The following is a 144,179-nucleotide window of genomic DNA, read 5'->3' on the forward strand; positions in this document are numbered from 1 at the left end:
ATAGAAGCTAAGCATCAGAGGGGTAGCCGTCTTAGTCTGGATCTGTAAAAGCAGCAAAGAGTCCTGGGGCACCTTATAGACTAACAGACATATTGGAGCATAAGCTTTCGTGGGTGAATACCAACGAAGCGGGTAGTCACCCACAAAAGCTCACGCTCCAATACGTCTGTTAGTCTATAAGGTGCCCCAGGACTCTTTGCCGCTATCATAGAAGCTGCCTCTTTGGTTCACTTGCTTTAGATGTTTTAATGAACTAATGCTAGATCCTTGCAGGAAACTGTACATTTTATTAACCTGTTGCTCGTAGCAGGCTTGGAACCCCAGCACTAAACGCAAAAGCATCTTCATGTATTGAGTGAAATGCTGAACCCCAGGGCCGAGGCTTGCACTGTGCAGACAGAACAATACCATGCAGCTACACTATGGATCCAATATGTTGTTACTCGTTGGTACTCCCAGGAGAGCTGGTTTCATTGCCATAAAATGCAGCTGAATGGAATAACCACTCTGGCCTTGTTACTAACTGAGTGAGACTGAATTATCCGAGCTGGGCTTTTTATCATCAACAGCTGTTAGCATTGCTCCCCTGCAAAAGTATGTTGCAGTTTCTGCCACAAGAGAGACGCTCTGCAGGTTTCAGCCTACAGCACTCTGGTATTACAGAAAAGGCCTCAAAAAAGGCAGCATACTGGTTCCATGAAGAATGTGCCAGTGGGGAAAGCTGTAGCAAGATCTCTGTTGGAAGAAACAGTAGAAGCTAATGCTAAAAGCAGCTGCTGATAAAATCAAGGCTAGGACAGAATCTCTGGATATAAAGTGCAAATAAAAAAGTAGCCAAGACCGTTCACCTAGAGAGAAAGGAATGGTGCTGCGTTATCATGGCTCCCCTTCACACAGCTGTTCTTGAGTCTGGAAATGCAACATGTCCTAGCAGAATATTAAGTGGAGGGGAGGCCAGCACGCCTGCGTATGCTCTCATGTTGGGGATGACCGTTTCGCTCAGGCTGCAATTGCATCAGACTGGACGCTCCCTCTCAATTCTCAAAGAAAATCTATTCTGTCATTTTTACATGAGAACAGTATAAAGTCCCTATAAGGTTTTAGTTCTGAAGGCAGATACACCACAGTTGGCCTTTAGTTTTTAAAACAGTATAGTAACTGCTACTCAGCAGAACTATATTCAGCTTTATTGGTCCTGTGTTTCCTCCCTGTTAAAAGAATGATCCGGGCTCCAGGTCACTGTAAAACACAGAAAAGTTGTGTGTTTCCTTACAAGTGAAACAAATCGTTTGTTACCCTCTTAATTTGCTGCTGTCACCTCTCCAGGTATCAATTTGCACAAGAAGTGGTTTATGTGGAGAGTTTGCCCTGGCTCACACTCCTTTCAGGAGTACAGACACTTCAAGAAAGGAGCAAGAGCTTTTCATTTGTATGAAACAACGGAGTGAGCTAAGGGGGAAGGTGCAAACAAAGGGCCATGCACAGCATTAGTACTGAACTTTGAGCAGTGCTGGTTAGAATTAGGCACCAAGTTACTGTCTGTGCAATCATGCAGCCGCTCTCTGTGCCTTTTCACAAATCCCTAAAAGCCTTTTCCCAGCTGCCCACAGTGATTTCTCTTACTGGACTCCAGAACTAATGGCATCCCCGACCAACTAGCCAGGCCAAGTAGAGCTCAACTGCTAATTCTTACAGCTGCAGAACAAATGCCAGGCACTCAAGTGCATTCCAATTAGACTTTGTATGTTCCAATATCCTAGTAAGTCAAACGGTCCATTACAAATGAAAGGAGCTGGTATATACTGCTTAATTACACAGTACCAAAACTGGACTATTCCACCACAACCACCACTTACATCGCCAGTATTACAGCTAATAAGCCCTCATGAAAGGATTGTGTACTACATTTTGTCGTACAGGAAATCCTGACTCATAGCATGTAGGTAGAAGAAGACGACAGACCATTAGTCATGCACAACGTAGAATGGAGCGCTCCAAGAAGGGTTCTTAATGCACATAGTCAGTTTGTGGGGCAGTAAGAATTCATCCAGAAAATGCTGGTCAAGAACAAAAGGTACTTTTTGGCTCATCATTCCATTACTATAGAAGTGATGTGAACACAAAATGAATCACACCTGAGAAGTGATTAAACAAGAAAATACATACTTTATTAAGGGCAGTGTGAGAACAAGGGCACTTCTGGAATCCATGCATCATTTTCTTTATGTTTATTTTTGTCCTGCACTCCAACTACCCATGCTTAAAGATGAGGGGCCCAGTTCAGTGGAGTTGTTCCAGTGCAGAATCTGACTCAACATCTCACCACAATCTCTAATTACATCTGCTAAACAGGTGCAAGATATGGCTGTGCATTTCACAGATATACACATGAAGGCAAGGATTAGCAGAACTGAAGAAGCCATGTGCTTCTGGTTTAGCAAATCACGGTGAGAATTTTTATTTCCTGTTTGCTCTCTCTTGTGATCATTTGCTTTGTCAGATGAGACAGATTTGTAAAACTAGTAGCACTGCACAGAGCAAAACCAATTGTAAAAATCAAAGCAATGAAACTTCTAGTATTACATTAGTAAGGGAGTCAAAGCGAATCCAAACTACAAATAAGGAATCCAATTTTGAGATCAGAAAAAGAGGGGAGCTGACTGAATTTTGAAATGGTGGACCAAATAGCTAATTGTCTTTTCTTGCATGATTCTTTAAAACAAGATAACGATGCTAGCAGAGTTATCACTGGAACATAGAAATGTTTAATTTGTACCACACATACACTGCACTAAGATTAACAAGACAAAATGTAAAAGGTTATGAAATCTTCACATAGTATGCAATCACAACTGTAAGTGTTAAATGTCAAATGTTGCTTTTCAGCAGAAAACACGTAAAAATAGTCAAAAATTTCCTCTACCAGACAGAAAAGCTGTGTATAGATCTTTTATAAAAAATGAAGTACAAGACTTTAAAATTACCTTATTTGCAAGAGATGCAAGTCTTAGGACTAACATATAGCACTTCGAATTGTTTACAAGCATATTTAAAATCAAGACCAAAAAGGCTACTTATTTACAAATGAAACTCAGATTTTTTTTTTTTTTTTAAAAAGGAACATTCCTTGAAAAAGAGGATGCACAAATAAAGGTAGATCCAGAGACATTTTAAGTGCTTTAAAAAAAGGCATTAACCAATAGACAGCCACACAAACTGTGACAACTGGATAGCATATACAAACGTATCTATAACTATAGTGTGCTCATACCTTTTCTGCTGTTACAGGGGTGGAAAGTTTCATTTCAGCAGTGCTGGTAAACTGCTGCATCTTGCAAGAGGGAAGACTCCATTTTAAGAAGCCACTGACCTGATTTTCAGAGATATTGAGTATACGCATTGTTTTACTTGAGCAAATGGGAAGAACTGAAGGAGCAGTCTGTGTGGCTTCCAAGAGATTCCAACTTACAAGGCTATTGGCCACAAAGCAAGTGGTAAGGGGCCATTTTCCCTCCACACCCAGCGCTAGGGACCCTTTTCTCTAAAGGGAACATCACCTCAGAGAGTGTGTGTGGCTGATGAGAGGTAACCACTTCTCTGGTGAGTGATCATCTCACAGCCCTTCCAAAACTGAGCTTGTCACACAAAGTGGTCATACCATTTGCAAACAGGATGTGTGTGCAGGTTACAAAAGCTTGTGATCCACAGGAACATTAAAATAAGCATCTATTTTAAATTAAGAGTAGAGTTTGTTTATATAAACTGCGGAAGATTTTGATCAGTCACATTCACATACACACTCAAGTATCACATAAAAAAGGCCCCCTTAAAGATCCCCTCTGCGAACATTGCTTTAAGCTTTAACAGCTAATTTGGTTTCACAGATCAGCCCTGCTGGGGAAGATCCCTCTTCCACTACATCCCAACAAGTTTAGCATTTTGCACCTATGATGCCCTGCAGCATGTCTATGGGCAGGGGGAAGACGATGGTGGAGTTCTTCTCTGCAGCGATGGTGGTCAGAGTCTGAAGGTAGCGAAGCTGAAGGGCAGCAGGGGACTCTGAAATAACTATAGAGGCTTCTTTCAGGGCCCTGGAGGCGTTCATTTCACCCTCAGCTGCAATTACCTGAGGAAGAAAAATGCATGAAACAGCAGGTCTACCACAGTGTAAAATGGAGGCTAGTTTGACTATTTCAGTCTCTTCGGTTGTAAGACAAGACAGTGCTAAAAAGGGGGAGAGCTTCAAACAAAAGTTTTGGGCACCCTTTGTGCAGATTTGGTTTACAACCTAAGAGATTTGTACCTTATGAATAGGGCCCTACCAAATTTACAGTCCATTTTGGTCAATTTCACGGTCATGGGATTTTAAAAAATAAAAAATTTCATGATTTCAGCTTTTTAAATCTGAAATTTCACAGTGTTGTAGGGGTCCTGACCCCAAAAGGAGGGGGGGGTGTGTGTGTGTGTGTGTGTGTGTGTGGTGGTGGGAGGCGTTTGCAGTACTGCTACCCTCACTTCTGCGCTGCTGCTGCTGGCAGGGTGCTGCCTTCAGAGCTCGGTACCCGGCCAACAGCTGCCGCTCCCTGGCCACCCGACTCTGAAGGCAGCGCAGAAGTAAGGGTGGCAAGACCTGTGACCCCCGCTAATATAACCTTGCAACTCCCTTTTGGGTCAGGATCCCCAATTTGAGAACACTGGTCTCCCCCGTGAACTCTGTATAGTATAGGGTAAACGCACACAAAAGACCAGATTTCGTGAGGGGAGACCAGACTTCACAGTCTGTGATGCATTTTTCATGGCCGTGAATTTAGTAGGGCCCTACTTATGAAACAGCTGCCAGGACCCTGCCAAACCACCCCCTTCAGCATCCAGCAGCAGGGACTATAACACACGCTGCTGCACCTTGTAGGCACTTTTTGTGGAAATTGTACTACAGAAACCTGAGCAGAGGAGCCAGGAGGGGCCAATTAAACCTGAATCCACTGCAATAAAGTTATACATTAAACATGACTCCTACTGTAAGCTAAATCAAAGCAGCATGTTCATGGACTTTACTGCTAGATGCCCCTGGGAGGGATGGGATGGGATGGGATAGAGAGGAATAAACTTATCTTCATATTTCAAAAAAAGAAAAGGGAGGACTTGTGGCACCTTAGAGACTAACCAATTTATTTGAGCATGAGCTTTCATATTTCATATTTCAGTGACCTAAGATTTACTTTGAATATCAAGCTATGAAACAAGCTGAGAGGTAGATATAAAGTGGCTGTCCTCAGATTTAAGGGTGACTGCAACATACTAAACAGCTAAACCAACAACATCAGAACTCACGATTATAGACCTCACCAGCTAGTAATCCCACCGGGGGTCCAGATCAGAGACTGTGCATCAATACCAGATCAATACCAGAAGGGTGGTGGCATGGTGAATTATAGTGTACTGGTTCCTGAGTGGGGCAAGGTAGGTATGTGGAGGATACTTCTTTCTATATAATCTAGTCCACTCTGATTACTCTTGCAGTAGTTCTCCATCCTTTTAACCATCAGACTAAGTTAAATTATTTGCAGATTGCAGACTGTTTAGCTACCGCAAAACAGGTCTAGGAATCATCATTTGGAACATACAAGTTATTGCCTAGAACCAAGGTCTTTTTCTAGCTGCCCTCCCAAGTCCACCTTCCATAACTCACAGCACCAGGGTCTAATGAAATACAGATTTGCTTTTCTTTTTATTCCCCCACAGAAATATAAGAGAGTCTGAACAATTTTTAAACAGGAATATACAAGTGGCTCAAGAGGGCTCACTAACTATTTCCCTAGGGGTGAGTCTCTCCTCTGTCCGTATATGATAATTAAGACTGCGATTTAATCATGAGTATTTTTAGTAAAAAAGTCACAGAGAGGTCACGGGCTAAAAACCAAAAAATTGCGGCCCCTGACTTGTCCGTGATTTATACTAAAAATACTCACCATTGAGTCTTGGAGGGGGCTGCTGCGGGGGGGGGGGGCAGCTGGAGGCCTGCTGTGGGGGAGGAACCCCAGGAGGCCCACCGCTGCTCCGGCCCCCACTGGGGTGGGGGGGAGGAGTCCCGGGGGGGGGGGGGCGCTGCCGCTCTGGCCCATGCCAGGAGGAGGGAGCCCTGGGGGGCCAGTGGCTGCTCTGACTGCCCCAGGACCAGGAGTCCCTGGGGCCAGCTGCATCGACCACTGTCTCAGACTGGAATTCTTAAACACAACCTGCAGTTTCACATTCAAGCTACCTCAGTAAATACAGGTTTCAGAGTAGCAGCTGTGTTAGTCTGTATTTTCAAAAAGAAAAGGAGTACTTGTGGCACCTTAGAGACTAAACTAAATTTGTTGGTCTCTAAGGTGCCACAAGTCCTCCTTTTCCTTTCCAGTAAATATAGAGCACACAAAATGCTTTCCGGGTTCCACAGAGGATCGGGAAACCACCAGAGGGAGCAAGTTCCACAGCACAAGGTCCTTTCAAGTGAGAAAGCTTCCCTGAGCTTAGCAACAGGGCTGAGTTCCACCTATCAAAACCAAAAATCTCAGGGGATCTTAAAATGCTTTACATCAGATTTTCCCACCCTGCATTACAAGCAAAAGGGAGTAAAACAACCAAATGGATTAAGAGGGCTGCGGAAATGCAGAGGAGTGCAGAGTACTTTACAAACATTTAGCCTCATGACCTCCCTAATGCATTATATATATATATATTTTTCCAAATGGAGTCAGAATATAAGGGCCTTGCCTAAAGCCACAGTAAGTTAATAGAAGAGCTGGAAACAATGCAGAAGTCATGACAGTCTCACACTTCAGCCACTAGATCACATGATCTCTCAAGACTCCATTCTATTTAAGTTTTTCAGAACTTGCTCTTGGGGGGAAGGTAGGGATTTCAGGGTTCACAAAAGTGAGACAGATGGTGTGACCCAGGATGAGTTCTGGCTTCCAAAGACAGCTCTACCAACAAATTTTGCCCTGCATACCCCATGTTAGTCTGGCTGAAGATCTCCATCCTCAGAGAGAGTTTCATGTGAAGTTATTGATAAAAACACAAAGTATGTTGAAGCTACTATATTACCTTGGCTCTTGCCTCCCGGGCAGCTTCTGCTTCAGCAGCCATTGCTCTCTGTAGCTGGACTGGTAACTTCACATCCTTAATCTCCACACGTTCCACCTTAATCCCCCATTCATCTGTTGCCTCATCGAGTGTGACCTGTTAAAGAGGCAGGACAAAGATGCTAGATTCATTTACTTGGCTACCTTACAAAAATCATAGGTAAAAAAAAAAATAACTTAGTGTTTAAACAAAGACACAGAACACATGAATTGAGAGTCAATAATATTAATACTCTGACTACTCCTTGTATCTGAGGATCTTGATGCGCTTATCTGATTGTTGTGTCATCGCTGATCCATGTAATAGCAAACATTTTGGGAAGGGTGCACAAACTGGTGGTCATCTCTTCGAACTATAACATAGGCCTAAAATACTGGTGCAACCCACCCTTCAGGCAACTGGGATCAGCACAGTGGTCCTCCCTCTGTCCCAAGATTCTGTCTGCACCTAGCTGTGGAGAGTCTTCTCCAGGGTCTATGAACGCAATTTAGCATCCCTCTGCAGCTGTCTTCGCAGCTCAGGGCAGGACCTTTTTATTAAGAGTCAGGCAGTAGCTTTGCCTCTTTGGGATTATTTTTCTTTACTCCACCCTCCTACCTACAATTTTTAAAGCTAAAAACTAGATCTCATTGCGTCACTAGCCCATTATTGCCTTATTTGCTTCTTTTAAAATTTGTATGCTGTTGCAACAGCTCTCATGGAAACTTTATATAAAACCCCAAATCCAAGGTTCACCTAGATATGCTCAGCTCTTCTCTGTACTGGTGTACAAGCCTGACCCTGCAAGGGGCTCATAGCCCTATAGTTTAGCTTTTCTGATTTGAGAAGCAATGCACCCAACATTGCTCATACCTGCATGCTGTGTGCAATTTCTTCTCGATCAGACAGGATCTGAGAGAGGTTCTTGGTCCCCAGAACGTTCCTCAGGGTGGTTTGTGCCAGGAGCCGGGTAGCCGAGTCAGCATTTGTGATATTTGCAACAGCCAGGGTGGCATTCTGAACTTTGTAATAAACCACTCCATCCACATTAACTGTCACAGAGTCCTTGGTAAGGATCTATAGGGAGGTAAGAAGGCTAATAATTAAGCAGAACAACAACGACGAATGAAAAAGATGCCTATTTGAGCGAGGCCTAGTCTATAAGTTTCTATTTTCTTTAGGTTCTGTAAACTTTTTCTTCTTCTTTTAAGCTTAAGTAGGATTTATATTAATAGAATCTGACAGGTGTTTTGCTCTGAGATGACTTTCATCCAATGAGGTCACCAACTGTTAGCGCTCCAATGCTCTGCCAGCAAAAAGCCCAGATTATTTTAAGGAATACTAAGAGAATGAAATATGGATGAGTCTAAGGCCACGTCTACACTACCCGCCGGATCGGCAGGTAGTGATCGATCTACCGGGGATCGATTTATCGCATCTAGTGTAGACGCGATAAATCGATCCCCAATTGCTCTGCCGTGGACTCCGGAACTCCACCAGGGCGAGAGGCGGAAGCGGAGTCAACGGGGGAGTGGCAGCCATCGATCCCACGCCATGAGGATGCGAAGTAAGTGATTCTAAGTCGATCTAAGATACGTCAACTTTAGCCACGCTATTCTCGTAGCTGAAGTTGCGTATCTTAGATTGATTCCCCCGCCCCCAGTGTAGACCAGGCCTAAGTATAAGTGAAATAAGAAACAAGAAGCTATTACATCACTGTTCACATCAAGAACGTGCAGAAACCCAGAGGTACTTGACAATCTGTAACTCCCCAGACCAGGTACTGGGGGCGGAGCCAAAAGCACAGCTGTGGGGTTATCTCCTGTTGATCTGATATTTTTGGAGCATGTCTGGTGACATATGTTCTCAGACTGCCCATATGAGACGGACTTTTCGCACTGGCCAGAGGTCAAGCTGTCCCACCCTCAGCCAGACCTGTAACCCCCGATATACTCTGAAAAGTTCTGGGGAGCTGCCAAGGGGTGGAGCAAGCTATAATCACAACATTTAAGATCCAGGTAAATGCAAAAGATGGTGTGATCATCCTTGGCCATCACAACACTAAGAAGGGCGGCTGCTTCTCCTTCTCCCAGGAAGGAAAGGACAGAGCATGTCAGCCTGACCAGCCAAGTGCCTGGAGGAGCTGCCAGCCAATATAAAGTATCGAGCAACGACAACATCCTCTGGTTCCCTGAACTGCAGTCCTGCCTCTGATGTTCTGAAGACCAGTGAACTAAAGAGTCACACTCTGATTTTTATTTGAATTTTTTCTTTTCCCTATTGTGGTTTGCCAGGGAAGCCTATCACCCCAATTATGATTTTTCCTCTAATGCTTTCTAAGATGTGAATGAGCAAGTATGTGTGTGTGTATGCGTGTAAGAAATAGCACATGCATATCCAAATTCTAAGACCTATTTTAAATCACTTTGTGTTAACCTGGACAATACAAATGTGTCTGTGCAAACTATTCTGCTCCCAAAGGGAACTTACAGGCTGTTAATCACTGTGCACTTCAGTAGAAATAAACTAGTCAGGGAATGAGTCAGCTGTAGAAGTCACCTAGTAACAGGGAACCTCCTTAGGTTTCCAGGGAGTGTACGTATAAAACTGATCATGTGTTACATTAACTTCATGAGTCATGTCTTGATTGTATTCATTCAATGAGCTGGTGAATAGTTGATTCCATTCTAACTGTAATTTTGATTTGATACTTGTGCTGTTTAATCCTTAATTAGTTCAGTAAAAATTATAGTAGGTAGGAGTTTTGATTTTAAGGTTGCCTTTTATTAATTTGTAATAAAATCCATAAAAATAATAAAGCTGTTTTTTGTTCAAAATTGCATCAAGAGTCACAACGTTTCCCCCAAGGTTAAAGGTAATTTAGTAAATATTTAAGAGCTACTCCGGTCTGTACCTAAATGTATATCTTTATCCCTCACAACTGTATGCTGGTAATACTATGTGGCGAACAATCCAGAGTCTGCTAGGAGGGGGTAGTCCTAAAACTGTAGGTTGTTTCTATCTCAAAAGAATACAATATGTAGGGGCACACATGTGTATGTATATTTATATATACGCATATATGTGAATGAACCATCTCAGGCTTAAACTCCTTTAGACTAGGAGGAATTTGAGGTCAAGCCGCTTGTCACTGAAAAGTAACTTTTTGCTAGGTTTGCAATAAGGTGTTATTGACCTCAAGGTCATGAGGTGTTAAAAATCCCCATATAGGTAAACAAACAAAAAAACCCCACTCATTAAAAAGAGAGATTTACACTAAATATACCTGTCCTGCAGATGGGAAGCTTTGCTAGTTCCAGGATATTTCCCAAAAGCAGAGCAGACTAATCTGTCATAAGCAAAGTTGCAAGATAAAAGGACAGATACCATATATCAGAGTGTGGGCAAAAGCTTATATTAGCACCCTGGACTGAATAGTAGCGTGAGGCAATGTACATCATTGAGTGCCCAAATCCCTACGTCCTTCTGGCAGGGGAGGCTCTGAGAACATTCAGAAAGCAATAGGGCTGAGAATACTCCAAGGTTTTTATGTTTTTGTTTAAATGCAAAGGTAGGAGTTTGGACCATTCAATTTGCACATGGTTAAGAACTGCTCTCTGGTTAAGAGCAAAAAAGCAGACTATCAAAATAACATATAATGACAGATGACTTGTTTGATATTTGTATATGTGGGGAGGTCACTTATAACATGGGTGCCATCTCATAGCAGATATAGGGTGCTTGTGATTCTCACATCCATGGTACATTACTTATGAGACCACACTCATCAGATAAGATGCACCTGACTGTGTGTGTCAATATATAAAACAAGAACAAAGTAGGTGACCTACTTAGTAACCAGATAGGAAAAAAGGAAGTGTTACTTTCACTCTGCTCTTTAAAAGGAATGCCTCAAAACAGGAATTTCCATGTAGGTGTGGGTAAAACAGAAGACAATGCCATTAGTCAGTGCTTATCTGACAAAATGGAAATGGCCATATAAACCAACCTAGCCTGTGACCCTATCTCAGCAGTGGCCAGTGCCAGCTTCTTTAGAGAGAAGTGTAAACCCCCAAATAAGATACCTTGCCTTATAAAGTTATACAACAGAGAGAGGTTTCTGCCAGTCAATGCCCAAGCCACTGATAATCCTTGCAAGTATTTTCCAACTGCAGATGCTTTTCTTCTGAATAATCCTTTTTGCACTCTCATAGCTGTAGGACATTATGGAGACAAATAGCTCAATTACATGTTGCCTAATCCAGCACTCCAAGTATAGCAAGAGGCAACCAATTTACGTCAGTTTATAACACCACTATCACCTACTTTACACAGAGAAAGGACTGGAATACTTGTGGCACCTTAGAGACTAACCAATTTATTTGAGCATAAGCTTTCGTGAGCTACAGCTACATCGGACTTTGACTTTTTCCATTCTACTCTTTAAAGCACGTGTTACAAAAGTGCATACATAGGAAAAGGCAGGCTCAACACAATACCTAACTGTGCTCTTTCCTCTCTGAGCATAAAACAGTTTTGACCTTGGCTGGATGAGGTGGTTTTAAATTGCTCTACCATTCTATGTGCATAAATACAACGTAAATTGCAAGCACTCATAGGATAACTTAACCAGACCCGGGGCAGAAGCCCTTTCTCGTCTTCAGGACCAAGTGTTTATATCACTTCTTAACGAGTTCAAAGGAGAGAGGAAAATACTGTGGTTTGCCAGGGAACACAGAGCTCTGCATTCAGATGCCTCCACAGAGATTAAAAGAGTAGCTGGAATGGTGCTGCTTAAAAACAGCACTTCCCAAGCAGCAGCCAGCCTTAAAAAAAAAAAAAAAAATGCAAGAAAACAGAAGAGGTAAATATGGCTCTTCGGGGGTTTTGTGGTATCTTTCAGCAGTGTGATCTCTCTGAATAGAAGGAACAAACTGCAGCATGGTTATGACTTTTTTTTTTTAATTGTTAAAGCACTGAATTTGGCTCTCCTGGTAAACTGGAAGAATGGGGAAAAACACTCCAAAACTACTCTAGAAAAGCTTGTGAGGAACCATTCCCCATCACCTGGCTACTTAAGAAATTAGTTTTGCCAGCAAGAAGTCTTAACGGATTTCAGCTGGCCTGGCACCAGCTTTATTGATTGCTTTTCTTATGGATGTTGATAACTGAATGAGACATGGATTTGCTGAGCATCCACTGCATGCTTTTAATTGGCCTACAACGTTATATCTGGATTGCAGTGGGAATGGTACGCTACAGAGACTTTCCAAGCCAAGTTCTAATGATCTATTATGTTTGTATTATTTTTTTAATATTTGTAAGCAGCGCAAGACACACACTTGGCACTTAATTGAGAGAACAAAGATACCTCCTCTCTCCAAGGAGTTTATAGTCAAGGATAGATACAACAAAGTGTGATTTAGGGAGAGATGATCTCTGGCAAGGGAAAATGACATACAAAATAAAGTCATGAGGCTGCTTATAATATTAGTTTATTTTAAGATGATGATAAAAACACATTGCACTGTGCAGGGCTGGGAAAAGTAGAGTCCATGTCTAAGGGATTGTGGCCTTTGGCAAGGGTCATGGAGGAGGAGGGGGCATGTGGTCTGCTTGGCCAGCTTCACTTGCTGCCCTTACACCGCAGAATACATTAGTTACAAACTTGTTGGAGCAGTAACATCATAAGGAAAGAGTTTTGAATGTGTCAGATCACACTGCTCAGAATCCAACACACATAGTTCCACTGGCATGTCTTACAAAACTGATTTGATCAACACCAACAGATTGGTTGGCTGAAAAGGGCGGGAGTTGGGAGTGTTTTGTTTCAGGTGAGCCTGGCTGTTTAAAAAAAACCGGCGCTCCGCGAACCAGCTGAGCGGCGGGGAACCAGCGGGGGACAGCAGAGCAGCAAACAGCAGGAATTTGCCTGGGAGTTCGCCTGGGGTGAGCCCACTGAGGCTTACACCCTAACGGCTTCTCTGAGTAATTACTGCATCTCCTGAGGAAGCTCGTAGTAGGAAGGTAATATGGGTGGGGAGTGTTCAGCTGTTGTGACCTGCACTGGATGTGCCATGTTTGTCTTTCTTCCACAGGACAGAAGCGACTTTGCATGTACAAAGTGCAAGGTGGTCTCCATATTGGAAGAAAAGGTTCAAGGTCTGCAGCAACAGGTATCGACCCTGCGTTGCAGAAGAGAAACTGAAGATTTCCTGGACAGACGTGAGGATATGCTTCTACGGGCACAAGGTTCTGAAGATTCAGAGCAGGCTGCGCAGCAGGGACAGGAGGACGGTGAAGGAATTTGGCAACATGTGACCTCCAGAAGAAGAAGGGGGAACGTCCATGTACCAGCAACGCAGATACACGTAAGTAACCGTTTTCATGTTCTCTCCACAGGTACCATTGTGGGGAGTGGGGAGTGGATACGTCTGGGGGAAGGGAGCAGAAGGAGACTCCACCAGTTGAAAGGCATGAGATGCACTGTCCTAAGGTTGGGGGTTCCACGACCACCACTCCCAAGAGAAGGAGGCGGGTGGTGGTGGTCGGGGACTCTCTCCTCAGGGCGACTGAGTCATCTATCTGCCGCCCTGACCGGGAAAACCGAGAAGTCTGCTGCTTGCCAGGGGCTAAGATTCGCGATGTGACGGAGAGTCTGCCGAGACTCATCAAGCCCTCAGATCGCTACCCCTTCCTGCTTTTCCACGTGGGCACCAATGATACTGCCAAGAATGACCTTGAGCGGATCACTGCAGACTACGTGGCTCTGGGAAGGAGGATAAAGGAGTATGAGGTGCAAGTGGTGTTCTCGTCCATCCTCCCCGTGGAAGGAAAAGTCCGGGGCAGGGATCGTCGAATCGTGGAAGTCAATGAATGGCTACGCAGGTGGTGTCAGAGAGAAGGCTTTGAATTCTTTGACCATGGGATGGTGTTCCAAGAAGGAGGAGTGCTAGGCAGAGACAGGCTCCACCTAACGAAGAGAAGGAAGAGCATCTTCGCAAGCAGGCTGGCTAACCTAGTGAGGAGGGCTTTAAACTAGGTTCACCAGAGGAAGGAGACCAAAGCCCTGAGGTAAGTGGGGAAGCGGGATACTGGGAGGAAGCACGAGCAGGAGCGTGTGAGAGGGGAGGGCTCCTGCCTCATACTGAGAATGAGGGGCAATCAGCGGGTTATCTCAAGTGCTATATACAAATGCATAAAGCCTGGGAAACAAGCAGGGAGAACTGGAGGTCCTGGCAAAGTCAGTGAATTATGATGTGATTGGAATAACAGAGACTTGGTGGGATAACTCGCATGACTGGAGTACTGTCATGGATGGGTATAAACTGTTCAGGAAGGACAGGGAGGCCAGAAAAGGTGGGGGAGTTGCACTGTATGTAAGGGAGCAGTATGACTGCTCAAAGCTCAGGTATGAAACTGCAGAAAAACCTGAGAGTCTCTGGATTAAGTTTAGAAGCGTGAGCAACAAGGGTGATGTCGTGGTGGGAGTCTGCTATAGACCACCGGACCAGGGGGATGAGGTGGACGAGGCTTTCTTCCGGCAACTCACAGAAGCTACTAGATCGCACACCCTGGTTCTCATGGGCGACTTCAATCATCCTGATATCTGCTGGGAGAGCAATACAGCGTTGCACAGACAATCCAGGAAGTTTTTGGAAACTGTAGGGGACAATTTCCTGGTGCAAGTGCTGGAGGAACCAACTAGGGGCAGAGCTCTTCTTGACCTGCTGCTCACAAACCGGGAAGAATTAGTAGGGGAAGCAAAAATGGATGGGAACCTGGGAGGCAGTGACCATGAGATGGTCGAGTTCAGGATCCTGACACAAGGAAGAAAGGAAAGCAGCAGAATACAGACACTGGACTTCAGAAAAGCAGACTTTGACTCCCTCAGGGAACTGATGGGCAGGATCCCCTGGGAGAACAACATGAGGGGGCAAGGAGTCCAGGAGAGCTGGCTGTATTTTAAAGAATCCTTATTGAGGTTACAGGGACAAACCATCCCGATGTGTAGAAAGAATAGCAAATATGGCAGGCGACCAGCTTGGCTTAACAGTGAAATCCTTGCTGATCTTAAACACAAAAAAGAGGCATACAAGAAGTGGAAGATTGGACAAATGACCAGGGATGAGTATATAAATATTGCTCGGGCATGTAGGAATGAAATCTGGAAGGCTAAATCACACCTGGAGTTGCAGCTAGCGAGGGATGTTAAGAGTAACAAGAAGGGTTTCTTCAGGTATGTTGGCAACAAGAAGAAAGCCAAGGAAAGTGTGGGCCCCTTACTGAATGAGGGAGGCAACCTAGTGACAGAGGATGTACTCAATGCTTTTTTTGCCTCTATCTTCACGAACAAGGTCAGCTCCCAGACTACTGCACTGGGCAGCACATGGGGAGGAGGTGACTAGCCTTCTGTGGAGAAAGAAGTGGTTCGGGACTACTTAGAAAAACTGGACGTGCACATTCCCATGGGGCCGGATGCATTGCATCCGAGAGTGCTAAAGGAATTGGAGGATGTGATTGCAGAGCCATTGGCCGTTATCTTTGAAAACTCATGGCGATCGGGGGAAGTCCCGGAAGACTGGAAAAAGGCTAATGTAGTGCCCATCTTTAAAAAAGGGAAGGAGGAGGATCCTGGGAACTACAGGCTGGTCAGCCTCACCTCAGTCCCCGGAAAAATCATGGAGCATGTCCTCAAGGAATCAATTCTGAAGCACTTAGAGGAAAGTGATCAGGAACAGTAAGCATGGATTCAGCAAGGGAAAGTCATGCCTGACAAATCTAATTGCCTTCTATGATGAGATAACTGGTTCTGTGGATGAAGGGAAAGCAGTGGACGTGTTATTCCTCGACTTTAGCAAAGCTTTTGACACGGTCTACCACAGTATTCTTGTCAGCAAGTTAAAGAAGTATGGGCTGGATGGATGCACTACAAGGTGGGTAGAAAGTTGGCTAGATTGTCCAGCTCAACGGGTAGTGATCAATGGATCCACGTCTAGTTGGCAGCCGGTATCTAGCGGAGGAGTGCCCCAAGGGTCGGTCCTCGGGCCGTTTTTGTTCAATATCTTCATTAATGATCTGGAGGATGGTGTGGATTGCACTCTCAGCAAGTTTGCGGATGATACTAAACTGGGAGGAGTGGTAGATACACTGGAGAGTAGGGATAGGATACAGAGGGACCTAGACAAATTGGAGGATTGGGCCAAAAGAAATAATAAGGTTCAACAAGGACAAGTGCAGAGTCCTGCACTTAGGACGGAAGAATCCCATGCACCGCTACAGACTAGGGACCGAATGGCTAGGCAGCAGTTCTGCAGAAAAGGACCTAGGGGTGACAGTGGACGAGAAGCTGGATATGAGTCAGCAGTGTGCCCTTGTTGCCAAGAAGGCCAATGGCATTTTGGGGTGTATAAGTAGGGGCATTGCCAGCAGATTGAGGGACGTGATCATTCCCCTCTATTTGACATTGGTGAGGCCTCATCTGGAGTACTGTGTCCAGTTTTGGGCTCCACACTACAAGGATGTGGAGAAATTGGAGAGAGTCCAGCGAAGGGCAACAAAAATGATTAGGGGTCTGGAACACATGACTTATGGGGAGAGGCTGAGGGAACTGGGATTGTTTAGTCTGCGGAAGAGAAGAATGAGGGGGGATTTGATAGCTGCTTTTAACTACCTGAAAGGTGAATCCAAAGAGGATGGATCTAGATTATTCAGTGATAGCAGATGACAGGACAAGGAGTAATGGTCTCAAGTTGCAGTGGGGGAGATTTAGGTTGGATATTAGGAAAAACTTTTTCACCAGGAGGGTGGTGAAACACTGGAATGCGTTACCTAGGGAGGTGGTGGAATCCGCTTCCTTAGAAGTTTTTAAGGTCAGGCTTGACAAAGCCCTGGCTGGCTGGGATGATTTAGTTGGGATTGGTCCTGCTCTGGGCAAGGGGTTGGACTAGATGACCTCCAGAGGTCCCTTCCAACTGTGATATTCTATGATTCTGTGATTCTATGATTTTAATAGTGCAATAGCTGGGGAGAATTCCTTGGAAAACATCTCCAAGCAAATCAGGAAGTAGTAAGGGCGTTCAGAGAACCTTAAACAGAAGAAAGGGGTACAGAGTTTTGAACTCTGTTTACATTTGATAATAAGTAAAGAAGACTTAATAAAAGGGAAAACTTACCTCCTGAGGAGGTATATCAAATGAGATTGTCCTCATATCCACCTTGATGAAGCTGTCTGTGCAGGGCAGGATGAAGAATAGACCTGTTCACAAAAATCCATCCCACACAATGAAACAGTGGACCATTTATACACGTTTATTTTAGCAGCAATTTGTGATCATCTCATCCTAATTCAACATTTCTAGATAGTGCTGCTATACTTGTCAAGATCCTGGCAGCTTTTGATTTTTTTTTACTACCAGGGTTTTGCAGAGCAGTTAGTGGATCTTAAATTGGGTTCAGACATTATCAGGGGCCAGATTTTCAAGACTTTAGCACTCTCACTTAGGATTTTCAAGAGATATCAACAATGTGTGACAATGCATTCAACTCTTCTGTAAACTCTGGTTTAGGGAGCTGAGCTCTTTGGAAAATCTGGTCCCAAGTGGCTACTTGTAGGAACTAGTTCTTGGAGGCAGGCGTTATTAACATTCTATGGCACCAGGGAGGGGATGTCATTATTTACTTCCAATGTGCCAGACATGGGGAAACATTCCAGAAGCACCAAGATTGTGGGATGATATGACAGGAAATGAGTGCTTCCGCTCCTCATTCCCAGCATTAGGCTTGACAGCTGAAATCAATGTTGTAATCCTTTAAGGTCCTGGCACACTTCTAAAATACACAGATAAAGTTTTCAAAAGTGCTTAAGGGACTTAGGAACCTAAGTCCCATTTTCAAAAGCATCTAGGCTCTTAAGTCATGTAGGCATTTTTGAAAACTTTACCCCACATATTAATTTTCAAAAAAAATGCCTTAATTTGATTAGATTGCTTGTTTCATACATTGTTCCCTATTCTCCCCTAAAAATATGCATGGCCCAAGGAGGACTGGATGAGGCTCACTTCGTAGGGAGGAGACAGGGAAGCTAGGGAGTCACTGCCTGTAACATACTACTCACTGGATAAGCAGAAGCCTTCATTCTCAAGGGCTATGAATCCAGTGCCTTTAATGGAATTAATTTAAGGTTAAACTACACGGACTCCTATTGTATTACTCCCTACAAAATTACAACAATTTATAATTTTTATGTATTTATTAGGCAAGTTAGCCCTCAGACCCTGAGCAACCTAAAGGTAGAGCATGTTCCAAAAGAAATCGCAACCATTGTAAAGAGTAGAATTCTATATATCCAAATAGCCTGGGGGACAGGGAATCTCTGTATAAACAAAGAACTATTCAATTTAACCAATGCAAGCTGAAGACCTTACCTCCACTAAATATAATTGGGGCTACTTGATAAGAGGAGTTTTACTGAAATTAGTTTGAAAGACATGTCCAACACCATACAGTCCCTCCAATAAATTAGAGAGGGAAATAAAAATTTCTTCAGTTTTGCTCAGAAAATTACCACCATTAAACTCCAGGGGACCTGACATGTAATATAATTTTGAAATATTTTATTTTCTAAGCAATTAACATTTACTTTAAGCTAAGATAGGCCACCCAATGCCTATTTGTTTGAGTTAAATTTCAAAGAAATCCATTCATTCATTCTGGTGGGTCAATTTAAAAAAAAAGTATCAAGCTAATAAAGTGCCTTTACATGGCCAATGTGCTTTCATCTTGCAGATCATCCTATAACTGAATCACATGCCTTATACTGGATCCTACACAGGACTGACCTGGTCCTTTTGCTCCCCCCCTTCCGATGCGTCCAAGTCTAAAGATGATGGCTCGCTCATATTCCTTTATGATCTGTAATGAGAAATCAGATGTTTAATACAAAAGTCTCCATCAAGAATTTAGATATAATATCTTGGATTTCAAATATATTAAGGATAACTCTGAACAGTCTCTGGTCTTGCAGAACATATCATGCATACTTTTCATGTCCTCACCCCACCTGTTCTAAGCAACATATACTAAAAATATTCTAAAGGATTAAATCTTTTGGGGAGTGGAGTAATTTTTTAAGGACAGAGGTGGCACCTCTGTCACCTGGAGGGGGACAAAACATTGGAAATACTATCAGGAGCACTACTGCACTGAGGCGGGCAGATGGACTAGATAGGGTCTAATGGCGTTTCCATTTCTAAATTTTCAAGTTGTGTTGTGTTTTTTTCTTTTTAATAAAAGGTTTATAATTTCCTCTGCCCCAATTGAAATGCATTCAAAATGCATGGTGGATTTAGATTAAGCCAAAATATAAGCAGAAGTTAGCATTTCCCCAGGGTCCAGAAACCCCAAGCTCAGGGAACTGAGTGATGACACAACCTTGTAAATGCTTGTCATTCCATTATAAATGTAAGGAGTGTATCTTCAAAATTAATACTTGTTCTTGCTATTATTTTGACCCTCCAATGCAGTTTAGACAGGGATGAAAATTTGGGATTCCTCTCTCCTCCTGCAACCTCTCAGCATTTTCCCTTTCCTCTTCCTTCCTACAGAGCAGTAATTGAGATGCCACTGAAATTAGCCTTATGACTGATATTACAGAAACATGGCAATTCTTGTGCTTGAATACCCTGAGATGTTAAGGACTGTCCTAAACCATGTGTTATGGTCAAAGTAAGAGGGATCAGGAACAGCTGGGTTTTGAGACAAAACAGTAAATTGGACAATGTTGTTAAATTATTAGGAAACATCCTGCACCTTTTAAACTTTAGATCAAGCTTTCATGTGAATGTCTTTACCTTTATGCACAGCCAGATTGAGATTGGAAAGGTAATAAGGACGAAGAAGAATGAAAAGATCACTAGCAGCCATCCACACACACCAAGGCCAGGGTTGATCTCTTCTGGAAGAGAAATATAGATATTTTAATAGTTAAAGCAGAACCATCTTTGTTCTATTACATTATTGCAATTTAAAGATACAACTACATGTTCCATGCTATAAGTCATCATGAGAAACATCCCTTAGGACAAAGCCAAACCCCATTAGAATTAGAGAACGTTGGCCACATTATGGACTTAATTCTGCTTTTGCTTCCAGTGACGTCACTAAAGCTGCATTTATAATGCTCTGAGATGTAATGCCTTTTATGTAATTCATTTAAGGTTAAACTACAAGGACTCCTATTTTATTACTCCCTACAAAATTTATAAACCTCTGAGATGTAATGCCTTTAATGTAACCTATCTGAGAGCAGAATTTGGGCCAATGAATGAAAACACAGAATTGAAGTATGTTTAATCCACATACCTTAAAGATTAAATTTAAGGCACTGCAATATTTTACCCAAATCAATTTCCTCTCTCTCTGCCAAGAGAGACTGTGGAGTAATAATAGAAACCTGTCTATCAGGCTGATTTAGAGGCAAGATTGCTCTGTTTGCCAAAGAAAGGGGTAAAACACCAGTTGCTTCCGTAAATAATTCTAGTGATTTACACCACTGAATCCTGAGTAACTTACCACAGAAGGTGCAAAGTGCTGCAGTTGCCCCCCACCCCCAAAATCACTGAAGACCAGAGAAGATGCCCATTCTCAGAGCTGTCCTATCAAAAAATATTCTAGAAAGTAGGATGAGATACAATGCTTAGGGAGCTATCTTGACCCCTCAGCAAAGGACATGATCCTGCTCAGCACTTTCCTGCTGAAGGGTCCTCATATTAGAGTAATACATGCTAGTCCTCTGCTGTGAAATGGCTGCTCTCTCTCTCACCCACACTCCATGAAGAAGGCTTCCTGGAGCAAAGAAGAACAAGAGCCAGTAGTTCTGAATGGTTCAGGGCTTGAGAAGCGTCTGCCAACTGCCACCAGGGTGATGCTGAGCTGTCAGGGGCAGACAGTGAAAATGGACACTCATTGAAGAGGAAGTTCCCTATCATTCCAGCTAAGATTCTCAACTAGTGGCCAAAAGTCTCTGTTGCCAACTGTGGAGTTCCCACGGTGAAACTGATCATGGGCAAAGGGTGCATTAATATTAGCAGATTAAAATCATCACCATGCCACTGAAACTCATCCCCACCATCACCCCAACTCCTCCTGAGCCCTTTAAAATCCTTAAAAACAAAAGTTCTGACATGTAGTACAAGAACAGCTATACAAAAATAAATAATGAAATAAAATTAAAAAAAAAATCATAATGCTAAGATGTGTCTGCTAAGATACACAGAACACAATCCTTTAACATCTAAATCATACGACTTTCCTTTGGACCATGCTTCTGGGTTTTGCTATATTCCACAAACATCAAGATGGTGCATGCTCAACTGTAAACAAAAAGAAAAGGAGTACTTGTGGCACCTTAGAGACTAACACATTTATTTGAGCATGAGCTGTAGCTCACGAAAGCTTATGCTCAAATAAATTGGTTAGTCTCTAAGGTGCCACAAGTACTCCTTTTCTTTTTGCGAATACAGACTAACACGGCTGCTACTCTGAAACGTGTAAACAAAAAGTCATTTTATCCTGACATAATTGCCATTCTACACAAACTCCGCTTTTCAATCCATTTCACAGGACCTGGGATTTATTAAGCAATGGACTGTGCTAATCAGATATTGGAGTTCTAAGAATAGTGGTCAGAGAACCTATCAGCTTCAGCCGGGTTTTATTTGAAGACTTCTGTGTCTTTCCCCTCAAGATACACACAACTGATTATTTTCTGTACTCAATAAAATTACAATTTCCTATATCAGGGGTGGCCAACCTGTGGCTCCGGAGCCACATGAGGCTCTTCAGAGGTTAATACGCGGCTCCTTGTATAGGCACCGACTCCGGGACTGGAGCTACAGGCGCCAACTTTCCAGTGTGCTGGTGCGGGTGCTACTGCTCAACCTCTGGCTCTGCCACAGGCTGTGCCCCCACTCCACCCCTTCCCAGAACCTGCAATGCCCTCGCTTCTCTCCCCCCCACCCTAGCCTCCTGCACGCCACGAAACAGCTGATCGGTAGGTGCGGGGAGGGAAGGGGAGGCGCTGATCAGCGGGGCTGCCAGTGGACAGGAGGCGCTGGGAGCAGTGGGGGGAGCTGATGTGGGGGCTGCTGATTACTGTGGCTCTTTGGCAATGTACATTGGTAAATTCTGGCTCCTTCTCAGGCTCAGGTTGGCCACCCCTGCCCTATATATAGTTCCTACAGCAAAGTAACTCAACAGCTTCACAAAGGATTAACCTGCATGTTCCCTGCTCCCCGCTCTATCAAATCCTGCAGGTAAGTATGGTTCCCTTTCATAGATCGGGGCCCTCTTAGAGAGGTTAAAGTCTATATTTTCAAGTGTGTCCACTGATTTTGGGCACTTAACTTTAGACAACTAGGGCCCGCATGTTAGAGGGGCTGAGCACCCAGAACCCCAACTGAAATCAGTAAGAGCTGCATCTATTCAGTGCCTCCAAAAAATCATGCTCCAAAAATTGAGACACCAAAAATTTGAAAATTTAGGCCTAAACTGATCTGACCAACCTCACACAGGAAGTCAGTAAAAAAAGCCCTGAGGCTTAGTTTCCACCTTCAGTCAACAGATCAGCTCTGAGGTATTCTTTGGCCTTTCAGCTAAGACCATGTAACTAGCTTACTCTTGATGGGGGATGGACGTCACAATCCAGTATTACTCAGAAAGGTGGGATGAACTGATTAGCCTCCTGTCCTCAGCCAAGAATGAAAAGAAACATCAAAGACAAGTTTGCTCAAGCTCAAGAATGTGCTCACAATACCAATTCAGGGCTTCTTGAAGGAAAGATCCCATGACCTGTTGCTTAGTAGCTCTGAGTAATAAGGTTATTTGTGGGTAATGGGGACATATAGAGGACAAAGAAACTATTGCTGCAGTTTGGTAATCAAGGAAATGATAAACGACTGTGCACAAAACTATTAAGCAACAAGCTGTCAAAAACTGGTCATTCAGGGTGTGTTCACAATGCAATTAAAAATGCACAGCTGGCCCGTGCCAGCTAACTCAGGTTCACAATTCTCAGGCTCAGGGGTTGTGTTTCATTGCAGTGTAGGTGGTCAGGCTGAGACTGGGTCTCTGGGACAGCGATTTCAATACCAATTGGTGGAACTAAAGTCAGTAAAGTCACAGGGAAAAAAAAAAAAGAAAGATGATATTGTGATATGTTTGGTGCCCCGTCTCAGCCGTGCGCCTTTTGCTTGGACAGACTCTACATGTCCTGAGATCAAGTAGATTTTAAAAAAAGGCTTCACACAGCTTTATATACACCATTCGCTCCTGGACTCAGGCCACCTCCCACACACTTTTAACAGATTCTAACTACAGTAACATAGTGCTTGGCAGAGGGTGACAAAGAACAAATTCTTTTCACTAAATGCCCACCAAATAATCGACAACAGAACTGCTAAGAAAAAAGGCATGCAGCATACTAGGTTCCAGGATGAAAGCAGCAGCAGATGAATAAAGACACATGTTTTGGTTTCAGCACAGGTAACTGTAGAATGGAGTTCCATTTCCACTGGAACAAGAGAATCAGATCAAGACAGATTAATGGAATGAGCTAGAAATGGCCAGAGAGGAAGAATGGTTTGTGAACTGGACCGGGATTCTGAGAACTGGGTTCTGTTCCTTGTCCTACCACAGCCTCCCTGGTGTGACTGAAGCTGCCTCACTTTCATATCTGTAAAATGACACTCCTTCCATCCCAGAGGCATATTGTGAGGATTAACCTGTGGGTCCATGAGATCATCTGATACTACAGCAGTGAGCACCATATAAAAGCTCATCAAAAACAAATTATTATTAGTTGTATTAATGTAGGGCCTAGGAGTCTTAGTCATGGACCAGGACCCCATTGTGTTAGGTGCTGTACAAATACAAAAAGCCTCTCTGCTCCAAGAAGCTTACAATCTAAGCATAAAATAAAAGTCAACAGATGGATACAGACAGGGGAGCAGAAGGAAACAATATTGGTCAACATGATTGGCAGTGTCCCCAGCACATAGCAATCTAACCTAAAATAAAGGATTTAGCTTTATCATACAAAATATGGAAATCCATACTTTAAACCTCAGTACAACAGAACCCCATTTATCCAATCTAATTGGGACCGGAGCCAGATAGAATAATCAAAAATCCGGTAAACTGGAGAATTGGAAAATAAATTGCTGCAGTGCCATCTAGCGGCCACAGGAGAGATCACCTGCTTCTGGCCCTGAAGTCCTGGTTGTCCGGTTAGTGCAGAGAGCCGGTTAATGGAGGGTCAGATAAATGTATTTGTACAGTAATGGATTTACTGTATCTAGTAAATAAGAGGGAGTCTCTCCCAAATAGAAACAGGTGAGCAGAGAGAGACTGAATTCTGCAAATTCAGAGCAAGTTTATCGTTTTTTCCACGAAGTAGTTCAGTGAAATCTGGTTTATGCAACCAATCAAGAAAGTGACAAAAATTGGCTGCTTAAACAGGAGGTGGAAAAGAATTTTACTCAGTATATTTTGGGCCACATCTTATACGAAGTAGTTGCCTAATAAGGATGAGTTCCTGTACAGGTGTCACTGTACTGAACTTCAATATTCTGCTCTCCCTACACATTTGGAACTCCTGTGAGGGGAATGCCAAGGGGATAGCCACTCTTGCCTGCAGGGAGAGGGGGAGAATACCAAAGGGGAGTATTATCATATAGATATGAGGAGGATTTTGCCTTAGATTCTTTCCACAAGCTGCGATAGTCTCCAAAATCTGACAGAAAACACACACAGCTAGAAGCTGATTTTACAGGTTTGTGGTCCTCGCACCCACACATAATCACTGCCACAAGTGCATGTTATCTACAATGCTTACTTATTAGATTAACTGATTACATAAATCCCCGCTCACTATGTCAAATTATGCTGAATACCTTAATTTTCAATCAATTTGTAAAGCTGGTGAATTTGATTATCTGTTCTATTAAGACAGGGAAGGTGGGGAAATCAGCTTGTGCAGTTTTGTTACTCTATTTACTGTATTATCACTTTAGTTATATGTTGAGAGGTAGGTTACCAAAAAATGACTATAATATATATCCATATGTTCAAAGTCATTTATGTCATCTTACTGGAGATGCAGAACTGGATGTAGATATGATATATGTCAGCAGCTAAAGTGCTGCAATCTGTCCTTCTTAAATTTGGCCCTTCTGGTTTCTAAGAGCCTTCAAAATGTAACATCTGTATCTTCCTCTTCCTTCTCCTCCACAAAGAAATTGTGTATAGTGAACACAAAATGCCTGTATATTCAGGAAGGAAATACAGTTTGCCAAACCTGCAAACAATTTCCTGTAGCAATCACTGGGTTATTCAACTGCATCTTGACCCAGTGTATTTAGTCTTTGCTTGTGAGTATTCAGATTTTGAAAAGGATCAGAAAAGGTTTTGGCTTAAACCTACTAAGGAGCAATCAGTTGTTGTACAGAATCAGATTTTTCAATGACTAGACAAGCTTTTACCCTTCCCAAATCCTAGGAAACTTTTCGCACAATCAGACTTCCAGTCCCACTGCTGCTTCTCAGAGCTACCAATAAAGAGGTTATGGAAAGATCTTTTCTGGATGGAAGTTGTTGAACATGTGTTTGAGAGTTCAGCGTTCTTTTTAAAAAGGCATTTAAAAACAGAATGTTTTAATTCACTTATCCAAAGTCAAACCCAATATAAAACTGTGTAGAATACAGCTCTGCAATGCTAATGGAATTCACATGAACAAACACACTTTTATTGTGAGAGCAGAAAGGTCGTTTTTGTCAGTATTTTATTGCTGTAACAATATTTAATAGCATATTTCAGTGATAGGATGCTCATGAGATCACAAGAGAAGTTGTCAGGATGAGCTCAAGAGGCCATTCAAAATAGAGATAGTTCATGCCCTGCTTGGCTTTTTATACCCAATTAACGCTCTGGCATTAGCTCATTTAGGAATTCCTACCATTTATCACAGGATTCATCAGGAAAGGAGTGCTCTGACTAATCAAATATTTCACAATCATACACAAATTTCAACAGCATTTCATATGAAATATTAGTAGGAATGAACATTTCCATATCACTACATAGTCAAACCTGACAGGACAAATATTGTCCCACTCCATCTCAGGAGAAGAAAAAAATCACACTCGCACACTGTATGATCACTATCATTTATTGCTCAGCATACATATTTAAGCTTTAATATACAGGAATCTTTTAGGCAACTGCTGAAAAACGGACTTTAATAATTATAATGAACAAAGAGAAAACCTATTAGATAATTCCTCCACAGTAAAAAGAAAAGGAGTACTTGTGGCACCTTAGAGACTAACCACTTTATTTCAGCATAAGCTTTCGTGAGCTACAGCTCACTTCATCGGATGCACCGATGAAGTGAGCTGTAGCTCACGAAAGCTTATGCTGAAATAAAGTGGTTAGTCTCTAAGGTGCCACAAGTACTCCTTTTCTTTTTGCGAATACAGACTAACACGGCTGCTACTCTGAAACCTCCACAGTAAGAGACTCAAAAACTCAGAGTAGTTTTACAAGCTGGCAAAAATGCCTGAGTACCATCTGCCACCACGGCTACCACTTACAGAATTGCATCATTTTTCAGAGCCATAACTCCTTAGAGCGGTCAAGGTCTACAAAAGTCAGTACCTGTATTACAGCAACTACCAGCAATAATTCAGCTGCATCAGCAACAGCAAGCTGTTTACAACAGTGCTATCAACCTCCTCAGAGCAGAGTTATTCACAGGCAGAAATATCGGAGTCCCATGTGTGCTAGCAGCTTAGCACAGGTGAAACTTCACCTATTGTTGTAATACAAATTCTAATTCTTCCGTGTAGATACATCTTCAGCATGTGAAGAGGGGAAAAAAAAAACTTGCTTGTCAAAAGTGCACAATTCTTTGAAAGGCAGATCCTGCATGTCCATTAAACAGCTTCTGGGCCATTTCATACCACAATGGTTCTCAAGCTTTCCAGACCACTGTACCCCTTTCAGGAGTCTGATATGTCTTGCGTACCTCAAGTTTCACCTCACTTAAAAGCTACTTGCTTACAAAATCAGACATAAAAATACAAAAGTGTGACAGCACACTGTTACTGACAAATTGCTTATTTTCTCATTTTGTCTGTATGAAATTTTAGTTTGTACTGACTTTAGTAATGCTTTTTATGTAGCTTGTTGTAAAACTAGGCAAATATCTAGATGAGTTGATGTACCCCTTAGAAGACCTCTGCGTACCCCGGTTGAGAACCACTTCCATACCATATCACTTGTTTAGCATTCTTAGCTTGCTGTTAATGTCTCCTGTAACTTTTCAAAATACATATTATTTACAAACAATACCATTTGTTTTGTATTTTATTTCTGTCTATTGTTTATTAGAAGAGACATTTGCAAGAAAACAAGGTCTGTTTCATTAACAGTTGGTCTTCTGTTGCTTACTCCCTATTTAAAAATCAGTCATCCTCTGTTTGTAACATCACATCTGGGTTTTGTAGAGTTATGGGACCGTAAACATGATTAAGAAGTCAGGTCAGCATTCAGAGATTTAAGGATCCCCTCAGGATCAGAAATACTCTGACCACTAGACAATATAGCAAGTTTGGCAGTCTCAGTCCAGCTAAGAATAGAGAGTTGTCCATACCACAAAAGCCACCACCACTGGCACCAATTTACCCCCTTAGCAGCAAGGCAGAATAGGAAAGTGAGGACTGAACTATCCACTCATCCCTAAAAGAAAGTCTCTCTATAAGCCAGTGTTGGGGCAGAAACTTGCATTTGTATTGCCCATGCTGTACCTGTACTTAAGACAGATGACTTAACTCTCCAGGTATGTCAGTTCAACACATTTCACGAATATCAATTTTAAAAAAAGTTAAGCAGATGAGGACTGAGTATCTGTCCCTCTAGGATGCTTCCATCCTATTGGGGCACACCCACTGATAACTACTGGGTTTGTTCTTTGTTCCCTTGCGCAAGTTTGTTATTTTGGTCTCTAGTGAACTATTACCACTACTGAGCCTCTCCTAGCCAGTTGGGTATGATCCTGTCAATCAAAAGGACAAAGACAAATTTGTACCCTTAGCGCCAAAAACAGACCTTTTACACAAGCTTCTCTACTTCTCCTTGGTTACAGTTAAGCAATTTTATCTCCTCATAAGCAATTAATACTCCATTCTGCATTAATGGCTGAAGTGACGAATGGATTTAATGATGGCAAATTGTACTGAATCAAAATAATTATAGACATTAGTAAGTCGTAACAATTTACTGTATAAATACTTCATCTACTATGGCAAAAATAATTTACAGCCGGTATCTTAGCCTCCATAAGAACATAAAACATACAGTAACTTCTGAATGATTGATAACTTGGCATATGAAAAGGTAAGAGAGATATTCACTTAATCTTATTCCAGGCACTTATTTAAAATGACTGGTTGAGTTATTAACATCCAAGATACACAAAAAATGATATAGATCCTTTTAGTGGATACCAGAACTAGGCGTTGGTCACATGCCTAACAATACAAACAGGCATGCTGATATTTACACAACACAAACTGCTCAAGTAAACCTTTATATTTAAACAATCTTATGAATAATTCTCTCGACCCCAAACTGGCTACAGTGCAGAACAAACCCATATTTAGTTACATTCTGGCGGTCTCAATCTCCATTACATCATGTATTTAATAACAAAATAAACTGGTTTTCAGTAGTCAAATTAGTATTGTAGGATGATAAGACCTGGAAAATATCTGTTATATTGAGTTCATCCTCCGAAAACCAACTCTGAGAGGTCATCTGAGATGTTAAAGTGATAAGAACAGATAATATATGACAATGACACCCAAAAGACCAAAGAATGTCGGATATTCTAACTTTTTCTAGTATAGCCCAAACGAATAATATAAGCACCACTGAGAAACAGAGGAAAAAAGTGGAAATTGAAGAAGACTGATCTGTCTCTAGTGATGCAAGCGTGTATGTGTGTATGTACAAATTAATATTTGGTTAAAATAAAAGTTGTATGAACTTCCACTATGATTATTTTGAAAATCTTGCTGTCAGAGTGGTTTCACATCCCACCAATCCTGTGGAACCATAAGACGCTTCCTAAATTATAAGCATGTGATGCTATTTTCACCATCTCATCCTTAATAAAACAGTTTGTTGTTTTAAAATCCACTATTATACTGAATAATCTGGTTAGTCAGTATCATCCATCTAACATTTTGCTAATACCAAACACATTTAATGGCGCAAACAAATCAGTTCTTCTTATTCTCATTTACAGTTAGAATTCCCTAAGGGGGAACTAGCTTTGTTGACAATGATCTTAATTATACATTGTTTCACTTCTTAGTGATCCAGCCATGTTATTTACTATCCAAAAGAAAACCGCAAAACTGGTACATCATTCTACTGGTCATTTGCTAATGAAATGAACCCCTTTCCCTACCTTCTTATTCCCATTACTACAAGTTCATAGAATCACAGAATATGAGGGTTGGAAGGGACCTCAGGAGGTCATCTAGACCAACCCCCAAATCCCTAAATGGCCCCCTCAAGGATTGAACCTTGAGGTTTAAACCTTAAACCCTGGGTTTAGCAGGCCAATGCTCAAACCACTGAGCTATCCCTCCCCTGCAAGATATAGTTCATCACCTGACCAGGGATCTGAACCCTGGACCCTCAGATTAAAAGTCTGATGCTTTATCAGCTGAGCTAGCCAGACTCACAAGTTGACACCTCATACGAGGAACTGTGAAAACTTTAGACTTATTAAAAAATTTAACCCAATTTCAAACCTCCGGCTCCTCCATTTTTGCTGTGTACCCCATTCTGAGGCAGCCAGTCTTATAAGAGGCCTGTGCCACACATTTTGCTCTTGGGCATACAGCAGAACCTCAAAGTCACGAACACTTTGGGACTGGAGGTTGTTCGTAACTCTGAAAAGTTCGTAACTGAACAAAACATTACAGTTCTTTCAAAAGTTTACAACTGAGCATTGACCTAATACTGCTCTGAAACTTTACTCTGCAGAAGAAAAATGATGCTTTCCCTTTATTTGTTTAACACGGCACTGTACTGTATTTGCCTCCCCCGGTCTCTGCTGGGGCCTGAATGGCCGGAGGAAAGTCTCCAGGCTGGCGACGGAGGGAACGGGCGAGCCGGGGAACCGGACACAGGGGGGCGAGGCCCTGCCCGGGAAGCGTCTGAAGCGAACTTTGCCCTGGGACCGCCCCGCAGGGAGCGGCTACCGGGGGGGCCGCAGGCTCCCCTCGAGACCCCCCCCCCGCCGCCCGGTGCCCTGGCAAGCGGGGCCCGGGGTCACACGGGCCCCCTCCTGACCGGCCAGCGGGGCAGGCGGCGCCCTGAGGGGAGAAGGGGGCGCGGAGCGCGAGGCCCTGCCAGCACCTGGCTGGGTCCGCAGGGGCGGGTCCCGACTGCGCGGGAAGGGGCGAGCCGCGCGCGCCTCACCGCTGAAAGTGTCCGGGACCTGCCGGCTGCGGTCCGCTCTCGCTCCCTGCTTGTCCGCCATAGCCGCGTCGGCTGCGAACCGCTACCCACCGCTCCGCTCCGCCGGCTGGCCGCACGCTGCCGCTTCCCTCAGCGCTGAGCGCCCCGGGGCCGGCCCCAGCGCCAGACCCCGCCCCGGCCCCGCCGGGCTCGGGGCGGAGCTCGGGGCGCCTCTGGTTTCCGGCTGTCTTGGGGGGAGCCCCTCATTTTCCCCCTGCGGTGAGGGGGTGTGCGGGGATATGGAGTGAGGCACAGGGGTGTCAGGGATAGGGGGAGACAGAGATGGGGTGTCAGGGATGGGGGGCAATAGGAGGCGGGGGTATGGGGTGTCAGGGATATGGGGAGACAGAGATGGGGTTTCAGGGATGGAGGGCAATAGGAGGCGGGGGTATGGGGTGTCAGGGATATGGGGAGACAGAGATGGGGTGTCAGGGATGGGGGGCAATAGGAGGCGGGGGTATGGGGTGTCAGGGATATGGGGAGACAGAGATGGGGTGTCAGGGATGGAGGGCAATAGGAGGCGGGGGTATGGGGTGTCAGGGATATGGGAAGACAGAGATGGGGTGTCAGGGATGGGGGGCAATAGGAGGCGGGGGTATGGGGTGTCAGGGATGGGGGGGCAATAGGAGGTGGGGGCATGGGGTGTCAGGGATATGGGGAGACAGAGATGGGGTGTCAGGGATGGGGGACAATAGGAGCCGGGGGCATGGGGTGTCAGGGATATAGGGAGACATATACAGGGCTATGAGGGGCAGGGATATGGGAGGCATCTATAGGTGGAGACTGACAAGACACAGGGTTATGGGGGTACTGTCAGGGATGTGGGCCTGGGCAGAGATATGGGTTACAGGAATATGGGGTTGTCAGGGATATGGGGCTGACAGAGATACAGGGATTTGAGGGGCATATCCTGGGGGCTCTGGGGTTGGGTTTGAAGCCGTGTCACTGTTAAAAGTTATCCCTTTTGCTTGTCACTTTTCGTGTTGGGTAGTCACCCTTGGAGCCCAGTGCAGGCTGGAAGGGAAGGCAGGGCTGAGGTTTGCAGGGAGCAGCCAGAAGGAATTATTTTGCTACTGAGATGTGAGGGTGGATTAATACTAGGGTGACCAGACAGCAAGTGTTAAAAATCGGGACGGGGGTGGGGGATAATAGGAGCCTATATTAGAAAAAGCCCCAAACATCGGGACTGTCCCTATAAAATCGGGGTATCTGGTCACCCTAATTAATACCCCCTCTTATCCAGTTACTGTTCACACTGCGGGCAGCGCACCTGGGGTGACCGTTGGGGAAAGGATGGAATTGTTCAGGCCAGAATATTCTGTGGCAGTTATGATTCCCTGGGTGGGAATTGGGCAGAGGGGCCCTCCAATGTGGTGGGGCAGGTGACAGCAGTTGAGTGAGCTGGGAAATGGGCTGAAGGACCATAGGGCGTGGTAGGAAGCTGACACAGATAAGGCAGTTGGGAAATGGGCCTTAAGGGGAAGGGAAAAGGAGAGGCATATGGGCACTGGGCTATTAGAAGAGGAGAGATTCTTAAGAAAGTGCAGTGACAACAGCAGAGCCCCCTTGATGAGGGGTGAAAAAAGTGAGATATATTTGAAAGGGTGTAAGCTTAAGTATGTGAGGGGAGCAGAGTCAGGGACATGACCATGAGATGAAAAGAAAAGAAAAGAAAGGGAGAGGACAGAGAAGAAACCAACCAATCCAAAGAGAATATGAGAGCAATGAAAGTAAACAGGCTGTGAAATTCCCTGGGAAGATGGGTGAGCCTCTAGTTTGTTTGAATATGAAAATGAAAATTTCTGGGTGTTTAATAGTAAATGTTGTTTCCAGCAGAAGGATAAATGGGCTCAGGGGAGATATTGCTAGAAGTAAGGTGTTTCTGTGGGGGCTGGGAGTGGGCTCTTGGTCATTCAGTCTGTCTTTTACATAGAGTCCATGGCCATTTAGGATAGGATTTTCAAAAAAAGTGCTCAGCATTGTAACACTGTTCCCGCTGAAGTCAGCGGCAGGGTGTGGGGAGGGAAAAAGAGTTTACTGTTTTCTTAAATGGGAGTGGAATTAAGGTAGCTTGAGCACTTTTGAAAATTCCACCTATGGGGTCTTGGCCTTAAGTGGCCCGTGAGGCTCTTGCTGCTTCTCTCTCTTACTGAGATGCTGCGGGAGACACTGCTTGCTTAGCGTAGTAAAGTGCTGATCCTATATTTCCCCCCCACACACACACACACCCTTTTTTTTTTTTTTTTTTTGCAGAAAACAAAGTCATGATCTTTGCAGCTTTCCTATGAGATTCCTCCCAGGGTAACAACAATAGAGCCATAGAAGCAGGTAATTACATACTCAGCTGCTGCACTGTAGCAACGCTGCTGTGCAAGGTGTCACACCTGTAAACATTTCAAGGCTGAGTCCTGGCATTAGAAGTTGTTAGAGGGCTATATATGACCTGTGACTATTCTTTAATCACTCTTGGATTATGGGGAATAAACGTTTTCCACAGCTATGAAAGTGGGGAAGGAACATACACATATATTTATTGTGTGGCATCATTATATTTACAGTTTATAATCACTAGCTTACTGGGTAACTTTGCTTCATTTTCTTCATCTGCAAAACTGAGATAATGATACTTAGCTCCTTTGGAAAGTATTTTGAGCTATATGGATGAACAGTGCTATACAGTAGCTAGGTGTTACTAGGTTAATTCAAAGGCTTAATGTGAACTATAATATATAATAATTCCTCTTTGTTTGAATCTTTCCTTGGAAATGCCCTGGCTTTTGCTTTCCATTATGTGATTAATAAAGCCATGGGGACTAGAGTTTCCTGTTTATGTAGAGTGATTTGTAGCTAAGTAAAACAAATGCATGGTAAGTGATATGTAAGCTTCTCCTCTATATATGGGCAAGAGAAATTCTTTTTTAGTTAAAATGAAAGATTTTTTTTGTCCACTGCAACTTTATTTCAGAAGCATGTGAATCCCAAGATGATATGAACAGCATCGCTGCAAGAGCATAATGGTAAAACTCTTTCCCACTGGGCCTAAGGTGCCTGATAAACAGCCCTTCTCATCATCAATTGGCATGAATTTCTAATTGCATCACTTTGCTAGCAGATTCCAGACTAGTTCTAAGTAGCAAAAAATCCTCAGAACAAATCAGGGATAAATGAAAACAAAGATCAAATCTATTTTATTGTCCTTGAGTCCTGTTAACTTTTTTGAATCTCCCTTTTCTGACCACCGCTACTAATATGCTTAAGAATATTGTCTGTAGAGAGCTTGGATTAATATGTTCATAGCTGTTGTCACCAAGGGAGGGTTCTCAAGCTGGTAGTGCTCCTATGCTTTGTTTTTCAGTTTACTGTTGTGTAAACTTACCTGTAGTTCTTCTTTCAAAAGATGTCAGACAAACAACCTTGGAAACTGTATGTCTCTTTATCCCGAGAGCAGCTACAGCAGGATATCAACATGAGGTAGTCCGATGCCTAACAGTTTAGGGCAGCGATTTCTATGACTGTATTCATCTTGAATATGGAGACCAGAAGTCCCAACATACATTACTGCATCTTCATCAGAACAGATCTTACAGCAGACTGGAACGCTGCATATTGGGGCATTTAGTATCAAGAGGCTACACCACCATATTAAAGATGAAGGAGACTGCAGTCTTCTCTATTTTGTTTGTACAAATTAAGTGCAGTCCCTTGGACTTCTGAGAAGTTGTCAGTGCTGATCTCTTTTGAGAAAATGAAGCCATCTCTGCTGTAGGAGATCACTGTGCTGAAAGTGTTTACCAGTGGTAAGGACAACTCTTAACAGTAACCTCAGTAGGTTAAGAGGTAAAGGAGGATGCTGCTGAAATACAAGGAATAGATACTGTGAGCTGATGATTTACTTTAGAGCGAGTTTCAGCAATGAATAGTAAGCAGATAATGGCTAGCTCCTCTTAAAATCAATATCAGTAGTTAAGGCTTGGGCATTTTCACCTTTGTAAAGCTAAAAAAAACCACTTCATGAACACTAAAGTATCAAGCTGTTGTATGGAGTCTCATTAACATCTCATGCATTTAGCTACAAACTAATACATATTTATTACAGCATTTTGCTCAAGGATTTTAGAGTAGAAAGCCTTTTATCTGATTTCTTAAAGAGGATTTCATCCCATTCCTATTAAAGTCAATGGGAATTTTGCCAGTGACTTCAGTAGTACTCCTTGGTGATGGAAAAACTTGGGGATGAACACAAAGGTATTGTTGTTCTGTGGATGGTTGCTGCCATCGGGTGTCCCATACCATGTACTACATCCATATATCTTCCTATTGTATTTTCCACTCCATGCATCTGATGAAATGGGTTTTAGCCCATGAAAGCTTATGCACAAATAAATTTATTAGTCTCTAAGGTGCTACAAATATTCCTTGTTGTTTTTACATCCATGTAATTGCTAGAAAGTTGACCAGTCTAATCAATATTTTGTTTTTGTATGTATATATTTTTTTCTTTAAACTGTGTAGAAGTGATTTATGTTATCATATTAGTCAAATATGTTGTTTTCATCCTTCCTAAAGATATAATACTTAAGAGAGGCATGCAATAATAAACATGTCCAGCTACTTCCATCTATCTATACGTAGGTCTGTCTTTCAACTTATCCTTTCTACTTAGATTCATTTGAAGAAGGCTGCTGATGTTTGTAAGTAAGAACTATTTTCTCAAAAACTGATTTTTACAAATTTATTTCAATTTTAAAAAGAATCGATCATGTTCTCTAAGTATATACGTTTTAAGGACATATTAATTAGTATTAAAAACTGACTATGTGAACTAAAGCATTCAACAATCTCTCCAAAACCAAAACAATTGGCAGAGTACCCTGAAAATCAAGAAGTCCACACAGCTTCCTTCCCCTCCTGCCATTCCTATCTATTCCCTCACCTGTGGCTCTTGTCCCTTTCTCCCTTCTCCTATTATCCACCCTCTGGCTTCAGCCCCTTCTCAACCCTGACTCTTATGCATTCCAGCGAGGCTGCTTTCTCCGAGACGCTGTCTGGGTACCAGAGTGCATCATCCTTTTTCTTTGTGCTGCCTGAGTGTCACCGTGGGGGGTGGGAGCTTTGAGACCACCAGAGAGTCAGTCTCCCTGCTGCATTTCCAGTACCCAGTGTCATAGCTGGAGGAGCAATTGCAAGGAAAGTCATGTTCTGCCCCCCGGCAGCCCCAGGATGGAGCATACTCAGTCCAGTCACACATAGGCAATGTGAAGAGTTAAGCATGCTCAGTTTGGACAGAATACTCAGAGAATTTGGCTTCTAAACTCTGACATATCTCTGAGTATGTGTGAACTGAAATTTTCAGAGGCTCATAACTTGTTCACATTTGGGCAGATTTTCATGGAGGCAACAAAAGGCACACCCCTGTCACTATGGCAAATTTCCAGTCATGTAGGTAGTAAGAATTTTTTAACATGGCAAAACAATGTATTTTTCCTTAATCTCAGTCTGAGAAGCAGCTGAACAGTTTTTACTGAAATTTTCCAAAACAAGTCACTCTGAAGCAACCCTCTGACATGGAAATATGAACTCAAATGGTTAAAGTTTGGCAACTGAAAAGAGGGTCTTCTGCAAAGTTTTGAGCAACCTTAACTATAGGTATTGCTACCTGCAGCATCTATGCTTAAATAATCCTAACACACTTAACTGCTCTGAGACTAGAAAAAAATGGTCTTTTTAAAAATCTGAGATTCATGGAAGACTGGGGTATGAGAAGGAAGCTCCCCTTGGTTAATATAATTATAGAGTATTGGAATTAGCCAACAATGTTACTACTCTTTACCCACTGATATCCAGAAGCCCATTTGTATGATATGGGGAAGCCTTTATAGGGCAGGTATTCCTGGAATTGCTAAACTTCAAGTGAGTTTATTATAGCTGTTACTACTATCAATTTCAGCCCAGAAAACTCAGGTCTAAACAAATACAATATTATGGGAGCTGATTTACATACAGAGTAAAGGCAGAAGAGTTCTAATACATGAAATGCATGTATTTAACATTTGCAATATCACTCAATAACAATACCTATATATGTAATAAGGTGTTTCTGTAGCACTGTAGGTGTGTGATGGTTTATAGCTCAGTAAAAGAAGAAAAAAAAAAAGCAATTCTCCACCAAAAATGTTATGCTTATAAAAACCACACAGGATCTTTTATAAGGGAAAAGGCAATACGTCGCGTTTATTGAAGATACAACAATCAGCATATGCATTCAATTACCATACACACACCCACCCACCCACCAGTTGATGTTATAATTACCAGTCCAGAGTCTGGATCAACCTAGTGGCCAGCTAGGTTGATCACTGGTAGGGAGGAGCCGGGTTCCATTGGTCATGACACAATGCTCCGGGGAAGTCTTGGCAGGACGAACCCAAAGTTTTATGGCAAGGCCCCCTGTTTCTATAGTGATTTTCCTTCATTGGGACCAATGAGTTTTGCACTGTTATGCTGTAATCAATTGTTATTTGACGAGTGCTTGTTTTCTTAAATTGTTCTTTTCATTCTTTATTAGAGCTATTTTGTCCCCATTGATAGGTGCCTGTCTCATCTTTAGAGTCGTCCATCTGCATCTTGCTACATTATTATCTCTTTGTTCTTTATTCTAAATTATATAAAATACAAACATAAAATCCAATCTGTTAGGGTATGTCTACATGCAATTAAAACCTGCAGCTGACCCATGCCAGATGACTCAGACTTGGGCTAAGGGGCTGTTTAATTGCAGTGTAGACATTGGGGCTTGGGCTGGAGCCCAGCCTATAGTACCCTGAGAGGTGGAAGGGTCCCAGAGCTTGGGCTGCAGCCCGTGCCTGAACCCACAATTAAACAGCCCCTTAGCCCAAACCCACGCCACCTGGCATGGACCAGCCACAGGTATCTAATTGCAGTGTAGACATACCCTTAGAGTACAAAAAGGGACACAAACAAAGGGTGGGAGGGCTTGGGAAAGACAAGCGTTACAAAAGCAAAAGATTGTGTGACCGCCTTCTTACTTTAAGTTAATATGTAATCATTACAGTATGTAGGAAGCAGTGGTGGAAGGCTAATAAAAAGGATCTTTAAGGAGGGATGCAATTCAGTGTGGGTAGTATTCTTTATTCTGAGTGTATATCATTGCAAGACACATAATATGAGTGCCCTATGTAAATAAAGTAGCACCCCGTTTATTTGACCCTCCATTACCTGCCTCTCTCTATTAATAGAAGAGCCAGCGCATGCAGGTCCAGAAGCGGGCAATCTCTCCTATGGCCACTAGATGGCACTGCAGCTTCGCACTTTTCCATTCTCCAGTTTATGTGAATTTTTGATTATCCAATCTGGCTCTGGTCCCAATAAGATTGGATAAACTGGGTTCTGCTGTACTCCAAATATTTTATGATTTGCAAATGGCAGTACATAAAACCAGTAAGCTACACTGGTAGGATAAATTGATCTTTAAGTTTTATATATAGTGCACATCATCTATAACTTAGCCTCTAAGCAATGGGCTCCCTGCATTTTACTGGATAGGATCACAACATCTTTTTGAACTCTGATCTTTTTGTAAGTTTTATGGTATTCGCCAAATGTAGGGAAAATTTATTCTTGAGCGTGTCTGCATGGGGACACTCAGAAAAGTTAAGATGAACTAACTGTAGGTGTGAATTTAAAGAGCATTAAACCCTTGTGTGGGCTTTCTCCTTCAGAAGTAAAGTGTCTTTTATTCACCTTAATTTAATCCTCTTAAAGGAGATTAAGCTACTGCTGACTTTTATATATTGCACATGGCTGTTTGTGTCAATGCTGTGTGTCTTAGAAATTGACTTAGGCCAAGCTAACTTTGTAATGTAGCCCAAGATTAAGACTCGAATGCTAGCAAGGTTTAATTATGACCTTGTATTTATACAAAGCTTATTTTAGTCATTAATGGCATTTTCAAAGAGTAAGACAATTCACAGTAACAGAACCTGAACACACACCTGAAGTCACACTGGATGGCATTGACCCATTGTTATGATACAGGTTGAGCAATGAAAGCCTGTCATTTACATATTACATTTTCTGAATGTTTCAACAGAGGCCTTCGGCCCTGGATCTAGGGTGACCAAATATCCCGATTTTTATAGGGACAGTCCTGATATTCGGGGCTTTTTCTGTTACCCCCCATTCCCTGTCCCGATTTTTCATACTTGCTGTCTGGTCACCCTATAGATGCCATGAACGACGATACATTTTAACAGTGCAGGACAGGCTACTTCAAAGCACTGTACTGACATCCATTTTGCATTGCATATAATATTAAATAATGTAAAATTTTCTCACTGGGTGCAGTACTTAGCTGCATAGAGGGGAAACACTAGGATTCTTTTAAACATGTCTGTGTGGTTTTGGTGCAGAATTAATTCCCAAGATGCACAGAGAGTGGGCCTTGGGAATCTCCAGCGAATTTTGTGTACTTTCCCAGACTGATAGCTAGATGGTACTATTGTGTAGTGCAATAAATATTCCTCTGCCATTTCCCATAAGATGGCAGGTTAAACAGGACCAGTCACCAGTGCCTATTTATTTTAATTTTCTTAAAAAACCGAATTCAGTGCTGGCTAAAGGTGTCATATAATAACATCTTTTCAAAGTGATGTCCAGAGAACAGCTATAGTGTAGACCATAGCAGTGCAGGTTTCCCTACATCACTCACTGCCCTAGAGTGACCACTTTTAGGCATGACAGAGTAGTTCAGTCTCCATGGCTATTAAATTTTGTTCCCTCTGCCATGAGATTGCCGGTAAGGGTATCAATTGTGATGGAGATTCTTGTGGTGTGATCACCTGGTCAAGTTGGAAATGGACTGTGACCCACAAACTCATGGCACATAGGACAGACAGCCATCAGGTGATAGTTTACAGGTAATCAGTCATATAGGTCACCATCCACCTCCAAAACACCTTTTAACAGAAATACATAATAACCAAACTAACAATTTTTGATAAAATAAGAATATTTATTAACATTCAAGATTCACAACAAAATAAAGCAAATAATTTAAAAAACATTGTCAATTTGTATTTTAGGAAGAATTTTTAAAAAAAGAAACCTAAATTCAGTAACTGTTAGAAGATGATTTTAAGGCCTTAAATTCATATAGCCAGATCTAATACTATATACAAAACTCAATATTATCTCAAACATTCCCATCTGTATTCCAGATCCAGTCCCAGAATGACAGTGTTGAGGGTGTTTCCTGCTTCCCATCACTCCATGCTTATTAAAACTCAAGTCGACAGTATTTTTAAATATCCATTTAAGGTGCTCAGGTAGTATGGTGCTGGAAGCCATACAAGTATCTATATACACAGGAAAATCTCTCAACATGATTCTATTTTAATATGGTACATATCAGCCTTCCGGATATAAGGCCTCACTGATGCCATTTAATAAAGAAAGAGCAGCCCCAAAATCTCCAAGAAATTTTGTAAAAGGAATTAACTTCTTTACTTAACAAAAAACTCACGCTCCACCACAAAACAAAAGAAATATTATATCCTTCCCATGTTTCTAGTATTCCGTTTAATAGTTTTGCTAGGATTTCACAGTTTCTTGGTGATAAAAATAATTTCACAATATAGTATATAAAAATACAGTAGTATGAAGTCATCACATCAACTTTCTTATGGTCATTTTCTGGACCAGGGCTAAAACAGTTACTTTTCATACCATGATCTCATGTTCAGCTCCTAATGGACCTCTTCAAATGTGCCTCAGCATCCTTTGCACTGATTCCCACAGCACTTCTTGTGGTGTACTTCTGGCATATGAAGAGGATCAGTTGCAGAGTCCAATTTAGTGAAATGCTGGAGCCAGGGAATGGAACAAAGGCTCAGTGAAATCTCCAGAGAGCTGATAGCAATCTCTCTGTTGCTGGAAGCTACAGATATGGAATGCCTGTTCTAGGCAAACATTCTGTTAAAGCAGAGAGAAATCCAGCTGCTTGTGCCCTAACCTGATGGACTATAGAATGAGAACATCACTGAAAGAAAAACAGATGGTTCTCTGAAGACGTCCACGCAGTATGCAGCAGCAGTCAAAAAAGCAAACGGGATGTTAGGAATCATTGAAAAAGGGATAGAGAATACGACGGAGAATATCTTATTGCCCTTATATAAATCCATGGTATGCCCACATCTTGAATACTGCGTACAGATGTGGTCCCCTCATCTCAAAAAAGATATACTGGCATTAGAAAAGGTTCAGAAAAGGGCAACTAAAATGATGAGGGGTTTGGAACAGGTCCCATATGAGGAGAGATTAAAGAGGCTAGGACTTTCAGCTTGGAAAAGAGGAGACTAAGGTGGGATATGATCGAGGTATATAAAATCATGAGTGGTGTGGAGAAAGTGAATAAGGAAAAGTTATTTACTTGTTCCCATAATATAAGAACTAGGGGCCACCAAATGAAAATAATGGGTAGAAGGTTTAAAACAAATAAAGGGAAGTTCTTCTTCACTCAGCGCACAGTCAACCTGTGGAACTCCTGGCATGAGGAGGTTGTGAAGGCTAGGACTATAACAGGGTTTAAAAGAGAACTGGATAAATTCATGGAGGTTAAGTCCATTAATGGCTATTAGCCAGGATGAGTAAGGAATGGTGTCCCTCGCCTCTGTTTGTCAGAGGGTGGAGATGGATGGCAGGAGAGAGATCACTAGATCATTACCTGTTAGGTTCACTCCCTCTGGGGCACCTGGCATTGGCCACTGTCGGTAGACAGGATGCTGGGCTGGATGGACCTTTGGTCTGACCCAGTATGGCCGTTCTTATGTTCAGGGACTGTAGCCTGTTTCTGGATGGTTTAGCCACTTAGGAGTACATTTTCAAAGTGTTGTGGGTGGCGTTTTAGGATCAACATAAATAGGAGTCATGTGATTAGACCTCATACTACAAGAATCTCTCTACAGTGGTTACTCTTCCCCTCCACTGCACGCCACTCAATCCCCCTTTAGCTGAATGGAGGTTGATTCAGGGCAATCATTTCTTCCATCTCTTTGGTGCCCTGTTCTTGTTCAAAAGAGGAGATGTAACAGTGCCTTTGAAACATCAAATAATCCTCAGCATCTCTATGAGGTAGGTATATATTGTAATATTCCCATTTTACAAGGGTAAATTGGAGGAAAGGATAAGCAAGTTGCCTAAAGCTACACAGCAAAGCAGTACTTAGAACTCAATTGCTCCTCAGTCCCTGATCTGTACTCAGGCTGTAGACCATACCACTCTGATTATAACAAATAACAGAGGAACATGTAACTTTCTAAACACAGTGTTATACTCCAGAGACACTGAGAAATCACACTGTAGGCAGACAATGGATAACTGCAAACTCAAAAGCAGTATGACAGCTTTGCTTTTTTGAGAGATTTCTACTGTTGAGTCAAAGGCATCTTCTCCTTTTATGAAAGTGAGAAGAGATGTGTAGAAGACTTGGACAGCAGCAGTGGATCTAATCAGTGTAAATTTTTTACCCAGTATTTTCCTTTCCGCCTTGCCCGCTAGCATAAATTAATTTTATTAAATCAGATTTTTACCAAATCTCTGCTGGATGTGTTTTTCATAATAAACACGGTCAAGTGTTTTCCATCCCCTACCAATATGTTCTAAAATTACTTTATATTTACATATAATTCTCCAGCATCAGTAAATTATTCAAAAAGATAGAGGAATAAATTTTGGCTTATCTTGCAGTTTATGGAATTACATTTAAAAAAAATGTTATTTTTTCTACCATCTATTGGTCATGTCATGATCAGACTCTGAACTACAGCAGATTAGACTTTCCAATGCCAATGCTACTCTCCCAGGATCCTTTATAAATTAGGAGTTACTTCTGACCTCATCATATTCCTTTGGCATCCATGATAACTTTACATTTTTTATATCACTATTTTTGCCAATTTTGTAATCCCAGCAGTATTCCGGAGATAACAGTTTAGTAGGCTTGTTTATAAAATAATATTTGTTTAAGTGGCTTTCATCATGCCATATTGCCTCAGTGTTCCTTTCTTTGTCTTTTTTAATCCCTTCATAACATTCCCTGGTAAGGTTGAAAACACGAAGAGGAGTACCTCCAAAGACAGCAGCATGATAATAATAGTCCCCCTGCGTCAACGGAATATAAGCTGTTGACTGGGGATTTCTCTCATAAGTGAATTTCTCTTTATCTGTCTTGTAAAACCAAGCTTGGAGCTGTGCTACAGACTCATCAAGCGTCTCCAAACCATAGTCACTCTGGAAAACTTGATCCACGTCCATACAAAACATAAAGTCTACTTCATACTTGATGTGGCTTTCAATAAGGTCCCCTATGGTCTTCATGCGCATCATACTTATATCTTGCCATCGGCTTTCTTTATTAACTTGGAATACTTTAGATGTCCGCAGGGGTCCCAGTTCCATCAAAGGCATTTTCGAGAGATCATCCACCATAACGTAGAAAATCACTTTATGGCCAACCATGAAGAAACTGTCTGCAGATATTAAGAAGGTTTTTAAATACTTATCGAGATACCTAGAAAAAAATGGGAAAATCATTAACTTTCTTTATCTACAGTTGGGGAATAAACTAGGGTCAGTGGGCTAAATTCATGTTAATGTAATCCTGTTTCAACAGTATTCCCTTAGAGCAGTGGTTCTCAAACTTTAGCAACTCAAGGATCCCCATTTTGATTTAAAATTTTGCCGCAGACCCCCAAGCCTCCCACTCCACCCCTTCCCCCAAGGCCCCAGCCCTGCCCCATCTCTTCCCACCCCTGCTCCGCCCCTCCTCTTCCCTGCCTCTTTACGCACCCTTCCCCACCCTCCCAGCGTTTCCTGCATGCTGGGAAACAGTTGTTTCCCAGCTTGCAGGAGATGCTGGGAGGAAGTGGAAGGAGTTGATCAGTGTGGCCTGCGGACCCCCTGGATCCTTGTGGGCCCCAGTTTGAGAAACGCTGCACTTGGGAACTTTTAGTGCATGCCAGCAGGGTCCGCCTGGGCCAGGTTAGTGCATAACACAGTAGTGTACACTAGAATTTACACCCCTCTGGTGCAGACTAATGCACCATGTTGACAATACTTCAATTTCTAGAAATTATTTTTCAGAGTATTAAGCGTTATGTAGCACTTCATACATTCAAAGCACAGCTTCCATTGACTTCATTTACAGATGTGAGTGCTCAGCACTTCTGCAAGTCAGATCCCAGCATCTCAAGACAGGCACCCAGAAAACGAGGACCCAACTGAGGCAAGTTGGGTTTAAGAGAGTTGCATCACACAAACTCTGTGGTAAAGGCAGAGATAGAATCTAATTCTCCCAGGCCCCATTCAACTGCCTTAACCATGAAAAGAAAAAAGAAAAGGAGTACTTGTGGCACCTTAGAGACTAACCAGTTTATTTGAGCATGAGCTTTCGTGAGCTACAGCTCACTTCATCGGATGCATAGCATATCGTGGAAACTGCAGAAGACATTATATACACACAGAGACCATGAAACAAAACTTCCTCCCACCCCACTGTCCTGCTGCTAACAGCTTATCTAAAGTGATCATCAAGTGATCATCCTGCCACATTCTCTCCATATCTTCCAACTAATTAGATTGTTGTCTGTAGGCCCCCTACCTCCTTTACTAAACAATCCTGGTTCTTCCCTTGAGCAGATCCATCCTGTGCATTGAATGGAGTAGGGGTCCTAGCATTTCTTAACTGCTGAGTCCCTGATTTGCAACCTTAAGAATGTTCTTTTCATATAGGTTGTGTGTGTAATTTCCTAGGTATTTAAAAAAGCAAATTGAAAAAACAAATTCCGTCATGGGGTATCATATTCACACCCTCATGTTTGATCATTAGAACTGGAACCTTTAGATCCACCACACAGAACTCTGCTACTTGGTCTAACAGAGTGACTGATGGTAGTAGGTCGTCATCCTCTGTGTGGACCAGCACTAGGAGGGGGATGAGACATATTTTTGCCAGTGGTTTTCACAGATATTTGCTGACAGCAGAAGAACACTGAGAATCACGGGTTCCATTCCAGGCTTTAGTGGGCATAGACTCTTCTGCCCATTTGCCCCAAAGCTTAACCTCTTCTGTTTCATGCTCTTCTGTCTCAGTCCTGTCTCTTCGTTAGCTGGTCCCAGTCTCTGCTCCTCAGGCTTCTTATCCCAGTCCCCTTGCGCAGCCAGCTCCCCTCCCACCCCCTACTGATGTTCCCATTTCTCATCTCAAAGTCCCAATCTCAGTGTCCACTCAACTCCCATCAGCTCCTTGGCCCCATCTTTTTGACCAACCAGTCCCAATTCTCCCACAAACACACTGGCTCACCATTAGATTTATTACCCTCACTTCTACCCCACTGGTTCCCAGTCCCACTCTTTGCCCAGCCAGTCCAAGTATCTCCCACCAGTTCCTCATCCAATCTCAGTCATTTGCCCCCAATTTCCTCCCTTGGCTTCCAGCCTCCCCTGAACTCTCAGATTCCTTTTCTCTCCCTCCCCGCCCCCCCGCAACTACCTAAAGTTGCTTGTCCAATTTACCCCCCATCTGGCTCTTTTCAGAGCCAGAGAGTATTGTAATGAGGCAACTTCCTCCTTCTCAGTGCCTGGGCGCCAGCTGGGGGACCACTGAGAACACAGGAGACAGTTTCCCTGCTTTTATTTCATGTACCAGACTCAGCTTGGCCTGCAGCTCATCAGCCACCTATAGCCCTGGTCTGCAGCATGCTCAATGTGACCGAATCTTCAGATTTTAGCTGTAAAGCTCTAGCAAATCTCTACTTAGCATGTGCGAACTGCAGTTTTTCTAAGGCTGATAACTTGTCCAAATTTGGGTAGATTTTCATGGATTAGCAAAAGGCACATCGATGACACAATGGCTATCTCCTGCCAAATTTCAAGTTTCTCCAAACCATGGAAGTGCAAGATGTTCTCAAAGAAAAGGACACCACATTTTTTTAACATGGGCAAAACAACATTTTTAATTCCTGGAAACAGCTGAAACATTTTGGACAAAATTTCCAGCTAGCGTGGAAAATTGCAGCCCAAACAGTTTAAATTTGGTAAAGTTATGTGGTGCTAAAAATAGTGTTTTATAATGGGAAGTGTTGGGCAATTTTATTAATTGGTGGGGTTACCAGTTCCACCTATAATGTCAAACTGTTAACTTATAACTTAATTATTAATGTTAGGGTAGTTAGTGAAGTAAAGTAAAGTTGCATCATCATTCTACTTTATTCTTATTAAACTGTAAAAATTACTATAGTTTTAGTTGCTCCTCTTTGGGCCTGTTCTGCTCCTATTCATACCAGTTGGAACAGGATAAAGCCCTTTATTTTAAAATGTGTCTATAAATGTGTGTAGCTCCAGAAAAGGTTCTCAGGAACCATATGTCTTTGACCTTTGTTTTCTGGGATAGAGTGGCTCATTGGAACAACAGTATAGATTACTGGAACACAAGACTCCCTGCTTTCATGCCTCATAATTTCCAAGAACAAACAACTGTTTTTAAGGCAGCAAACCTGCCATGTTAAAATGCAAGCATCAAAAGAAACTGCCAGCATCTGCAGCCATCTCCATTTGAATCCAGACAGCATCCCTGAACTTTAAAAAGCTCTTGCAAAACCTTTTTAAAGGGAACATGTTGACTTTATACTTCTGTATATTCAGAAAACCACTTCTGCCATTGATCAAAAATGTTAATGTCTTGGCTTGTAGCTGAAAAATACGGACAGAAAAGTGACTAAGCCCAAATTTACAGCAGGTGGGGGATAGAATGATTGCAGTCTTCAGATCTTGTTAACGAGCTTGAATTATCTGCTTAATGTTCAAACAGATTCCTTGGAAACCACCAGAGAGGGTAATAATAAAAGAGTTTCCATGCCAGAAATTCCTCACTAGATGGAGTGGGAACATTTTAGGAAGAATTGGCTACTGGAAGTTTAGTTTGTGACTGCAATAAGTTTCTAACAACAACTCAACAGGATTTTTTCCTCCCTTAATTATACACTTGATAAGTGGGACAATTTTGGAAATCTGTCTGTACTCGTGATTTCTGGTTGATATTATGAAGGTGTTACTATGAAAATTGCTGTATCACTGAAAGCCTCTATATAAACGTGGAATCCACCATAGACTGGCAGGGTCGTGTCATGGCTCTGCCAAAGCAAGGACAATGGTAGGGCCGTCAGCTATTCAAGGGGAAACACCTTGGGGACAATGAGCTTGCTAGTCTGGAGAGTGGAAATTCTCCAAGCAGGACAAAAAGAGGTGACAAAGTGGGCGGTTATTAAAAGGTCTCAAGGGGGACAACTCAGAGCCACACAGGAAATTTTGGGCAGGAGAAGAGGAGGAGATGGACCAAAGTCACAGAAGATGAGCTAGGGCAGTGGTTCTCAAAACTTTTGTACTGGTGACCCCTTTCACATAGCAAGCCTCTGTGTGTGACCCCCCCCCTTTTAAACTAAAAACACTTCTTTACATATTTAACACCATTATAAATGCTGGAGGCAAAGTCGGGTTTGGGGTGGAGGCTGACAGCTCACAACCCGCCTTGTAATAACCTCACAACCACCTGAGAGGTCCCAACCCCCAGTTTGAGAACCCCAAGGTTAGGGGGAAGAGGCTCCCTGTCTTGGAACAGAAGTTATGAAGCTGCCAGGGAAGGATCTTGGATCTCAGAGAGGACCCTGACACAAGCCCAAAGAATGCTCTGGATTGGTGAGGAAACAGAGGCAGGAAATGCATATAATGTTTATTATTTTTGTATAGATGTCTATTTCTTTTACTATTGAAGAGTGTAGGGAGCCAGGGTGGCTCCCTTCCGAACCAGAGGGTAAAGAGCCACCCTCTGGGCCTGAGTGGGCGGGGCCAGGCCAAGCTTCCGCCAATCCCCGGAAGAGGAAGGGTGGGACAGGAAGTACAAAGGGCGGAGCCCTCTGCCCAGTGAGGAGAGCACCAGGGAGGGAGACAGACACAGGCTGCCGGCTGCTCCCTCGCAAGCCTGCTGCTGACCCAGGCGAACCCCTGGGCAAGGAGGAGCCTTACCAGGGGGAAGGCCTGTGGCAACCAGGGCTGCCGGCCGCTGAATACCCGGAGGAACTGGGGCTGCCAGCAGCGGATTATCTGGGGGAACCGGGGCTGCCCGCAGTGGATTACCCGGAGGAGATGGAGATTCAAGAGCTGCCCGCAGCGGAATACCCGGGGGAGATGGAGGGACCGGAGCGACCCGCCTGAGAGAGACCGGGTAGGAAGTAGCCCAGGGGCCCAACTACACCGTGGGGTGGGTGTGTTTGGTCAGCGGGTGCGGACTGCCCGCTGACCCAGCGGCGGGACCTTCGCCTCCCGCCACTGTCAGGGCCCTGGGCTGGAACGCAGTGGAGTTGGGTGGGCCTGCGTTCCCCTACCCCGGCGCTCCCCTGCCCGAGGGGCGCGCTATTGACTCCGGCCGGCGCTCCCCTGCCCGAGGGGCGCGCTATTGACTCCGGCCGGCGCTCCCCTGCCCGAGGGGCGCGCTATTGACTCCGGCCGGCGCACCTCCCCGCTAATTCCCGAACGCCCGGGAGGTGCGCCGAGGCCTGCCACAGAGACCATTGCTCTCCATCGCCCCTAGGGGCTCGGAGGACCGACCGACACCTATCACAAGTGGTGGAGAATGCGGGCAGGCGATCCCTACCCCTGCAGGAAGGGGTTAGTGCGAGGGGACCTCTGAAGCTCCCCTATTGGAAAGATGGAGATAGAAAGGCTCATCAAGTTCCTGGCTGAGAGCCAGCAACAGCAGCAGCACCAACTCATGCAGCAGCTGGGCGCCCACCAGCAGCAGTTGCTTCAAACCCTGGGGGCCCAGCACCAGGAACAACAAACCCAGTGCTTCCAGCAGCTTGCAACCCTGTGGCCGGGCCATGGTGGTGTTCAACCGGAGCGGGCAGCCATCCCAACCCCACCCGCCCCACCGATCCATCTGGCCAAGATGGGGCCTGAGGATGACCCGGAAGCCTACCTAGTGACCTTTGAGAGGGTTGCCTCCGTGGCTGGGTGGGCGCCTGACCAATGGGCAACACTCCTCGTCCATCTGACGGGGCTAGCTCAGAAGGCTTACCGTGGGCTCCCAGATGATGAGGCCCGCATTTATGCGCGAGTGAAAGCCGCTATCTTGGATGCTTTTGACATTACCCCGGAAACATTTCAGCAACGGTTTCGGGAAAAGGTCTACCCCCCGGGTGCCAGACCCCGGGCTGTGGCCCAGGAACTGAAGGACTCCATGGCTCCAACCCGAGCGTCGAACCGCAGCTGAGGTGACGGAACAGGTCATCCTCGAACAATTCGTGCACATCCTCCCACCCCAGGGGAGGGCTTGGGTGTTACAGCACTGGCCACAAAGTCTAAGCGCGGCCGTCGCGCTTATGGAGGACTTTCTCGAGGCTGAGGCCCCGATAGGACCGGCCGCCGGCCCCCCAAGTCCTGGACCCAATGCACAGAAACCTGAACGGAGGGGGCCCACCTCCCAAACCAACACACCCCACCGTACCCGACGACCAGAAAGCGGCAGGACCGAGTTTTCCCGACGGCCTGAGTCCCCACCACTCTCCGGCCCTGGACGCTCAACCCGACCACCAGGCCCTAGCCCACTCTGCGGCCCCACGGATGCCCCCACGCGGCCGGCGCGCCCAGAGGTAGGACCTTGTTTCCAATGTGGCGAGTATGGGCATCTGCAACGGGGCTGTCCTGCAATGGATTGCAACTTTGGCCTGGTGTGCGCCGGGGAGCGACGGGCCCGTTTGCCCTCCGTGGCCAAACTGTCAGCTCCCATGGAAGTCGCCAGGGTCCCCGTGGTGGGTCTAGTCGATTCGGGCTGTGGGCAGACCCTTGTCCGAGAAGAGCACCTGGTGGACACCAAGCGGACCGGTGGGGAAGTACGGATTCAGTGCATCCACGGAGACGTAAGATCGTACCCCACTGTGCGGGTCCCCATCACGGTGCACGGAGTAACTCAGTTAATGAATGTAGCATCATCCCTCGCCTATCCAGTGATCCTGGGCCGTGACTGGCCAGACTTCGTCGAGGTGCTCCACTCCCTACCCACCAAAGAGGCGTTCGAGGGAGCCCCGCCTGAGACGAAGACAGGACCTGACTCGACCTCCGACCCTGGAGCTGACCCAGGTCCCACCGCCGGGCCGGATGGCCTGGAAATGGCGGGTCCCCCTCCTGACCTGGTGGACTTTAGCTGAGATCAAAGGGAAGATCCTACACTCCGGTTTGCCTATGAGCAGCTGGCCCGGGTGGATGGTGAGGTCGTGGAGGCGCAGCGCACCACCCAGTGGCCCAGATTTGAACTTAACCACGAGCAGCTCTACCGCCTTTACCGAGACCCCCAGACCCAAGAGGTCCGAACCCAACTCGTGGTCCCCCGCATCCATCGTCGGGCTGTGCTGAAGCTTGCACATGACATCCCGGCTGCCGGCCACTTAGGGCAAGAAAAAACGGTGGCCAGGGTCCTGGCCCGGTTCTTCTGGCCCGGCGTCCACCAAGAGGTGAAGGATTATTGTGCGTCGTGCCCGGACTGCCAACATGCAGCCCTGGCTGGGGTACGGAAGGCCCCCCTGGTCCCGTTACCAGTCGTAGGTGTGCCATTTGAGCGGGTAGCAATGGACCTGATCCGGCCTTTCCCAAAAAGCAAGGCGGGCCATCAATACATCCTCGTCCTGATGGACTACGCCACCCGCTTCCCGGAGGCCATCCCCTTAAGAAGTATCACCGCCCGCACTATTGCTGCAGAGCTCGTGAAGATCTTCGCAAGGGTGGGCCTCCCACGGGAGATACTCACTGACCAAGGGACCAACTTCACGTCTAAGCTGTTCCGCCAGGTATGCGCCCTATTGGGGATTAAGAAGTTGCAGACCTCTGTCTACCATCCCCAGACTGACGGATTGGTCGAGCGGTTTACCCAGACCCTGAAGGGAATGTTGCGGCGTTTCCCCACCCAGGACCTCCGCCAGTGGGACAGCTGCTCCCTCCGTTACTACTGGTGATTCGAGAAGTCCCACAGGCGTCCACGAAGTTCTCCCCATTCGAGCTCCTCTATTGGCGGCGACCCCGCGGGGTGTTGGACCTCTTGAGGGAGACGTGGGAACACAACCCGTCCGCAACACAAGGTCTCTTGCAATATGTCTTACAACTGCAGGGGCGGCTGGCGCGGGCGGGTGAGCTTGCGAGGGAGAACTTAAGCACCGCCCAAAGAGCCCAGGAGCAGCACTACAATCGGGGTGCCCAGGCTCAATCATTCGGGCCAGGGGACCGAGTACTCCTCCTGCTCCCCTCGGAGGAATCAAAGCTGTTTGCCCGCTGGCAGGGCCCGTACGAGGTCCTTCGCCAGGTAGGGCCGGTAACTTATGAGATTCGGCGACCGGGTTGCCGAAAGGAAAAGCGGATTTATCATGTAAACCTCTTAAAACCTTGGCGGGACTGGGACGGGCTCCTAGTGGCCCCCTATCCCCCCGAACCGGAACTGGGGCCCCAACCACCCGAAGAGTCTGATGGTGAACCCCAGCTAGCAGAGACCCTCACCGTCGAGCAACGAGAACAGGCACTCTGCTTAGTGAGGGTGTTCCCCAAGATGTTCACCACGAAACCCGGGCGGACTACACTTGCCTACCATGTGATCCAGACGGAACCCGGGGTGGTGGTCCGCGAGGCAGCCCGGCCATTGCCGAGGCGAATGCGGGAGGCCGTAGAGGAGGAAGCTCCCTCGCAAGCCTGCTGCTGACCCAGGCGAACCCCTGGGTAAGGAGGAGCCTTACCGGGGGAAGGCCTGTGGCAACCGGGGCTGCCCGCAGCGGATTATCCGGGGGAACCGGGGCTGCCCGCAGCGGATTATCCGGGGGAGTCGGGGCTGCCCGCAGCGGAATACCCGGGGGAGATGGAGGGACCGGAGCGACCCACCTGAGAGAGACCAGGTAGGAAGTAGCCCAGGGGCCCAACTACACCGTGGGGTGGGTGTGTTTGGTCAGCGGGTGTGGATTGCCCGCTGACCCAGCGGCGGGACCTTCGCCTCCCGCCACTGTCAGGGCCCTGGGCTGGAACGCAGTGGAGTTGGGTGGGCCTGCGTTCCCCTACCCCGGCGCTCCCCTGCCCGAGGGGCGCGCTCCTGACTCTTGCCGGCGCTCCCCTGCCCGAGGGGCGCGCTCCTGACTCTTGCCGGCGCTCCCCTGCCCGAGGGGCGCGCTCCTGACTCTTGCCGGCGCTCCCCTGCCCGAGGGGCGCGCTCCTGACTCTTGCCGGCGCTCCCCTGCCCGAGGGGCGCGCTCCTGACTCCGGCCGGCGCACCTCCCCGCTAATTCCCCAATGCCCGGGAGGTGGGGCCGAGGCCTGCCACAGAGACCATTGCTCTCTATCGCCCCTAGGGGCTCGGAGGACCGACCGACACCTATCACAAAGAGCAATAGCATGTTAGAATGTTGTGCAAAGTGTCTTATGTTTCACGTTATACCTATCACATAGCTCTTGAAGTTATAAATGGTAAATCAGAAGATTCACATGGTGGAGTTCTGGGAGGGCGTGTTTAAGAGATTGCAGGGGCAGTCTGAGGGCTCAGCACTGGTTCCAGGGAGTGACTAGGTCTTTTGTTGCACCGCCTCCTGAGAGCTGCACCCCAAGAATGTGCTCAGAGACCTTAAGACAGGGGCATTGGCCATGGCTCCATTAAGACTCTGAGGGCTTAAAACATGAGATTCAGCAGCTGGATCCCCTTACAGCTGTTTGACAAGAGGCCAAACGTGGGTGCTGGACTATACCTGTAACAATAAGAAACAGAAGAAAGCCAAGAGAGGTTTTAATTTTTTCCCTGGAAAAGTGAGAATAGATTTTGGTGAACAAATTTACATAATTTTTCTGTCCTTATCTACTTTAAAAATTGTTAAATAGAAGCAGCCAAGGGGCTGAATTTTAGCATGTTCGGAAGGTAACTGTGGGCTGTTAAATAAGTTTTATTAAATCCAATCCCTTGTCCTTATGAAGGCAAAAATTCCATTGAGTTTGAGAGATTTGCCGTCTGTAGAAGTTCAGGGTCACACCCATTCCCAAAGCTGAAATTCTTACATCAGTATTAACACTCCTTTAAGTCCCTGGCAGAGCCTGTATTTACATAATCTTTTCTTGAATTCTGATCTCTTTACTTTTGTTTTTTAATAGTCAGCTTATTAGCCACAGTACTGTGTTGAAGCAGAGTGTTCTAGAGACAGTTTCTCTCCTCCATCAAATGTAGTTACAGCCCATATATAATGTATTAGAGATATCTGATCAATATATGGTTTATAGATACCAGTTGCTGTTTCTGTATTGTCTTAATTAATAAGTATGTGATTACTGTTTGTAGATGAGTTTTCTTCCCCTATGGAGAAAACACTGAGGACAATTTGTGTAGTGGCCACTAGTCTTCTTTGATGGCAGTTGATTTTCTTGCCTGAATCAGGTCTTTGGAGGCTTTGGAATTGTCCTGGGGACAAAATTTTTCAGCACAATCCTGTGAGGGAAAGTGCTCTGCTGGAGTTCTTGGGGGTAAACTAATTTCAGACATCTCAGAGGGACAACGCTAGCATTCATAGTTGTATCATTTGCAGTCACTGGCATCTAATGCTCATGTTATAAAATAAATACAGTGGAGATTTAACCCTCATCCAAAGTGTCTCATTTGGTTCTGCCTAGAAGGGGGAACCCTTCCATTCCACATGGAAGGGCCTCTGTCAGGTTCAGAGATGTGTGGCAACAGGGAGTGGAGATAGGAATGTGCTGCTTTGCACAGCACTGTGCCTTGCAGAATGCAAGATTTCAGCAGATTAGTGTTGTCTCTTTTGGTCTTTACACCAGAAACGTAACAGGAAGGAACCACACAGGCACAGTGGGATCAAAATAACTGTTTACACCAACTACATACAACATGCAAGGCCTAGTTACATATACTCGTACTCTGGCAGGGTTCTATGAAACTTAGAAGACACTGTACCCCTAGACGTTTCAAAAACAATTTAAAGGGATATTACCCAAGTCATATACATTACAGGAAATAATGGTGAATTATTTCTCCAAAGAAGAGCTGTGGGGGGCCCCATGCAATCTTAGTATGGCTCCTGCTAGAGCCCGTATGTCTGGGAGGAGAAGCGGACAAGCGGAGTGGCAGGTATTCCTGCAGGATGACTCCTATCTCTATGAAGACCTCTAACGTTGGGAAGGGCCATGGCCTCCAAACTCCTCCAGAGGGGATGGGTATAGAAAAACAGTGAGGTTTTTGCAAGGGGAGGGTTTTGACTCCACATTGACTTTTCTTACACCAGTCCTGCCTTTTTAAAAATCACTTGGCTTTAATAAAGTTCCAGTTCATGATTATGGAACCTTGACATGGCTCAGAACTACTGAAAAGTAACTATAAAACAGAAGTAGTAGGATTTGAAGAAAGTCAGGGGAGGAAGAATGGACACTGGATCTTACACTTCTCAAACAAGATGAGCTGGGGAAGCTCCATTATTTTACAACTTCAGTGTGCTGCTCCTCCTACAACCCCACCCTTCTGTCTTCTCAGTGTAAATTGCATCATCTACCATCTGTCACTTCTGAATTTGGTCCAGTAATATTTCATAATAAACTCCAAACTGTGCAGTCTGAGAAAATTAAACTTCTTGGGTGCTTGTGATTCAAGATTGCCTCAACCATTGCATGTCTGATATATAAAGAGTGGGTATATAAATGTATGTACATAATATAGAATTGTGTGTGCTTGAAAAGTGTTACATATCCATGTCAACATGTAACAGACTGAATAATTAAGAAAACTTTCTTAGAATAACAAAAAAATAGTGGAAAATAAACCAGCAGTTAGGTTCTAAACTTTTAGAAGTCTGAGCTTTTGGGGTTTTTTTAAAAGAGGAAATAGTGGTTGATTTTAAAAAATGGCAACCAGACTTTGAATAAATCAAAACAAAGAAAAAAAATTTGTTTTTTGACTTTGAGCCATATAATGCAGAATTTCTGAGTAGAGAAAACATTACAGTTTAGTTATAATTACCTTCTAAAACTTGCTATTTATAGTATGCTAACAGGTAAATACAATTTCGTTTTACACAATAATATTTAAGAAGTGGGGTACATTCAAGTGCTGTGTATACTCTATACCAGGGGTTCTCAAACTGGGGGTCGGGAGGTTATTACATGCGGGGTCACGAGCTGTCAGCCTCCACCCCAAACCCGCTTTGCATCCAGCATTTATAATGGTGTTAAATATATATTGAGTGTTTTTAATTTATAAGGGGGGGTCATACTCAGAGGCTTGCTATTTGAAAGGGGTCACCAGTACAAAAGTTTGAGAACCACTGTTTTATACAAAGGAAATCTTCTAAGAGTTCTACCCTCTGTTTTTCATCAGATGTTCTTCTTACATGCCTGTTGCACATAAGCTAATATAGACAGATGGTTATAAGGTATATTATGGAAAATATGCTTGTATTCTCAATATGAGCCCCTTACGTTATTGCATTAACCATATCACGTTGGCCATCTCTGCTCCTGTATATATGCCACAATAAGTAGAGATGAAATTGAAATCTTTTTACATTAGAGTATGTTGTGAAGAAAGAGGGAGGAAAAAAGTGAGCCAAACCTGATGCAATCTTCAAACCTGGGCAAGCCCAATGTAGTTAATAGGGGTTTGTCGGCATGTAGCCTGTTATGGTCCAGCATGCAATATTCAGTTTATTCTGACATGGAGAGGGATTCAGCAATTTTTAAAAAGAGACTAAGATTTCAAGTCAACCCGAGAAATGCCTTAAATATTAGGCTTCATTTTCCATATATTGATGTATTTATAAAAAATCAAATGACAGCGGGAGCAGTAATACTGAGTCCAATTGTTGTGTGTGTCAAAGGGTTAGATAGCTCATTAGAAGATAGCACAAGTGAAGAGTTAAGAATCTGGATTTTTGAGATCATGCTTTGAGAAATGTCTCCTTATGGAAAGGGGAGGGGGTACCTACAGAACTGCAAGAAGAGGAAGGGTATTATTGCTTGGCTACTTTGGACCATGCCATGCTGATTCAGAAATTAAAGTTTTGGCTAAAGCCAAAGTATTTATTCTGGAAGTGTCATCCCTAATTCATTTTCAATAATTTACTTGCTCTTTGCATTATTAGCAAAAGTTTTTGTAAAGTACTGTAAAAAGCAATTTCAGAAAGAAAAATCTCAGCAGGTTTCTCTAATGCTGGGAGTGGCAACTTTATGGGCAATTTATGTAAACTGTACAGTGCTCAAATAAAAAGCCCAACAGGCTACTCGCACTATGAGCTCCGAATACAGCACAGGACGGAATACCAAGAAATGGAGTTCTAAACTGGGTTCTGATACCCTCTCTTTCTGTGGCTTTGAGCACTCACAACCTCTCTGTCTCCGTTCCCCTATCTTTGAAGTGGGAACAATGATCCCTTGCTTCAAGGAGTATTGTAAGAAATAGCTAATGTTTGCAAAGCAGTCTGAAGTTGAAAAATGCACATATATCCTAAGTATTGTTATGAAAATATAGCATTTTAAACTTGGAAGTTTAAATATAGACTTTAGTCTTCTAAATATTTTTAACACTGCTAGCTGTCAGCTCCTCACCTGGCATCTTACTATCCACCTCTTCTCATCTCCTGTTGCTCCTCCCAAGCCTTACTGCCTTCTTTCTCTGCTTTTCCCCTCACTCTTTCATGGGAGTCCCTCCTCTTGTCCTCTAAGATATATTTCCATCCTTTCCTCCTTAAAACCTACTTCTTCCACACCCCTATACTGCTCTTTCATCCAAATCTGAATGCCAGCCCTGATATTTCTGTTCATAACCTTATATGTTCCGCACAGGTGGGACCACATCACCTTGTTCATTTTAAAAAGTGCTGTGCACATTTAAGCATTCTATAACAGTGGAAAGGCTTCAATTTCCTTGCTGTAAATTACAGCATGCTGGTTTTCTGTAGCAATCCCAAGGTTTAAAAATAAGTCCAGAGTAGTAACTAGCAGTACTTACTTCCCGATGGCAAAAACTGTCAAACCCACTGTGACGTTTCTCTTGCTATAATAGTCTTCTAGCACAGATCTCTTGAATGTACCATCCCATACAATTGGGGCAGACCAGTCAGTCAAAGTTGATACCTCTGGTCGTGCACTGCATGAAAGAATGAAAGAACCAACAGATTACCAAAAGTTAGCAGGAAGTGAGTCCCCCAAGAATATAGATACAGGTGATTTCTGCATTCTCTCTTCCTTATTTTCAGAAATGTTTCTACATTACTCAGTTCTGCAGTCTTAGAATGGGTGGCAAGACACGACTGTAGGTTATGCATTTTATTTATTCAGGTTCTGTTTACATTGTATGTTATTTATTCTTTCCGTAGCACCTTTTAGGTGGGCTAGGCACTTTAAAGATATGTAAGAAAAAATAAGACATCAGCACAGAGGGCAGTGGAGAATGCAACAAAAAAGCAAATGATTGGGCAATTGAGCAGCACCCTCATTTTATAAATTCCAAGGGGCTCTGTAGTTTGTTAACATAAGCCAAATTAAAAAGTAAAAGGGTGGAAATGCTAGCCCACAGAACAGAGTGAGGTTGCTTGGCATAATGGAAGAGTGAGGCTTTTTCAGGTTTGAGGAGGTTACAGATTCTGAGTGTATGATGTGCCCAAAGCTACGGATAGGACCATTTTAATTAAATCCTAATCAATCCATTCACAAGAGGAAGTGGTGAGAGAGCCAAGAAGTAGGCAAGGGGTTGCCCCATATAAGACTTCTATGGTGAGACTGAGTTTGATCTTGCTGAAGAATGAGACATGAACCCAATGGGGAGATTTGAGAACTGGGATCCACTAGGTGAAGTGGTCAGTATTGGGCAAGATAGTTTTAGCTGCACTATGGTGAATGGGCCAGAACAGGGGGAGAAAATAGATGTGGAGATCAAAGAAGAGACAACACTATTTCCTTAGCAGATGACTCACCCTGACCAACAGTGAGATTCTCCCTCCCCTTCCTCCACCAAAAGTAATTTGCTGCTTGCCTCTTATCCTAAGTGTGGTGATGATGATGATGGGCGATCACTCGTTACCGAGTATGATCATCTTTCATGGGAGTTATGGATCCTCAGGTGGCTAATAAGACCAATCCTTGAACCACAAGTTCTATTGCAATGATGGCAGATGTTTTCAGGCTCAGCAGGAGGCTGTTGACCATGACTGGAAGTCAGTCTCTCCTTCCTTCTGTGTCTCTTGTCCTCTTCAGCTTGTTGGCGAACAAGTTCAAAATGCAGGGGACCATCATGTAGGACTTCACCCCATTTTAAGCAATCCTGGGCAAGTATCTCCCAAGTGTCAATGTCAATATTACACGTTTTTAGGTTGTCCTTCAATAAGTCCTTATATCAATTCCGTTGTCCACCCATGTTACGGTACCCTTCTTTCAGCTGAGAGAACAGGACCTGTTTTGGGAGGCAATGGTCTGGCATCCGGACAATGTGTCCAGTCCAGCAGAATTGCTGACAGATGATCATTGCCTCGATACTGGTGGTCGTTGCCTCTTCCAGGACACTAATATTGGTGCACCTGTCTTCCCATTTGATCTTCAGAATCTTACGAAGGCAGCGTTGATGGCGCCTCTCAAGGACTTTCAAGTGGTGTCTATAGGTTGTCCAAGTTTTGGACTCATACAATAGTGTTGGGAGACTAACATCATGATAAACAAGAAGCTTGGTGTCTGTTCGAATGTCGTGCTCTTCAAAAATCCTGTGCCGTAACCGAGAAAAAGCTACACTGGCACAGCTCAGGCAATGTTGAATTTCCACATCAATATCTGCCTTGGATGAAAGATGACTTCCAAGATAGAGGAAATGATCGACATTCTGCAGTGCCACTCCATTGATTTTGATAGATGTGGCGTGTAATACCTTATTTGGAGAGGACTGATAGAGCACTTTAGTCTTCTTGATATTAAGAGTGAGACCAAGACATGCATAAGCATCGGCAAACATATTCAAGATAGTTTGAAGATCTTTCTCAGAGTGGGCAAAGATTGTGTTGTAATCAGCATAATGGAGTTCCACAATAGATGTTGTGGAGATCTTACTCTTGGCTTTCATCCTGCTAAGCCTGAACAGCTTTCCGTCCATTCTGTAAGTGATTTCAACGCCAGCGGTAAACTTCCCAGCAACTAGGTAAAGAATGACGGTGATAAAAACCGCAAACATGGTTGGAGCGATGATACTGCTTTGTTTTACTCCTATTTGTACTTTGAAAGGTTTGCTCTGGGAGCCAGTGCTGCTCAGAACAGTCACTTTCATGTTATAATGAAGCAATTTTAGGACACTGATGTATTTATCGGGACATTCAATCTTAGAGAGTACAGTCCAGAGGACACGGCGATTCACTGAATCAAAGGCTTTAGTTAAATCAATAAAAGCCATGTACAGTGGTTGGTTTTGCTCCTGACACTTTTCTCGCAGCTGCCGTGCTTTGAAGATTATATCCACAGTTCCACGACATGGTCAGAAACCACTCTGTGACTCCGGTAAAATTTCTTCTGACAGGGGCAGAAGGCGAGTTGCAAGGATCCGCGCCAGAACTTTGCCTGCAATGGCTAGGAGGGAGATACCACAATAATTTCCACAATCTGCTTTATGCTCTTTCTTGAAGAGAGTGACAATCAGGGCATCCCTCATTTCAGTGGGTATCTCCTCCTTTATCCAGATTTTAAGGATAAGCAGGTAAAGCGACCGAATTTGCTCTGGTCCACCATCTTTAAAAATTTCAGAGGGTATCCCATCTAGACCTGCTGCCTTGTTGTTCTTTATCTGCTTGGTGGCATTGTGTACCTCAGACAAATTAGGAGGTCTCTGAGCTCATCCCTAAATGGTCGTTGAGGGATTTACTCAAGGACTTCATCTGCAACCATAGAATTACAGTTAAGGAGAGCTTCAAAATGTTCTTTCCAGCAAGAATTGATGGCTTCGTTGTCCTTCAGAAGTGTGGTTCCATCCTTAGAGAGAAGAAGATTCATACCATGGCAAATTGGCTCATAAATAGCCTTGGTGGCACTAAAGAAACCACATGTATTGTGGATGTCCGTGAGATGTTGGAGTTCTTGCGCTTTCTCAGTCCACCATTTATTCTTGAGTACTCTGGTTTTATGTTGGACTTCCGCCCGGGCCTTGGCATGGGCTTCTCTCTTTATATTACAACTTATGTCATTCAGCCAAGCACAAAATGCCATTCCTTTCTCATTAATGAGTTGCTCAATTTCAGCATCATTCTCATTAAACCAGTCCTGATGTTTTCTGGTTTGGTAGCCTATGGTTTCCTCACAGGCATTGATTACAGCTTTCAACTGGCTCCAGTGTTCCTCAATTTCTTCTGGAAACTCTGATGGCAGCTTTTCTTCTCAGACTGCTTGGAAGTGGTCACGCTTAATAGGTGCCTTCAAATCTTGAATCTTCAACTTGCACCTGACCTGCTTCTTTTGCAGCCTCCATTTGGGAGCGATCTTAAATTTTCATTGTGGTTCGAATAAGGTGATGATCAGTCCAACAGTCATCAGCACTTGTCATTGTTCTTGTGAGAAGTACGTTGCTATGATCTCGGGCACAAACTATAACGTGGTCGAGGAGATGCCAGTGCTTTGACCGTGGATGTCTCCAATATGTTTTGAACTTTTCCTTTTGTGGGAAGAGAGTGTTCGTAATAATAAGTTCATGTTCAGCACCCTTGGTCAGGAGCAGAATTCCATTTGAATTGCTTTTGCTTTCTCCTTCTTTCCCGATTGTTCCCTTCCACAGGTCTGAGTCTCGTCCCACACGTGCATTGAAATCCCCCAGAAGGATGTTCTTGTCTTCCGTAGGGGTCGCCAATAAGTTGGTTTCCAACTGAGAATAAAAATCTTCCTTTACATTCTCATTGGCATCCAGTGTTGGTGCCTAGGCGCTCACAATAGTTGCCTGTTGATTTTTGGTGAGCCTTAATCGGAGTGTCATAAATCGCTCATTGATGCCAACTGGTACCTCAGAGAGGCACCTTACAAGCTTGTTCTTTATAGCAAAGCCCACTCCATGCAATCAAGGTTCATCGATAGATAGATTTTTCCCTTCCAGAAATAGGTGTATCCTCGTTTCTTCTCCCTCATCTGTCCTTCATCAGCTCTTCTAGTTTCGGACAAAGCAGCAATACCGATGTTAAACTGACTCAATTCACAAGCAATAATGGCTGTACGTTGCTCTGGTCGGTCGCTGTTTGAGTTGTCCATCAGGGTACGTAAGTTCTAAAGTTGAAGAGTTTCTTACATTTTCGACCACTGAGGTGGTGATCCTGCTGGATGTGGCTATCCAGCCAGGAAAAACAGAGGCAAGACTATTTTTAGGGTACCTTTTCTAACCCCCTCTCCATGTGGGGTGAGCAGAATGTATCCTAAAAAGGACTGCTCAGTCATGGGTGCAGCTGCCGAGATGCTCGACCCCGCCTCAATCCTCGAGCAAGATGATTGTATCATACACCCACCGCCTGTGTGTCAGTCTGTAACTAGGAACTTCTGGATTTCACTGTCCTGTTCCCATCGCCACTCACCGATCGTCACCGGACTTTTGACTTGTGCAATATTATTTTTCCCCAAAACTGGAAGATGCCTGTCCAGGACTTCTTTTTTCCTCTCCATGGATCACCACCTTTTAGTGGTGGAGAGGCTTGCGTGTCTCAATGACCCAGAGAGCGATGCTGCCTGGAGTAATGTACTCCCTTAGAGCTACCCATGGCACAACAGTCAAGGGCGAGGGTTCCAGACAAAGTGATCCAAGAAGTCCCTAACAGCAGAACAGAGGGAGGATAACTGCACAATGGAAGTGAAATTGTTGTGTAATGTTATGACTGTGAAGGTGGATGAAGGCTGCAGCAAAAAGAGGCTGTCCAATCATCATGGTGCCCATGCCATTGGTTTCAAGTTCCCTATCTGACAAGGATAGTGTGGTGACTGTTGTACACCAGTCTTCCCCACAAGTGTGGCAATACATACTTGCCATCCCTATTAACTATAGGAGTGTATAGGTAAACCCTGTATCAGCAAGATACTTAAGTACTTTGCTGAATCCAGGCTTTAGTCTCTGCAGGGCAGATGTTCCACATCACATTAAGCATTGGCAGTAGGCCTCTGTGCACATAATTTGGAGACATGAGGAACAGTTTTATTCATAAGCATGTTGCCTGGGATTAGTCTCCCCTAAAGCATCAAACTTGAAATAAAACCTGAATGCTCATCTGGCTAACATTTCTCACTGTTATGACTGTCTGTACTTAATTTTAGCTGGATATTTTTGTATTGTGAGATTGTTTTTCAGTGGAAACAGAACTTTTTTTTTTTTTTCAAATCAATATCAAGATAGGAATGTGCTAAGAGTGGGCCCATATATCAGCATTCTGTATTTGTGACCATGTTGCTCATAGGCCTATCTAGCCACAGATAGACATTGAAAGGTACACTTGTAAAATTTCTTATCATTGGGCTGCCAGAAGTGGGGGAAGGTGCACGCACATGTTCTCTCACTCTATAACAAACATACACTTACTGAGCACCTCTAAAAATGCTTTACAAAATAAGTATTTAGAATCTATTTTGCAAATGAGGAAACTAAGGCACCATGCTGACAGGTAAAGTTTTCAAAATTATGTAAGAGCAGGTTTTTAAAGGTATCTAGCAGTTGCCTAAAGATGCTGATAAGTGTCTTGTGAGATTTTTCAGACCGCCTACGCACTGAACTCCCATTGAAATCAATTATAGTTTGGACATGTAGGTGCTATTGAAAAGTTCCACTTGGAACCTATCTGCATCTTTAGACATCTAAATATAGTACTTTCAAAAAATTGAGCCCTAATTAACTTAGGCTACCAAGTCCTATTGACATTGGGTTTCACAGTGAGCAGCTGAGAACAGAATCCAAGTTTTGTTATTTCCATTTCCCTCTTAGTTACTAGAGCATACTGCTCCTTTCTCATCTGACCTGTTCAAAGGGGACTGGACCTCAACCCCAGAAGAATTCCAACAATCTCTCTCACATACTTTCTCTAAGAATATCCTGGCAACTGTGCCCTCTCTGTTATTCTCCAACTTTGCCTTCCTATCTGTTTGAGCCTAGGATGAGCAGCTGTCTTGTGTTTTTGGGAGATAATACTAAAATAGGAAAAATAAAAAAAAAATCACAATTCCATTATTAAACAGGAGAAAACTGCAATGACTAGACCAACACAACTGATTCCCCTTTTCCAAAAAAACAAAAACATCCTTCTTTGCTGAATTTGCACTCTCCAAACTCACAGCCAGCAGTAGCTCAGGTAAATGGACAGTTCAGTTTCTGGGAAGAATTTTTCATGTAATACTTCTGTCCTTGTTGGAATGGTCATGCAATCTAATCTAAACAAGTACAATTCCAGAGAATTGTTTCAGAGTAACAGCCGTGTTAGTCTGTATTCGCAAAAAGAAAAGGAGTACTTGTGGCACCTTAGAGACTAACCAATTTATTTGAGCATGAGCTTTCGTGAGCTACAGCCCACTTCATCGGATGCATACTGTGGAAGCTGCTGAAGACATTATATACACACAGAGACCATGAAACAATACCTCCTCCCACCCCACTCTCCTGCTGGTAATAGCTTATCTAAAGTGATCATCAAGTTGGGCCATTTCCAGCACAAATCCAGGTTTTCTCACACTCTGCCCCCCCCCCCCCCACACACACACACAAACTCACTCTCCTGCTGTTAATAGCCCATCCAAAGTGACCACTCTCTTCACAATGTGTATGATAATCAAGGTGGGCCATTTCCTGCAGAAATCCAGGTTCTCTCACCCCCTCACCCCCCTCCAAAAACCACACACACAAACTCACTCTCCTGCTGGTAATAGCCTATCCAAAGTGACCACTCTCCTTACAACGTGCATGAAAATCAAGGTGGGACATTTCCAGCACAAATACAGGTTTTCTCCCCCCCCCTCCTCCCCCCCCCCAAAAAAAAAACACACACTCACAAACTCACTCTCCTGCTGGTAATAGCTTATCCAAAGTGACCAATTTCCAGAGAATTGTGTGCATAGAAAACAGAATGTGTCTCAATTGCCCAACCACACTAACTCCTCTGGGAGCTGATCTAGTTGATGGATGGTTTTGTTAAATACATTGCCTCTTTCCCTCAGTCAAAGGGGTTATGTTTCTATGTACATAGAGAAAACATATGTTCAGTCTAAATGATTTATTTTAGGTTAAGAGACTGCACCACAAAAATAAAGTGGGTAAAATGTTCAAGAGCGCCTAAGTGACATAGGCACTTGGGTGAAATCTTGGCCATGTTATAGTAAATGGAAAAACTCCCATTGACTTCAGTGGAGTAGAATTTAACCCGATGTGCCTAAGTCATTTTTGAAAATTGGAACTTTGGCTCCTAAATAACTTAGAAACTTTTTAAAATTTTACCCAATATCCATAAGAGCTCACAACGTGCACTTTTCTTTTGTAAAAAGAAAAGGCGTACTTGTGGCACCTTAGAGACTAACCAATTTATTTGAGCATGAGCTTTCGTGAGCTACAGCTCACTTCATCGGATGCATACTGTGGAAACTGCAGAAGACATTATATACACAGAGACCACGAAACAATACCTCCTCCCACCCCACTCTCCTGCTGGTAATAGCTTATCTAAAGTGATCATCAAGTTGGGCCATTTCCAGCACAAATCCAGGTTTTCTCACACTCCGCCCCCACACACACACAAACTCACTCTCCTGCTGTTAATAGCCCATCCAAAGTGACCACTTTCTTCACAATGTGTATGATAATCAAGGTGGGCCATTTCCTGCAGAAATCCAGGTTCTCTCACCCCCACCCCCCCACCCACAAACTCACTCTCCTGTTGGCAATAGCTCATCCAAACTGACCACTCTCCCCACAATGTGCATGACAATCAAGGTGGGGCCATTTCCAGCATAAATCCAAGTTTAACCAGAACGTCTGTGGGGGGGGGGGGTAGGAAAAAACAAGGGGAAATAGGCTACCTTGCATAATGACTTAGCCACTCCCAGTCTCTATTTAAGCCTAAATTAATAGTATCCAATTTGCAAATGAATTCCAATTCAGCAGTTTCTCGCTGGACTCTGGATTTGAAGTTTTTTTGTTGTAAGATAGCGACCTTCATGTCTCTGATTGCGTGACCAGAGAGACTGAAGTGTTCTCCGACTGGTTTATGAATGTTATGATTCTTGACATCTGATTTGTGTCCATTTATTCTTTTACCCTTGTTAAAGTCCGATCCTGTTTCCTAGAAAACAAAAGAAACACACACAAGAGGGAAAAGGAAAGAACAGCAAAGATAGAAAATGCAGATTCTGTCTCTGGTTTTGACCCATTTGCAACCTCACTGCTGGAAAAAATAAAACAGGCACAGCACACTGTCTTCTCAGCCACTTAAAGACCTGGCAAACTCCTTTCAGCATTGGACTGTTTAGGCCGTTGCTTTCATCTGCCTTTCTAGCACAGGCTGTCACGGAGTATGGGGGAGTCCAGGCCCTGCACCCCTCTTCCTGGGATTCACTGAGAATCTCAGCCAGCCAGTAAAACAGAAGGTTTATTGGACAACAGGAACACAGTCCAAAACAGAAGTTGTGGGTACAACCACGACCCCTCAGTCAAGTCCTTCTGGGGGAGCAGGGAGCTTAGACCCCAGCCCTGGGGTTCCCTGCGTTCCTCCATCCAGCACCAAACTGAAACTAACCCCCCCCCCACAGGCTCCCTTCTGCAGCCTGTCTTCACATTCCTGGGCAGAGGTGTTACCTCCCCCTCCCCCTCCTGGTTCAGGTTACAGGCTTTCAGGTCTCCCATCCCCAGGGCACATTCCCAGGTCAACACTCCCCCCTCCCTGCTGCGTCACATCGTCACATCTCTCCCCCCTTCAAGACTGAACTGAGTGGGGTCACTGTGACCACTGACCTGGGGAAGTTCGGGGCCCCCTCTCCGGGACAGCGCATCTGCTATCATGTTGGCACTTCCCTTCACATGGACCACGTCCATGTCGTAATCCTGCAGGAGCAGGCTCCACCTCAGGAGCTTGGCGTTGGCTCCTTTCATCTGGTGCAGCCAGGTCAGGGGAGAGTGGTCGGTGTACATGGTGAAGTGTCGACCGAAGAGATAGGGCTCTAGTTTCTTGAGGGCCCACACCATGGCCAGGCACTCCTTCTCGATGGCCGCATAGTGTTGCTCCCGGGGTAGCAACTTCTTGCTCAGGTACACGATGGGGTGTCTCTCCCCCTTTTCATCCTCCTGCATTAACACCGCCCCCAGTCCCGTGTCTGAGGTGTCGGTGAACACCACAAAGGGCTTGTCAAAGTCTGGGTTTGCCAGAACTGGGCCAGTGACCAGAGCCTCCTTCAGCGCCCGGAAAGCCTCCTGGCACTGCTCGGTCCAGACCACCTTGTCTGGCTTCCCCTTCTTGCATAGTTCAGTGATGGGGGTGGCTGTGGCGCTAAAGTGGGGCACAAATCTTTGGTAGTATCCTGCCATCCCAATAAAGGCTTGGACCTGCTTTTTGGTGTGGGGAGCAGGCCAGTCTCTGATCACATCCACCTTGGCTGGTTCTGGCTTTAGGCGGCCGCTCCCCACCCGATGGCCCAGGTAAGATATTTCAGCCATCCCCACCTTGCACTTCTCCGCTTTTACAGTCAGCCCAGCCCCCTGGAGTCGGTCCAGCACTTGTCTAACCTGGGACACATGGTCCTCCCAGGTCTGGCTAAAGACACAGATGTCATCAATATACGCCACAGCGAAACTCTCCATCCCCCTCAGTAGCTGGTCCACCAGGCGCTGGAAGGTGGCCGGTGCTCCCTTGAGGCCGAAAGGCAGGGTCAGGAACTCATAGAGCCCCAGAGGGGTGATAAAGGCCGATTTCAGCCAGGCATCTGCATCCAGCGGCACTTGCCAGTAGCCCTTTGTAAGGTCCATGATGGTAAGGTACCGAGCTCCTCCCAGCTTGTCTAGGAGCTCGTCAGGCCTGGGCATGGGGTAGGCATCAGATACAGTGATGGCATTGAGCTTCCGATAGTCCACACAGAACCGGACCGACCAATCCTTTTTGGGGACCAGCACCACCGGCGAGGCCCAAGGGCTGGCAGATGGCTGGATCACCCCCAAAGCCAGCATGTCCGGGACCTCTCTTTCCAGGTCCTGAGCAGTTTTCCCTGTGACTTGGAAGGGGGAGCATCTTATCGGCGGGTGCGACCCTGTCTGCACCCGGTGGACAGTCAGATTAGTGCGTCCAGGCTGGTTGGAAAACAGCTGTCGGTACGGATGCAGCACCCCCCTGACCTCAGCTTGCTGGGCAGGAGTTAGCTGATCCGAGAGGGGAACTGTTTCCAGGGGGGAACCAGCTCTGGTCCCAGGGAATAGGTCTACTAAAGGGTCATCTCCCTGCTCCTCCCAATGTCCACACACGGCCAACAACACATTCCCCCTGGCATAATATGGCTTCATCATATTCACATGGTACACCCGGCGGTGGTGTGCCCGGTTAGACAGCTCCACCACATAGTTTACCTCATTGAGCTGCTTGACAACCTTGAAAGGGCCCTCCCAGGCGGCCTGTAGTTTATTCTTTCTCACGGGGATGAGAACCATCACCTGATCCCCGGTGGCGTAGGCACGGGCCCGCGCCGTGCGGTCATACCAGACCTTCTGCTTCTTCTGGGCTCTGGCCAGATTCTCCCTGGCCAGGCCCATGAGTTCAGCAAGTCTCTCTCGGAAGATCAGGACATACTCCACCACGGACTCTCCATCGGGAGTGGCCTTCCCCTCCCACTCGTCTCTCATCAGGTCCAGGGGGCCCCTTACCCTCCTTCCATATAACAGTTCGAAAGGTGAAAATCCGGTAGACTCCTGGGGCACTTCCCTGTACGCGAACAGCAGGTGAGGTAAGTACTTGTCCCAATCCTGCGGGTGCTGGTTCATAAAGGTTTTCAGCATCGTCTTTAGCGGCCCATTGAACCTCTCCACCAGCCCATTGGACTGGGGGTGATAAGCTGAGGCCCAGTTGTGCCGGACCCCACATTTCTCCCACAAGCACCGAAGTAGGGCCGACATGAAGTTGGACCCTTGGTCTGTCAAGACTTCCTTGGGGAACCCCACTCGGCTGAAAATGGTCAGGAGCGCATCTGCCACGGTGTCTGCTTCAATGGAAGCTAAGGGCACTGCCTCGGGGTAGCGGGTGGCAAAATCTACCACCACCAGAATGTATTTCTTCCCCGACCAGGTCGTCTTGCTGAGAGGTCCCACTATGTCCATGGCCACCTTCTGGAAAGGCTCCTCTATGATGGGCAAAGGTCTCAAAGCTGCTTTCCCCTTGTCCTGGCCCTTCCCCACCCTCTGACAGGGGTCACAGGATCGGCAATACTGCCGGACCATGGTAAAGACCCCGGGCCAGTAAAAGTTCTGTAGCAACCTCTGCCGGGTGCGCCGGATTCCCTGGTGCCCTGCGAGGGGGGGGTCATGGGCCAGGTACAGGAGCTTGCAGCGATACTTCTGGGGGACCACCAGCTGCCTCCTGATCCCACAGGACTCTACTTCCCTTGTGGGAGCCCATTCTTGGTACAGGAACCCCTTCTCCCACAGGAACCTCTCCTGGCAACCTCTCCTCATGGTCCATACCACACTGAGGTCGGCCAGGTCCCTGAGCTTCCGCAAGGAGGGATCTTTCCTCAACTCGGCCTGGAACTCAGCGGCTGGGGAAGGGATGGGGACCGGTTTCCTCTCATTGGCCAGGTCTGAGGCCACAGCCTCTCTGAGCCTTGCCCCTCAGCGCTCCCTCCCCACCAGGGTAGGGTCCTGCGCCTCCGGTCTGGTACCCTCCCCAAGGTCAGGGTGCAGTGCCCCTTGCTGGCTCTGGCTAAGGGTCACAACCAGGGCGGTCTGGGGGTTGCTTGTCCAGTCCTCTAGGCCCCCCCCCCATCAAAACCTCAGTGGGCACATGGTGGTGTACCCCCACATCCTTGGGGTCCTCTCTGGCCCCCCATTTCAGGTTTACCCTTGCCATGGGCACCTTAAATGGGGTCTTGCCCACCCCCATCTGGGTCAGGTAGGTGTTGGGCACCACCTGATCTGGGGCAACCACCTCGGGCCGGGCCAGCGTCACCTCCGCGCCCATATCCCAGTATCCACTGACCTTCCTCCCATCCACCTCCAGGGGTACAAGGCACTCTCTCCAGAGGGACAGCCCCGCGCCCAACCTGTAAACCGAGCACCCTGAGTCCCGAGCATCCAGCCCTCTGGCGGAGCTGGCCTGGGGTACTCTTCCCTCCTGAGCAGGTGGTAAACTGGCAGCTCCCCTTGCCTGGGTCGTCTGCCCCTCGTCCACCTGGGTCTCTACCCAGTTAACCCTGGGTAGATTGGGTCTGCTCAGTCTGTCCCTGAGCCTGGGGCACTGGGTCCGTACGTGGCCTCTTTGGCCACAGTGATAGCAGCTCAGGTCACGTTGGTCCCCTCGAGCGGGTTGGAGGGGCCCGACGCCAGGCGTTCCCCTTGGGAGGGAGTTCTCCCTATTTCCCCGCTGGGAGGTCCCATGGTGACTCTCTCTCTGCATTGGGGGGGGCCTGTTCTTTTGGGACTCCTCCCTGCTACCCCCTGACTGTTCACAAACTCGTCTGCCAGCTGCCCTGCGTGCTGGGGGTTCTCTAGCTTTTTGTCCACCAGCCACAGCCTCAGGTCAGAAGGGCACTGTTCATACAGTTGCTCCAGTACGATTAGGTCAAGCAGGTCCTCTTTAGCTTCGGCCCCAGCTGTCCACTTGCGGGCATATCCCTGAATCCGGTTGACCAGTTGTAGGTAGGTGACCTCCGGCATTTTACGCTGACTCCGGAACCTTCTCCGGTACATCTCGGGGGTCAGCCCAAACTCACGGAGCAGGGCCTGTTTGAACAGTTCATAGTCCCCTGCCTCCGGCCCTGTCATTCAGCTGTACACCTCCACGGCTTTGGGGTCCAGTAAGGGGGTGAGAAACTGGAGCCTGTCTGCAGGGTCAACCCTGTGCAGCTCGCAGGCATTCTCAAAGGCCGTCAGGAAGCTATCTATGTCTTCCCCCTCCTTCCGCTGGGCCAGGAAGCACTTATCAAAGCTCCTTGCAGTCTTGAGCCCCCCTCACTCACCACAGCCGGGGCCCCACTGCTCATCAGCCTGGCCAGCTCCAGTTCATGCTGTCTTTGTTTCTCCTTCTCCTCCTGCTCATGCCTACGTTGCCTCTCCTTCTCCTGATGTTCCCGCTCCTTCTCCTCCTGCTCATGCTTACGTTGTTTTTCATGATCCTCCAGCTCCCTCATTTTCATCTCCCTCTCCCATTCCAGCCAGATCCGCTCCAAGGATGGGGAGCTCCGCTGGGAGGATCCCCTGCTGGCTGCCGGGGTCAGGGTGCCCTCGGTATTCGCTGGGCTTCCCCCAACCCCTCCCCCAGGCCTAGGTAGGAAGGGTCTCGGGATGTCCTCGGCAGCAGTCTGACCCCTCCCAGCCCGGTCAGACCCCAGGGCCCACGCTGCATCCACTGGGCGGCTTCCCTCAGGGACAGGGATCGGGTCATCCAAGCGATCCCTCTCCTCCAACTGGGCAAACAGCTGTTCCTTGGTGGACCTCCCAATGCGCAGCCCTCTCTGCCTGCATAGCTCTACCAGGTCGCTCTTAAGGTGTTTAGTGTACATCTCCCTGCTGGCCACTCGCAGGCCAGGCAGCTTTCCACGGTTTCCAGGAAAAACCCCTCGTGTGCCAGTCCTTCTTGAGGTCACCACCTCTTTGCCAGGGTCGAGCTGCAGACTCCTCTGCCCCTGGGACCGCTCGCTGCAATCCCCCGAGGGACCCTGTTACTGCAAAAGTCCTTCTCTCTGGTCACACACTCCCAGGGGTTAACCGCCCCCCTGAAACTGTCTCTCTCTGAATCTTCAGCACACCTGGTCCCCGTCAATCCCCCTTGGTTTTACTGCTCCCCAGTCACTTACTGCAGGAAGCGCTGTTCACGGGGTGCAGTACATCCCACCTCTGCCACCAATTGTCATGGAGTGTGGGGGGAGTCCAGGCCCTGCACCCCTCTTCCTGGGATTCACTGAGACTCTCAGCCAGCCAGTAAAACAGAAGGTTTATTGGACAACAGGAACACAGTCCAAAACAGAGGTTGTGGGTACAACCACGACCCCTCAGTCAAGTCCTTCTGGGGGAGCAGGGAGCTTAGACCCCAGCCCTGGGGTTCCCTGCGTTCCTCCACCCAGCACGAAACTGAAACTAAACCCCCCCGCCCCCAGCAGGCTCCCTTCTGCAGCCTGTCCTCACATTCCTGGGCAGAGGTGTTACCTCCCCCTCCCCCTCCTGGCTCAGGTGACAGGCTCTCAGGTCTCCCATCCCCAGGGCACATTCCCAGGTCAACAGTCCCCCTCCCTGCTGCGTCACATCGTCACACAGGCTTACAGCAGTGTTGCAAAATATGCAATCTTGGCTGGTTAAGGCAAACTCTTATTATACAGAAAGAAAAGGAGTACTTGTGGCACCGTAGAGACTAACAAATTTATTTGAGCATAAGCTTTCGTGAGCTACAGCTCACTTCATCGGATGCATTCAGTGAATCCGATGAAGTGAGCTGTAGCTCACGAAAGCTTATGCTCAAATAAATTTGTTAGTCTTTAAGGTGCCACAAGTCCTCCTGTTCTTTTTGCGAATACAGACTAACACGGCTGCTACTCTGAAACCTCTTATTATACAGAAGGATAAAGGAAAGATAGGAAAAGAAGAAATAAGGTAGGGAAGGAAAAGGACATGTGGAAGGAGGGACGAGAGTCTCACGTGCCTGATGGTGTTTGGCATTTCGCTGGAGCTAGTGGCAGTGTAACTTGCCTCCCTCTCTCTGGCCAGGACATCCTTCAAGATTGGAATGAAAGTTGGTCTGGGGTCCCAGGAGACTGTGGGGTGGCAGCCATGATGGTGAAGCTGGCTTCTTCCCCTTCTTTCAGTTAGCTAGCATCATGGTTCACTTTTCTTTCCAAAGTTTATTTTTGAGGACCCAAAAAGGGAGGAATGGGTGGACTAGCCCGTCCTCTCATTTTATCTACCAGTTAGGCCTAATTTTCAATGCACCAATTTTGGTTCATTGATATCCAGTTCTATGCTTTTCTTGTTTACCAAGCATGATCTTAACACAGTCCTTGATTGATATTAGTAGGCCTTTTTATTTGGACTAATTTCAGTATGTCTCTTTTGCACCTTTTCCCCCCATCAACATTTGTTATAGACTATAGTGACATTTTATGAACTTTCACTCATTTTTTACAGTTGAGCTCACAATTAGGGTAAAATTGCAGGCCCAATTATTGTAACAGTACATAGATCCACATCATCTTATACTGTAAAGTTCTGAATAGGGAATATTTATTTCCTCTTAGGCAATGTTTTATGGTTATGCGTCCCAATTTCAAAAAACCTAAAGCAAACAGTTGCAAAATACGAACTGTGAAAACTGCATATTAAATTATGCAACATAATAAATACCTAAATATTTTTTAAAATACAGTATGTAGGCCTGGCTTGACATGAGTAATTAAATATGGATGAGGACGTTTCTCAGAAAGCATGGGTGGAGAATTAAATGGATCAATAGGCTAGAGATAGGATATCTGTACTAGATAATATTAGGAGGAACACCTCATTACTTTTCGTAATGGACAAGATAAGCCTGGAATGTAGCATGAGGTAAACTTGCACAGGGTGTGGACGAAGCAAGATTGGTTCCTACAAAGTAACCAAGTCAATCCCCAAACTGCAAAACGTGTGATATAATGTTTAGTAATGCAATGTCAATGTTATCTAAAGGAGGAAGATTTCTGTGTAACTTGGGATCTTTGATGTACCCCAAGCATTTGAGTCTGATCAACCCAGCATAGCTTTGCTGTATGCCGACTAAAGAAACCTGACTGACAAAATCTGAATTTGAACGAGTTCTTGGGAAGCCAAGTAGAAGAGGTCTTGGAGGGAATCCCAAATACAATTAAGATTTATAGTTAGAGGGATGCGTCCAGATAATCACATTAAAGTTCCTTATTCCATTATTAAAATTGAAAACATTAAAAAAATTAACTACATTTACTTTCCACCATTTATACTATTTTTACTTTTCTTGTACAGATGCTCCCCGGGTTATGCAAACCCGTCTTATGCAAATCCAAGCTTATGAAAAAACTTCCGACATCTAGAAATAGGAGTTGTTGGGGTTCTTTTGTTTTTTGCATAATGGCCAGAGATACATTTCCGACTTACGCAAATTTCAACTTACGCTAGGCGTTCCGGAATGGAACGTTTGCATAAGTTGGGGAGCATCTGTAAGTAATTCAGATTTATTTTGTATTTTATTTCATCCCAGAAAAACAGGAAGAGGAACAACTACATTCGAATTGAGAGTACTAAGTGTTGTATGGGATAACAGAAATAAAAGGAAGAATATGTTGCTATAAGCTACTCATTATAGATGAATGTTTAGTTTAGTCTTTTTGCAAAGTGGAAGGCAATTTGAGTGAAAGTGATTCTGAAATGATGATTTAATGCTTCTTAAGAAAAAAGAATGAGCGGCAGAATAAGGCCCAATGGACAAAAGGGAAAGCAAATATCAAAAAACTCAGAACTGGTAGGTAAAGTCCCATGGGAAGAAAATCTAAGGGGAAAATGAGTTCAGGAGAGCTCCTTGCAGTTTTTCAAGAACACATTATTAAAGGAACAACTGCAAACTATCCTGATGTGAAGGAAATGTAGGAAGAATAGTAAGAGGTCAATATTCTGGGATGCATTAACAAGAGTGTTGTATGTAAGCCACGGGAGGCAATTGTCTTGCTCTGCTTGGCACTGATGGGGTCTCAGCTGGAGTACTGTGTCCAATTCTGAGTGCCACACTTTAGCAAAGATGTGGACAAACTGGAGAGAGTCCAGAGGACAGCAACAAAAATTATCAAAGATTTAGAAAACCTGACCTATGAGGAAAGGTAAAAAAATTGGGCATGTTTAGCCTTGAGAAAAAGACCTGATAAGTCTTTAAATATAGAATCATAGGACTGGAAGGAACCCCGAGAGGTCATCTATTCCAGTCCCCTGCACTCATGGCAGGACTAAGTATTATCTAGACCATTCAAGACAGGTATTTGTCTTACCTGATCTTAAAAATCTCCAATGATGGAGATTCCACAACCTCCCTAGGCAATTTATTCCAGTGCTTAACCACTCTGGAAGTTAGGAAGTTTTTCCTAATGTCCAACTGAAACCTCCCTTGCTGCAATTTAAGCCCATTGCTTCTTATCCTATTCTCAGAGGTTAAGAACAACAATTCTTCTCCCTCCTCCGTGTAACAACCTTTTATGTATTTGAAAACAGTATTGTCCCCTCTCCAGACTAAACAAACCCAATTTTATCAGTCTTCCCTCACAGGTCATGTTTTCTAGACCCTTAATCATTTTTGTTGCTTTTCTTTGGAATTTCTCCAATTTGTCCATATCTTTCCTGAAATGTGGTGCCAACAACTGGACGCTGTACTCCAGATGAGGCCTAATCAGCACAGAGTAGAGTGGAAGAATTACTTCTTGTGTCCTGCTTACAACACTCCTGATAATAAATCCCAGAATGTTGTTTGCTTTTTTTTTTTTTTTTTTTTTTTTTTTTTTGCAGTGCTACCTGTTGACTCATTTAGCTTGTAGTCCACTATGACCCCCAGATCCCTTTCTGCAGCATTCCTTCCTAGGCAGTCATTTCCCATTTTGTATGTGTGCAACTGATTGTTCCTTCCTAAATGGAGTACTTTGCATTTGTGCTTATTGAATTTCATCCTATTTACTTCAGACCATTTCTCCAGATCATTTTGAATTTTAATCCTATCCTCCAAAGCACTTGCAACCCTCCCCTTCCCCCCAGCTTGGTATCATCTGCAAACTTTTTAAGTGTACTCTCTATGCCATTTTCTAAATCATGTTGATTTCACTGGGCACATACAAACTTCTGAAAAATATTTCCACTGATAATCGGAATTTACAAATAGACAAAAATGCTGCTTGAAAATTTTAGAGTTTGATTTAAGGCTAATTTAAATATTTATCTTTTGACATGTGATGTTGACAGTGTGTGCTTTAATGGCTATAAAGCTTTAACTTCTTGAATATCAACTTCATCAAATTGTCTAAACCCCCATTTGTCTGAACCAGCCATAATTTCCCACAACTGCAAATTTAAATGCATAAAAATAAAAAATACTTAAATATAAACACTGGTATATGATTTTTTTAAAAATAATTTCAACATTCTGCCAAGCCTAAATATTTACATATTCACTCAGAGCATGTGCTTGAATTATTGGATGCATTTTATGGAATGATTGTTTCATGAGAGAAAAAAAATGTAAAACACTTGTCCTATGTCTTTTTCCAAAAAAGCTGTTTAGCACAGTTCTATCAATTGGAATCTCAAGCTCTGTGTCTTTGTCACCTGACGATTGCAAGTGGCCTCACAGTTGCCTTTATAAACTTCGCTTCCTAGGACAATAACCAGCCCAGATAAAGTGACAGAAATAAAACGGGAACTCTGTCCACATGACACCATCAGATTTTCAAAAAGTTAACGTTAGTTGGTATCCTGCTGAGCCTTAGTAAACTGCTATGGGTGGTGACCAGCATACTTGGAATTTAAGATGGCTGTAAAATGTGTTCCCAGGATTTTTCCTTACCTAGCATGAAACCAGTCATCTAGCTGCAATGTATTTGGCTCTTTGTCAGCAGTATAGGTGAAGACACAAAGAGACAGTAAGGGTCACAAAAATAAATGAACCATTTAGGGCTGTTGATTAATTGCAGTTAACTCACTTGATTAACAAAAAAATTAGTCACTATTAAAAAAAATTAATCGCAATTAATCACAGTTTTAATCGTACTCTTAAGCAATAGCATACCAAGTAACATTTATTAAATATTTTGGATGTTTTTCTACATTTTCAAATATATTAATTTCAATTACAACACAGAATACAAAGTGTACAGTGCTCACTTTATATTAATTTTCCATTACTAATATTTTCACTCTAAAAACAAAAGAAATAATATTTTTCCATTCACCTCATACAAGTACTGTAGTGCAATCTCTATTGTGAAAGTGAAACTCACAAATATATATATTTTTTTGTTACATAACTGCACTCAAAAACAAAACAATGTAAAACTTTAAAGCCTACAAGTCCACTCAGTCCTACTTGTTCTTCAGCCAATTGCTAAGACAAACAAGTTTGTTTACATTTACAGGACATATGCTGCCTGCTTATTATTTACAATTTCACCTGAAAGTGAGAACAGGCGTTTGTGTGGCACTTTTGTAGCCAGCATTGCAAGGTATTTACATGCCAGATATGCTAAATATTCATATGCCCCTTCATGCTTCGGCCACCATCCCAGAGGTGCTTCCATGCTGCTGATGCGCGTTACAAAAATAATGCGTTAATTAAATTTGTGACTGAACTCCTTGGAGGGAGAATTGTATGTCTCCTGCTCTGTTTTACCCACATTCTGCCATATATTTCATGTTACAGCAGTCTCAGATGATGATCCAGCACATATTTGTTTTAACACCACTTTTAGTGCAGATTTGACAAAATGCAAAGAAGGTACCAATGTGAGATTTCTAAAGATAGCTATGGCACTCAACCCAAGGTTTAAGAATCTGAAGAGCCTTTCAAAATCTGTGAGGGACGAGGTGTGGAGCATGCTTTCAGAAATCTTAAAAGAGCAACACTCTGATTCTTTTTTGGAGGTTTGGGTTCTGTAGTTTTCTCATCAATCTTCTGATGGTGACATCTGACTCAGATGATGAAAATGAACATGCGTCAGTCCGCACTGTTTTAGATCATTATGGAGCAGAACCTGTCATCAGCATGGATGCATGCCATCTGGAATAGAAGTTGAAGCATGAAGGGACATATGAAATGTTAGCACATCTGGCACATAAATATCTTGTGACGCTGCTACAACAATGCCATGTGAACGCCTGTTCTCACTTTCGGGTGACACTGTAAACAAGAAGCTGGCGGAATTATCTCTCATAAATGTAAACAAACTTGTCTGTCTGAGCAATTGGCTGAACAAGAAGTAGGACTGAGGGGACTTGCAGGCTCTAAAGTTTTACATTGTTTTATTTTTGAATGCAGTTATTTTTTTGTACATAATTCTACTGTTGTAAATTCAACATTCATGATAAAGAGTGCATTACAGTGCTTGTATTAGGTGAATTGAAAAAATTTCTTTTTTTAAATGAAAATACTTGTAATCAAAAATAAATATAAAGGGAGCACTGTACACTTTTTATTCTGTTGTAATTGAAATCAATATATTTAAAAATGTAGAAAATATTATAATAAATGGTATTCTATTGTTTAACAGAGCGATTAGTCTTTTTAATCATGCAATTTTTTTAAATTGCTTGACGGCCCTAATAAAAACCAAACATTCAACCAAGTTTGCAGTAAATCATTTTAGTGCTAAGATGTTTTAAATGCACTGTGGATTTTTTTTAAGGTGTGGTGAATTATGGATCAGAACACCACAATGTAACAATTTTACAAAAAACAATCTAAATGAGTACTTCCTCCTATAAGTGAGCTCTGGGATCTGGAATTTCTGGTGCATAAATGCAAATGAAACATAGCTCTTGAACAATACAGAGAGCAGATTGGCTATGCAAACTCCTTTTAGAAGTGCTACTCCTATTTCAAACACTTCACAGAAGCTGATGGCCATCTGGAACTCCCACACCCATAATTTTACATGGTGCTCAGCTTCAAGCCCAGCAGTCCATCAAGAAGCCAGTTACGTTTCCCTGATTCTCTGCCCCTACCATGGCCTTAGAGCAGGTTACAGCTGTCCTCTGGAGCAGAGGCTGTGGGGAGGATTATGCTGGCTCTGCCTGCTAGTGACTTTCCCATGCTAAGAGAGTTAGGAATGGAGCAACTGTGGGCTAGAAAATCTGGTTGTGTTATTGTTACACTAGCTGGATAAGCTCTCAACCTAATGCAAGTAAACAACACTAGAGCTGCTCTCAGAGTTCCATGAGAGATTTTCCACCTGCATTTCCTTACACACTGTCACCACCGAGGTTACTCATGTGTATATAGGTTTTAGTTGCCGGTTATGAAGTAACTTTACCTGCAATTGAACCAATTTGTCAGCCAGTGTTCTCTTTGATTTTTCGATATAGTGATTTCTTGGCTTCTGTATGAATGACACAAAAGGAAAATCATGTTTAACCAAACCAAAGCCACCATAGGTAGCAGAGACAACAAAACAGACCCACTAGAATAAATTCAAAGCCAGCCAAGTGTCTTAAAGCAGTGCAGTATATCATGCTACAATACAGGTGACCCAGTTTCAGGAGAAACCCTTGTATTATACGTCACTGAAATGACAGGCTTGTTTCACTGAAGAACTTGTTGAATGTTTCCATAGCCTCTCGTGCTACACAATCTCACTAGATACCCCTCATGGCAGAGAAATGTCCCTATGATACTAACAGGCTTGGAAGAAGGCAGTTGGTTGAGATGGTGCTACTAGAATGAAGGCATGTTAGAAGGGTGCAAAAATCAATACATTTACTGTATACAGATTCAACACTGATCTATTCCTATTTTAAAATGCAGAAAATTATACTGAATCTATTTCGGACCAAATAGATGAAAGCATTAGGATAATTTAAACCTGTTCACAAAGGTCCCAACGTCTCTCTCTGAGGGCATTTTACGATTTATAGTACAGATACACCTATTTCTGACATACTGTGGCTTATCCAAGGACACACGCTCAATCTGCTGTATAGTAAATGGACTAAAAGCAATTTGAAAGGAAATGTAATCAAAATATGTAGTATTTCTCTCACTAATGACTCAGGATGAAATTCTCCCATGTGCAGAGGGTCAGCTGCATTGTAGCCTAGAAAGGAGTATATCAACTTCTCAAATGAATGCACTGTACAGCAATGCACCTGGTATAATGTATTTTTCATAGTAGCACAAACTTGGCCATTTGTATAAGGAAAAAATGTCAAGTCAAAGAGAGAGAACACAGTACCAATACTTTATAAAATTTTTACATGCATGCACTTACTTGTCACGGTACATCCAGGGGACAGTCCAGTCTCCGCTAAAACAAAAAAAATCATTTTTTAAAAAAAATTAAGGAAGAGATCTGCCCCTCATCTCACAAAAAATTACTACAACTAAAATCACCTAATCTTTTTGTGTATGTAAAAGGACATTGTACTTTGGATGTAGTTTTAAATGGCACAGTAAAGGCAATGGGACCTTGTGCCCACCTCCACCAGTCCCTCCCTGTGTGAGGTATAAGATTACAAAGGGAGGACCTGAGGCTCAGAGAGGTCAAGAGATTTATTTAAGATAATACAGCAAGTCAGTGGAAGAGCTGGCTGGGGAATGACTCTGTCAAGGTTCCTCCCCCACTCTGAACTCTAGGGTACAGATGTGGGGACCTGCATTAAAAACCTCCTAAGCTTATCTTTACCAGCTTAGGTCAAAACTTCCCCAAGGTACAAAATATTCCACCCTTTTGTCCTTGGATTGGCCGCTACCACCACCAAACAAATACTGGTTACTGGGGAAGAGCTGTTTGGACACGTCTTTCCCCCCAAAATACTTCCCAAAACCTTGCACCCCACTTCCTGGACAAGGTTTGGTAAAAAGCCTCACCAATTTGCCTAGGTGACTACAGACCCAGACCCTTGGATCTTAAGAACAATGAACAATCCTCCCAACACTTGCTCCCCCCTTTCCAGGGAAATGTTGGATAAAAAGCCTCACCAATTTGCATAGGTGACCACAGACCCAAACCCTTGGATCTGAGAACAATGAAAAAGCATTCAGTTTTCTTACAAAAAGACTTTTAATAGAAATAGAAGTAAATAGAAATAAAAAAAAAATCCCCCCTGTAAAGTCAGGATGGTAGATACCTTACAGGGTAATTAGATTCAAAACATAGAGAACCCCTCTAGGCAAAAACCTTAAGTTACAAAAAAGATACACAGACAGAAATAGTTATTCTATTCAGCACAATTCTTTTCTCAGCCATTTAAAGAAATCATAATCTAACACGTACCTAGCTAGATTACTTACTAAAAATTCTAAGGCTTCATTCCTGGTCTATCCCCGGCAAAGACAAAATATAGACAGACACACATACACTTTGTTTCTCTCCCTCCTCCCAGCTTTTGAAAGTATCTTGTCTCCTCATTGGTCATTTTGGTCAGGTGCCAGCGAGGTTACCTTTAGCTTCTTAACCCTTTACAGGTGAGAGGAGATTTCCTCTGGCCAGGAGGGATTTTAAAGGGGCTTACCGTTCCCTTTATATTTATGACAGACTCTTTGTTCCTCATCCAGACCACTAGGGCAGAAATTCCCCAACTGTGGTGTACACTGGTTTGCAGAAAACTGGCTGATTATGGTAATGCACATAATAAATCAAAGAAAAATGCTGCTGGCTTTCCTTTTCATTATCAGCTGCTAACTCTCATTAAGGCAGTGAAAGAGACAGGGTAGTCTTGCAGTTCAGGTACTAGATTAGGAATCAGGAGATCCGAGTTCAGTTCTTGGCAGTATGTGACCTTGGGCAAAATCGCTTAATCTTTGTGCCTCAGATTCTCAACTGCAGAATAACGATAGCAGCACTTCCTTTAACCCAACTTTTGTCTGTTTACATTTTGAACTATTATAAGAGACTGTCTCTTATTATATGTCTATCACAGTTGGAGCCACTAGAAGATTTTCAAAGGCAAAAATGGCAGTGTTTTATTTGAACACTTAATGACGGTTAGATGCCTAACTGCCATTTTGCCTTTGAATCTCTTCCTTTAGGCACTAATTTAATACTATAGATTACATACATAATTTCCCAACATTACTTTTCCATGTAGCAACTGCTGTAATTGCCATAGGGTTGTATGTGATCATGAATGGGAGGGTAATTAACCATTGTGTTCTATTACTCTTTAAAACATATTTAAATGTCAAATATGGGTGCAAGGTTTCCAGATGATTTTTTTTTAGAAAATTGAATCTGGTTGTTGGATATTAAATACACACACACACAGATTATATAGGTCTGTGTGGGATTTAGCAACACATTCTTATTGGATATGACAGAGAATGAGGACTGATTCTTTGTTTTGAGGACACAAGTTTTAGCAAAGGTATGAAAAGCTTACTGTATTTAAGGTTTCAGTTTGAAATACAACTAAAACCGTACAGACTGCAAAACAATTCCAAAGAGCCAAATAAATTGGCAACAAAAATATGTTTAAATATGACATCTCTGACACAGGGAAGTAAAATAGGGAACAGAACTGGGAAATATTAATTTAACACAAATGAGAAAATGGTTACAGAAAACATGAACACCAGACTGAGTTAAAGTTGGCCACAGTGTTCCCTCTGATTTTTCCCACACATGTAGAATGAATTTTGTTATGTGCACCAATATGGAGGTGATGTCTGACATCACCTCCATATTGGTGCACATAACAAAATTAATGTGGTGGGGGTGGGGCTGAGGGGTTCGGAGTGTGGGAGGCGGCTCTTGGCTGGGGCAGAGGGTTGGGGTGCAGGGGTGTGAGGGCTTCGGCTGGGGGTGTGGGCTCTGGGTTCGGGCCAGGGGAGGGGCACCCGTCTGCAGCATGTCCAGGGCTGGGTTCGGGCCTGGGGAGGGGTGCTCTGGCTGCAGCAGCTCTGGGGCTGGGGGAGGGGCACCCCTCCCCCCAGCCCAGCAGGTCCAGGACTGGGTTGGAGCTGAAGGAGGGGTGCCCCTCCCCGGGTTCTCTGTGCACCTGTGCAGTATTTAATAGGCCACTCCATGGCTGTGTAGCTTACAGGGAACTTAGGTTGCGAACCCTCCAGGATTGTCCTGGAGTCTCCAGAAATTAAAGATTATGTCATGTGATGAAATCTCCAGTAATATGTCTATCCAAAACTGGCAACCCTAGCCTGAGTGGGGGCTTTTGTTTGTGATACCTGCAAATAATATGTTTTTATTAATTTTTGAAATTTAATTTGTGTATCTACTTCTAGTGGATACACACATCCCCCAGTTGAACCTTTATAACACTAGTGCTTTACAAGCTTCAGTAGCATTCAGTTCTCTTCCCTGCTCACCAATTATTTTTCTTTTGTATGTATCTCTTCCCTTCTGAGTTCCTGATAGGACTAGAAACAGGAATTAAGTAAATGCAGGTGGCAAGGGAGAGAACAGTAGAAGAGATTCATCTGAGCATGTCCAATCCCTCTCCTTGTTATTGGAAAGAAAGGAAGAGCTCCCCACCTTGTCCCCAAGTGATTGTGTGCTGGTGTTTCTAGTTGCAGTGGGAACGCAGAAGAGCAGAGGGAGTCATTCAAATGAGAAATGAACTAACCACACATCTTAAAGGGTCAAAACAGGTTCTGTTTGTGTGTGTGTGAGTTTAGTCAAACTACTCTATAAAATAACTACAGTTTTGCATCTGCAAGAGGCCAAGCCCTCATTTGCCCCTGAAGTCAGTAGAAGCTGAGTGTTTTCCTCAAGACCTAGGATCAGATCTTTCACTTTTTAGATGCTGGCAAGTCCTCCAGGTGTACAATAACACACATTTAATCCTGGTTTTATAGTTAAAATTTACCTGTTAAAATACACAACTCCACTCCCAAAGCAAAATATTAGAAAGGCCATTCGTCTGGGGGACATTTTTATCTAATGGGAGAAAAAGAAGAACTTAGTAAAGTTTATAAGAGACTAAATTAAGCAAAGGATGCATTAAATATACAACTATGTCTAAAGTCTGAGAGAAATTGGTCTCTCTCTCAAACAAGGGTAAGTTCACCAATTTAACTTAAACTGGGTTTTAAACCAATTTAGTTAAACGAGTGCATAAGGCGATGTGGACCTTTATTTCAGTTTAAAATGAGGGTTGTTTGTGGTTTAGCTTAAAACTATTCCTAATTGATTGGAGCTAAACCAAAACAAAACCCTGCAAGCATACAAACACCAGTCTTAGAACAAAAGAAGAGTGTCTACACATAGCACAAGCTAAAATACAAAACAAATTTACCTCCATCAAGTCTGGGGATTACAACAGTCAAGGATTCTATATCTGATATTCGATATTTGGCTTCAGTTGACAGTCTTCAGTTCTTTACCCTATGTAAAAGAAAAAAGCTCAGTTTCCCTACAGGATTAGTAACATTCCACAGCTTCTTCCATTTCTGCCCTTAAATTCCCAGACTGAGTTACTTTTCTGATTAAAACAGAGAGATTCAGAACACTTGCACTTTCTAAGCGAGTGCCTCGGCGGGTGTATATGCACTGTTATTTAGAGTATCCAAAAGGTTAGTGTAATTAGGTGGAGTTTACTCTTGGTTAATAGTGCTTTTTTTCTATTCAGGTGTCAATATGTTATCTGTTTATATAATTATTCCTACCGTGGTCATTTAACATATCAGAAAGGAAAATCAAAGTAGGCTTCTTAGTCAAAGGTGGTAATTATTATATAGGGCCATATATGACATTGAGAATAAGTCTAGAATCTTGCAATACAATTCAAACAAAAAAGCAAACATGGAACAGTAGTTCAAGTATTGGAGGATGCAGAGATGAAAGTTAAGAAGGATCTATGGAAGATAGGAGGTGTAAAGGAGGCCTTATGGGAGGTGGGACACGCTACCAACCATAGCAGCAGCAAAAGCAAAAGTATGAAACCAACAGTTTTCAGGAAAATTCTGGATTCTGGGGAGCTCAACTGGAAGCAATGTTTTCCTTAACAATTTTAACTTTCACCTTAGTCTCTTTCAGTCATTATTGCCATATCTTTCAAGCTGCTTTAATGGAACTCAGAAAAATTCCCTCTGAGCTGAAATGTGACAGTGCAAGGTCCCAGTCAAGGGTAGTGACACTTTCAGTCATTGGTGAATAATGGAGATGAAACATGTCTAGTCACTTCTGCATTTCAGGAAATACACAGGCAATAGGCCTTTGCAAACGCCATAAACCCAGGCTCTGCCAGGGGAAAGCCCCATAGATGGATGGCAACTTGGAATCCAATAAACACCACTGAATGCTCAGTCGTCTCTAATGCAAACAAAGTATACTTTAGTATTAAGCTGCAAAGAGCTCTCTGCACTTCAATAAAGCAGCAACATATATGTTCACATAGATATCACAGTGATAGTTGCTTTAGATATTGTTACGAATTATACCTGATAGGACACGCACACAAATGCTGCGAATTATACCTGATAGGACACGCACACAAATGCTGCGAATTATACCTGATAGCTATAATTCGCAGCAGTTTTGTGCGTGACCTGATGGGACACGCCCAGTTCGAATCTAGGCTGAGGCACATGAACAAAGTCCGCAACTGCAGAGTTCCCAAAAAACACTAAGTTTATTATGCTCGAGCGTGGTGCCCCCCGCTAGTCAGGAGGGGACCCCAAATACAGATTATACAAAGGTTATATACCTTTTAGCAAAGCATGTTGCCCTCGTGCATCGGAAACCTTAGCCAATAAACAAACCCTTTTCTTATCTACCACCTATCCCTGCTTGGTGCATTCCTCGTGCTAAACTGGTATGTTAATTACACAGCATGGTCCTAAAGCAATGCATCAGTAACTTTTATTATCAGGATGGGAGGCCTCACATAAAAGGCCAGGAGATAGGGAGTTAGGGACAGACAAAGAACAGATACCGGGAGTCAAGGCAGGCTGGAGACAAGGAGGAGGATTTTCACAGGAATGCAGTATCTAAGGAACACTCCTCCTGGTGCATGATGTGCTTGCTTTTAGACACTGGTGGGCCCCAAACCAAAATGGAGTCACATGTGCTAACTTTTCCTTAACAATATGTTGCAAACAGCCCCTTTTTAAGACTACCACCAGTCTGAAGAGACTGTTGGAGTGATTTTCTTACCTCTGATGGAGGTCACTCCCTTGCTGGATACTGCCATCTGATCTCTGCTAGAAAGGACTCGTCACTGGGACTCAAGTGTATTAAGAGCAAATATTTTGCCTTTATAATGCACCAAGTAGCAAGTATTTCTAGAAACTCTTCTGCGAAGAAGATGCACTGGAACCACTACAAAGTCTTTATTTACACACAAAACAAGGTACTATACTGTCAATATTCTCACTCTTTCCTTCCAGAGCAAAGTAGCAACACTTGCTGTAAATGGACTTAGAAAGTATGTTGTCCTAGTGGTGTTGCCTCCTTCATGGTGTGTTTGGCTGAGAAAACAAATATTTCCTAGTCCTTCCCTGACCATCTCCTTGGGAAATGGGTTTAACCAGAGGCTTGTGGGTGGGGGTGTTTTGTGGGAATCCTTTCCTCAGATGCTGACAGCACATCACCGAGCAACAGCACCACCACTCACTGCTCCGTCAGTCCAGAAAAGCTCCCCCACAACACACCCTGTCACCTCTTGACTTCACTTCTAGAAAACTTTTCCGACCCCCAAATCAGCTCAAAATCCAGATTAGAGATTGGTCTTCAAACCTTGGGGAAATTCAGATTCAAATCCAGATCCAAACTTTGTGGCTCATGCCCAACTCCAATTTTAGACAAAAACCATCTCTGGTTAAAAATAAAGAAAATCAGCTTTCTACACCTATAGTAGCACAGGCTCCCCCCGTACTACTCCAAACTTGCTGTGGTCCCAGCTGCAGACAACAGGAGTCAGAAATTTTTGTTCCATAAGGAATTTGGTTTCTGCAGAAAGCTACAAGATAGGAAAGGAAATTGATATTGAATTGATATTGGTAGGAAAGACTTGATATTTTGGTGACTTTAAGCAAGTGCTTTCCAACTTCTTCTACAAACAGTCCACACATTACATAAAGGCCAAGCTCAGCCTCTCCCTGGATTTTGGCTTTATTAAAAAAACAACAACGAAATATCGTAAGGACTAGCTCAAACCTCTGCAACTGCTCATAGTACTCCTCCTTTAGGACTGCTCAGCTCATATCCCAGATCCTTTTCCCCACAGAGCCTCTCATGTTTCATATTGGAGTGGATTAACCAATCACCAGACCCCAAAGAATCAGCAGAAGTCAGAATCCTTTCTCAGCAACATCAACACCTGAATAGGAAAACACTGCCAGCCAGTAACCATCAAGATTTATTGTCCCTTGAGGCAAGTACTGATCATGAGACGATTCTGTGATTCTCAGGTCTGTAAATTGTGATAATCGCAACATAAATCTGTATCTGATCTTTTACAAAATGTTCCTGGCCCAAAAGGGCCCCTTTCTTGGTGTATCATTACCCTGTCCACCAGCAAATTGGTACTGACTGACGAGCTTCAACGGAACTAAGTCACAGCTTCCTTTTAAAGAAAAGGAGTACTTGTGGCACCTTAGAGACTAACCAATTTATTTGAGCATAAGCTTTGAAAGCTTTGAAAGCTTATGCTCAAATAAACTGGTTAGTCTCTAAGGTGCCACAAGTACTCCTTTTCTTTTTGTGAATACAGACTAACATGGCTGCTACTCTGAAAGCTTCCTTTTAGGATTGCATCACTCCAAAGAATTTTTAATTTAATTATTAAAAAAATGTTTTAAGGCAGAAACAAATGCTTGCATTGTTGGGCTGTCTCTAGCCATCTTAATCAGAATAGAAACAAAAATATCTTGACAGGGAGAAAGGTGTCCTACCTAATAGAAACAGTAAAGTATCATACATTGATTACCTATCTATAAAGGCATCTTCGATCCTATACATCAAACCTATCATAGATTTGAAAGGCTATTAAATCAGCATATGGCAATCTATACCAATTAGTGTTTCATTGATATTTTATGTGTAGTGACAGACTTTTTACAGTTCATTTTTACAGTGATTTTATCTGTAAAATAAAAAAGTCCCTTCCTCTTAGTAGAAGCTCTGCTGTATTTCTGTAAGTAGGGATTACGTGACAGAACATAAAACACACCCATAACCGCTTTGCAAACACACAGTCCAACAGCCACACTAATATTGTGTTTTGGATTGTTTCTTCACTGCTGTACACATCTGTGCTGATGGCTTTTTCTGTTGCAACTGGTTTGTTTGCATTTCTAGTTTGGTGAGGGTTAGACTCTGACCTGAGCTGTCCTGATGCAAACAGACCTCAGGGGTCATAGCAAGTTTTCACTCTGGTGTCATGTTCCAGCCAAGAATCCCTCCTTAGCTCTCAGAAGAGTGCCTAGGGAGAGGGCTATCTAATCGGCTATGTACCATGTCTCCAAGGGAGTTTAAGAGCATGCCCAGAGCAACGTAGAGTATCTCCTGTTGTCAGCAGCAAGGGCTAGATGACGTGAATACAGCTGCTGCTTTTCAGAGTAGCAGCAAGCTATATCAATGTGAACGATAATCTTGATAACTGTTAATGCCACTGAAATGATTGCAAATGTAGTCAATTCTGGGACAGATATCTGTCTGACTTTTGTTGCCTGATAGCTGGCCCAAAGAATGTTGATGCCACCATTTCTTTATACCGTTGTTTTAAGAAACTTTTTCATCTCACTGAGTTTATACTTCCAGATAAAATAATAAATACGTGCATTTTCCACAGAAAGGAAAGGCTCTAACTTAGACCCCAGAATCTGTATTCTTAGCATGAACTTATTAAGTTAGTACAGCAAGCAATGGCCATGTTCTGTTTACAGCAAGACTAGCAGGCTAAACAAAAAAATTCTACAGCTATTAAAAACATCTCTACAAAATATTGCCCCACCCACCTTGTCTCTATCAAATGAGTCAGTTTTAAGGCTTGGGGAAAAAAAGACCTTGAAGACTTACATTGTTCCCCTTAACAGCACAGCGAGAAAGTAGTATATAGCTCAGCATACACACACACACACACAAGCAAAACTAGGCTCTTAACAGAACAAACAGCAACATTAAAATCTCCCTATAAGGCAGAAGAATTTAGCAGTTCAACTACATACATACCACATGGCTGGACTTTTCTGTGCAAAAAAATAACCTGTTGAGCTCTGCACTTCCTGAACCAGGCAGGACGGAAATAAAAGGAAACAAAGTTCCAGTCCTTTCTGACAAAAATAAGCCCTGTTCTGTTGTTTGAGGGGGGGAATTTCTCTCAACACAGGATTTTGAACATTTCTACAGTAACCTGCTGTGCTGCAGAATGGTGAAGTGAAGATTAGCCACCCTGCCTTGCTTGATACAAAATCATGAAAAAAACAGGCATAGGAGCTTCATATTTTTTGGTATCTTATATATCACATTTCCTGGTTTTTGCTTGCAAAAAGTGATGTCATGTTTCTGTTAATGCAAATAAGATAGGTGGAAAAGACAACCATTTGAAGGTGGCACCCTTCCTTTCTCACCTAAAATATTACATTGGCTGGTACGCTTTGATGAGCTCCTAGAAAATAAGTTTTGAGGGGGTGCTTTTAGCTTGTTTTCCAAGAGATGCTTTTGGTTTTGCTTTTGCCTGTTCATTCTTTTTAAAACCTTATTTACAGAATAAAACAACAATCTTAAAAAGCCTAATCCTGCAAGGTTCTGAGCACCTCCGACTCTGGGTGCTGAGCACTTTCAGCTTTCAATGATTTAAATAGGAATGGAGGGCCCTTGGTGCCAATTAAATAAGAGACGTTCAGTAACTCCCAGGATAAGAGTCAAAGGAACATTTAATCATTAAAAAAGAAAAATATTAATGATCAAATTGGGCTTTTTTATTTTTGCAAAATCTCTTTTGTTTGGTTTTTCAAATGATGTGATTCCTCACTGGATTCTGTTTTATCCAAACCCCAAAAGTTCAGACAAATTGGGGGGAGCTTTAGACATATATTCCTGGCTGTGAACCCATTTATGATGACAACTAAAACTACAGCATGATCTCACATGTTATCACTCATGACAAAAATATTCTAAAACTTAAGCTTTTTACACTCTAATATCATCTCACTTTAAAAGGGACACAAATTTAAGCTAGTAAAGGATTTTTTCTATTAACTTTTTATTAATTTTTAAAATATAAATTGAAAACACTATAATAAACTTCATACCATATTACCCATTTTCTGCCTAGCCTTAGCTATACTTGAAACAATTCACATAAATGTTTAAAATATAAATCAATTTATATTACATAATTTACAATCAAAATGTGTTTAAAAATCCAATTAGTTAATGAAAAATTATTAAGAAAAATAATAGATGCAAAATTCAAAGGAGAGGGATAGAGACCGGGAGGGAAAGAAGTGGGCAGAAAGGAGGGGGAGGTAAGGGATGGCAAGGGGCGGAGTATGCATTTAATAGGATCATTCAGATACTTCCAGGAAAGCATCCTATATCTCTAAGAATTTTTCTTGGATTTCTGTTCTGGTATATAATCCTTCCATCATAAACTAGTGAAGGATTATTATAAAAGTAAAGGGACACTGCCAAGTAAATTTACGTTTTATAAAATCTAAGATCAAAAGAGGTTTCTATCCTGTGTTTCTCTTAAAATTCTAGTGGAAGCAGGTTTTCCGTTTGAGTGTAAATATTTCCATGCAGGATTTGTAACCCAAACATTACAGCATTGTGCTAAAGCACAAGAGCTAGAAAGCAAAGATGACGGGTCTGTTTTTTCCATTGCCCTTGCTAAGACCTATAGTCAGATCTGCAAAGGCACTCTTTCTTCCTGGCATAAAATGCTATTAGGATTCTATGCTAGTACAGGAGTCTGCCCATATGCAGCCAAGGACACGTTAGGAGAGGAAGGGAAAGCAACCGTGCAGATCCAATTGCAGGACCAAGGCCTATGAGAAGTACAAAAAATTAAATGAACATTAATAACAAAATCAAATTACATTTTAAAATGTATATTATCTAAGGTGTAAGCAAAAAGGAGTTATTTAACAGAATATGATTTTTAACTTGGTAGTGATGTATACTGTTCAGTGATTAGAGTTTACTGGGAAGAGTAGAACAAGAGTAAGCTTAATTGAAGTGGTAATACATTTAAGATCTTGAAATATATTATTTATATTGATAGCAAATAGGTGGAAAGGCCTTCCACACAGTGTAGAATACGTAGTGTTTAAATATTTTAACAAACATGGGATGATTATGTGGACTTTAATAAATTAGAGCATCAGCTAGTTTTATGCTTGAAATTAAGTACCTGCAACTGAAGGAGTTTTTCACTGCTCCTGCATATTTTCCCCAGACTGTGTCTTGGCTGGCTGCATAGAATTGGTTTTGTTATTGTTTTTCCTCCTTCTCTGGCACAAAAACATTTAAGAGTCTATAAATCATGGTAGCAAAGTTCTAATCTAGGTGTTCCAGGTTCTGGTCCTGTACAAAGGAGAACATAGCGTATTCCACACAGAAGGATCCCGAAAGTGACTACTGGATGGAGCAGGGAAAGAGAACAAAGCAAGAAATAGTGCTAAACTGGCAGTCATACTACAAATAAATTAAGTAGAAAGGGACCAAAAAGTCACTTAGAGTCAGTAACTTTTCTTAGCTGTCCCATGGCTTCAGAAAATGGAACTCTGCCACAACACAGTGCTTCTTGGATTGGGATAAAAAGAACATGGTTCCAACTCTCAGCTAAATATAGTCAATTTAGATATCAGAAATATGATGCAGTCATTAAAGGAAAGCTTTAAATGGCAGTAGACTAAATACTTCACAATGAGAAGGGCATTTTTTGCTGCTTTTACTATTATGAATTAACCCTCACAGAGGGGACTGATTCCTCTATGATAGAGTCCACTGAACAAAACAAAAATTGAAACAACCTTTTGAGGAAACCCTACAGAATATCATTTTGCCAGACACACAGGTAGAGAGATACTAGAAGCTGATATCGTAGGTTTTATTTTACTGCACCTTTTAAAGAAGTTTTCAAGCCAAAGAGCACAGCAACAGAGATCTGAGGCCCCAATCCTGCAAAGATTTACACCCATGCTTAACTCTACAACCATGAATAAGTTTAATTGATTTCAGTGGGACTACTCTTGGTAGTAAAGTTAAGCATGTATGTAAGTCTTTGCAGGATTGTGGCCTCAAACATCCAAAGGCAAGGTCCTCTCTCTCATATCCTGGTGAACAGAATGCCTGAGTACCAAGAAGCCAAACATGGAACCAGTTACTTAAACCCGCCTCAACACTGGGATTTTGAATCAACTGAACACAGATCCAACTTATCCCATTTCTGGTTTTACAAAGGCAAGATGCAGCCCCCAAAAGTCTTCTCCTTTGTCTTAATTAATTACCTGATATTTCACAAGGCTGCAGTTTACTAACTGCAGGCTGTGTATAGTAAGATTTGTGGCTTTGTTTCCTCATATATTTGCTTCTGGCTATTGTGACTAGTAAAATCGGCTTAATTTCTTTGTGTAGATATTTCCATTGGCACTCTCTCTGTAAATTCAATGTGAGCAGGAGAGCACAACACATATTGAATCACTAGGCCATTCCAATTTGCTTCACATTCCTCATGCTTGGCTTTGGAAGAGCCCCAAAGTTAAAGGGAAATTACTTTTTTTCTGTACTAACATTTATTGGAAGAGCTGTTTTTCCTTCATTAGGACTAATAGTGGGATTGTCTTATTTCCTGCACCGTGTGTACTAGATATTGTGTCATGTTGTCTTTTGATTTGTATAGTTTATTTGCAGTATGCTGGATGCTCAGAGGCACCTGTTCACAAGGCATTTCATAAAGTAGAGATATTTTATTAGTTCTAATTAGGAATTTTATTTTTCAGCAACAACAGCTAGAGGGCACTAGAAAAAACAGTGCAAGGAAGCTTCCTGTACTGGATAAAGGGAATTAGTTAAATATTCTAATCAGTATTTTCCATTCCCAAGTCACTGTATAACTAAGCAAGTGTAAAAAGAAAAGGAGTACTTGTGGCACCTTAGAGACTAACAAGTTTATTTGAGCATAAGCTTTCATGAGCTACAGCTCACTTCATCGGATGCATCCGTAAACCACTAGCCTGCCTCCCCAGCTCAGGAAAGACTAACACCACACCTAAAAGTCACTTCAGGCCCTTTTCTCAGGACAATACTTTATTCTTCACACACAAAACTGACAACATAACAGAACTATTCCCTGGCAAAATCAAATTGCAGGAACCTCAAGGCCTTTCCCGTGGCATCTCTGCCCCCTTACTCCAGGATCAGCAATAGGCACCCACCTGCTTCCTGTGGTTTTCCCCTTCAAGTGCAGGCTCTCAGCCCTTCATAGAAATTACCCGAACCTTTCCGAGCTGTGTCTGATAATTGAACAGGCTGGCTGGCCCCAGGACCTTAAAGGGGCAGACCACACTGTTACGTATGGTCAGCTCAAACTTCCCCTTTTCGTTGGGCTTGGCTGCTCCTAGACATGCTTCCTCCCTCAAGATTGCTCAGCCAGCATACCCTCTCTCCCTTTCCCAGCCGGGTGCACACCTGACAACAGGACTGATCATTTCAGTCAAACACTGCCAGCCTTTTACACCAATATAAAGCAAAAGCATGTCTGGTTGCTGGGTCACTCCCTGGCTCTAATACACCCCCATGGGGCCCTGCTCATCTGCTTCTATTTCTGTCAGCTACTTCCCTTCTGATATCATTTAAAGCCCTTTTCCAGAGCTCATCAAAACCTTCTGCTTTGTTTACTAGCATATAAATGATCTCTCCCATAAGCAGCCATTGCTGCCAATCTGCAATCCACTCTCTCTCTCTCTCTCTCATCTTTCTCAGCCAACATATCTATCCAATGGAGAAATATATATTTTGTGGGGGAGCATTGGTGTTATCAGGTGTATCCTAACCTGGTTAGAATTTTCATAAGAAGTCTCTTTTTACTTCAGAATGAAACCGTGCAAAGAGCCTTATTACTGAGTGATTCTAACATGAATGCATTATGTAAATTAACAACAATATTTTGCCTGAAAAGCATGGTATCATCTGTGTTTATGTAGATAAGCAATGTCAGGGATGGACACACATACTCTCTCTCTCTCACCTCCACCCCCACACAATTTGACAGACTCTTCAAGCCCCGATCCCCACGCCCCAGAGCAGAGACTTCTCTTCCTACCACTCTTGAATCCTTGATCTTCCTCCTAAATGAAGCAACCCAACCCATCGCAGCCAGCGTACTGCTGCCTGCTACTCTGCCTCTGCGGCTCAGCTCCGTCTATATTCTGATGATGAGGCCTGGATTCCAAGGATCCTGCCTTTAATCCTTCCCCCGGGAAGGTGTGGCTACTGGCTGCTCCTCATGAATGAAAATGAGATGTAATTCATGAGGCTATGCTGGAGAGCATCATTTCCCATAAATAAATAAAATCTTGGAAAAAGCCCCATGCTGCATAGCACCAGGTGTCTGAGAGTAAACAGTAACTAATATCCTGTGGGTGGAATTCACACAATCCACAAACTCGATTATACGAGTCTTATTCATATGGGCCCTATGTAGTTAGGGCCCTTCATTTTAAGTTTTGATTTTATTTAATTTTTCCTGGGAATTTATCAGTGTTTGTTACCACTACACCAAAAACAGGTGAAAATCAGTGCAAAAATCTATTAATAATTTTTCTGGGTAAATATCGGGGTTTATTTTGGTGGACAGAAAGACAGGAGAAAAAAGTATTCAGTAGATTAATGCTTTAAATTCTGTTTATCAGTGTAGTTTGCTGCAGAACTAAAACAGAACTCAAACCACAAGGCCACCTCTGAGTTGAAGAAAACAATGTATCTCTAATCCCCAAATAAAACTTTTCATTTTAATAAACAGTTTACTGTTGTAGACTTAGAACTATTAGCCTATAAATATTTACATTTAATAATTGGGCCCCACCATTTGCCGCTCATACACTCAACTTCATCCTTTTCTCCTGTTTTTGTTTTTTTAAATTTTTTTCGAATACTTCCTTGTGTTCTGAAACATACTCTCATACAGATTTTCATTTTCTTCCCATTTTAGTGTGTAAAATATTTAAACCGTTATCTGCTAACAGCTTGAAATGTGTACATGATAGGCGTGAGATTAATCAGTACATTCAGCTGCATATGCACTTCAGAACTTGCATGCGTGCCTGTTTGTTTATTGTGTGTATCTTCTAAACCAGGGGTGGGCAAACTTTTTGGCCTGAGGGCCACATTGGGGTTGCGCAACTGTATGGAGGGATGGGTAGGGAAGGCTGTGCCCCCCCCAAACAGCCTGGCCCCCACCCCCTATCCACCCCCTCCCACTTCCCACCCCCCTCAGAACCCTCGACCCATCCAACACCCCCCCCCCCGCTCCTTGACCGCTCCCTCCCAGGACCCCCCATCCCTAACCCCCCCGGGATCCCACCCCCCTATCCAACCACATCCCTGCTCCCTGTCCCCCAACTGCAACGACCCCTATCCACACCCCCGCCCCCTGGGACCCCATCCCTTATCCAACTCCCCCTGCTCCCCGTCCCCTGACTACCCCTGGGGACCCCCTGCCCCTTATCCAACCCCCCCCCGCTCCCCACCCCCTTACCATGCTGGAGCCAGCCACACTGCCACACTGCCCGACAGGAGCGGTGGGCCAGAGCGCTGCCCGCGTGGCGGCATAGCTGCAGGGGAGGGGGGACAGCAGGGGAGGAGCTGTGGACTAGCCTCCCCGGCAGGGAGCTCACGAGCCAGGCAGGATGGTCCGGCCCATGGGCCGTAGTTTGCCCACCTCTGTTCTAAACTAATACATAGCCTTACTTCAACAGGCAGCTTTGCACGTACACACAGACTAATGTATTATAATACATAGATCTCACGCAATGGATTGTATTTTCCTAATAAAACAAGTTATTTTTATATATTTGAATGATACAAAAGTAGGGTGAAAAATCAGAAAAAACTAAATCCTTTTTCTGAAACCTGGGAATTTTTTTGGTAAAAATTGGTTTAAACTGAAAATGAAGGGGCTTATATATGGTGCTTGAGGGTTAGAGAATCCACCCCAACACATGGGCAGGGTATCAGAACCTATATAAAATAGAATAGCTCTGCAGCGTCTGTTCAGCAGCTATTCTGGGCCCTATGCTGGAATAACATGATGACCCCTGTTGGGGGTTTGCAGCCCTCACTTTAGGCCTCTTGTGTGCTGGGCTGTGTGGAAGTGGCATAGGAGCCCTGCTAAAACACACAGAGAAGATGTGGAGGCCCTCTGTTCATAGCAGGCCGTCTGCCACACAGTACAAAGACTGCGCTTCTGTTGTGCGGGAATGAGGAAGGTGCCAGAGCCCCTACACATTGATGTGTGAATTTCACCACAGATACAGAAATGCCCAGAATCTCATGTCATTACAAATCTAATCTATCCACCTCCCAAGCCTTACCTTAGACATCAACTCCCAAAAATAAAATCTACAGCATAAGCATTATACAAATACAGACTATTAACGAGAGAACAAAAAAGCATGCTAACTGTTATCAGGAAAGAAAAACAATAAAACCTGCCTCAATACACATTATTGGCTTGCATGCTGCAAGCAGATCAGAAGGTTCAATTATCAAAATTCCTACAACCATATATTATATTAACATTTTTGTACTAAAATTTCCTCCTGCTTCCAGTCTCTAAATGATCCTCTGAATTATAAAATATAGCTGTAGCACCTAGGTATCCTTTTATCAAAGAGAAGACAACTGTTCTGATGAAAATGAAGACTATTGATTTAGAGCCGTGGTTCCCAAGCTCCCATTGGCCTGGAGCAGCGAACCGCGGCCACTGGGAGCTGCGATCGGCCAAACCTGTGGACGCAGCAGGTAAACAAACCGGCGCGGCCCACCAGGGGCTTTCCCTGCACAAGCGGCTGAACAAGTTTGGGAACCACTGATTTAGAGACCTCAGGTCTGCGTCCTCTGTGCTGGTCCTAATGTACTTTGAAGATGTATAACATATCAAGTGACTTTGTCTCATTCTTTCTTTGAAAGCCAGTACATTCATAGTTTTGAGGATAACCATCATATTCATTTTTTGTTTGTGTCTCTATATTTTTAGCTAATAAAACCCCAGATATCTGTGTTATTTAATTTTTTTCCCCTATTGGTATCATAGAAACCACTCATTTTCATTTTAGGCAAGCTCAATGTTTCATTAGTGATGCAGCATTATTCAGTCTCTGTCTGGTAGAACTACCGGCCATTTTTAAAAGAGGTCTGATTTTCACAATTCACTATAATTTCCATTTTTAAAAATTAAAAAATATTGTAAAGCTTTCCCAACAAGGAAGATACATTCATTTTTATACACAAGCCAAAAGTGTAAGGCTGGATGATCCAGTTGTTCCAGGGCTAGCCTTGTATTTGGCAGACACAGGTTCAATCTCCTGCTCTACCACAGCTCTCCTGTCTGACACTGGGCAATTCACCAGTTCCCATCTGTGCTATGGGGCTAATAGTACTTCCCTAACTCACTGGGGTATTATGAGGTTCAATACAATAAAGATTGTGAGCCACTCTGAAATCACAGTAATGGGGCCCTTTATAGAAATTCTATCGCTGTGCTGGCACAGGTTGCTGTGAAGTTATGCCTTCCTTCAACTGCTGTCACACAGATGATTGCCAAACGAAAACATGTATAGCTTGCCACATCGAAGGATGGATCCATGGTGTAGAAGTAGACATAGGAAGTATACCCCTGTGCTGGTCAGACCCACTATCTGCAATCAGACAGCAGAACCTGTCTGGATTACATTATTTAGGCACTGGGGAGATTTGTGGGGAAGGGACAGCCTATGGATATCAGGGTTGGGCAAACTACGGCCCTTGGGCCGGTTCTGGCACACAAGCCGTTTTAAGCCTGCCCACAAGCTCCCGCTGAGGAGCGGGGTCTGGGGCTTGCCCCGCTCCGGGGCTCCAGCCGGGGTGCCGGATTGCGGGCCACGCCACGCACCTCCTGGAAGCAGCCTCATGGCCCCTCTCCGAGGGTCGGGGCAGTTTCTCGTGTAGGAGCTGGAGAAGGGACATGCCACTGCTTCCGGGAAGCCGCTTGAGATAAGTGCCACTCAGAGCCTGCACCCCATAGCCTCTCCCCACACCCCAAATCCCTGCCCCAGCCCTGATCCCCCTCCTGCTCTCCAACTCCCTTGATCCCAGCACAGAGCATCCTCCTGCACCCCAAACCTCTCATCGCCAGCCCGACCCCAGAGCCCACAACCCCAGCTGGAACCTGCACCCCTTCCCGCATCCCTGCCCCAGCCCTGATCCCCCTCCCACCCTCCGAACCCCTCAATCTGAGCCCAGAGCTCCCTCCTACACCCAAAACTCCTCATCCCCAGCCCCACCCCAGAGCCCTTAACCCCTCTGTCACCCCAACCCCAATTTTGTGAGCATTCATGGCCCACCATACAATTTCTATTCCCTGATGTGGCTCTCAGGCCAAACAGTTTGCCCACCCCTGGCCTATACAGAGCTAATGAACCTTCACTAAAGTAGAAGTAAGCTACTGGCACAGAAAGTTGACAAGGTTTGGAGGAGTAAGGTTCCTTGAGTCTCCTCCAGGGGAACCTAGGTCCACCCTGTATTCTGGGTTCCAATCCAAGGACCTTCAAACCAGCAGTTCAGCTCTGTACTCTCTGCCTTTACTGCTCTTTCCCAGGACTTCAATAGGGTTGAGTTGGGTTTGGGTTTTGATTTAAATGGGCTCTACCTCGCATTAAGGAGCGTGACTGCAGTCAGCAGCTAGCCTCAATTCTTAGGCTTTATAGAAGCCTCACCTGTTCCTGCCCTGGTGAGCTTCATTCTCAGTTAGCAGCATTGCCCCTTAGATCCCCAGCAGGTGCAGCTTATGGCTAATTGGCCTTTCCTGCTAGCTTTAACCCCATTAGTACTGGTGTGGAGTGAACATCCCCATCACACCAGCAAATCCTACATTAAAGATTTTTAGAAAATCCTTTGTTCTACTAATAATAGCCCTGATCCTGAACAAAACAGGCAAGAATAACTGAAAAAAACAAACAAACAACCCCTCAAGTCTATTCTTACCTATATTTAAGAATGAAATTGAAACGTGGCTACTTGGAATTTCACAGTAGCAAGAACGGAAAGTTCTATGATTCTATTGGGATGATCTATGGTTCTATTGGGATGATCTATGATTCTATTGGGATGATTTAATTGGGGATTGGTCCTGCTTTGAGCAGGGGGTTGGACTAGATGACCTCCTGAGGTCCCTTCCAACCCTGATATTCTATGATTCTATGATTCTTAGATCTTCTTCTTCAAAAAGCAGAGGCCTCTGTCATATCAACCAAATGAGATTATCCTTTAGCAATACAGGGTCTATGACACATGGCTAACGGTTCTAACTTTATCCAGTGGAGGCCAATGGTATATAGACACAATAACTCCTATACTGATGTGTTTTATAGTAAAAATCACACATTATTCCTTAGGATACTTGCATTTTCCTGACTCACATCCAAATGAATGTCAAGGTCAACATATAAATATATTTGGAGTCTCCAAAGGGTTAAAATAGCAAAAATAAAAATAGAAAGCACACTATTATCAATAATAGTAGTAGTTTTGTGGAAATGCCTGGGATATCCAGTCCTGGCCCCACTCCGGGGTGCAGGGTTGGGGGCTGCACCATGCAGCTCCCGGAAGCAGCCGTGTGGCCCCACTCTGAGGGTGGGGGGCTGCTCCACACGTAGAAGCTGGAGAAGGGACATGCCACTGCTTCTGGGAGCCGCTTGAGGGAAGCGCTCCTCGGAGCCTGTGCCCCTGAGCTTCTCCCCACACCCCAACTCCCTGCCCCACCCCGATCCTCCTCCTGCTCTCCAAACCCCTTGATCCCAGCATGGAGCATCCTCCTGCACCCCAAACCTCTCATCCCCAGCCCCACCCCAGAGCTCTTACACCCTCTGGTACCCCAACCCCAATTTTATGAGCATTCATGGCCCGCCATACAATTTCTATTCCCCAATGTGACCCTGAGGCCAAAAAGTTTGCCCCCCCCGGTTAAACTGATAAATAGTCAAAGGCTCAGACCTTCTGGGTGTGGGCTGAGCAAACACACAGTCAGTAGCTCAGGCCCTTTGGCCTAGGGGTTAGTGCTCATCCAACCCCGAGTGTGGGGGAAAGGATAGGGGGAACTTGGCCCATCCTGCTCCACTGGGTCCCAGCCTAGGGCCCTTGAAGCTGGGCTGATGGGGAAACAAAGAATCATAGAATCATAGACTTGTAGGACTGCAAGTGACCTCAAGAGGTCATCTAGTCCAGTCACCTGCTGGAGGTTGCTGGCTCAAGTCTTGGCAATGCAACAGGTCCAGTGTCTCATTTACTTGGGCTGCTTCCTACCAATGTCTGCCTGGGTTGCTCCACAACTGCTGGGGCCTGGTTCCCTGTCTCCATGCCAAGCAGCTCCCCTCTGGGTTCCTCTGTCTCCTGGGGCCACGGCTTGCATTCTCTCCAGGCTGGCTTATGAGTGTTGTCATCTGCCACAGCCGGTTGTGGGCTCCACAGGTGGTTCGGCTCCTTGGAAAGGACTTCAGACTCTTTCCTTGGTCTGACCTCAACTGCAGAGCTGCAGAGCCTGGCCCTTATGATTCCTGCGAGTGGGATGGGGCGGGGCTAACCGCGTCCAACACAGTGAATTAATGGACAAAATGAGGCCACTACATCTCATTACGCAAACACACCCCTTAAGTCAATCTCTGAGGCATTGGAGATGGCAGTTTTACCTTCCCCAACCCTGGAAAAGAAATCTGCATTTAGGGGTGTCTTACCAGCTTGATGTCAAACTGAAAAGGTGAATCGTTGAAAGGTCAAGTACCACCTCATGGTACTTGTCTCTTTTGTAGTATGCAGCCAATTCAATGGGGTATGGTTAGTCACTAGTGTAAAAGTCACTAGTGTAAAAGTCCCAGCAGATAATACCGCAAGGTATCTACAGTCAACTTGACAGTGAGGGCCTCCTATAATGGGGTGCTCCACCCTCTGAATTTCTTGGGAAAGGAGCACTCCCAGCCATACCTCCAAGGCATCTGCTTGAACCTCTCAAGAGAAGACAGGGCTGAACAGCACATGTTCTTGGCACAGGCAGTCTATAAGTGCCTGGAAGGCTCAGATGCAATCTTCCATACAGTGAAGTTTGTTGGGGGCTGTCCTTCAGAAGCTCAATAACGGGGCCGCGAGCAATAAGAAGTTGGGGACAAAGTGGCAATAATAGCCCACCAACCCCAAGAACTGTCGCACCTGCTTCTTGGTTGACAGTGGTAGATAGGTCTGTAGGGCCTGGACTTTACCAACAAAGGGGTGGATTTGACTGCCGCCCAGGGTGTATCCTAGATAGGTGGTCTCTTCTCAGCCTAGTTTGCATTTGATGTGATTTGCCGTGAGCCCAGTGGTGTGTAAGGCTCAGAGGATGGCCACCACTTGGTTAGGATGGTCCCCCCAGTTACTGATATACACAACCACATCATCCAAGTAGGTGGCAGCATAGGTGCATGTGGTCATAGTATGTGGTCCATCAAGGTGGTTGCTGCCCCATAGAGCCCAAAGCGCATTCTGGTAAATTGGTATAGTCCTGCTGGGGTAGCAAAGGCTGTCTTCTCCTTGGAAGTCAGATCCAGTGGGATTTGCTAGTATCCTTTTGTGAGGTCTAGAGTGGTAATGTAATTGGTGTCACTCACCTGGTCAAACAGGTAATGGGCCCAAGGCATCAGGTATGCATCAACTTAGATATGGCATTCACCCTCCTGAAGTCTATATAGAACCTGAGGGTCCCATCAGGTTTTGGGACCAGAATGATGGGGCTGTGCCTTGATTACCCCTAGTTCTATTATGGCTCAGACCTCCTTCTTCATTCTCCCTCACATTTACTGCAGCAGGAGCCAAGTGTTCTCATGGATGATCTTCCCCAGGGTTGTCAGGATCGTGTGCTGCATGGGGGAGGTTTGTCCTGGTCGGGCTGTAAAGAGCTTGGGGAAGGCTTTCAGCAGACTGCTGTCTTGCTTCTCTTGTTCGGTACTCAGGCTATCTCCAATTTGGGGTTTCTCAGTGTCTGTTGGGACTTGGGCCTGCAGACCCAATTCCGGTTCAGTGCTATATGAGGCAATCAGCAACCCCTCCCGATCCCGCCAGGATTACAGGACATTTACGTGATAAATTTGTTGTTTCTTTCTCTTGGCCAACTGCTGGTTCTCATAGTTAAACAGGTCCCGCTTGGCGGATAACCTCCTAGGGCCCCTGCCCTCGGGTGAGCAGTTTTGACTCCCTGGAGGGAAGCAACAGGAGAACCCTATCCTTGGGTTCAAAGGCATAGGACAGACGTTACAGCTGAACTGGAGGAGGGACAGAGTGAAATCCCAGAAGTAAATTCCAGGAAAGTGTACAGATCAGGGAGCTGAATAAAAATAGGCACAGGGCCAGAGAGTTCACTGGGTATGGGCAGAAGCAGGCAAAGCAGAGACTTCTGCACTTGGGGAGAGGGAGTAAAATGGGGCCCAGCCTGGGCCACCCCTCCCCCAGACCAGAACTGTGCAGGATACCCACAAACACACACATAGGATTTGGGGCACTAGGACCCAGGAAGTGCCTCCCCACCCCCATGTGGGCTGTAGAGAGGAGCCAGCCAGACTCTCCAGCCAGGAAGGGACCTTTGGACCTCCCGTCATTCAGAGAACTCTGCAGTTTTATGTGGACTTTCTCTGCCCTGTGCTGATTGCCTGATTGCTCCAGCCCTCCTGCTCCTCCTCCCCCGCAGTCTCTTCACCTCAGCTTCACTCCGCACCTACCCCTCTTACCCTCTTCTTCCCTGCACTGATTCCCCGTCCCCCAACTTTTTCTTCCATTTAGCTTATCCCGCTCCTAACTAACCCCACCAAAATCAACAACAAGAATTAAAAAATAGTGGAACTAGTGTGATATTCGCTGCTGTCACATTGTTCACTCTACTTGTGTGTTATTCCCCTCCCTCAACCCGTATCTGTCTTGTGTATTTAGATTGCAAGCTCTTTGGGACAGGCACATCTACTACTTTGCATTTATACAGTGGCTGGCACAATGGGGCCCCATTCATTATTGGCCGTTACGCTCTACCATAATAAGCAAGTTAAATAATAAAAAAATATTTGTCCTTTTAGATCTGTTGGTGATATTTCCTACTGCTGACCATGGCATTCTAATATCTCAGCTCGGAGATGGAGCCCGTGTTGACAGGCTGACATAGGATTCTCACAGAAAATGGCATCTGTACTTTTACCTCCTAAATACTCCCCAGTGGAATCCAGAAATGCTCAGTCTTCTCCCACATCCTTTTAAATGTCTTCACGCAGCCAATGGGGGGTCTTTGTGAGACACCAGGGCCTCAAATCCCTCAATATGACACCCCACTCTGCTACTCTTTTGTCTTCAACCTCAGTTGTACCATCTCCCTACTGTCTTGCTTAGAATCAGCACTTGCATGAAGCTGAACCCAGGCAATATGGAGATGACATTGGAGGAGAAGGGGAATCTCTTGGAAGTCCTAGCAACCAGTACCAGATCACCCTCCACTGTAGGGGATCTACTTCCAGACTGGGAAATCAGCTCTCCTTGACTCCTTACTGCTGCTGAGCACATAGGGCCAGATTTTCAAGTGTTCAACATCTACAATTCATGCCAGATTTTCAAAATTGCTCAACGTGTTTGGTTTCAAAAATGCATCCTTGATTGTGGGTGATGAACTTTTGAAAATCTGTCCCAATCAGTGCAGAAAGTAGCAGCCTGCCTTCTCAGCAACGCTGGTGAATGAAAATACATCACTTTGGAGCTCCACTCAGAACACTGGCTCTGCACAGAACACCAAGTGAATTCAAGGTCTCACGGTTAATCATTGGATTGTGGACCTAGGCTTGGTCCCCCTGGAAGCGATGTAGGGGATGGGGCTGTTTCCATTGACTGTGAACTGCTTTCCACTGGTGCACTACATTGGGGTTTAGGCTCCGGCTGAGCTTCTTGTGTAGGGTTATCTGCTGCTGCCAGTGCAGGTTCGGTGGGGCCCGCTGGTGTTGGGGTTGCAAGTACTGGATTCAGTGCCGGCAATGGTTCTGGTGCTGGTTGTTCCGCTGCTTCCGGTTCTGGGACTGGCTCTGTCTGGGTCTCTGGGACTGGATCCACTACTGCCGTTGCAGATGTTGGCATGGGGTCCGGTTCCATTACCTCTGACCAGGTCCTGGTAGAAGCTTCCAGAACTGAGCTAGGCATGACAGCTTGCTTAGCTTGGCTGCAGGTGACCATTCCCACCCTCTTGGCTAGCTTCACATGATTGGCCAAGTCTTCCCCCAACAGCATGGGGATGGGATAATCATCATAAACTGCAAAAGTCCACGTTCCTGGACAGGCAACTTGGCTGTAGGCAAATTGAAAGAGTTGGACTTGAAGGGTTGAATTGTTACTTGGATCTCTGGGTTGATTAAATTGGGGTCCACTAAGGAAGCATGGATAGCTGACACTTGCACTCTGGTGTTCCTCCGCGCAGTGACCTTCTTCCCGCCCACACTCACAGTTTCCCTCCGCTCCGAGGGTATCTGGGAGGCATCTGGGCCTGAGGACCTCTGGTGTGATTCCAGTGCAATGAACTGTAATCTGTTGGGGTTCTTGGGGCAGTTGGCCTTTACAAGCCCCGGCTCGTTACATTTAAAACATCGTTCAGCTGACGGGTCACTGGGGCGAGGTGGGTTGCTGGAGAACGGTGTGGCACGATGATAAGGTGTCTGGAGTGTTCCTTGGGTTGTAGTTGGGGCCTTGGGCTGCCCCTGGTAGTATGGTGTGGTCTGAGTTTGTCCCTTCTGGTATCCGCTCCAACTGCGACCAGGATTGTTCCTCGCTCCTCCCTCCACCCATTTTGTTCTGGTTTGCCCCTTCTGATATTCGCCCCAACTGCTACTAGTTTTTTTCTTTTCTGCCATCTCCCCCACCTCGATTACAGTTGTGGGCTTCCCATCTAGGATGTATCTTTCTATTTCCTCAGGAACACCCTCTAAGAACTGCTCCATTTGCATTAGGAAGGGCAAATCTTCTGGAGATTTAACACTTGCTCCTGATATCCAGGCATCCCAGTGTTTCACAATGTGGTAGGCATGTTGGGTAAATGACACGTCTGGTTTCCACCTTAGGGCTCTGATCCGCCGACGGGAATGCTCGGGTGTTAGCCCCATTCTGACTCTCGCCTGGGTTTTAAACAGTTCATACTTGTTCATGTGTTCCTTAGGCATTTCAGCCGCCACCTCAGCTAAGTGTCCATTGAGCTGCAGCCTCAGCTCTACCATGTATTGGTCTGTAGAGATGCTGTACCCAAGGCAGGCCCTTTCGAAGTTTTCTAAGAAGGCCTCAGTATCATTGCCTGCCTTGTAGGTGGGGAAATTTCTGGGATGGGAAGTGGTACCTGGAGAAGGATTGCTAGGGTTTGTTGGTATATTCTGCTGAGCCTTTGCCTTCTCCATCTCCAGTGTATGCTTCCTCTCTTTTTCCTTTGCCTCCATAGCTCTCTTGTGGGCAGCCTCCATTTCATTTTCCTTTGCCTCCATTTTTCTCCTGTGGGCAGCCTCTTTTTCCTCCTCAGCATGCTTCCATTCTTTTTCCTTTACCTCCATTTCTCTTCTGTGGGCAGCCTCTAGGGCTTTTTCTGCCTCTTTCACTGCCTCCAGTCTGGTTAACTCCAGTTTGTGTTGTGCCTTGGTTTCTGTCTTGTTAGCCTCTCTGTTGTTAACTAACTTTAAACCCGAGAGTTAGAAAGAAAACAACAAAACAAAACAAAAAAAACCTGGCTTGTAAAATGTTGTTGTGCTGTAACCAGATAGCTATTTTCAGCCTACAGAAAAATCCTCTAGCTGTTCTTAGCTTTAAAAAGAAAAAAAAGAAAAAACCCACCTCTTTGTGGCGGTTCAATGACAAGACAGAACACAGCTTTTAGCAAGCAAGCAGACTGGTCTCTGCTAACAGGCTTCTGCCTGTCAGCTTTCCACCTTCCCCTTTATTCTCTCTCTCCCCCCGCGCATTACATTCTCCAACAGATAAAAGGAATACACTGGCTTTGTTTAACATTCTTATTTACCAATTTCTATCTACCGCATTCCTTGCTCTCGGGCCTTGAGCCCAGTCCTGAGAGGCTTCCCACGGTTCATGTCATCTTGGCGAGATTCCAAGGTTGATGCCCTTGGATGGAGCAGTGTGTGTGCACTGCTCCTACACAACACTCCGGGTGTGCCCTGAATGTTGCCAAGCGCATAAACCTTTATGAATCCTACACCTCTTCAGGTCTGTGAAAAACTTGTGAATTTCCCTGCAGTAGGTTAACTATCCTGCCTTGAAGTAGAGAAAACTCCAGCTCAAAAAAGACAAATCCCTTTTGTTATGCCTGCTGCTCTGGCCCCCAGGCAGAGACAAAAAAAAAACTCTAACTGCTTTCACCTTAAAACCTGCTTTCAAGCAGCCCAAAGGGGAAAAAAATGTCCTTTTAAAATCCTACTGTGCTTCTGGTTCAAAATGATCCCAAAAAATCTCAAATTGATCCCACCACTCTGCCACCATGGCAAGGTTCCTTCCCCACTCTGAACTCTAGAGTACAGATGTGGGGACCTGCATGAAAGACCCCCCTAAGCTTATTCTTACCAGCTTAGGTTAAAAACTTCCTTAAGGTACAAACTTTGCCTTGTCCTTGAACCCTATGCTGCCACCACCAAGCGTGTTAAACAAAAAACAGGGAAAGAGCCCACTTGGAGATGTCTTCCCCCCAAAATATCCCCCCAAGCCCTACACCCCCTTTCCTGGGGAAGGCTTGATAAAAATCCTCACCAATTTGCATAGGTGAACACAGATCCAAACCCTTGAATCTTAAGAACAATGAAAAAGCAATCAGGTTCTTAAAAGAAGAATTTTAATTAAAGAAAAAGTAAAAGAATCACCTCTGTAAAATCAGGATGGTAAATACCTTACAGGGTAATCAGATTCAAAACATAGAGAATCCCTCTAGGCTAAACCTTAAGTTACAAAAAGACACAAAAACAGGAATATACATTCCATTCAGCACAGCTTATTTACCAGACATTTAAACAAAAGGAAATCTAATGCATTTCTAACTAGATTACTTACTAACAAGTTCTAATATTCCATTCCTGTTCTGTTCCCAACAAAAGCATCACATAGACAGACAGACCCTTTGTCCCCCGCCCTCCAGCTTTGAAAGTATCTTGTCTCCTCATTGGTCATTTTGGTCAGATGCCAGCAAGGTTATCTTAGCTTCTTAACCCTTTACAGGTGAAAGGGTTTTGCCTCTGGCCAGGAGGGATTTTATAGTTCTGTATACGGAAAGGTGGTTACCCTTCCCTTTATATTTATGTCGACAGTCTATCTCTGTGTGATTAGTGGGACTAGTTCAGGATGTACTTATAGCTAGCTGCTTAGCCCCCTTTGTACCCTATAGCTCCTGAGGGGCTTGACCTGACAACCTGTTACCACTTTCCTGTTGCTGTTTGAATTTGTGATGTCTGCCTGGTGTATTTGGAGTGTATTTGATGACTGTTGCTGGTGGAAACACAGCATCATTGTAAAGATGGATGGTTACTAGATTATGCCTGACAGCTGAAGTGGGTTTTGGTACCAGTCTTTTTCTTGTGATGTTTGATTTAGCTCTTGTTCCTCTTTTTTGGACTGCCTGTAAAACCACTGAATATGTCTCTTCCACTAAACTGGAAACGTGAGATAAGCTCTCTTGTGTTCTTGACTTGTGTGGCACTGATTTTTCCACAGTCATGGTTTGCATGAGACTCAAGTGCCTCTAATCTTCAATATAGGATCTTAGGTGCATAAGGGGCTTGATTCAGATCCAAATAGTCACCAAATTATGATTGCAAGCAGAGGGGAGAAACAGTTGTGTTCTCAAGAGGGCATAGTCCTCTGTCCTTCCAGTTAAGGATCTGAATGATTTTGCCATCAACTTTAAAGATATGTAACATTCACCTGTACTGCCAGTACTTAGTACTATGGGAGAGGGAGGGGTGTTACCCTATATACTGTATACAGTAATAGTAGGGGGGCACAATTTAATGGTTCAGCCACCCATTGAACTGCTTGAATCACAGCTCCCCCCTTACCCAGAGGTGACACATAACTGGTGGTGGTGGTGGGGAATTTAAAGGTTTGGGGGCTGGGGGTGGGATGTGACCATCCACACATCACCTCTGGAGCTACAAAGTTTTTCAAATTGTGGGGTGTGCCCCCCTAGGGAGTGTGGAGGAATGGTTTAAAAACAAAGGAAGTATTTCTTCATACAACACACATTCAACCTATGGAACTCCTTGCTGGAGGATGTAGTAAAGGCCAAGACTATAACAGGGTTCAAAAATGAACTAGATAAATTCATGGAGGATAGGTCCACCAATGGCTATTAGCCGGGATGGACAGGGATGGTGTCCCTAGCCTCTGTTTGCCAGGAGCTGCGAATGGGTGACAGGGTTTGGGGGGAAAGTGGCGACGCCATGTGGAGATGACAATCCCTCCTGAGTCCTGCTGCGTGGTGGGGCTGGTCAGCCACATGTGGCTCGGGGCGGGAGTGCCACCTCCACCCCCTGACTTGCTATTTAAGTACTACTTTAAAAAAAAGAGGAAATTAGACCTATACCTATTAGTATTAAGCTTCCTGCCCCTCAGTATAGAAGTCAAGCTATGCCTATGGTGCCACACATCAGCAGATCAAGTGGCAACAAGCCTGCATGTCCGGCAGCAATCACTGTTCAGGCAGCAGCACTGCAGAAACAGGAGCTGGGGGCTATAGTGAATCACACATTGAATATGAGTAACGCTGCAAAAAAGGCAAATGTCATTTGGGGAGGCATTAACAGGAGTGTTGTATGTAAAACAAAGGCAGTAATTGTTTCACCCTCTTGGCATAGGTGAGGCCTCAGCTGAAATATAGTGTCCAGTTTTGGGCACTTTACTTAATAAGGATGTGAACGAATTGGAGAGAGTTCACAGGTGAGCAACAAAAACAATAAAAGGTTTAGAAAATTGTGCATCCATAGTCTAAAAAAAGATGTCTAAGGGGGAACATGATAGTTTTCAACTATGTAAAAGGTTGTTATAAACAGGGCAACGATCAATTGTTCTCAGTGTCCACCAAGGGTAGGACAAGAGGTGACTAGCTCAGTTTGCAGCAGGGGCGATTTCTGTTGGAGATTAGGAAAACTTTTTTCAACTACAAGGATAGTTAAACACTAGAACTGGCTAACAAGGAAGGCTGTGGAATCTCTGGAGGTTTTAAAGAAAAGGTTAGGCAGACACCTGCAGGGGTGGTCTAAGTATAATTACTCCTGCCTAAGTGCAGGGGGTTGGATTACATGACTGCTTGAGGTCTCATTCATTTAGGCATTTTTGACTCTGGGATTCTGTTATGCAGATATATTCAGTTCTTCTAATGTTTTCCAAGGATTGGTCAGCCATGGTGACCTGAAGTCTCTGGAAGTGTCAGAAAACACCACAGCCCCAACTAATGAACAACTATAAATACAAAGATAAAATCTCAGTCATTCTTAGGAACCCTGCTTCTTAAAAGTTCTCCTGTAGCATGTAGCAACCACATCCTAACTTCCCAACTGCTTGAAAACCGATTAATTCTGCTTTGATTATAACACTGAAATCCAGATTAATTTCATTTTGCTGATGTTAATGGAACTACTTTTGATTAACACTAAATTCTTCCCTTACTGAGTACAGCACTACCACCTGCTTCATGCTCCTGTTCTGACCTTTATTCCTTCCTGGTAAGAATTCAACCAACCTTACTTCTCCAAGGCTAGCAGGCTCCTTCACTTAACTAATTATTCATCTATTTAAAATTCCTAAAATATTAAGGGGGGGAGTCTCTTAGAATGTATAACAAACTACTGCATCTCACTTGCGCATCACAGAATCCTGCAGGTGAACTGGGCTAGAAAAACAGATTGGGAAAGAACTCTCTAGTTTTCTCTAAGGGTTATTCCTGGCTTCTCTCAACTGTTATAGACTTCAGTCTTTTCAGCTTTCTGAAAAGAACAGGAAGAGAAAGAAAGGTAAAACACAATTGTTGAGCGAAGAGGGCCTTTTCTGCTGCCCTTTTTCCACAAAAAGTCCATCCCATTCCTGCTTGACAAATATGCTGGTTGTGTCAGGAGAATGGTTGTAACAAAATGGAGCTGCTTGCCATGAGATCTAATTTTTTTGGTCTGGTGCTTCTCTGCAGTTCTTCACTATCTAACTGCTGATTGGTTAGCTGTGGAAGAATAATCCATTTCCATACAAGAATACTGAAGGTGTTTGTGACAATCCCTTCAATGACATCCCCAGTAAGCCCATGATTGACAACAGTGAAAAAGTTGGTCAGGCTCCCGAACTGAGAGTTAGTTGTAGATAGCTGCAGATATCTCAGGCAGATTTCTGTGGCAGCTGGAGACTAAGAAAATGCCTTCGAACTCCAGAATGGCCTCCATGACACTAGTGCTCAGAAATCTGAGCTTTCACTGGCTAGCAGCTATGTGGAATCTTATTTTCTGGATAGGAACCCTAAGCCACTTATCTCTTTTGTGTTCTTAAAAAGACTCTACTTCTATTGTGGAGTATTATTATTCTAAGACTTGCATTTTCATTACGCACTCATGTTAATTCAGTTTAGTGTAAGTGTAGCACTTTGGGACTGTAGTTTCTTAGGCTGGAATCTGATTTTAAAATTCAGTCAACTACCAAAGTAGTACTGTAGATTTATGAATCCCATGTAATACTGAAAATGAAGTGCTAAAGTATGTTAACTTTATCAAAGCTTTAACTGTATGCTTTACCAAGTGGCTTTTAATCTGTGGTCTGTTGACCTCTGGGGGTCTGCAGACTAAGATTTCCAAAGGGGGTCTGCATCTTCATTCAAATGTTTTTAGGGGTCCGCAAATGAAAAAAGGTTGGAAACTGCTGCTTTATACACATCTCTGTACCAAACAGACCAACTATGCAGAAAATCTCAACATAGCTTTCCATAAAGACTAAAATGATACCCAATCCTCTCTCAATGTAAGCCATATGAAGGCAGGGGGACAGTTTTTCCCTCACTGGGGGACAGTCTCATGGCATCTCAATAGCATATATATGGTGCTCCCCATCTTAAAGCATATGGTAAGCATTAGCTGATCCTCACTATATCCGTGTGAAAGTGTGAGAGTATCATCTCCATGTTACTGATGGAGACACTGAGATCATAGATGTTAGTATCAGAAGCTGAATAACAGATGTTTGTGGCTTCAAGTCCTGACTCTGGATGCTACTGTAATCTAAATTAAGGAAAGAGAGCGATTGGGTACTATTCCAAAGTCCCTAATGTAGACTGGAGCCTAGCTCTACTAATTGTTGTACAAACAAATATGAACACTGTGGCTTACCAACCTCACTATCAATGTAGGCAAATTCTAAAGCTACAGTGCCAAGAAAGCATTCTAGCTGAGTGTTTTGCAAAAGTCTAGTAAAAGCCATGTAGAACTTTAACATTTCTTTCCTTCTGCATAGTTCAACAATTTTATTTCATATTCAATGTACCCTCTTCATATAAATAGTTATGCCTATCACCATCAAACTGCAAGTTTATAGTATAAAGCTTCATCAGGAGAACATCCATAAATGACTAAATATCTGAACAGAAACCCTCCCAATATAGAAAATATAACTTAAGGGAGAAAACTCTGTTTTGCAGAGACTTCTGCTTTATGTACAGAATGCTGAATAAACAAGCAAATAAACTTAGACCCTTAATCACATTAATGGTTCTTTATTCTAACACTTCTATTCATATAAACAATCGTTCTCCCCTACTTTCAGATCTCCTTCCCACTTAGAAATATGGGCAGAGTGGCGGAGACCTCATACTTGAATGTACTAGAGTGCTTAGGTTTCAGAGTAGCAGCCGTGTTAAGTCTGTATTCGCAAAAAGAAAAGGAGTACTTGTGGCACCTTAGAGACTAACCAATTTATTTGAGCATGAGCTTTCATGAGCTACATGCATCCGATGAAGTGAGCTGTAGCTCACGAAAGCTTATGCGCAAATAAATTGGTTAGTCGCTAAGGTGCCACAAGTACTCCTTTTCTTTTTTCTAGAGTGCTTAAAATGCCTGAATGTGAAGTGTCCTGGGGCAGAGCCTCCTCAGTGACAGGCTTTTGACACGAATTAATTTTCCTCAGTGTGAATAGCTGTAGCTAGTAGCTTTTGTTTTTTAGACCTCATCTATTGTAACTTTTAGATAGCTCTGTGACCAGCATCAGAAAATAAGTTTGCCTGAAGGTATCCATAGTTTAGGGCCTTATTTGGCATTTCTTATCCCTTCTCACTTTTCTTATTTGACAGTTACCAGACTCTTTCCTGCATCACAGTCTGCAAACAGGAAAAAGGCAGCAGCAGTTTTTTGTTTATATTTTGTTTTGTAGCATGAGTTAAAAATATCAGTGGTTAACTGTGTAACCTCAGCAGCAGGGGGTGGAAATGTACTGGAACAAACTTCTGCTTTCAGAAGTGTGTTCAAACTTCAGCACAAAATTAATTGACAATAACAAATGCAACTACATCCAGTCCAGTGATTACACAATGTATTTGTTCCATTTACAGTACTTTCTGATATCTTCACATCTGCTAGCAAAACTATTTCAATAACTGGTGTATTAATCTGCTAGTGTATTTAAGGCAGTGTTTAAGTAAGTCACTTTAAAAAAAACCTCTTGAAACCAGTTTCCAGACCAGCATATGAAAATTGCTATCAACCATCTGTTAACGCTGCTCCACTCCCTATTAATCTCCAAAGATACATGAGTTAAAGATTCTCATCACTCATGTTAAAACCTTGCATCCTCACTTCCCAGAGTAGTTCCTGAATCTGGAGATCAGTTAGCATCCTAGAAGCTCCTCCGTAGTTTAGTGGGCCCTCATAGCATCTAGGATGAGGTGGCTCCTCTAGTCACCTCAGTAGGTGGTGGTCTCGGATATATTCTCTGTTAGGGGAATGTATCCTGCTATGGCAAGGAGGTGAATTTGAGGTAATAGGTCCTTTTCATATCTTGCTGCTCTAATCTTTTATCCTGCTGTACAATCCTAAAGGTTTAATTGCACAAACAGAAAGTGTTTGAGGTAGTGAGTCAAAGCCATGTTAGTTTTGTTTTCAAAGCCTGCATTTTCTGTTCACATCATTTTCACATCATTCACATCATGTTCACATCATTTTCACATCAATGTCAATGCCGTGATCCTGATTTGGAAGTAATCTGAGTAGAATACAGCACCTAATTTCCAAACACACATTTTACCCTGTTTTTCCTTGATGGCTGGGCTCTAGAAAGCAGAGAAGTGGCTCATTCAGCAGCCTTCTTTCATAGGGCTGGGTGTGTATAATATATTAGGAGTACTTGTGGCACCTTAGAGACTAACAAAGGTGCCTCAAGTACTCCTGTTCTTTTTGTGGATACAGACTAACACGGCTGCTACTCTGAAAGCAATAATATATTACAAACTCTATTATGAAAATAAGACTTTTGCTTGTTAAAATCAGTCACAATGTGAATCTGCTTTATTTTTATAAGTGCTGTGGTATCTGATTTTGAAGCTCTTACCCGATAAGTTATCTTCAGGGTGAGTGTCAACTCTTAAATCCATTTTTTTTTTAAAAATCACAGTTCAGGGATTCAAAGGAAGAGCACAAGTCATCACTGATTAGGCACTGATGGTCAGTCAGTTGACAGCAATTTGTCAGGGCCCAGGAGGAGCAGCCTACAACTTCAGAGAGGGATCTTATTTCAGTGGCAGCCATGTCAAGTGTGAGACCAGAAGAATCTAGAGGTGTTAATGAAAGCACTTCTTAATTTTTTTCTTTGATGGGGGGCATTGGACACTTGGCCCTGAAGGACTGTGGAATGGACAAAAAGAACCCCAGATGCACAGAGTAAGTGCACACCTTGCCTAGACTGCTCAAGAAAACTCGTAGGGGTAACGAAGTCCACACTGCATGTGGCCTGCTTTGCAGATGATGAGTTTGGCTCAGTGGTGGGAGAGTCTGAGGCAAGATTAGCCTTTTAGTACAAGCAGCAAATGTGAATGGGCAAAGAAAGAAGACTGACTTGTTTTTTAAATGCAGAATTGTTCCCATTAGTGGAAGACCTGGAAGATCAACTTCATGATGTGGAAGGGGAGGTTAGTAAACGACCCTACAGAATATCAGGAATAACTAGAAACACTTGGAATCTCCAAAATGTATTTTACACACTTCTTCTATCTCTTATAAAAAAATAACCCAAAAACCTTAACTGAACTGCTAAAAGGGGCATGTTCCTAAACTGAGCAACTACATAACTATCTTACTGTAGCCTTCTTCCTGCTTCCATCTGTTACCTCTGTTTCATATCATGACAAAGCCTGAGACTGAGCTTTTGAGGGCTTTCTAGATTTTCCATGACGTACGCAGAACACGTGTAGGTGCTATAAAATTAATGCTTTTTGTAATGTTGAAAGCCTCACATGCTGGACTTGTTGTTTCTTGTTTGCTCTTGAACTATGCTTGGGAACTAATCTCAATTCTGAACCTATTTAACAACAGGTTTTGGGTTAACCCAAATGGCTACAGGTTCTCCCCCAGCCCCTTCCATACACTCTGCCATACTGTTGCCAATAAGATTTTTTTTAAAGAGGATTACCAGATGTCCAACCCTTAAAAGATTCAGTGTGGATCAAAACTAGCAGTAAAGCAGACAGTTTACTTGGAAAGATAATGTAACAATAACAACTCTTCAAAATATTTGCAAGAAAATGTATCTAGTTTTGGAGTGAATGCCACATGGTTGCATGTTTCATTAGCAACTCTCAGTAGGGCCATCAAAAGGTTCTTTAGTATGTATTTGCATGAAGTTTATTTCACATCCTGTACAGTAGTTATGACATCAAATGAGGCAAAACTTGGGCACGGGGATGCATTGACAGTTTCACTCTGAAACTGAGTTGGTTCTAACCTAAAGTTTGCAGCAAAATCTAGGTCTTATGACCAGACTAAGTATCTAAACAGATGAGACTGCTTCTACACTCTTGCAAAAGTACACCATAATTGGGGTGGCAAGGATGAGGAAGCAAAATGTGTCATTAGGTTGAGACAGTTGAGGTTGTGGGTTTTGTATCCGTTGCTGGTGAACGCTGAACTAGTAAAACTCCATGGTTTTGCTTTGTGTGATGGCCCATCCACTCCCAGTCTTTGTTCAAGCCTGGGTTGATTGTGTTCAGTTTGCAGGTTAGTTCCAATTCAGCAGTCTACTATTTCCCCATGTTTATTCCCGCCCCCGGCTGTTCCTCAGACGTTCTTGTCAGCTGCTGGAAATGGCCCACCTCGATTATCACTACAAAAGGTCCCCGCCCCCCCCCACCCCCCGTTCTCCTGCTGGTAATAGCTCACCTTACCTGATCACTCTCATTACAGTGTGTATGGTAACACCCATTGTTTCATGTTCTCTGTGTATATAAATCTCCCCACTGTATTTTCCACTGAATGCATCTGATGAAGTGAGCTGTAGCTCACGAAAGCTTATGCTCAAATAAATTTGTTCATTTCTAAGGTGCCACAAGTACTCCTTTTCTTTTTGCAGATACAGAGTAACATGGCTGCTACTCTGAAACCATTTATAAGTGTAATAGAAAAGAATCCAGACTGTTTCCATGCACTTGCTGTGTTTGAACTGTGTTTCTGTTTGTAGTGAAACTTTGCCTAGAGTGAAGATCTTCCACTGATGAAGAAAAAAATCCCATCAGAGGAGAAGGGACCCATTTCATATGGAAAGTTTTCAGGGTTTTTTCCCCCTGGGCCACTTGTAATCCTCCCTAGAATACATATGTCAATTCTGTTTTCATTTTTCACCACCATGTCCAGAGCTCTCACTAGCTCCTGACTATGTATCAGGCTCAAACATTGGGTTCAAACGCTCAGACCTGCTGACCAGTCACAGCTGAGCTAAGAGGTGGAGAGAAATACTTTCCCAACCAGCCAAGGACTGAAAGGAAGATTTGTTGCTGAATGCTGTTGTCTTGGAACTGGCTTCCTGGCAGGCCTTCCTGATCATGCTGCCAAAAATTTCCAATTGGAAAAGGCTGCTGCAGCCTCCAAAAATATGTAGCACTGTTTCGAACAAAGGAATGGGGGTGAAGGGACCCACGTTACTCCCGTGTCTGACTCCACATAGAATGTGTTCTAAGGGCTGTAGAAAGTTCCTGAAGAAAGGGTTGAAGAAAGATACTTCTCAGGGGATTGGGAAGGTGCCAGTTTTAACCTCCAGAATGGACTCTACTTCCTCTCCATTTGGGAAGATGGCTGTCCCCTTAAAAGGTATAGAGTTTTTTTTTCCTCTCCACCATTCCTCCAAATCTGCTAATAAAAGCACCAAGTTCATATTGAGAACATCTTGAGCTAGTAGTTTGGCTTTGCGGAACCTCTCAAGTCACTAGACTGCTGTCAGAAGAGATTTTGTAACACAGCCTCAAGATTGCCGATATGATCTCTTCACCTCATTTTTTGTGTAACGTGCTTCTGGTCAAATGCGAACACCTTTTTTGGGATGCAGCAGTTCTCAAGCGAAAGTGGCTAAATACAACGTTAGAGCTTTTTCTCCTGCAGTAGCCTGCTTGGCCAAAACCAGAAAATGAAGACTAGTGTGGTGGAGGCAGTGTGTCTTAGGCCTGGTCTACAGTAGAAAATGAAGTCTGCTTTACTACATTGTTCAGGGGCATGAAAAATCCACACCCCTGAGTGGTGTAGTTAAGCCGACCTAACTCCCAGTGTCAACAGAGCTAGGCTGACGGAAGAATTCTTCCATTGCCCTAGCTGCCACTTCTCGAGGAGGTGGATTATCCATGCCGACAGGAGAACACTTCCCGTCGGCATAGGCAATGTCTACACTGAAGTGCTACAGTGGCACAGCTATGCCTGTGTAGCATTTTAAATGTAGATGTACCCTTAGTACAGAGGTGGGCAAACTACGGGACCGTTCTGCCTGGCCCCTGAGCTCCTGGCCGGGGAGGCTAGCCCCTGGCCCCTCCCCTGCTGTTCTCCCTCCCCCGCAGCCTCAGTGCACCGCGCTGCCAGTGCAACACTCTGGGCGGTGGGGCTGTGAGCTCCTGGGGCTGCACAGCCGCAGAGCCTGGCCTGACCCGGTGCTCTGTGCTGCGCGGCACAGCTACCTGTCCTGGTGCAGCCAGGCAGCGCAGTAAGGGGGAAAGGAGCGGGGGGGTTGGATGGGGTCAGGGCAGTCAGAGAGCCGGGAACAGGGGGGTTGAATGGAGCAGGGGTCCCAGGGGGGCAGTCAGGAAGGAGAAGGGGGGTTAGATGGGGCAGCGGGGGACAGTTAGGGGTGGGGAGTCCGGGGGCGGTCAGGGGAAAGAGAGTTGGGGGGTGGATGGGGCAGGGGTCCCCGGGGGGCCATCAGGGAACAGGGCGGGTTGGATGTGGCAGGAGTCCCGGGACAGCCGTCAGGGGGCAAGAAGCAGGGGGGGTCAGATAGGGGGTGGGGGCTTGGCCATGCCTGGCTGTTTGAGGAGGCACAGCCTCCCCTAAAAGGCCTTCCATACAATTTCAGAAACCCGATGCGGCCCTCAGGCCAAAAAGTTTGCCCACCCCTGCCTTAGTATTTACAGAATTGCAGCAGCCATGATTAAAACTTTGGTTCTCAGTATTGCCAACCCCAAATATTCAAAAATCATGAGTCAGGCTCACAAAAAAGCATGAGATTGGCTTTAAAAATCCCGGTTATGTAAATAATAGATTTGGTGTTCTGCTTTTTGAGCCTTTAGGGCATACTGGGGGTCACATTTTGAAGTTTTCTCTACAGCCGCAAGGACTAGAAACATACTTGTTCTTTAAGAATGAAAGCTGAAATCATCCCACATCTACTTGACACCAGGAGTTGGGGCTTAAGGAAAATAATAATGATCATGAGACTCATGACAAAATGAGAGTTGGCAACGCTGCACTGCTAACACATTGTGACCCTGGGCAAATCACTTCTGTCCCTCCTTTTTCTGTAAACTGGGTGGGGACTAGCTTTCTGTTATATGTTTGTACAGTGCCTAGCACAGTAGAGCTAATGATCTGTGACTGAGGCCCCTGTGCATTATCACATTACAAATCAATAATAAAAGTGACCTTTCTTCATCAAGCACTTTCAGATTATCCGATGAAAAGTGCTATATACGTCCAAAGTGTAATTGCACTTATGAGGCCGTCCTGTCAGTCAGGAAGTGAACTGCTGAGTTAGCGGTAAATCAAAAATAAACCTTATGGATCACTAAGAAACGGCAAGATCCGTTCAGCAGAACACGAAACATACTGTATATAAAGTGCTGCACGCTCGGTCTGACATTTTGGTAAGACTTTGGTGTCTTCAGTTTCAGAAAAACGGACTTAAACAAAGCACTCTCTCTAGCTAGCTAGGCCAATAATATCAAAAGTAAACAGGATGCTGGTCAATAGATGGATGGATTTTTAATCAGTCAAAATGGATTGTGTAAAATCCCAGAGTGGATAAGAGAATTTCCTTTAAGAAGTCCTGTGTAAAATATTTATTTCTGCAGAAATTGACCCCTTTGTACATTAAAATCATCAAGCCCTCCCACAGCTGGAAAGCTTAACTGTTTTTTCAACTTGCCCTTTATTGTTTTGGTTTTCAGTTTGTGTTAGAAAACGGCACACTAGGAGACACTGGCCAAATATGCCCTGTGGAGGAGTAGTTCTGCTACAGTGTGTGCGGTATCCCTAGACTTTGGGAAAGTTTGGGATTGTACTTCATGGCTCAGCTTTGTTTTTCCTATTTCTTGCATTTGGGTCACTTGGTGTTTTGCAATATTCTAATATATTAGTTTTTTGCCAAGGAGAGAGGGAGGGTATTTAAACTTTCTCGGAAATATTTTAACATTTCTCTGAATGCAACAGTTTGAAAGCTCTTGGGGTTTTGATTCTTTGAGGAAGGGGGATTGGTGGGGGGTTTGCGCAGCATCAAAGTTACCTAGGCTGTTGTTTGCTCCTCCCCACCCCCGCCTTGCCCCTAGACTAAGATAAATGAGCTTTTTTGTTGTTGTTGTTGTTCTACTCCCCTTCTCAAACCCTCCCCCAAAGCCAGTTAAATTTCTGCAAGCTGAAGACTTTCCTCTCCCCTCCCCTCTTTTTTTGGTATGTGGAGCCCCCCCCCCATCCCGCCCCCATGGAGAGCTTTGTCCATCTATCTTTGTCCATTCTGCTCTCTTTTATTGCCCTGTTCAGCTCTAAGATTTCTTTCTTCAGTTCTGTGATTAAAACTCTATGAAAGCATTTGGGGTTTTTCTACTTTGCACCTCATATTCTCCCCCTCCCCCCGCATAGCTCTATAAATTTATTTTACACTTCAGAGTAACGTTTTATAAAGAAAATCTGTTGCCACTGCCAGCCAGAGCTCCAGAACTACCCCCTCTAACCAGAACATGTTGCAGGATTCCTCCCTGACTTAAAAATGAAGGAAATAAGTAAGCCAACCTTACAGAACTCCATTGCAATACCTCCAGCCATAAAGCCCTTGTAATAACACCATAATGGCTCCGTGCCCAATGGAAAATATCCATCTGCTCCCAGCAGCAGATAACTCCAGTCTGCGTGCTGTGTGCTATATAACTTGTTTGTTTGGGTTTTGGTATTTTTTTCCCCGCTTCTTTGTTATTCATTACTCAATCCTATCTCCTCCTCCCCTGCACAAACAGGTCTCAGCACACTGAGACAGAACCTTGCAGTGGCTCTGCTAGTCATAGTACAGAACACTGTGTCCTGTTGATAATTTCTGTTCACTTTGCAAATGTTACCATTGTTTTATTCCTTTTTTTTCCCAGGCTGCAGCCCCACCCGCACTCAATATCAGTCGGGCATAAAACATCCAAACTTAACAATATGCTTACCAGAGCTGTCCTTAGCTTTCACTCTTAATATTTGATCATTGAGGGGTAAACTTTAAAGCTCAGATCACGGCAGAAGTAGAATTATGAAAGGGGAAAGCGATGGAGTTTCCTGCTGCGGCCACCTGTTCCTGTAAGAGAGGGCCTTACTTCCTGCCATAGTGCAAAAACATATGAAATAGAAAAAAACCTCAGTACAGATACGATCGTGTTTTATGGGGGGGAGGGGGACAAGAGGACAGGCTTTCAGTCCTAAATGAGGATAGACTCCCATAATCTGACCTGAGACACAAGTGAAACTAGACGCAACCTTATTTTGAGAACTCGGTGCATTAGTATTCTAGCCTTTCCTTTCCAGGACCTGAACATGTCTAGGAAAAGGATAAAGTAGAAATTTGGTGCTCTGTTGCAACAACATCTCACCTTTCCAATAGCAGTAATTGCCCAGGAAACAAACATCTCCTCCAGCGGGATATGTCTGGCTTTAAAACCAACAATCTACAAAAATACCCAGATGCATTCTTGTTCTACCAACCCTATATGATTCAGGCAACCAAAAGACAGTTACCGTCTCAGAACTAGCTGTGGCTTCTCTTTTATATCAGGTAGTTACTCTACTCAGAGCGGTTGATCATTGTAGCAAGTGCACTGGGATAAGGGTCATTTTAACACGAATCTGGGAAAATCCAGATTTAAAATAAAGTTTGGGTCACAAGAGCAGAGGTACTTGGCAAGCTCATACTAATCTGTTGTTGAGTTTTTTAGAGAGCATGTGGCACAGTTGGGAGGCTCTAGTCAAGAAAGACCAAGGACTCCAGTAGTAGGAAGTGTTGCAATCAGAATTAAGGTGCATTGGGTGGGAAGTTTTTACACCACTTGTGCATGCTCTCAGCTGCTATGAAATAATAATCCATGGGATTCTTTTGTTAAAAATCTCATAGCAAATTTTTTTCTAGGGTAGTGGATTTGGCTGTAGTCAAGTGCTCCCAATATCTGACTGTTCACCTTTGCATCAGGCCAATCTTTTAGTAGCGTTGCAAATTGTTCCAAGATACAAAGTGAAGTATGCATAATAGTAACCCGTGATACTTATTAACATCCGTGACAGAATACCTATTAGTTTCTGTGATGTTGGTTTATGTCACAATGGAGGCCTAAAACAACTAGAGTTAAGAGCAGCAACCAAAAGAATTAGGTAATACTTTAATGTGCTTTGAGATTCTCAGAAGAAAGCGGTCAGAAACGAGTAATGAATCCTCTCAACATCACTTTGAGCTAGGTGAGGAGTATTCCCACCTCTACAAGTAGAAGAAATGGCCTGGAGAAGAACTGTGCAGCACAAAGAGGAACTCTACACAAACCAGCAGCAGAGCAGGAAACAGAATGCAGGAGTCCTGGCTCCTAATCCCATTCTTTAACCATTACATGACATACTCAGTTTAAATTTCAGAGTAGCAGTCGTGTTAGTCTGTATTCGCAAAAAGAAAAGGAGTACTTGTGGCACCTTAGAGACTAACACATTTATTTGAGCATAAACTTTCGTGAGCTACAGCTCACTTCACTGGATGCATTCAGTGGAAAATACAGACTCTGAATGCATCTGATGAAGTGAGCTGTAGCTCACGAAAGCTTATGCTCAAATAAATTGGTTAGTCTCTAAGGTGCCACAAGTACTCCTTTTCTTTTTTAGTTTAAATTGTTCACTTTTAAATGACAGTTAAAACCACTGCTGTCCTGCTGCTTCGGAATGGAGAGTAATATCCCAGCACTGACCTGTTGATGACAATCTGTGAGTATATCTACACTGCAATCAGGAGGTCAGATTAGAACATCTGTAGACATTCCCAAGGTCCTAAACTATTCTTATTCCAGAGCAGGGGCTGCGTGGGAGGTGTCTCATGTCCCAGGTGAGTGCCCTAACCAGTGAGATAGTGGACAAAATTGGGGGCAGCAGTATCACAGCTTCCTTATCTGGCCATGTGAATGGCACTGGAATCTAGCCTGAAAAAAATCTAAATGTTTCACTTTGAAGACATCAAAATGAACCATTTTGACACTTCCAATTTTCCTTTCATTCATTTCAACTGAAACAATTCACTGAGGTTGACATGAATTTGCAAAATGTTTTGTTTGATCTGCATTTTTCAGAAAAAAAGTTTTGGCTGAAAAACTTTGCCCAGCTGTGAACTGATGATAGTGTCTCCCACTGACCTCTGGCGATTCTGTTTTGATAAATGTGGAATAGCCAGTACTCAGTGCTTCGGCAACTCACTCCTTCTGATGGTTCAGCGTCAGTACGTGCATTTCTGCAATAAATTATGTCCAAACATATTTCTGACTCATGATCTGCCAGAAGCTTTTTCCCTACAGTATGTTGTGTGTTCAGACAGGACAATCGTCAACAAATCTGGCTGTATATCTCAGCAACAGATGTCAAGCAATTCCACCTTTCCTGTCTTTCTGTTCCTAATAGGAATAGAGCCTTGCTAGCAAGACAGAGCTGTGGTGGAAATCTGAAAGGTGATAGTGTCAGAGAGAAAGACGCAAGATTGAACAAATGGAGGTGCAAGACAGGTTTGAAGAGTGTGAAGAAGCTAAAGTGGCCTTGGTCTGGCCATATTGCAAATAGACTTAAAAGGTGGTTGGAGGCCCATGACCAAATAAACTTATAACTTAATGCATATTAATGTACAATAGGCAATTTACCAAGCCAGTGGAACTCCTTCCCCTGGCCTGCATGGTTGGTCTGGAGTAATGTACAACCCTACCAATATTGGGGTGTGTAACAGAATAGTCTGCCCCTTTAAGGACTGGGGGACCTGGGGCCAGCCAGTGCTGGTCAATTCTTAGACCCAGCTGGGAAGAAAGGAAGTGATTATAAAAGCCAGCAAGCCTGGCCTCAGTTGAATGGAGAGTTACAGGAGGATGGTGCTTGTGGTAGGTCCTGGAGAAGGATAACTCCTATGCCATTAGACTAGAGGAGGGAGACAGGTTCTGCAGTAGGGACTGTGAGCAAAGGTGAGAATCCAGTGGGAGCTGCAGCCCAGGGTGTTCTGGAAAATGTCTGAGGGTTTTTTTTATGTTTGGTTAAGTGACTCTGGGTGTGCAGTGAGTCTTTTGTGGGATGGGGAAACAGGCCAGCAGCTTACAGCTTCTGAAGAGAAGTCCTTCCTCCAGAGTTACTTTACCCATGGAGTTCACGCTGGATCTAGGCACTGAAGAGCCCCACTACTGGAATCTCTCCTGCCCTCCTGGACAACCCCTGCTCCCCATCTACACTTCAAAGAATAGAGGAGAAGTTACCTTATAATCACTCTGAAGTGCACTCTGATTTTTTTGCATGCTTTAAATGGGAGCTGAATTCTGACTCTGCCCAAATCACGAGGTTGGGCAGTACAATGCTGTGTTGTCATTAAGACAGCAGCCTCCAATGAGAACCCCATTTGCTGGGCAAAGAGAATAACTTTGTTCCTTTCAGCTGAGCATCTCAGAGCTCTTTACAGGGATTTTTTTAGGCAGGGCAGCATGTGGAGCTAGTAGTCAGGAGGTCTGAGTTCTACTCCTGACTCAGCCACTGACTCATGGTGTGACCTTGTTACATCAGCTCTGTGCTATTTCCTCTGTACAATGGAGGTAATACCTAACCTACACATGGAAGATGCCTTCTATATAGTAAATAGACAAAGTCCTTACTGGCTCTCTTAGAGTTCCTAAATTTGGGCTTTTATAATTGAAAGCTCAGTGCCAACAACCTCCAGGTGAGCTATGCCCTCCTATTACATAACTGCAATTAAGCTTTCATGAGATCCCTCATAAAACTGTACCAGCTGCTCTCAAAGAGCCTCTGGCTCACACATGCAACACATTTCTAGCTGTCCCTCTAGTCCAAATTGTTGAGTTAAATATTTTCCAAATGGGATTACAGGAGAAAACTGTAGACATGATGGCCATGCCCTCCAGACAAGCTGCGGGGAGAGGAAAACCAGAGTTTCTAAGGGATCATTCTACAGCAAACACTTGGAAATTAGACCCCCTAAAGACAGGTTTCAGAGTAGGAGCCGTGTTAGTCTGAATCCGTGAAAAGACCCCCCAAAGAAATCTACAGAGCAGGCAATGCTCCTTTTCCTACTTAGCTATGCCATCTAGTGGCTACCAGCAATGCTTCTCAAATACAAGTCAGTCCATTCTAGACCTTGAAATAGTAGCATATCTTAAAAGCACTGTACAAACTATATGCACACAGGAATGATTCCCCCCATCACCTGAGACCCAACATCCACCAGGGTGGAAGGAGCAAGAAGAGCTTTTGCAAAAGTCACTGCTGCTAACCTTTGCTGTTGTAAAAATTTCTGTAGGATCTTTGTCAAGGGAGAGCAGACATCTTGGTTTCATCTTGTCTACGCTGGGCAAAAGTGTGCCTTAAACTATTGACTGGAACCCCTTGAGGTTCCTTCACCCGTACAATCTGTCATACTCATATGCAAAAGACATTTATGCCAATTAGTTGCAATGCTTGTGGGAGGTCTGGAGCTGTGGTCTGGCTGAACCAATCTAGCCTTGTCCCCTTAAAACAGACAGAGGCAGAAGAACAAGAGAGCCAGTTCATGAAATCAACGTTGTTTGAAACGGTATCTCATCTAGTGCAGACCTACTCTTTTTGTCTCAATCTTTTAAATGACTCTGCAAAGCAGGCAGTCCCAGTTGGAGCCAATGTTAAAAAGAAAAAAGTTATGTGAGTTATTGTGATTTGTCTCATATGGTTTTTATTGTAGACGTGTAATCACAATAATTAGGTTACCACATTGATTTTCCTCTTATAGCTGGTTCTGGGTGAATTCTATTTCCTAATCAGCTTGCTGTCTGCTCTATATAAGCTGCTCCAAAGCCTGGTGTGGTGAAGGAAAGGAAAATCTTTGTTTATGCCTAAGAGTTTAAATTTCAGAAAGACACGTGTCAAAGTGCAGCTGTGCAATACGTCAAAGAAAAGACAACCTTGCTTTGTCTGCATTAAAAATATTATTTATCAGCCCAGTGGTGCTATTGTTGAGTAAATACATTTGAACCTTTATAAAAAGAGAAATTTGGTTATAAAAGCAGGCAACAGGGAGCTCTTGGTTTCTACCCCCAGTTGTGCTACTGACTTGCTACATGACCCTGGGCAAGATACTTAAAGCTTACTATCTTCTCCAGCAGGATATGACTGGCTTTAAAACCAACAATCCACAAAGAATGCACCTGGGTATTTTGTTTTAGGACACCTACATGATTCAGGCATTCAAAAGACAACTGCCATATCATAAAAGAGAAGCCACAGCTAGTTCCATCAGGTAGTCGCACTAGTCAGAGCAGTTTGTCCGGGTAGCAAGTGCACTGGGATGAGGGTCATTTTTACCATGAATCTGGGAAAATGCAGATTTACAACTAAGTTCAAGTTACAAGTGCAAATGCACAGGGCAAACACATACTGATCTGTTTTTTAAAGAGCATGTGGCACAGTTGGGAGGCTCTAGTCAAGAAAGACCAAGGACTCTAGTAGCAGGAAGTGTTGCAATCAGGATTGAGGTGCACTGGGTGGAAAGTTTTCACACCACTTAGTCATGCTCTCAGGTGCTATGAAATAATAATTCACGGGATTCATGGTTTACCCATCTGTTAGATAGAGGTATCAATACTCATGTATTTCCTAGAAGTGTTGTGAGGTTTCATAAATGAACATTCTGCAAGGGACAGGCAGATAACAGGTGGACAAGAGAATAGTGTGTTGCCTTTCCAGACCAAGACACAAGATGTCACTCTAAGATAGGCTTCTGAAGTCTATGGGTAAGGATCCATTCGTGATTCATACTGGCACTCATGACACTGCATCAAGGATTATCTGGTAGATAGTAGATGACTTCAGGGAAATGTACTGAAAAAGACTACCCAAGCAAAACTATCCTCTCTTGAGATCCTTTCTGTCCCATGAACAAAGGAAGACAGAAGGCAGAAAATTCTGCAAGTGAGTTGCTGGCTAGGTAAGTGGTGTAGTGTGGAAGGCTTTGGTTTTGTGGAACATTGGTCCACCTTCAAAGGGATCTGTATAGTTTGGATGGCGTCCACCTCAGTAGAAGGGGGCCCAATCTCCTCAGGCACAGGCTGGCTAGAGTAGTCGGGGATTAAACTAATAACAAAAAAGGAGTGTGATGGGTGGACTAGGTCCGGAGGCCCCCTGCTGGAGGCCTTGTGGCCATGCCTCACCCCCCCGCCTGTCAGAAAAGAGCAGAGGAAAAGTCCTTCAGGCAGTGTAGAGTGGATGTAGGGGAACCAGCCAATCAGGGGCAAGAAGGGCCATATTAAAAGGAGCAGCAGAGGCAGAGCAGTCAGTTGCTACCTGGAGCTGGAAGAGGAAGAACTGGCTGGAGGAGCAGCGGACTCTGGACAGCACAGCACAGGCAAGACTGAGTCCAGGGAGGGTTTCTGAAGACCAGTGGAGCTAAGAGAGGGCTTCTGGCTGGCTGAGGGGACCAAGCAAGGCCTGAGCCCAGAACCTAGCCAGACCAGGCAAGGATACCGTGATGGGCCCTGCTAGTCTGTTTAAAGACTGAGCCCAGGGAGGGCTGCTGAAAAGGACACACCAACTGAGGGTACTGTGATGGGCCCTGTTGGACAGTTATAGAAGGCAGTGTCTCCAGGGAGGAAGCCTTGGCGGTACTGCCCCATACCAGGGTCATGAGAAAGTAAAGGTTGTATACCCCGGAAGGGGTTTGTTTGTTTGTTCCGTCTACAGACAGTGTGTGTGACTCAGCCAGCGAGCTGAAGACCTGCTGAAGAAACCACCAACCAGAAGAGGGGCACTCATGAGAGCACTCAGTCAGCACAGAATTGAGATGTTGAGAACAAAACCAAAGAACATGAAATGAAGAAATCCTTAAATTGTCTATATGCTAATGTTAGGAGTCTGGGAACAAATGAGGAATTGGAACTGCTCATTTATTAGCATAAATTCAATCTAGTTGGTATTACTGAAAACTGATGGGATGATTTGTACAACTGGAATGTTAAAATCAATGATCCTAATCTATTTAGGAAGGATCAAGTGGGCAAAATGGGAGTGGGAGTGAGTAGTACTATGTCCGAAATGGCATTACATCATTTTCTTCTGAGTTGAATGCTTATGGATCATTGTCCTAACAGGGCTAGCTCATATTCTTAAAATTCATTATGTACAGTCTATTCAGCCTTACATCCTACCAGGTTCTTCAGTGGTTTGCAATAAAAACTGATCTTCACGTAATTAACTATTTTGTTCGGAAGCCAGTGGCACCTCGTGCTAGCTGTGATAATTCCTTCACAATTCCATGGGCCATACAAATAGCTTCATTATGAAAATAGCATATGGTCGTGCTTACAATTGGTTGAGGCTAGGTTGTCTTTGACAGTCTTCTAATACTGGCTGTCAGAGCAAATGAAATAGAATGAAATACGTATTTGCACTTTCATTCTAATGAGGAAAAATATTGAATTAAGAATAGCTGAATACTAATGGCTGCCATCTATTTTCACTCTTACAAAAGAAATCATGCCCATCTGCATGGTGCCAGGTTCTGATAAAACAACAGATGGGTCTCGCAACCAGCAAGAATGCAATGCCCTGGAACCTGATTCACAGGCCTGTCTTTTGCACTTTTTATGTACATGGTGGATTTCCATGTGCAATTTAAGTGTGTACAGAGATAGGATGGAAGGAATAGATCATTTTGGGATACAACTGAGTGTGGATGTTGAGAAACTGCTCCAGTTACCCTGTATTTCTTTATCTCTGTTGCTTTACATAGATTTGAGCAAATCATTATTTTACAGGTGAAATGGATTTGGATATAAAATAAGAATCAATCCACCGTGTCAACACATCCCTTTTTGGAGAGTTGAAAAAGTTAGTTAAACTCATTCTCACCTTCCTATTGTTTTTCATTTTCTGTACTTACGTGTTTCATCAAAGGAAATGTAAGAAAATACTGCAGGAAAAGTTGGGAAGGTGGTATCTGGCCAGAAGCAGGAAGTTGAGAAATCTTAGGCGGGAGGAGGAAAACCCTCTTCTTGAGATTTGAAGCCCAATTTTAGAGATCTAAAAGATTTGGATACTTGGAAAAACAGCCAGAAATGTGGGTGCTCTTATTTGTCTTTGGGGGGTCACCATTCCGTAGTTTCTATTGGGGTTTCTTCAAAGCCATATTTTTACCTAGGTGCCGCTTCAGGAAATGCCTAAGATTTAGCATGTGCTTTAGTGGTGTCTTGACAAGGGATTCTTTCCTGAAGCAAGTATCAGAGGAATCAAGAATCAGGGCCTTAAATCTAAGAATGATTTGCAGAACAGTAGAAATTTGGTGGAATAGGAAGATCTTTATTTCTTTCCCACTGAGGATTAGAACAAGAGGTGACTGCAGCATCTTGGCTTCCCTGGTAAGTTCTTACAATTAAATAAGAGATTCAGAGCCAAAAAGTATTTCATTAGAACTGTTGCTGACTGAGAGAGACTTTTACTGAGATCCACATCTTGTCTGGTCTCATTGCTGGTGAGAGACTGTAGCATCAAGCCCTATACTTCAGCACTAAACACAGTAAGGACATTGATTCTTAAACAGCAGCTAGTGAGCAGCAGCCTCAAGTTTTCATACTAAAAGCTTCCTGAGATGCAAGGTGAAAAGTTTCTGTGAATCAGACCATGTCAATGCTATTTTAAATTTAGTAGGTAGTTTATTCCAGTGGTTGGGGGTTGTAACACACAACACCAGCCTGTTGTTGTTATTTCTGACTTTAGTCACTTTTAAATTAGCAGACATGGTTCAGTGAAAGGCAGTTCTACCACTTGCATTGTGTAAAAGGGAATGGAAACAGGCAGGGGCTAACAGCTAGGCAGTGTCTCATCATAAACCAACGAATGACACTGCCGTAGCTCTACGGGTCTACAGGCAGTCCTCGATCTATGACGAATGTCACTTACGACATTTCTGAATTGACACCTGTTAGAGAGCTTATTCCTTCACTCTCCCACTTCCCTGGTCCTTCTCGCATGAACAGAGAGCAACAATACCCAAAGTCCGAAGGTGCAAACAATTCGATGTTTATTGGGGTGAACTTCCAGCAAGCTTAAATACAAGTTCCTTTTTCCTTATTTTCGAATCCCAACTTACTTCCTGTTTGCCCCTAATTTATATAGTAATATTCTTAGCTATACCTTAACCAATCATTCTACTGAAATTTAACTAACCAATCCTAACATATTGTAACATGATTAGCTAGCCAATTATATCCCACCACCTTAATTAGATTACACCCAGCAAAATTAATTATACAGCAGACAGAAACAATCACAGAACCAGACAGAGATTATACAGACAAACAATAGCAAAGTGGGAACTATAATGACAAAACAATACAGAAGTGAGGATTTCACATCCCAGCTATTGATAAGTGAGTTCTTGCCAGACAGGATGCTATCAAACTAAGTTTCCTTTTACATTTTCTAGGCACTTCCCTTTCTCTGGAGGTGATAGGAATTATCAGGACAGGATTGTATTCAGGACAGGATTGTATTCCTAACAGCCCAATAGCACCTTCTTTCAATGTGACTAGTTTGGAATGTGAGGATGTGACTGTTCGCTTCCTGGCTTATGGCTGCCTCTGCTGCTTCGCCAAAGGCCTTAGCCTAAGCACAGGGCCTCAGATTGTCACAGTAAGAAAAGGCCCTTACACCAGCAGACAGTGATTTTGATTCTTTCTTTTATACCTCTAGAACTAGCCAAGTGATAAGAATACCCCTAAATTCTTAAAGTACAGGCCTTTACAGACAGGCCTGAATATCTATATCCTAACAACACCCTGATTCAACATGCAACGTTGGTTTTGACTTTATGATGCTCGGTCCCGCAATGGAGTGGGCTGTGGTTCCAAGCTACGGCGTTTCGACTTATGACGCAATTTTCAGGAACCAATTGTGTCGTAAGTCCGAGGACGCCTGTATTTAGCTGGCTGCAGTTATCCCAGTGATGGGCTGTAAATTCAAAAGAGAAGACAAGCCTGCAGAGTTTTATTATGTACTCTCCATGCTTGTAGTACCACCTCAGGTGCATTTTCTTATCCAGTCTCCCTATAGTCCACAAAAAGAACAGGAGGACTTGTGGCACCTTAGAGACTAACAAATTTATTTGAGCATGAGCTTTCGTGAGCTACAGCTCACTTCATCGGCTGCATACATATAGTCTAGGATACTAGTGCAGAATGCGGGACAAGCTGAAATTCTAGCCAAAGGTTTGAAAGAATCAATGACACTAATGAATTGAAAGAGTGGGTATTTTCCTTCCTTGACTTATAATCTAATTTTTAGAGACAGAGACTCTGTGGGTAATCAGGACCCTGGAATAGTTCTTGGGAAAGAGAAGAGGCCAAAGAGCTAGAGCAGGCAACATATGCATGTCTGAACCCTGACCTACCGGGGTCACAGATGCGTTATGGGAGATTTTGGTATATTTTCCTCCTTTTTTTTTTTTAACTTCCTCCCTGCCCTGGAAGAAACTGGACAAGCTCATAAATCTTTTCAGCTATCCAGAGATTGCAAGATAAACCCTTTCCCCCTATAATTACCTTCTGATATGTCAGGACAAGGAGAAAAATCTCTGTCAGGCAAGGAAACTATTGCAGTTCAAAGGTAGCTTCCTTAATTCCTTCTCGTAAATTGGTTAAACTCAATAGGAAGCCTTGCCCCAATAATGACGACAGAACCATCTTGGCAACATGTCACACATACTGATGATGAGGAGAGAGGGGATAATGGCTGAAACAAGGAGTAACAGAGTTCCAGAGTCTCTGCAGACAAAATCCCAGGAATACTTAATTGACTAGCATGGTGCTGGGCACATTAGAAGTGCACCGAGGAACATACGTGCAGTGCTCCCATGTTCTCTTTGATAATATTGTAGTCAGATGCTTTGGGGTTCTTGGATGGTTAGGATGTGACCCCAGTCTGTAGTACGAGACACCTTTAGCTCATGCTTGGAACCGCCTTTAATTCACTTGCTCTATCTTTTGGTTGCACTGCTCTGGGAAAACTGCCAGTTGGGTTTCTCTCTGCTTCACTTGGCTCTGTTGACAGGAGATAGCCAACATCAGTTGTGTCAGATGGTGTTATCATTCATGCTAGGGCAGTGGCTGCGCAGACCTGAAGCATTTGCTACTTTTTCCAGTGGAAAAATGTCTCGTGACAGGTACAGTAAAAAATTAAGAGCATGTTCCTGCCCTCTTTGGCCTCTTCTTCAGAGAAGATTCAGAGCAGGCTGCACTGCGGGGACAGGAGGATGGTGAAGAAATTTGGCAGCATGTGACCTCCAGAAGAAGAAAGGGGGGCGTCCATGTACCAGCAATGCAGATACAGGTAAGTAACCGTTTTCATGTTCTCTCCACAGGTACTAATGCGGAGAGTGGACTAGATGATACATCTGAGGGAAGGGAACAGAAGGAGACTCCGCAGATTGGAAGGCATGAGATGCACTGTCCTAGGGTTGGGGGTTCCATGACCACCGCTCCCAAGAGAAGGAGGCGGGTGGTGGTGGTTGGGGATTCTCTCCTCAGGGGCACTGAGTCATCTATCTGCTGCCCTGACCGGGAAAACCAAGAAGTCTGCTGCTTGCCAGGAGCTAGGATTCACAATGTGACGGAGAGACTGCCAAGACTCATCAAGCCCTCAGATTGCTACCCCTTCCTGCTTCTCCACGTGGGCACCAATGATACTGCCAAGAATGATCTTGAGCAGATCACTGCAGACTACGTGGCTCTGGGAAGAAGGATAAAGGAGTTTGAGGTGCAAGTGGTGTTCTCGTCCATCCTCCCCGTGGAAGGAAAAGGCCTGGGTAGAGACCGTCGAATCGTGGAAGTCAACAAATGGCTACGCAGGTGGTGTCGGAGAGAAGGCTTTCGATTCTTTGACCATGGGATGGTGTTCCAAGAAGGAGGAGTGCTAGGCAGAGACAGGCTCCACCTAACGAAGAGAGGGAAGAGCATCTTCGCAAGCAGGCTGGCTAACCTAGTGAGGAGGGCTTTAAACTAGGTTCACCAGAGGAAGGAGACCAAAGCCCTGAGGTAAGTGGGATACTGGGAGGAAGCACGAGAGGGGAGGGCTTCTGCCTCATACTAAGAAAGCAAGACAAACAGCAAGTTATCTCAAGTGCCTATACACAAATGCAAGAAGCCTGGGAAACAAGCAGGGAGAATGGGAAGTTCTGGCACAGTCAAGGAATTATGATGTGATTGGAATAACAGAGACTTGGTGGGATAACTCACATGACTGGAGCACTGCCATGGATGGATATAAACTGTTCAGGAAGAACAGGCAGGGCAGAAAAGGTGGGGGAGTTGCATTGTATGTAAGGGAGCAGTATGACTGCTCAGAGCTCCGGTATGAAACTGCAGAAAAACCTGAGAGTCTCTGGATTAAGTTTAGAAGTGTGAGCAATAAGGATGATGTTGTGGTGGGAGTCTGCTATAGACCACCGGACCACGGAGATGAGGTGTACAAGGCTTTCTTCCAGCAACCCACGGAAGTTACTAGATCGCAGGCCCTGGTTCTCATGGGAGACTTCAATCACCCTGATATCGGCTGGGAGAGCAATACAGCAGTGCACACACAATCCAGGAAGTTTTTGGAAAGTGTAGGAGACAATTTTCTGGTGCAGGTGCTGGAGGAACCAACTAGGGGCAGAGCTCTTCTTGACCTGCTGCTCACAAACCGGGAAGAATTAGTAGGGGAAGCAAAAGTGGATGGGAACCTGGGAGGCAGTGACCATGAGATGGTCGAGTTCAGGATCTTGACACAGGGAAGAAGGGAGAGCAGCAGAATACGGACGCTGGACTTCAGAAAAGCAGACTTTGACTCCCTCAGGGAACTGATGGGAAGGATCCTCTGGGAGAATAACATGAGGGGGAAAGGAGTCCAGGAGAGCTGGCTGTATTTTAAAGAATCCTTATTGAGGTTACAGGGACAAACCATCCCGATGTGTAGAAAGAATAGTAAATATGGCAGGCGACCAGCTTGGCTTAACAGTGAAATCCTTGCTGATCTTAACCGCAAAAAAGAAGCTTACAAGAAGTGGAAGATTGGACAAATGACCAGGGAAGAGTATAAAAATATTGCTTGGGCACGCAGGCGTGAAATCAGGAAGGCCAAATCACATCTGGAGTTGCAGCTAGCAAGAGATGTTAAGAGTAACAAGAAAGGTTTCTTCAGGTATGTTAGCAACAAGAAGAAAGTCAAGGAAAGTGTGGGCCCCTTACTGAATGAGGGAGGCAAATTAGTGACAGAGGATGTGGAAAAAGCTAATGTACTCAATGCTTTTTTTGCCTCTGTCTTCACAAACAAGGTCAGCTCCCAGACTACTGCACTGGGCAGCACAGCATGGGGAGGAGGTGACCAGCCTTCTGTGGAGAAAGAAGTGGTTCGGGACTATTTAGAAAAGCTGGACGAGCACAAGTCCATGGGGCCGGATGCGCTGCATCCGAGAGTGCTAAAGGAGTTGGCAGATGTGACTGCAGAGCCATTGGCCATTATCTTTGAAAACTCATGGAAATTGGGGGAAGTCCCGGACGACTGGAAAAAGTGCCCATCTTTAAAAAAGGGAAGAAGGAGGATCCTGGGAACTACAGGCCAGTCAGCCTCACCTCAGTCCCTGGAAAAATCATAGAGCAGGTCCTCAAGGAATCAATTCTGAAGCACTTAGAGGAGAGGAAAGGGATCAGGAACAGTCAGCATGGATTCACCAAGGGCAAGTCATGCCTGACTAATCTAATTGCCTTCTATGATGAGATAACTGGTTCTGTGGATGAGGGGAAAGCAGTGGACGTGTTGTTCCTTGACTTTAGCAAAGCTTTTGACATGGTCTCCCACAGTGTTCTTGCCAGCAAGTTAAAGAAGCATGGGCTGGATGAATGGACTACAAGGTGGATAGAAAGTTGGCTAGATTGTCCAGCTCAACGGGTAGTGATCAATGGCTCCATGTCTAGTTGGCAGCCGGTATCAAGTGGAGTGCCCCAAGGGTCGGTGCTCGGGCCGGTTTTGTTCAATATCTTCCTAAATGATCTGGAGGATGGTGTGGATTGCACCCTCAGCAAGTTTGCAGATGACACTAAACTGGGAGGAGAGGTAGATACGCTGGAGGGTAGGGATAGGATACAGAGGGCCCTAGACAAATTAGAGGATTGGGCCAAAAGAAATCTGAGGTTCAACAAGGACAAGTGCAGAGTCCTGCACTTAGGACAGAAGAATCCCATGCACCGCAACAGACTAGGGACCAAATGGCTCGGCAGCAGTTCTGCAGAAAAGGACCTAGGGGTTACAGTGGACGAGAAGCTGGTATGAGTCAACAGTGTGCCCTCGTTGCCAAGAAGGCCAATGGCATTTTGGGATGTATATGTAGGGGCATTGCCAGCAGATCGAGGAATGTGATCCTTCCCCTCTATTCGACATTGGTGAGGCTTCATCTGGAGTACTGTGTCCAGTTTTGGGCCCCACACTACAAGGAGGATGTGGAAAAATTGGAAAGAGTCCAGCAGAGGGCAACAAAAATGATTAGGGGACTGGAACACATGACTTATGAGGAGAGGCTGAGGGAACTGGGATTGTTTAGTCTGCGGAAGAGAAGAATGAGGGGGGATTTGATAGCTGCTTTCAACTACCTGAAAGGGGGTTCCAAAGAGGATGGATCTAGACTGTTCTCAGTGGTAGCAGATGACAGAACGAGGAGTAATGGTCTCAAGTTGCAGTGAGGGAGGTTTAGGTTGGATATTAGGAAAACCTTTTTCACTAGGAGGGTGGTGAAACACTGGAATGCGTTACCTAGGGAGGTGGTGGAATCTCCTTCCTTAGAAGTTTTTAAGGTCAAGCTTGACAAAGCCCTAGCTGGGATGATTTAGTTGGGGATTGGTCCTGCTTTGAGCAGGGGGTTGGACTAGATGACCTCCTGAGGTCCCTTCCAACCCTGATATTCTATGATTCTATGATTCTTGAGGAGTTGCATAGGATGTCAAAATGTCAGGATTCATTTTTTAAATCTCTGGCCTGTCGTGTGTTGCTGTCTCTGGCTAGCCTATATCTGAAGTCTAAAGAAATCTAAATTCCTCCATTTGGGTGAGGATGTACTTCCAATATTCCCATAGCTACTGGATGCTTATATTTATCTTTCTCTCCCTCTCTTGGTGGCAGCATTGTGATATGTCGGCTTTCTGTGTCTCTGCACTGGGTCTGTCTGCAGTAGCAGCTGTCTTCTGTGTGTGGCTTCCTGTGGTGGTTCGACACTGGCTTTACCAGTTAGAGGAGTCCCCCATCCAGTAGTTGGACTCTCTATGCATCCTGCATGTGTTGCAACTGAGATGCAGACAGATTCCCATGGTATGTAGACAGCAGCAGGATGAGATGAGCAAAAATGGAAGCTCCTGTTGTATTTAGGAGGTAGCAATGCTGGGCCCTTTTTTCTTATGCAGTATTTGTGTCCTGACAACCTAATAGTCTCACAACCTTGTATAAACCTAACAGAACATTGCTTATTGATATTTATTGTTGCACCTCCTTCTGGGGCAGCTGGTACTGCTTTGTGTCTGAGTGAAACACATATGTCTATGACCTGCTCCAAAGAGACGGCAAAGGAGTATAGACTACTACCAGTTAAAGAAGTTGTCCTATAGCTCATGGTAGCTGAAGGACCAGGGATTTAGGCCCAGCTCCCCAGAGGTGTCTTTGTGATCTCTAGACTAATTGTGACCCTTCTCTGTAATACATTGGCTCATTGCAGTTCGAACAGCATTAACCTTATCTCTTCTGCGACCAGAGCTTGCTTATCTAGCATTCCCCACCATTGTTCCTTATTCCTGCATTTGGACTTTCAGACTTCAACTGCAAAGTCTAGACCTTCATGGCATGGTTCCTCCAAGTTGCCATTTTGTCAGGCTTTGGCAGGGCTTTATCCAGGCTTCCATGAAAATTCTAATGCTTTAAAAACTTGAACCTCAAAATTCTGCACCCCGTTCTTGCAGCAAATCTAAACTTTAGCAGGAAGAAGCCCCTCTTAGGGTTAGTTACCTTTGACCTGGCACCTCTGCAATAGGAACGGGAAGCTGGTTGAGGATGCAGTGGGGAGCTTACTGTAGGCAGCTGCAAAGTTACAGGTCTCGCCAACACTGAAGGTTGGAGTTAGCTCAAACTGCAGTTCTATTATAGTTGTCACTGCTGAAGTTACTGTTGTTCCAGCCTTATGGTGATTGAAAAGAGATCAACTGTTTTATTATGTAGTGGTCATTTTACAGCATGGGCTACAATTAGGATGGGGAGCAGAGCTTGCCTGTTAAGAGCATTTCCAGCCATTTGCTCCCCACACCCTTTGCATCCTACAGACAGTGCCATAACCAATGGTGGAGAGGATTATAGCCACCATCTACAGCCCCTTCCAGTCTCTTGGGCTTCACTTTATTACACTCTTGTACAACATGCCATTGGATCTGAGGATCTCCCAGCACCATACAAACAGTAATGAATACAGCCTCCCACCTCCCCGGTGACACAGGCTTTATTATACCCGCTCTACAGATGGATAAACAAAAGTTGAAGTGATGTACCCAAGTGCAAAGCAAATCAATGCCAAGGCTTTGATTAGAATCCAGTCCCTTGCTCTCACCACTAGCCCACACACTCTTAATGGCCAACATAGTTCCCTAGCCACTAAAACTTCCCCGATAAGTTCTAATACCTCTCTATCAACTGCAATGAGGTTGAGAAGCTATCACACACACAAACCATATATATATATTTAACTAGGAGTTGTGATGATCTGCTTCAATTTTTCAATTAGAATCTAGACACTACACACCAAATATATAGTGTGTAATGTTGTACTGTGTGTTAAACCAGAACTCAGCAGAACCAAATAAAGTGATATGTTTCTTTATGATCAGCAATTATATTATTTGGAGGGCAAATAGAAATGATTATTTAACCAAATGCGGTTGCCTCTGACAACTTGTTTGGTGAACAAAGTAACATTGGCTTGGCAACTGGGTAAATTTGGCACAAATTATGATGAAATAACTACATTTCTTGTAAAGGGAACCCTCTTCAAGGGGGATATTGATGTACACAGTAAATCTCACTAATGCAGCACTGCTTCCAAGAGCTTTTAATTGAGTTTTCTTTAAAACTGTCAGGATGGCTCTTTAGTCCATGACGTTTATTGCTTGCCTTTGTGCAATGTACATTGTGCTTGTATTATCATATAATCAGCTACTTGGCATCCAGTATGCTGCATGAAACAAACGTTGCATCTTATTTCTGTTGCTTCAGTGAGACAATTTAATATCCAGGGCATCTGTTCTCATTATTCCTAGCTGAAGTAACATGAAGACCCCACAAGAAACTGCACCATAAGGGGATTATATCTTGAAGTTCCTTGACAGGTAAATTGCTTTATGGTTTCCCTATAGGGCTAATTTTTTGCCATATTTTCAAACTTGTTGAGCGGGAAGCCTTTATTTTAGGGTTACTACAGCCAAGTGTTTTACTTAAAACAATTAGAGATTCCTTCCTGCTTTACAATTTTACATAATGATGAGGGGAGTTTGCCAAATGCATAAAATTGAATAATCTGACTGGGGTGCTGTGCTGTTCTCTCTTAGTTGTTTTTTAATCAGTGTATGTCAATCAGGAACTGTTGTTTTATCTATAATGTGCTATCCACGTGACATGTCCCTGAAAGTTGGCTCTTTTTTACCCTCTGATACCCTACCTTGTACTGTAGTCCCATCAGATTTCATACAGTAAGCAGACTTGGGCTGTGTCAGTGTTCGAAAGGAGGCCTCCAAGGAACACCCATGGTGCTGGGGAAATTCAGTATGAGAGAGTTTTCGCTCAGAGTCAATAGTAAACCAATGCCTGATATTATAGGGAATCTGCTGGAGCTGCTGTCTCTTGCGGAAATGTGAAGCAGAGCTCCTGACCTCTCATGCTGCACTTAAAGATCCCATGACGTTTTCTTGGGACACATTTCCTGTGTCCTGTCTGAATTCCAGTTTGGGTAATTGTGCCAGACTTCTCTAGATTCCTCTGGCAGTATCACTTGAATTCAGTGTCCTCATTCGTCTCCTGCCCTAAACAGCTGAGATGCTCCTCTGTGCCGTTAAGCAATTGCTACACTTCACCCCAGGTTGTATAGCTTGTACTGAATTAAATCTGTAAAGCACTATGGGATCTTCTGGAATGGCAGGCACTCTGTCAACGTACCGTACCGTGCTATATTTTCACTTTAGTACCTATAGCCTGACTGGAGCAGAGGTGTAAATAGCAGTGTGGAATATGGCCAGCCCACTGCCTCCTTCCCTGCCAGGGCAGATCTGTCATTACCCAAAATAGACTCCTTTACCTCCAGCAAAACTCCCATGGAGCCAGTGAGTATTTTGGCTGGGCAAGGAGTGTAAGATCCCACCCAAATTGATTACAACCCAGCAGGGCCACTGGAGAGAGTTGCTGGTGTGTTTGATAAAGGGCTTGATGAGGAACAAATTGTGGAGAACTGTACCCTCCCTGACATGGAGCCCGGACCTAGGATGAGGGCAGAGGCTGTGTCCCTGCCACACAGACATTCCTCTTGTTGGGTATTGTTTTGTTTGTTAAGCACCCACATTATACAGTGCTGAATTCATTATTCATAGAGCACCTTTTTGCACAGAAATTCATCTTGATCAGCTTTCCCAAGCCATGTATTATCACCTCACAGCCAATCTCCTGCTTTAAATACCTTTCGGTCTCTTCTATTCCTCTGAAAAAACAGTCTGGCACGTTGGAAGATTTCAGGATATTTTCATTGTTCAAAATAGACTGTGTGTGAAATGTATAAAAGATTTCAGCTTAGTAAAAGGAATTTGCTTCTGTTTAATGAAGCTGAATTTTCCACAGCTGGTTTGAATTTAGTAATGAGACCGATTCTGTGCAGATGAATCTAGAAAGTGATGATTGGCTCAGCCACTTTGGGATAACAGAAGTTCCTCAACAGGTTTCAGAGTAACAGCTGTGTTAGTCTGTATTCGCAAAAAGTTCCTCAACTACTGCCTCCTGATAAGCTGAAGGAACAGCTATTTTAAGTGGATGCTGCCCTTCTGGTGGCCAGCAGAGGGCACTATTGTCAAGGACCAGCTGGCCAGCGGCATGATCCTGCATTTTTCCCCCAGACTCAATTCCTGTTGTCTTAACCGGGAGTTTTGCATTGTGTAGAGATTTCAAGATCAGGCCCCTGGGCTGTGACATGCCCAGGATTCGTTTCATTCTGTACACTTTTTGTCAGAAAAGGGCTAAATTTTCTGAGTCCAAACAGAAAATTCTCCATCCACCTGCCTTACCAGATGAACAGATTTGCTTGATGCACAAAAAAGTGGCCAAAAACAGAATAGCTGCCAAACAGGTAGAGACAGAAAAAGTTTGGGTGGGTTATTGCTGGGTGAATTAACACACCGACTCCTTCTCTACCATGTTTCAAGTCTCTATCTGCATGCCACTGATAGCCATCTTCAAATATCATTGCTTCCATGGTCATGATTACTTCTTTGCATAGCACTTAACAGATGAGACGGTATCCCTGTCCCAAAGACTTCCTGACCTAGGTGAACACCATGATTGCAATGGAGGAGAGCTAACAGTTACTGAGGGATAAGGAAAAATGATGCTGAGGCAGCAATGAGAACTTGAGATTGTTTTTGGCTAGTAACGCCTGCAGCCTGTGGAGGTTCCAAAGCAGCGTTGGGTTTGCTGCTGTGTTTTGGTGTGGAGATGGGATGGGGTTTACAGACCCAGCACTAAAGTAAAAAGAGTGGCGGAGAAGTATTGGGCTGAGAAGCATGCTGGGCCTGCGCCCTCTGGAGGGCCTGCTTAAAAGGGAGTTCTGGCTGGGGGAGCATGGAGGAGAGACGCTGCCACTGCTGAGGCAGAGCGATCTGCAGGGGAAGGACCAGGACTGAGTAGGATTCAGCTGGGATCCCCCTAACTAAACGGGGGAACTGAACTCTGAGGGACAGCTGAGAAGCATCCCACCCCCCAGCTGGAGCCCCCTGAACTACCAAGACTGTGTAAGCAGAAGGCTGGGGCCAGACTCCAAACTAAGAGGAAAACAGGGAAAATAGGAAATGGTCCAGGGGAGTGATCTGGAGTGGCAGCCAGAAGGCACTGGGACCTGGTTAACAGGGAAGGCCCAGGTCCCCCTATCCTTCCCCTGGCCTCCTGAGAGAGCCTGGGCGACTCTGGGGTGTGTGATGGTGGGGGTGACCAACTGTGGCTTGCCCGCCAGGCCCCTGTACTACCGGGAAGAGCTACCTCCAAGGTTTGGGGAGAGAGTTCATCTGTGGCCTGACCACTAGGCCTGCTGGCCTCCAAGCAAAGCCATGACAGACGAATTAGGATGTTAATGCCCATTCTCTTACAGCAGATGGCGCTACGTTTCCTCCTCCCCTTCCCCGCCATGCCTAAAACCTATTTTCTCTAATCCACTGGCTCCGTGAAGAACAGTAACCTGCAAAAGTAGTTTGCTTTAGCGGTTTGATCTTGTTCCTCATGAGGTCATCAGTACAACTCCTACTGACTTTAATGTGAGCAGGACTGAGCCAGGATCATACCTGAGATGGGCAAAATAGCTCTGCTGTCCTTCCCATATTTCTGTCTTTGAGACTAAATCCTAATGGAAAGGCTTTTTGAACTTTCCTCTGCTAGACTCCTCATGCATTTGGAAAGAATCCTCTTTTCCATTGCTCAGCATATAGGATCCTCCTTTGGCTCTTTCCTTCAATAGTTTAAAAATAGCCCCAAAGAGGCCGAACAGACTGAGAGGCCCCAGTGCTGAAGCAGTTAGTATCGTGCCAACATTTCCATTATAAACTGCGTTTCTTGGGGTTTTATTACTCAGCTGCAAGTAGTTTGTTGTTGTAAACAAGGTGTCCACTCAGGAGTAAATTGCTTTGAAACTTGTTCTAAGGACTCCATTTGCCCATTTTTGAGCTATTATAATGCAGGGGGAGGAAAAGGCCTGAATAGTTTGGCTGAGTTTTAGCCCTCATGTACTGCAGAGAAGCATATTATTTTTCTCTGAAATTATGCTGCTGCCAATATCTAAAGGATCCCGGTACATTTGGCTACTGTGCTTAATATTTCTTTCTGTTGCAGTTGCACACTAATAAAAAACTAGAAAAACTGCATGCCCCATCTGAGTCCAAGCGCCCTTCCTACTTGTATGTACTAAGATGGACTTTTAAACACCCCTGGACATTGAGCTCCCCAGTATACTCAACAACCAGTGTGAGGATACATGGATATTCAAGCTAATATCTGGCAAGTGAGAATTTTAATGCAGGAAATACAGCTTAGGGTGCTCCTTGCTGACAGTGTATCAATATTCCAGGCATGTGCAGTGGAATCTTCAAATGGCTTCCTTTGTGCACTGTGCAGAGGGCTTAGGTGACAGAGACGGGGTGAAATTTACCACTTCCTGAGGGCCAGTACATGGCCTATGAATTACGATGTTGCTCTAATTAGGGCATATGAGAGGCATTAGTGGTACACAGGCTTTGTGCTGGCGCTCTGAACAGGAGCGATGCGAGAGTTACTTATTTGGCTGCTGACAACTGTGCACAAACGATTGTTGCGGGTTTCCCCGGGGCGGTATTCTCTTTCTCATACCATTGGCTGCAGGAGGAAACAGCAGCACAGATGTACCTAGTTTTTGCTGAAGCCCCATGTAAATCCTGCATTAGTCTCTTCTAGCAGTCTAGTTCCTTTCCCTGTGTATATATCCCTGTACTCAGCTTTTACTATAGAGCCCATTGTAGGTGGATGGATGAACTATTCAGTATCTATTCTATCTTGGTTTATTTAGCCAAGGTGCACGGTACCAACTGAGCAGAAATTAGCTTACGAGGCTCTGGTAAATCCTATTGCGTGACATTGACAATCACGCCTATGTTACATTTGCACCTACAGATTTCAACTTCTTGCTATAGCCATTTACATTTAATGTAAAATATTAGCTACATGATACCATCTGCTGTTCACCACTCCACACTTGAACAGTTTACAGGCTTTCATTATTTACACGTTGTCAGATAGGGTTTGCACTAAGAACACCAGTAATCTGCTATTCCCCTGGGCTGTATGGTACAATTTCATATTAATTTCCCACATTTCTACTCTACATTAACAGCTTCCCAAGGAGTAACATTGACATTGGCTGGAGCAACATCAAGTGGATACCCTTTCTGGCTGAACATCTTATGCAGCAAGCAGGAAACTGAAGTGAAAATGTAAGTGCAAAACATATGAACAAGAGAAGGAATCCGTTCTTGGAGGAAACTCAATGGTCTGAACTTTCATGTTGTGGGGAGAGGGGAAAGAGCTCAGGAGACTTTTTGTACTTCTGTTTGTTATAATACTCTCTACATGATCATCTCATCCATTGGAAGGTCTTCATTCTCCTTGTATGTGTCACTTCCTATGTAGCCAGTGACTTCAGGAGGGGAAAGTCAGGAATGACGATCAGTTAGAGCTGGTTGGAAAATAGAAAAACAATTTTTGAACATTTTAAAAGTTGCTTCCCTTGCACATGGATTGCAGCAATTTAATTTTTTGCTATTTTTTAACTGACTCTTCAGAATTTTGAATCTTCATTTTCTCCCACTTCTTCCCCCTTTTTCCCTTAGGATAATAGTGTATAATGTCCAGGGTTTGTTCATTTTTTCACTTTTTCCACTTCGGAAAAGCTACAAAGGGGCAAAGTGATAGCACAAAATCCTGGCGCCATTGACTTTAATAGGGCCAGGTTTCTACTCTCAAGATTTTATTTTTCATTTTGCTATTCTTTACTTCTTCCAAAGTTGAGAAAGTTTTGAAAAACTGGAGTGGAAAAGGGAAAAAAAGTAGCTAGAAACCTCCCGACCCCAGGGATCATTCTTTTGTGTTCAGTGGCAAAAAAAGGGAGGAGAAAAAAGGAAGGAAAATATCCAAAAACAGATAAATTTTTATAACTGAAATACAAATTTGTATTTCAAATGAAACTTCTCATTTTAAAATTTCTTGTAGAAAAAATTTGAAATAATTTTCAACAAAATGCCAGTTTTCAGCAGGAAAGTTTTTTCAGTTGAAAAACTTCGACTAGCTCTGTTATTGACAATGACATCCTGTTATCAGGATCTCAGGGATCTCAACTTGTGAGTACAAGATCCTTGTAAAATACAATCTAATACTACTTTCACTCTCATGTTTAGCCTTAAAAGGTCTTCAGCATAACACATCAAAAGCTATAAACTGAACTAATGGTTTCTGCTTTTTTATTTTACTCTATGCAGAATAGTGCACCCACCACCTGGATCTGAATGCCTGTTTATTACACATCTGTCCTTCCTTTGTTTCTCTGCCACTCAGTGGTTGCTTCCTCAATCCCTGACCACTCCTACTGTGAAAATAAAAATGAGCTTTAGGGTAAGATTTTTCAAAAGTACTCAGTATTGGCCTACCTCTGCACTCTCCAAAGCCCTTGTTATTGAGTAAAATGCTTTGTGTTCGAAAAGCCAGAAATCATTTTTTCTACCACCCTGTAAAGCAGAATTGCTGTGCTAACTCTGTTTTACTGTATTGCCCAGTGCTACCCAGAACAGACTTAAGCTGCCTAGCTTGTTTTTGTAAACATTCAGTTTCCTCTCTCTTAAACAATGGGAGAATCTGGGTTTAATTAGCCAGGGGAGAAGGTCTATCTCATACACTGAATAGGTGCCTACCTATAAGAGTAACCAGGGTACTCTGAATGTTACTGAGCTAAATACATTTACCACATTAAAACAACATAAGCGCAGGAGGCATGATTTTCTGATGCTCACTGAAGGGCTTATTCCTGTAAGCAATGGCTTGTAAGTACAAAGAGGAATAATCAAATGAAATGGCCCCCGTGTACAGTTCAGTACCTATTATAGGAACAACTGACAGTGTTAAAAGGACTTTAATAGTATTCTTGTCAGCAGCAACAACCTACATACATTTGTGGCTATGATCAGATCTCACATATCCCGGATCCTATTAGGAAGTGAAAAATTTTCTCTCAACACTTCACATGCACCATCATTCAAAATGTAGGCAGGAATTGTTCCTGTAATTAGAACAGCATAAACACCAGGTGTGCAGCTAGCCTCATGAACTGGAGTAGTGGGCATTCCCCTAACATCATGCCACAGGACAGGTGGAGGACACCTGGCAACACCTCCTGGTAGACCACCAACATCTGCATGAGTGTTGTGCTGACAGCAACAGAGTGAAGTCCACATAGGTCTTTCAGGACCTAGGGAGGAGCCCTAGAGTTCTCACCAGTGGTGAGATTCTGTGCAGCACCCAACACACAGTCCAGGGGGAGGAAGTGCTACAATGGCTTTAAGCCACCTTTGTGCCTTTCTGATTCTGGGCTGCTCTGACGGCTGGAGTGTGACCCCTGGCTTAGCTACAGCAATGTCCGCGGCTACCCTGTGTCTGGTTTACTGCCATGTGCAACAGATTGCCTTAGTAACAAGTTAAAATTCATCTTTGTGGCATGCCTAGTAGAGGGAACAGGGTCACTACCTATCTTCTATGTGGGGGAAAAGAGCAGAAAAGGGGATGTAACAGGAGGGTGCAGGACACGGAAAGAGTGAAGAATGTGACTTCAATTAAGTATCAATTTGCCAGTGAATAAGCATAATATTTTGAAAGGCAACCATATATTTAAAATCAATTGTCATTTGAGAAGCAATTATCCCATTAAATCTAAGTGTTTTAAACGCAATATTTTCTTGGTTTTCTAGTAATCAGGTACTTATCACAAAGTTTTAGCAATTAGGTGACAGATGAATATAGTAGCAACATGGAATGCTTTTCCAAGTGCATTTATACTGTCTCCTTTATACTGTCTCCTTACCCAAGTGTTCTCCTCTCACTTCAGGATATATATTTTGACAGGCGTTTAACCTGTTCTTAAAACTTTCCAGTGATGAAGTTGGGGGGGAGCTTCCTACAGCCTCCCTAGGTAACTTGTCACCCACAACTATCCTTAGAGTTAGAAAGTTTTTCCTAATATGTAACCTAAATCTCCCTTGCTGCAAACTAAGCCAAACACTTTAAAACAATGTCTATTGTCAATGGCTTGTCAGGGCCAAGTTTGTGTACAGAGCTTAGAGCTGTGTAACTGGGTGCGCAGTCACCATTCCCAAATGTTTGGTAGAATAACCCCTTTGGTTGTGTCTAGTGCTTTTTTTAATTAGTTCATTGGCAGCTTTCATCCTGAAATGGCAATTGTAAAGCAATGTGTAAGGAGGGGCTAGCTGCTCTACAGACTCCACACGCACATCAGCCTAAGAGAGCCAG

The 144,179-nt window shown here is 44.1% G+C and overlaps 2 protein-coding genes and 1 long non-coding RNA gene across 10 annotated transcripts; 1 reads left to right on the plus strand and 2 right to left on the minus strand.

Annotated features, from left to right (window-relative positions):
- Window positions 1-2,955: 2,955 nt before the first annotated feature.
- STOM (stomatin) lies at window positions 2,956-30,821 on the minus strand. Its single transcript, XM_074973488.1, has 7 exons — window positions 30,658-30,821; window positions 19,956-20,059; window positions 18,945-19,017; window positions 17,280-17,362; window positions 7,978-8,181; window positions 7,087-7,221; window positions 2,956-4,126 (listed from the first exon to the last, which is right to left on the minus strand). Exons 1-7 carry the CDS (start codon window positions 30,716-30,718, stop codon window positions 3,932-3,934), a joined length of 855 nt encoding a protein of 284 aa, XP_074829589.1. The 5' UTR covers window positions 30,719-30,821; the 3' UTR covers window positions 2,956-3,931.
- Window positions 30,822-31,692: 871 nt separating this feature from the next.
- LOC141999865 (uncharacterized) lies at window positions 31,693-33,690 on the plus strand. Its single transcript, XR_012642099.1, has 3 exons — window positions 31,693-32,459; window positions 32,950-33,024; window positions 33,662-33,690. It is a non-coding gene; the product is annotated as an uncharacterized LOC141999865 (long non-coding RNA).
- Window positions 33,691-39,858: 6,168 nt separating this feature from the next.
- LOC141999868 (N-acetyllactosaminide alpha-1,3-galactosyltransferase-like) lies at window positions 39,859-118,483 on the minus strand. Of its 8 annotated transcripts, none has more exons than XM_074973699.1 (7): window positions 118,370-118,483; window positions 82,928-83,016; window positions 82,499-82,569; window positions 78,946-78,981; window positions 77,992-78,057; window positions 56,783-56,920; window positions 39,859-43,282 (listed from the first exon to the last, which is right to left on the minus strand). In XM_074973699.1, exons 2-7 carry the CDS (start codon window positions 82,931-82,933, stop codon window positions 42,589-42,591), a joined length of 1,011 nt encoding a protein of 336 aa, XP_074829800.1. In that variant the 5' UTR covers window positions 82,934-83,016; window positions 118,370-118,483; the 3' UTR covers window positions 39,859-42,588. The 8 variants fall into 8 exon arrangements, with proteins under 8 accessions (XP_074829800.1, XP_074829801.1, XP_074829802.1 ...); XM_074973700.1 differs by having other exon boundaries at window positions 118,347-118,472; XM_074973701.1 differs by having other exon boundaries at window positions 118,352-118,461.
- Window positions 118,484-144,179: the final 25,696 nt, after the last annotated feature.

The sequence above is a fragment of the Natator depressus genome, chromosome 16 (assembly GCF_965152275.1).
Source record: "Natator depressus isolate rNatDep1 chromosome 16, rNatDep2.hap1, whole genome shotgun sequence".
NCBI classification, from domain to species: Eukaryota; Metazoa; Chordata; order Testudines; family Cheloniidae; genus Natator; species Natator depressus.

What these genes read in the sequence shown, in the direction of transcription:
- LOC141999868 (XM_074973699.1), bottom strand. An exon ending in GGAGTTGTGTATTTTAACAG is followed by an intron (nt 78,982 to 82,498) that starts GTAAATTTTAAC and finishes TTTTTGTTTTAG; the next exon opens with CGGAGACTGGACTGTCCCCT. An exon ending in CCCTGGATGTACCGTGACAA is followed by an intron (nt 78,058 to 78,945) that starts GTAAGTGCATGC and finishes TCATTCATACAG; the next exon opens with AAGCCAAGAAATCACTATAT.
- STOM (XM_074973488.1), bottom strand. Translation starts at nt 30,718, where the DNA reads ATGGCGGACAAGCAGGGAGCGAGAGCGGACCGCAGCCGGCAGGTCCCG. An exon ending in GGTCCCGGACACTTTCAGCG is followed by an intron (nt 20,060 to 30,657) that starts GTGAGGCGCGCG and finishes TTTCTCTTCCAG; the next exon opens with AAGAGATCAACCCTGGCCTT. An exon ending in TTGATATACCTCCTCAGGAG is followed by an intron (nt 8,182 to 17,279) that starts GTAAGTTTTCCC and finishes ACCTCCCTATAG; the next exon opens with ATCCTTACCAAGGACTCTGT.